This window comes from Patella vulgata, chromosome 1 (genome assembly GCF_932274485.2).
Source record: "Patella vulgata chromosome 1, xgPatVulg1.2, whole genome shotgun sequence".
NCBI lineage: Eukaryota > Metazoa > Mollusca > Gastropoda > Patellidae > Patella > Patella vulgata.
In genome coordinates, this window is record NC_065879.2 from 14,703,999 (window position 1) to 14,848,177 (window position 144,179).

At 37.0% G+C, this 144,179-nt stretch overlaps 4 protein-coding genes across 4 annotated transcripts; 1 reads left to right on the plus strand and 3 right to left on the minus strand.

The window, feature by feature from the left end:
* The first annotated feature begins 30,242 nt into the window (after window positions 1–30,242).
* Window positions 30,243–74,422, plus strand: LOC126822052 (epidermal growth factor-like protein 7). The gene is made up of 8 exons (XM_056103190.1): window positions 30,243–31,228; window positions 64,965–65,093; window positions 65,505–65,623; window positions 66,755–66,847; window positions 67,319–67,438; window positions 68,203–68,387; window positions 70,582–70,801; window positions 71,371–74,422. The coding sequence occupies exons 1-8, from the start codon at window positions 31,128–31,130 to the stop codon at window positions 71,427–71,429; spliced, it is 1,026 nt and encodes a 341-aa protein (XP_055959165.1). The 5' UTR covers window positions 30,243–31,127; the 3' UTR covers window positions 71,430–74,422.
* Window positions 74,423–78,475: 4,053 nt separating this feature from the next.
* LOC126821857 (epidermal growth factor-like protein 7) lies at window positions 78,476–108,999 on the minus strand. The gene is made up of 8 exons (XM_050550439.2): window positions 108,602–108,999; window positions 88,065–88,196; window positions 86,848–86,966; window positions 85,662–85,757; window positions 83,279–83,398; window positions 81,859–81,947; window positions 80,795–80,993; window positions 78,476–79,803 (listed from the first exon to the last, which is right to left on the minus strand). The coding sequence occupies exons 1-8, from the start codon at window positions 108,682–108,684 to the stop codon at window positions 79,541–79,543; spliced, it is 1,101 nt and encodes a 366-aa protein (XP_050406396.1). The 5' UTR covers window positions 108,685–108,999; the 3' UTR covers window positions 78,476–79,540.
* A 2,774-nt stretch (window positions 109,000–111,773) lies between these two features.
* LOC126822727 (1-acyl-sn-glycerol-3-phosphate acyltransferase alpha) lies at window positions 111,774–129,724 on the minus strand. Its single transcript, XM_050551793.2, has 6 exons — window positions 129,512–129,724; window positions 121,734–121,867; window positions 120,753–120,928; window positions 120,189–120,284; window positions 119,883–119,955; window positions 111,774–119,173 (listed from the first exon to the last, which is right to left on the minus strand). Exons 1-6 carry the CDS (start codon window positions 129,694–129,696, stop codon window positions 119,013–119,015), a joined length of 825 nt encoding a protein of 274 aa, XP_050407750.1. The 5' UTR covers window positions 129,697–129,724; the 3' UTR covers window positions 111,774–119,012.
* A 6,643-nt stretch (window positions 129,725–136,367) lies between these two features.
* Window positions 136,368–137,844, minus strand: LOC126822128 (electron transfer flavoprotein subunit alpha, mitochondrial). Its single transcript, XM_050550919.2, has one exon. The coding sequence runs from the start codon at window positions 137,761–137,763 to the stop codon at window positions 136,759–136,761; it is 1,005 nt and encodes a 334-aa protein (XP_050406876.1). The 5' UTR covers window positions 137,764–137,844; the 3' UTR covers window positions 136,368–136,758.
* Between the last annotated feature and the right edge of the window lie 6,335 nt (window positions 137,845–144,179).

The following is a 144,179-nucleotide window of genomic DNA, read 5'->3' on the forward strand; positions in this document are numbered from 1 at the left end:
GACAGCGGCGCTGCGACCTGCTCTTACACCCCATTACATACTCTATAACTTGAAATAAAATAAAACCAAGTAGGAACAATCCAAACCATTAGACAAAATTCGAAGTCCTAAAAAATGGTATAGGCAAAATAGTGTAATAAGGCAAAATAGTGTAATAAGGCAAAATAGTGTAATCAGCATATGGACTGTTCACCGTGTACAAAATACACGACAAACAGTGGTAACAGGTGTCCGGAAGAGTAAGCTTACCCTGCCTGGCACCACACCCGCCATAGCTGCATCCAAACTATTAGGCGAAATCTCGGTAAAATAGCGTGATTGGCCAATGGACTATCGGTATGCAAAATGCACGTGATGAACAGTGTTAACGATGTAGTAGACAGACATTATCAGGGAGATTGTATACGCGTCAATTAAATATATCTAGAATAATAGCCGAGAGAGACATGTATAACTTGAAAATCGTGCAAATTAATTATAAGGGGTTTAACGTTCAACTTTTCTGCTCCAAACTGGGCTAATGAGTGAATGAATGAAAAGGGGTTTAACGTACTACTTTCTGCATCAACCGGACTAATGAATGAAATGTGGTTTAACGTACTACTTTCTGCAACAACCGGGATAGTGAATGAAAGGGGGTTTACTCTCTGCATTAACCGGGCAAATGAATGAATGTATGAAATGGGGTTTAACGTACTACTCTCTGCATCAACCGGGATAATGAATGCATTAAATGATTTTAACGTATTACTTTCAGCATCAACCGGGCTATTTAATGAATGAATGAAATGTGGTTTAACGTACTATTTTCTGCATCAACCAGGATAATGAATGAATTAATGAAAGGGGTTTAACTTACTACTTTCTGAAACAACCGGGATATTTAATGAATGAATGAAATAGGGTTTAACGCACTATTTTTCTGTGCTAACCGGGGTAATGACGACTGTCATACGCCATCTAGTGTGTTATAAGTGCGCCCTATTCTTATTTCGAATTCCTGATTTCATCGTCAGTTTTTGGGGGTTTTTTTTTTACTTTTGTTGGGGGGTTTTTTCTTCCTTGTGGGGTTATTTTAGGTTCCAAAAATACAGTACATAATAACTGATATATTGAATATTTCATTCAAATTACTTTATTGTGAGGGCCGTTATCACTGTTTGATGTTTTGGCATAGCTCGTTTATTATTGTAGCAACATTACTTGTTAATCGAGATTCAGCCTCGTTTCTCTTTTTTTAAATTTAATCATTAAATGGCAACCGTATTTCAATCCGAATTCTTAACGTGTGCGCGTTGGATCATAAGATCTGACATTGAGTCAAGTGTTGTGTAGGGTCGCCTGTCCAACCTCGTGGGTTTGCTCAGGGTCCTCCGGTTTCCTCCCACTGCTAAAGACCCCTACGCGCAAGCGAATTAATGAAATAAAATTGAGCCATATTATGTTAGTCCCGAAAAGACCCAGTTTGTGTCGAGTGGACGCTAAAACCCATGTCCGTCTTCATTAGCCCAGTATTTATCACGTTTACGCCATTTCATTTCACAACCCTAATACGTTGGTTTTAAAATATGTCCACGAAGTAAAGCCTTTTATGGTCTTGATCTTGACATGCAGAATCAGCTATTTCGTTTCATTGACGTAATATGATCTATGACGCTGTATTGACGTAATATGATATATGCCGCTGAATAATGCATGCTTGAATATCATCCACGTATATACTGCTCTTAAAACAGCGTATCAAATAACATATACATACATATATATATGCAAACATTGCATACTTTTAATAAATCTAGATACTCTAAACGCTAATGGGAAGTAATTATTATTTCTTAAGAGGTACTAGATTTTATTACATAATTGTGCTGATTTTAACCCACCGTGTAGAACTTTTTAAGCTCTTCGAGTACTGGGGCGTACTATGTGGGCGAGTGTTTGGTATTTTGCACCATTTCGCAAATTTTTTTTTTTAAATGTACTTTAACGCCCACTCGACAGAAGCGTGGTCATTTCGGGACTAACGTAATATAATTGTATTTTAAAAATTCACCTAGAGTGAGAAAAGAGGAGAACCAGGGGTGCTAGAGAAAATCCACGAGTTTGAGAATAGTGCCTCCGCTTCAATCGTCATTAATACCCCTGTCAGACCTGGGTGGCGTCCTTACTGCGCTGCTGCGACCGTACGGCGACCAGAAAATGTAGAAGATCGCGGAAAACGTCAACACAACGCTAGAAAATTTCCCAAATATTACAAACTTGAAATATAGCCGAATTCTCACAGCTTTCCAGGTCAGATCGCTGCACCTTGGCTTACATGCCGTAACTCGGCGACCATTGAGACCACAGCACAATATCTGGCGTTTCCACCACGCCTTTGGCGAAATTGACGCACTCTGAGACCATTTGCCGTCGCTTTAGCAGCGCAGTAAGGACACCACCCCGGTCTGACGGGGCTATCACATCAGTAAAAGTGTTGTTTTTTTTGTGTAGCCCACGTATAGTCAGCTTACTATTGTTGAATCCCGTAAAATTGATACATTAGTGAATGTCGTATTGTTTGTTTGTCTGTTCGGGGTTGGCAGCTACACCAGAGCTACCATCTGGGCCGTAAGTGTAGTCGAAGATGGGGAGGAGGAATACCACTTCCGCTTTCGGAGTGATACTACTTCTAGTTTCTAGAAACCCATTTAAAGGAAGCGTCGCAGAGATAAGTAACTAGGAGATGGTAAAAGATGCATTTAGATTACAGCACAAGTTGACTAATTTATCTTAAATATCTTCCAGGAAAACGTTATTAAGTATGGATGGAACTAAACTGAAACCAAATGAAAACAAATAGGGTTTAACGTGTCTGGATCTAAAATACCCCCCAAAAATATAACTTTAGCCGAGAGAAGAAACCAAACAGCATAATGGCGTCATGTAATTAAAATTCAACCTTCTTTTCGTGTCTTGTTTTTGGTAAGACCTAACAACAACGTCTTTAAGTCTCGTTTTATCTGACCAATAAACAATTTTAAACAATCATAGGTTATAAAGAGAATATATAAGTTTGGTCTTCATTAAAACGAGAATGAAGAGATCTTTACAAATTCCACAAAATCCAGATTTTAATGAAAGAACTTGTCAAAATTGAATGGACGACCTGGCCTTAGTTTAAAAACGAATCCTTCAAAATGAATGGATGGACCGACTCAAAATTATTGGAAAACCCGTCCGAGTTTATATAATTCTCAAACCGGACAATTTTAATACACGAAGGAGGACCAATTGGATGCGCATGGTACGAGTTGTTCTAATAATGGGTAAGACTCTGTTATGAACAATTTTATACTAAACAATCGTTGTTTCAATGACATTTAGTAACTGAAATGGAATATACAGGTCACAATTCTATGGAATAAAATTACGACATATTTTCAGGTAAAGTAGTCTACATGTCGTATTGAATGTTAATAGCGTTACGCTTTTATACTTGCGTTACTTTAATTACGTTAGATTCCCTTTAAGGTAATTAGAAGGGTGTCTCTGGTTGTGGTCTGTATTAACCAAGTATTGTTTACATGTAATTATTGTCTTATTAAATTTCATATTTTATCATTGCTTGATAACGACTAGAGACGCTTAGTCGCAATGTCGCTCAGTAATAAGCAGTATATAAACCTGTATATAAACGATCGCTGTTCTTTCACATACCGAAATGATTCATAAGGCTGACAGACCTTATCACTTTGAAACTACAGTCAGGTAATTATATGAACAAATGAATATCAACCATTATATAAAACAATGGATTCGTTAGGTTCACTACCCATATTCCTTTCAAACAAGCATCTATAAGTCATTGACTCGGGTCATCGCTTTGCAATTGTGGACTTTCCCGGTAATTTTTAAAATGTTTAAATATCGGATTTAATATGTAATAAAACACCACAAACGTGACCATAGCCACTTAAATATCCCCAGATACTTAGAAACTTTCAAATTAGTGTGAAAATTAGTATACCCACTTCACGTGTCTCTCATTGTGTATATTAACGGAAAAGTTAATTCTCATTGGGTCCGTATTAAATTAAAGGCACACCTCGCCACAACGTTCATACGTAAAGAGAGAAATGGGGTTTAACGTCCACAAACTAGCTCATTACTCATTTCGGGACAAATACATAGCTCAAATTCATTTCAATAATTGACATGCGCGTAGGGGTCTATAGCAGTGGACGGAAACCAGGTGACAAGGAGAAAAACCACAAAGTTGGAAAGGCGGGCAATCCTACTCCTTGTTACTTGCAAGCGAAGAATCGAAACCACACTACTTGACTTAATGACAGAACTTGCAATCCAACGCACGCGCGTTAACCATTCGAACCCGCCCCTATATGTAAATCAACATCGTAAAAACTGCTGTAATGAAGCACATCAAAATAGAAAAAAAAGGCATTTACGAAGAAGAGATTCTTTTTATTACGAAACCCAGAGTAGAATTGGTATTACTTTATTTATCCAAGCCACATAAAATGGCGGTCAACGATTACTATAAACCAATGAAAATGATAAATTAGAATTGATCAACGTGAATAATAACCGTGTCGTTCTTTTAAAAATGAAAATGCATAACGCTCTCAAAGTCTGTATTTAATCTGCCTTCCGGTATTTAAAATTTCGGCTGAATCGGGAACGTCGATCTGTTCCATAAAGATTAAAATCTCTCAGGTTATCATCAAAGATACGTATTAAAATCTCTGTGCCTCATTTTCATTTTTTAGAGAATTGATCCAAACTAAAATGTACTTATATTGATAATGTAAAATTTAATTTAAAACAAAAATCACAATATCAACGTCTTGGATTTTAGCGAAGACTACACGTGACGCTGTCTTGTTTGTGACGTCCGCAGAAAATGTTTACAAAACAATCATTTTCTGTGTAAATACATCTTTGACAACATTGTACATTGCAAGGGATCAACCATATCCTCAAATGAAATTTAGTGACTTTAACAAGCAATGAGTTAAAAGAAAACAAAAGATAAGAATAGCTATTATTCACTGCTGCTGCACACAGTTGGGTATTGTTAAAGTGTTCATAATCTCATAGGAATTGGATATTGATATCTCAGCTGATTGTAAAACCAACTGAAGAGTCACGCCTATCTGATTCACAACCTATTGCGTAATGCCACGCTCGCCCAAATACTATTGAATATACATGTAATGTTAAAGGGCGAATATGACATACAAGACTTTCTAGTAGACTGGACTAGATATTTTAAAAGTATATGTCTATTCCTTGGCCGTTAAGGCAGGGAAAGGCATGATGCCTGTCCCTTTAAGGCAGTCAAGATATATTTAATGTGCCTTTAAGGCAGGGAAGAAAAGAATTGTAGATTATGTCATAAATGATGTTGTCTCTTTAAGTCAAGTAAAAGTTCATTTTATTCCTGTAAGGCGGGTAAAATGTTTAATGATGATTGTCCCTTTAAGGCAGGAAAGAGTTCGTGTTGCCTATTTAAAAATGTAATGTCCCTTTAAGGCAAAGAAGGGAATAACTGCATAGAATATCACAAGTGATGTTTGTCCCTTTAAGGCAGGTATAAGTTAATTCTGCCCCTTTAGGGCGAGTAATATAATATTAATGTCCCTTTAAGGCAGGGAAGGAAAGAACTGCAGAAAATGTCATAAATGACGACGTGTTCCAGCTGGTTAATTGTAGACAGATTATTCCTATTCCCTATTCCCATTCCTCACTGACATGTGAAAATATACGCCAGCTATTTCTGCTTTTATACAAATACACAGCTACAGGCCTGCAGTAAATTATCCTGATCGTTTGATTGGGTTAAGAGTTTATAAAGAAGCCATAAGTATGTACAGCTTGCATCCTGATTGCGGGCAGTATTTTACAGACATGTAACATTATAGCGTTTGGTTGTGCATGTATTATTAGTAAAAGCTTCCGGGAAATAACTATAAATGAATTGAAATGGGGTTTAACGTCCAACTGTCCTGCACCGACGGGGCTAACGATGACGGGCATACGCCATGCAGTGTGCTTCGGTGGAAAGTTTGCCTGGACAGCGGCGCTACAGCCTACTGTTATACCGAAGTCTTACTGTCAAGGGTTCTTTACGCGCATGCCAATGTGTACACGGAACCCCGTATTTTCGTTCTACAACGGCAAACACGGAACCTCATGGCTAGCTAGCGAACGTCTTACCCACTGAGCCGCCGTGGCTCATAGAATTTAACTGTATGTTTTGCCCAAATGAAATGAAATGGAGTTGAACTTTTTACTTTTCTGCCCCCCCCACTCCCGTCCTTCACGTAATTGCAAAAAAAATGAAATAAATGAAACAAACAGCGTTTAACCTTCTACTGTTCTGCTCCGATAGGGCTAATGAAGACGGACATACGTCATACAGTGTGCTATGAGGGGAATTTAGCCCGGACAGCGGCGCTGCGAGTTACTTTTATATCAAATTGGAACTGCCAAGGGACCCTTTAATAGCACGCAAATGTGTACATGGAGCCTTGGTTTTTGCCCCATCCGAACGACAACATTTGAAGAAAACCGTGGAACGGTCTCCACTAAAAACGGTGTCGAACCCGGGACCTTTTAGTTGGTGAGCAAGCAGCATACTCACCAAGCTACCATAGCTCATCAGCGGTTCAGACGACGTTCTGAAGGACGAGGACAACTCCCTCAATGACATATCCTATGATCCAATGCGCACGCGTCGGAAGGTCGAGGACAACAGCTCATGGCCAGACCTTACTATCTAAATGATACATGATGATATACCATTCACCCCCCCCCCCCTCCCTCCTCCACTATCTCAACTCCCAAAATATTTATGCGTCGCTGGGTTAATAAAACGGAACGATAACTTTAATAACTTGAATTTTCCCTCCAGGCATAGCTATAACACGAAGAGAAACGAACAACCCATCCGTTGTACTTTATACATCGTTATCTAGTTGTCTATAGTGAAACATTTATATAATCTAAAATAAAGGATATCCGATATTTACCCTGTCACATTTTGTTTACTTTCGCCATTATAAAAGGCTAGTGTTTGGAGTGCAGTTAATTATTGGTTAGCGGATATCCCTGGTTCTCGTGCTATTTCCGATTTATGTTACCCTCATAATTAGTCAATGGTTATCTTTGTAAATTACTTTTATTTAAAGGCCCAACATTCCAGAATAAACGGAAAATAATATTATTGACAGTCAGACAAAAAATAGTCTCACACAAAGGTTGCAAGCTGAATTATAATATTATATACCTTGAAAGACAAATTATTTTTAGATTTCCCAATCGACTTACCAAAATTAAACGGAAAATAGTGACATTCAGATAAATTGTAGTCTGACACAAAAGCGCGACAAGCTGAATTTTGTACTTTAAAGACGCATTATTTTAGACGATAAAAGCATCTTATTCCAGACTACAATAAGAATAACAGTGCTGGTGACAAGGTGAATTTTGATATGTGCTTTAAAACACATTATTCTAGACTAGACAAAGGTGAAAAGCCTTGGTGACAGGTTGAATTATATACTTTAAAGACGCATTATTAGAGACTACAAAATGGCGAACAGTTCAGGTGCCACTAATGTACTTTAAAGGTACTTTATTCCAGATTAACAGGCAATAAATCATAGTGTAACCAAGATGCATATTGATTAAAATATTCTTAAATCCACTAATCCTAACATACGTTATAATCATCTAAAGTTAGTGTAATCATTTGCCGAGATCTGAATGATAACCCTTTTCAGTCCATGAACATCGAGGCCAACATTGAATCAAAAGTACGCGTTTGTTTAATTTACTCATCTTAATTACTATCAAAAGTTTGACCCATGATTTGACCCCCCCCCCTCCAATCTGTTAGATATACATAAAACAGGGGTCAGCGAAATGAAATTAAAATTATATCTTCAAAATAATATATTTCAATATATATCCAGCATCATTGTGTAATTGGAAGGGTCTTGTTTTGTGGGGGTTATTTTTTTGGTTTCAAAGGAATAAAATGAACATCACGGATTTAACAAACATTTTTTCAACATGTTGCTTTGACAGATATCATTTTACGTTAAATTTACAGACTTGGAATAATTTCGTACCCAAGGGAATTCTAGCCTCTTTCGTTGTTTTACTCAAGAGAGGGCGCTGGCTCTCATTTTCTCTTTGAGTTGGAAACTTCAAACCTCGGCCTCTGTTGTTTTGATAATGTTGTTTTTGGCAGCTTTGACAGTATATGTACGTGGGACATATAAACTAAAGGGAGTAGAAAATTTATCGTTGGTTAGTTTTTGTATTACTGACAGAGGCATTGCTCCCAGTTGTAATTTTGCATTACTGAAAGAAGACATTGCTACCAGTTTTTATTACTGACAGTTGTAATTTTATATTACTGACAGAAGGTATTGCTACCAGTTGTAAATTCAAAGAGATAGCATGTGTTAATTACATGAAATAGAGTTTGGCTTCCTACTTTATGAACCAACTAGGTAATTTAAGGCGCCATACGCCCTGCAGTGTGCAGCAAGGGAAATTTACCCAGATAGTGGCATTACGCCCTACTCTTATTGAGATGTATTTTACGTGCTCTCCAATGTGTTCGAGGAACTTCCGTTTGTCGTCGCATCCGAACAAATAGACGCTGTTCCCTGCCAGGCCATCTGTCCTGCACCGCCGACAAAAGGGAATATCGCCGGAAATTCCGAGGAACGTCCTTGGTCACATCGGGAGCAAAACAGAGACCTTACTCAATGAGTCACTGTGACGCCCCACTTCAGGTTAAAACTAAAATCATGGAATACAAAGGCTTAATAACACTCCCTTAATTTATACCCCCAGATGTTAAAGTTAACATGTAAGATATGTACAATAATATTTCTAAGGATCATTTGTTTGGGTTATCGCCGTCTGAAAATTCTGTAAACATATTTTGACAAAGGAAATTTGTTTTGAAAGATGCCTGTACAAATACTAGTTTGACACTTCGTATCAATAATGCCATTGTGTTTTTGGTAAATGGAGCACGAATTGATAATACTATCAAAATGTTGAGTGAGATTTCTGACATATAGCAGAGTTGTGTCGTAAGATAATAGTCCTGCTAATGATGTAGATTAGTTACGAATCATCTTCCAGTGGGTTAGCATTTGGGGTGTGTGACGAATGTGTCTGTTGTGTAAGGGCCTTCTAGATTTCAGTCCATAATGAAAAACGTACCGAATCATCACGACTCTTCGTCATTGATGATATCCACTTACTGTAAATATTTGAAAGGGTGGTGGGCGCATGTAGCAGGTAAATCATCGATGATAAATGAGAATGATGGATGGATTATGAATGAATGAATGGATGATTGAATAATGGGCAAATGAATGAATTGATGAAATATAAGATAAATGAGTTTATTGTCTATTAGTTTGAGTTTAGTGTCTGTTAGTGTGAGTTTACTGAAATTAGAAAAGGGGTTTCCAGCACGATTAGATGATGTGTTCGAACACTCGGTAACACTTCTCACCGGTAGAGTGTACATAACTAACAAATATATAGTGTAAGTTTGTACATGTTCGTTTATGTTGTTAGTTCTAAAGGAACACATTGATCAAATTCCAACTGTCGAGGATTATATTACGCACACGCCAACTTGTATACGGGACCTATCAATTGTTCATCTCGTCCGAAGGACTTTCCACCCTCCCCTGTCCTGGGATAAATCTATTTGTTAAGTCCAGCTCAATTTTCGTCTAGGTCGCTGAGATGTAAATAAGGTTAGGACACGTGATTTTTGGCGAGATTGTAGGTTAGGGTTAGAGTAAACATTGGGGCTAGGTCCAGGGTTGGGATTAACGGTAGCCCTGTTTACATCTCGTGACCATTGATAAACTTGAAGTTGGTATTATCAAACAGACCTAACCACCCGCCCTGCACTACCGATGAGGAGAAATCACTCTTGAAAATTCTGAGTAACTTGCTCCGCCATATCAGGCCCCGAGTACTTTCAATCACTTTTGATGAGAAATGTCTTTGATCCAGAAACACAAAGCTTTGCGCACAGTTCATGTATTTGATATATTAAAACAACAAAAGTTTGGGTTTTTTTTTTTAAAGAAAAGCGAACAATTTTGAGTAAATCTTTAACTTAAATCTGAGAATGTTTTGTGAAACCAGGCTTGGGGGTTGATCCCGGACCTATTGGTTTGTGAGCTAACACTTTGGCCACCGAGCCAAAAAGATCAAAGAATAAAACCAACTGTCGAACATGCTTACATACGAACTGTACTCAATAGCAACCCAAATATATATATATATTTAATGATCAAACACACAGCGACTTTCTTTAATGAAACAAAACATGTTTAAATTAGACTGATAACGACCTTTGGTCAAACAAATATTATATTATGGCTGACATACCTTTAAAAATAAATGTCTGCTAGGTGCAAAGAATGTAATTATATTAAATTATATGGCTGTATATATTCGAAAAGGTGGTCTATCACACAGACACCCTTTCGTCACCTTAAAGAGACGGGAAGTCGAGATTATTAAATGCCACGATACCATAGTAAACACAGTGGACATGTTATTTGGATGTGACTCGGGGATTAAGACGTTGGCTCGCTAGCCTGGAAGTACCATGTCTGATCCCGATGTTGGACGAGAAAGTTCACAATGGAGGGCACGTAACAAATCCATTGGCTGTTGATATTAAATATAAGAGTAGGCCATAGCATCGTTGTCCGAGCAACATTTCCCCAATAGCACACTGTAAGGCGTATGCCCGTCTTCATCAGCACAGTCGGGGCAGAACAATAGGACGTTAAACCGTATTTCATTTCATTTATCTGAGGTATAACCTTAACATGCTATCGTCTAATTTCTAACTTCTATTCATGTAATTTCTAACTTCTTTTCGTGTACTTTGTTGTAATTTATGAATTAAGACAATGCATAATCCCACTTCTTTATTTGTGCAGTGTAAATTTTTATTCTGTTCCATCGTGTTTTTATAAGAACGTCGAACAAATTTCGAAATTTGATACTTCTACATAGCATTATGACGTCGTTTGGTGTCGCCACCGTGTGCTCAATTCGCCGATTGAGCACCTGGCCGTTAAAATTGAGTGTAAGTTAAACAGCATTTGCTCATTTTTTTAAAGACAAGTGCAGGATTTGGCGGATTTTATTTGATTTATTTTACAGTTGAGCCAATTAATATTTATATACCGTCGGTCTATATTCTATTATTGCTCTAGAAATGTCTCTTTATACCATCCGAACGACTAGCCAAATTCCGTGCAAGACCCCCGTCCTGTATCAATAACAAGGAGGGAGAACTAAGCCAGAAGATATCATAGAAATATATTTTTATATCACATTCGATGTTGTTTCCAATTTCAGCACTTCGTCCAATCATTCAACCAGACGAAGAGCGAGTCGTTTATATGAACATAATGGCCCCGATCAGGTGCTCCATCACCAAATGAGCACCAGTGGTGACACCAAACGACCTCACAAAGATGGTTGCTAAGCAGAATTATAACAGTTCTCAATGTGTTCGATGTAAAGCTTCAATGATGAAGACCTTTTCTTTGTCTAGATAATAGAAATAAGATGAAATAGAATTAAAATTTACAATGAACATATACAGAAGTTGGATTATACATTGTCTAAATTTAAAAACTACATGAATAGAAGTCAAAAATTTCATGAATAGAAGTTAGAAATTAGACGATAGCACGTTAGAATTTTGAATGTAATATACTGCCATAGTTTTTTACATCTTTCGTAATTTTGATAATCTAACAATTTATGAATTAGCGTTTTAGAATGTTGTATTTCAGAAATGTGGTGGTTTTTATAAATTAATAACATTTTGCTACTTTAAACTGGGGTACAATCTTTTTTTTTTTTTTTTTTTTTTTTTTTTTTTTAAATGTGGGGATCACGGTGGCTAAGAGGGTAAGGCGCTGGCTCGCTAGCCTGGAGGTCGGGTGTTCGATCCCTGCATTGGCCGAGAAAGTTCGTCCCGATTTTCCGGCGTGGTTCTCCCTTGTCAGTGATGCAGGACGGAGGGGCTGACAAGGACAGCTGTCTAGTCGTTCGGATGGACGAAAAACCGAGGTCCCGTGTACTCATTGGCGTGCACGTAAATGATCCCTTGAGATTTGGAATTCGATATAAGAGTAGGCCGTAGTGCCGCTGTCCGGGCAAAATTTCCCTCATAGCACACTGTATGGCGTATGCCCGTCTTCATTAGCCCAGTTCGGAGCAAAACAGTAGGACGTTAAACCCCATTTCATTTCATTTCATTTTTTTTTTTAAATGTCTAAAGCCTGTTTTACAAATGTCTCGTACACACGTGGTTATTACAGGGAACAAAATGTTTGCGGTGGTTCACGCAGAAAGTTTTTAAAGATTAATTACCTAATATGAACTCGTGTTATTTTACGCAATAATTTACACCCGATGAAACAGACGGCAGGGTAAGTTTGAAGATGTCAAATAGTTGCCGTGTTAGAAGTTCCCTGGGGACTGTCAAATAAGTCCATTTTTGACGGGTCAAAGTTCACAGATAATCAAATGCGGATCCAGCGTAGGAGCAAACCACAAAAGCCAGAAATGATGAAGAGGTAAAATGTATTTTGATCTGGGTACCACTGGATCATTAACACCATCATTAGAATGGTTTAATTAATTCTATTGTTATGCGTGCAATGCGAGACGTGGGAATTTTGCCGTCTATTGAATTCCAACTGTTGGAAAGGCCTTTACCTGCACGAAAGTCCTGTACCACAGAAAAGAAAGGGAAAACAAAGTTTTCGAATACGACACCGAGTTCCATCACGGGACCTCAGTTGGGTGTGGCGGTGGGGGTGCAATTTTGCATCGGCGAGCTGTGTTTCCACTCACTCGTCATTAAATTGCAACGATCAAGCGATCTGTGGTAGGCCACACATGCGCATCCAGTAAAAACATAACGGGAGATTTGATAAACAAATTGACCCATTAATAAAATATTTCCTTGATCTTCGGGTTAGTTATTTATTTTGTACACGTTGTCTAAGGAACAGTGAAGGGTGCACCGGTTGCCCCTCCTCACCCACTGCATATTCGCCCCAGGATAATGTAAACGAGCAAAATGCTCACAGAGAAAAAAAAATGCTGCTGTCGTCGAGATGTTATATAATATATGTAATTAAACATGAAGCAACGATTAAACTTTGATATTGACCTGACATTTAAAATATACAGATCATATAATCAGAACATGTAGGATATATTCACATCGTCTGGTAAACAGCTGTACATTATCGACTAGTATTATTACACTAGAAGAGAGGTATACACGATAAATAGATTGTGCAATATTGCAGCAAGTTATATGTGTGTATAAGAGAGAGAGAGAGAGAGAGAATAGGGGGGGGGGGGGAGGAGATTTACCTAATGCATAATATAGCAATTCAACTTTTATCAATAGTTCGCTCGAGTCTAGCGAACAAAGCGGCAAGCTACGATATTTTCTTACTCTGATGAACAAAATAAAACTATATTTAGTAGTCGGCAGATGATACTTTATTTGAGTTAACCTGTATGTAATAAAATGCACATTGAGGATAATCGATCAGAATGGGTATATAGTCAGAATTCAATGTATGAATTCGGTAAAAGTGAGCAACATAGCATGTGAACCTGCTATGTGAAAAACGTAATGGTATGTGATACAGAGTGTTCACGAGAGAAGAACCAAATCAGCTTGTAAACGATCGCTCTATTTATAAGTAGTGACGGGTCTCGTATTCGACCACCCGATACCACTTCTCGCAAAGTTAATTAACTTTTGCATTATTCTTCTTCAAGCGTAACGGAACGTAAAGGTACATACACATAACCTGTACAGAAAAAAACCCGGGAGTGTGATCTAAGTATTTACGAGAGTCGTGCACAAGGTCAGGTAAAGACAGACAGAGAGAGGGAGAGAGAGTTAACGTCCACTCGATACAATCTAGGTCATTACGGGTCTAACATATGGTTCAATCTATTTTATTTCAATAATTCGCTTGTGCGTAGGGTCTTTAGCGGTGGGAAGAAACCGTGGGGCCCGAAGAAAACCCACGAGGTTGGACAGGCGACCCCACTCCTTGTCACATACTAGCTGGGAATCGAAACCATACCACTTGACTCAATGTCAGATCTTGTGATTTCATGCGCAAGCGTTAAACCACCAGATCAGGTAATATTTCTAAAGTTCCATATATAAGATTTATCATGCCCTTGTTTGCAAAACAAGCCATTTTTTCAAATGTTACTTGCATTCGAGTTTTCGTTTTTAAAAACTCCCACAGGTATCCATTTAATAAACCACATCGACAATACGTAACCATCAGAACGGACCACCTGCAGACCACAGCATGAAAATTACAATATTTATTTTCATATGTTAACGTTTTGATACTTTACATATTCATTCAATTCATAAAGTTGAAATAAATACCCGTGCACTTCTGTTATTCATATTCATTTATTGCCTGACCTTTCACAGCACTTGGTTTCAATTTAGTCTTTAAATATATATCATAGTTGTTGTCATAACATAGTAAAAATATCGTCCATGTAGATTTTTCTGATTCTTTCTATGCTAAAGCGTGACCATTTTACGGGGAAGGAAAAGGTTAACCGACGAATTGTTCAAGAGGGGATATTAGTTAACAATGCATACTACTGTTGGCATCTTAAAGGGTTTTCCATTAGAAATACATAAAGGCTAATTGAACAAACATTTTACAGTGGGAATTAAGTTATACCGTGTTCTCCAGGAAACATAAGACATAAAGAGAGAGAGAAATGGGGTTTAACGTCCACTCGACACAAACTAGGTCATTTTCGGGACTAACACATGGTTTAATTTTATTTACATAATTCGCTTGCGCGTAGGGGTCTTTAGCAGTGGGAGGAAACCGGAGGCCCCGGAGAAAACCCACGAGGTTGGACAGGCGACCCTACTCCTTGCCACGTACAACCGGGGATTCGAAACCACGCCAGTCGACTCAATGACAGACTTTATGATACAGCGCGCGCACCTAACCATTCAGCCATCCAACCCCCCATAAGACATAAAACGAAAAAAGTAATCCGTACTTTGCTCTAGCCACGCAGGTTATAAGATAAATGAGTGATTTATTTATGAGATGATATTCATGGCGCAAAGATTAAGTAGGATGTTAAATCCCATTTTATTTCACCGAATTCATATCGTAATAACTAAAGACCAAAATCCCCAACTTTATTGTACATTTTCATACTTGGCAATAGTCCGAAATGGCCTATTGAAGTTCATTACATGCCCCCTCTTCCACCAGCCTGCATACGGTATCTTCTCCTAAAGTTAATTGATTTCATAGCAGTACAACCAACCATAAAAGAATCATAAAAGACAAATAATATTGTTCTATATTAACGTTTCCTACATTCTTAGAATGAGGTCAAATGTTATTTCTATGGCTCAGGAATGGGGTCATTAATGCTTACAAGGAAACAGGTTAAAGGTCAAACCATAATGGTCAAATCATATCAATAACTCACGACCCAGGAAGCATACCATAGATTTCAAACCGCTTGTTGTTGTCTTATTTCCTTGGTAAGTTATTGTACATAATTTGGAACATATACAGAAGGGAAGGAATATAACAAGTAATAAAAGTGTCATTCTGTTTCCCATCTATACAACACACAAGTTTTCTTTTAAATATAACAGAACGAGATTAAAGCCATTTAATTTTATTTTTTTACAATCCTTTCTTGTAAGCGATATTATATTTCGTGAGTAAATACATTCTGGTAAACAGGCTTTACAAATTTATTCCAATTTGGGAACAAATACCGTCTGAGTTGTGAATTATATCAGGTTCACGAGATATTTGAATATCAAATCTCATTGGGTAGGGCGCTAATTTCGATTTGGCTAAACATGCTTTTAGAAATATCTTTTTTTTTATTTAACCCCATGACCTCTAAAATAATAGATAGATTTAGATGTGTAATGAAAAAAATCTGCGCCTGTGTAATTCTTTTTTTGAAGATATCTATAAGATTAAAATATGGCCGACTTAACTCATTTTTTGTCCATAATAGGCATAAAATATATTCGTGGTATGGTTATAATTCTTTTAACTCTTCATAATTCGTCATTTTGTTGATATTTAATTTACCGTTTTGTAATAATTTACTCTTAAACGCGATTCTTTCATTATTTAGCGGGTTGTGTAATGGGGCATACAATTAATTCCTAATGTTACCACCCAGCTGACTTATAAAAGATATCACCTGCGGTGGGAAATTACTAGAATTAATGACCGTATGACCATGCTATGATTTTATTCTTATAAAAACATAAAATAAAAAATCAGAATATACACGTTTTTTTTTCTTTCGTGTATCTTATTTTACATGCATTATAAGTATAAAATATTTATATAAAACGAAATCTGGTTTAACGTCCACTCGACACAAACTAGGTCATTTCGGGACTAATATATGATTTAATTTTTTTTTAATAATTTGCATAGGAGTCTTTAGCAGTGGGAGGAAACTGGGGGACCGGGAGAAAGCACTCGAGGTTGGACAAGCGGGTCACCGAAACCATGCCACTTGAATTGACACACACCTTATGATCTAAAGCGCACACGTTAAATCAACACCTCCCCATATAAAATATAAATAAAAATCCTAGATGTACGCAAAATTTTGAGCAGGTGTTTATGTGGTGTCTGAACACTGGAAGAAAGTCGATTTTATGTTGTAAAAGTACTTTATTATTGCATCTTTCTTTTGCATACTGTGCAAAATTCTTTGAGTGGCAGAATTTCAAAAGAAAGATGGAATAATAAATTTAAAAATAGGGCCACCCCCCACACACCCACCGCGATATGTTCAAACATTCTACACAGTGTTTTAACATGACGGGGCAAAATGGCCTTGCCTCATATTATTTTTATATCCTTTTTCAATTTACCAAGTGTTAAATGTTGCTGTTTTATCATATCTCAAAACACACTAGAATAAATCTTATATTCAGGTGAAGTTTTAACGCGTGTCCAGATGAAATGAACAGTTATTGTACATCCCAAGATAACACATTATACAAATATATTAGTCAGCATTTACATGGTCTGTAGTATTGCACTCCTCAAATACGAAGTGGTATCAGGTTTTCTAGAAAGAATAAACATATCCCACCCATGCAAGGCACCTGTTAGTAATCGGAATTACTGGGGCAGCGGTTTGAAAACACAAACATTTTATATGGTCAAGATTATAAGCTGCGCCGCAACTGTTAAAAAGAATATTTTTTACATTAAATATAATAACAATTTTTACAGTAAAGTAATGATAACAATTTTTACAGTAAAATATAATAACAATGTTTACAGTAAAATACAGTAACCATTTGCACAGTAAAAAATAATGACAATTTGTACAGTAACCATTTGCACAGTAAAAAATTATAACAATTGTTTACAGTAAAATATAATAACAATTGTTTACAGTAAAATATAATAACAATTGTTTACAGTAAATTATAATAACAATTGTTTACAGTAAAATATAATAACAATTGTTTACAGTAAAATATAACAATTGTTTACAGTAAATTTTTACATTTAATAACAATTTGTTTTACAGTAACATTTAATAACAATTTTTACAGCAAAATATTGTCCCAAATTACAGTAAAATATTGTAAGAAATTTTTACAGTAAGTAAAATATAATTTTTACAGTAAACTATAATTTTTACAGTAAACTATAATGTTTACAGTAAACTATAATTTTTACAGTAAACTATAGATTGTCCAGTAAACTATAATTTTTCCAGTAAAATATAATTTTTCCAGTAAAATATAATTTTTCCAGTAAAATATAATTTTTCCAGTAAAATATAATTTTTCCAGTAAACTATAATTTTTCCAGTAAAATATAATTTTTCCAGTAAACTATAATTTTTCCAGTAAACTATAATTTTTCCAGTAAACTATAATTTTTCCAGTAAAATATAATTTTTCCAGTAAAATATAATTTTTTCCAGTAAAATATAATTTTTCCAGTAATTTTTACAGTAAAATATAATTTTTACAGTGGAAGTATTATGCCGTCGCCCCTGTCCGTCCGTCCGTCCACAATTGTTTGTGGACTCTCTACAGGTCACAATTCCTATCCGATTTCGACGAAACTTGAAATATAGGTTTATCCCCAAAAAAATCTCGGCTGCTTTCGATATTGGCATGTATCGGATCGAAACTTCATGGATTATGGCCCCTGTTTGTACGAAAAATCACGTTTTTAGCTTTGTTGAAACTTGAAATGTAAGTTTATAATCGAAAGATCTCAGTTCCTTTCGATATTTGCGCATATCGGACAGTAACTTCCTGAATTATGGCCCCTGATTGTACGAAAAATCACATTTTTAGCTTGTGGACCCTATAGAAGTCATCATTTTTATCCGATTTAAAAAACCGTTCTAATATATCACCGTTACACCCTAAGGATGACTGAGTTCGAATTTCGTTCCCAAATAGCGTAAGAATATGGTATATCAAGGTTGTGGACCCCATATGGGTCACAATTTTTATCCGATTTTGTTGAAACTTTTCCGGCGTGGTTCTCCCTTGTCAGTGATGCAGGAAGGAGGGGCTGACAAGGAAAGCTGTCTAGTCGTTCGGATGGGACGAAAAACCGAGGTCCCGTGTACACATTGGCGTGCACGTAAAAGATCCCTTGGCAGTTGGAATTCGATATAAGAGTAGGCCGTAGTGCCGCTGTCCGGGCAAAATTTCCCTCATAGCACACTGTATGGCGTATGCCCGTCTTCATTAGCCCAGGTTAGGAGCAGAACAGTAGGACGTTAAACCCCATTTCATTTCATTTCATTTTTGTTGAAACTTGAAATGTAAGTTTATAACCCAAAGATCTCGGTTCCTGTCGATATTCGTGCATATCGGACCGTAACTTCCTGAATTATGACCCCTGATTGTACGAAAAATCACGTTTTTAGCTTGTGGACCCTATAGAAGTCATAATTTTTACCCGATTTAAAAAAACGTATTATTATATCACCGTTACACCCTAGGGATGACTGAATTCGAATTTCGTGAAAATCGGCCAAAATTGACAGATAAAATGGCCGCCGTTCGTTCTCAAATAGCGTAAGAAAATGGTATATCAAGGATGTGGACCCTATAGAGGTCACAATTTTTATCCGATTTTGTTGAAACTTGAAATGTAGGTCTATAACTCAAAGATCTCGGTTCCTTTCGATGTTCGCGCATATCGGACCATAATTTACTGAATTATGGCCCCTGATTGTACGAAAAATCGCGTTTTTAGCTTGTGGACCGTATAGAGGTCATAATTTTTATCCGATTTAAAAAAACATATTATTATATCACCGTTACACCCTAAGGACGACTGAGTTTGAATTTCATGAAAATCGGCCCAAAATTGACAGACAAAATGGCCGCCGTTCTTTCTGAAATAGCGTAAAAATATGGTATATCAAGGTTGTGGACCCTATAGAGGTCACAATTTTTATCCGATTTTGTTGAAACTTGAAATATAAGTTTATAACCCAAAGATCTCGGTTCCTATCAATATTTGCCCATATCGGACTGTAACTTCCTGAATTATGGCCCCTGATTGTACGAAAAATCATGTTTTTAGCTTGTGGACCCATTAGAGGTCATAATTTTTATCCGATTTAAAAAACCGTATTATTATATTACCGTTCCACCCTAAGGACAATTGAGTTTGAATTTTGTGAAAATCGCCCCAAAATTGACAGACAAAATGGCCGCCGTTTGTTCTCAAATAGCGTAAAAATATGGTACATCAAGGTTGTGGAGCCTATAGAGGTAACAATTTTTATCCGATTTTGTTGAAACTTGAAATGTAAGTTTATAACACAAAGATCTCAGTTCCTTTCGATATATGCGCATATCGAATTGTAATTTCCTGAATTATGGCCCTTGATTGTAGGAAAAATCACTTTCTTGTTAGCTTGTTCTCTATCCATCTCTCGAAAATGTGGGCGTATCCTGCCTGGCAGCCGCTGGTTATATTACAGTAAAATATAATAACAGTTTTTACAGTAAAATAAAATAACAGTGTTTTACAGTTTACAGTTTTACCCAAGTTTTAAGTCGACATACGTCCCAGTTAAGTAAGTTAGTACATTGGGTTTTCTACAAATATAAGAGCTTAAGATTATGTTCAATACAATATTATTCAAAATAAATATATTTTCTTGTAGAAAGCGATAATGCTTCTTTAAGATATCAATCCATGTTCTATATTTAACCCTGCCACCTTAATAGCTGTTACATAATACTTTAACTAACGCTATGGTGATAGCCACATATTGGCCTGAAAATGTTGCATGGATCTGCTACAGATAAAGCTCGGGTGTATTCCTCATATTATAATGTCAGGAATTACTCCATTTTTCCTGTTCTTGTGGCCATTTAGTGTAAAGGTTGTTTAAATACGATAGTAATGTTGTATAAAAAGATGTTCTATATAGATTCACTGACGTTAGAGTGCAACTATATATAAATATATGTTTTTGTCTTTAAGAAAACAATATATATGATGTAAATGCCAATTTCTATTAAAGAGATATTATCGCTTTTATCCAAGGTTCGTATAATTATAATAAATCCAATGTATTGACCCGATTATGATGGGCGTATTTAACCAATACAATAATCTATTCTTGACATAGATCAAAATAGACAGACTGATATATTAATGGTAACACCGAGATCGAACCCACTCTAAGCCAGTAAATATTTGGAAGAGATGGGGAAGAAAAAAACCAAAAAAAAACCCCCAAAAACAAAAAACAACCCTTAATCCTTAAAATCAATATTATGTTGTTTTTTTTATGTAGAGTGTGGCTTTCCTTAGTTTCCTGTTTTAATCTAATTAATATTCTGAGGACCAGGCAAGGACAGTGTCTAATCGCTCGGATGGGAAGGTAAATCGAGCTACCGTGTACACATTGGATGGCACATAAAAGAACACTTGGCAGTTGGAATTATATATAAGAGTAGTCCGTAGCGCCGTTCTCCAAGGCATAATGTCCCCGAGCACACTGCATGACGTATGCCTGTTTTCATTAGCCCAGTCGGTCCCGAAAAGTACATTTCATTTCAAATCTAATTAATATATAGAGGCATAGTCATTATTTACTGATAAAAAAGTTAATATTCAAAGACTATTTGTGATATTCGTTTAAAACAGTATCTTATTGTGTAACATCCAGGTTAAACACATCTTATATATTATGCAGCCCTCGTGTTTCAGTCTGCTTATCTATAGACATGCAGGAGCCCATGTGACTCGGTGAGAAGGACACTGGCTCAATACCCAGGAATTCCTCAGTTGGCGGGGTAAGTTCAAGGGTTTTTTGCAGCGGCGTTTCCCCTTGTCAGAGGTTGAAGTACGAAGACATATAAGAGCCAGTGTGGCTCAATGAAAAAAACACTGCCTCACTAACAAGGAGGTGCGGGATTGGACGAGAAAATTCCCCGGGATTTCCCAGCGTGTTGGTTTCCCTTGCCAGTGATGTAGGAAGGAGTTCCGGAAAGGGAGTAGCGTCTAGGCGTTCGGTGGGACAAAAACCCGAAGTCCCGTGTACAAGTTATTATGCACGTAAAATAACCCTTGAAATTTAATGTTTGTCCTGGAAAAATGTCCCACATAGCAAACTTTATGGCATATACCCGTCTTCATTATCCAGGTAAAAGATCAGCAATTTAGGACGCTAAACACTATTTCATTCATTCATTATAGACATATAATTTGTCAAAGATCAGATCGGACAAGACAATATCGTGAAAAAAAATATCAAATTTTTTTTTTCTTTTTTACCGTTCTATTGAAATAGTGAAAATCAACAAATTGTGTACAATTAAGAAATCCCACGAGACACATACGTATTTGATCTTGTTCTGGTAAGACCTAAGATCACCAAAATGATGTTTTTTTGGCTGTTCGTCGTAGGGAGGCAGATGTTTGTCATCCCATGTCGACGACAAATGCTTCAAGTTGAAACAAAATCAAACAGATACCGCGAAAAGATTATTCTGTTAAAAAAATCGTAACGTCTTTTGAACCGTGATTAATTTTATGCTACATTGGAATGTAAACAAAGATCCTTATGTGAAGTTTTATATTCAACTTCTGGTCTCACTTTGGCTAGGTTATTGAAGTTATTTTCTGTTAAAATCTCTGAGTGTACAGAATTTAGTTACAATTATTTACAATTGGAAAGAGTATATATAGTCGAGGGCCCATAATCGAGATTGTGTTTTTTATCGTACCGACTTTAGTAATGATGATCGAGGTTAGCCTAAAACCCTCGGTTGAAGATGGCACGAGAGGGAGAGAAATGGGAGAAATGGGGTTTAACGTGCCCTCGACACAAACTAGGTCATTTTGGGACTATCGTATGGTTGAATTTTAGCAGTTGGAGGAAACCGGATGACTCGGGGAAAACCCACGAGGTTTGACAGGCGACGAAACTCCTTGTCACGCACAACCGGGGAATAAAAACCACGCCAGTTGACTCAATGACAGACCTTTTATACAAAGCGCACGCACTAACCATTCGGCCATCCCTCAGGGTGGAGAAATTTGACTGAAATTTTCAGCATATTCTATTTACGTTATCTATTTTTAACTATTATAGCGAGGGCTGCCACCTCTTTATTTTCCATAATGCCCCTTTAATAATCACGAAGAATAATTGATTTTGGAGTTTCACCTTCAACAGTTTCTTTTGTTCTTTTCTTTGCACTCGGTGACTCTAAGGACATAGATTTTTAATGTTGGTTTCGTAGGAAGGAAAGGATAAGGTGTCCGTATTCCTGCTGCGTCACAACGAATGGTTTATTTGGTACAACGATGGAGTAATGGTAATCGACAATCCCTTACATTACGACTTCATTACTTTGTTTTAGTATACAAATGTAATCTGAGTATCTGGGTTGTATTTGTTTTTAATTTTAAACGAATTAAAGATTATTCTTTCCGGATCTCTAATCCTGCTAATTGGCCAATCGTTCCATGTTAGGCATTAAATATAAGCGAAAGAGGTTATATGAGAAAAAACTCTGATTATATCTAGTAGATAAAAAAACCTCAGTGTATTATATTCTTATTTTTATACAGAGAGAGGGAGAGAGGGTTGAGACCACGCCACTTGCATGACTCAATGACGATCGACATTACACGAGGCATGTTTGTTTGCCGGACTAGATTCGGCATAATATATAAACTCCTTAAATTAGTAGTGACAATGAATCGGGTTTTCTAGAATGATAAAGCATACCATCAAGACTCCTTAAATTAGTATCAGATGTTCTAGAAATAGACTTATCATGCCTATAATATACAATCGCGACTGCCATTTTGAATGTCACGTGAATGTCGCTTCACAAAGATCCATGCTGGCGGCTCAAACTAGCGTTTCTTCAGAAAATTCGCGCATTTTACACTCATATCGCCGAATCACTCACATTGGGCGCTAAAAATAGTTCCCGGTAAATCATCAAATCGGCTGTTTTCGAATGACCTTTTGATGTAAAGATGTAGAAAATTTTCCAAGGATTATTAATATGTACTCACGCGACGAACCGATGGCTAATTGTCGAGAAATCGACAACATTTCATTCAAACAAATACAGCCAATCAGGAGTCATTGGGGGGGGGGGGGAGTTTAGGAACCCAATTCAGACTGAAACATGGCCGGATAGATTTCCCAGAGAGAAACGAACGGTAAACTTCTTCCTGGGAGCCGAAATTGCTTCACAGCAACAAATGACGGATAGGAAAGGGGTTTAAAGCCTCGTGAACAGAATTCCTCGATCATTTTAAAACTGGCATACAGAAATTTACATTTCTATCGTTACGTGTGCAGTGCTTACCACGTGGATTTTCTATTTGCCTCCCACCCCACCGACCCCAGTGATCTCGTAAAATGAAGTGAATTTGTAATATAAAATATGTTGTTCCAAAATGACTGAGTCTAGGTTGAATGGACGTTAAACCCTATTTATACTTTCCAAAATGGCAAACTGACATTGACAACATACGTGACAAAATCAGATAAACCTCGCTATTTGTTTTGTTTTTACCGGAAATGACATCATGTTATAAAATGAATTTTTAAATCAAATTGGAGTTCAAAGAATTCGTCAATACTACATTTAAAACGGTAATACATGTAGGTCATGTGAATGTCGGCATATGGTGTTTGTTTTTCCACATTTCTCGATTTACTTGCACCAAGCTGGCCTATATAGTGTCCATTTATATCGTTGACCTTTAAGTCGTGCGTGGTTTTCATGGACATTTGACCCATTCTATCCCATGTCTTTGAAGAGTCGTCAACTAAGGTCTAATTCTTCACAATGTCTTTAAAGTCAGTGAACGCAAACCAACTTCACTTTACACAAAAAACGATGCGGATTAGCAAGCTGATGTTTGTCATTCTGCGTGTCGAGGTCACAACAATGGGAACTTTAACATTACGCGTCGTCTTTGACCCAGAAACATTTTCTTAATAATTACCAGTGCTAGGATGACCCGTGCACTTTACAGAAAGTTGGTCTCGACACGGCTAAATGTGCACGCTTCAGTTGCGTGTCTCGAACTGAGTCGATAAATAGCCATGGCACGTGCAATTCTCTACAAATATATCAACTATTACAGCCGTAAAAAATCTATTGTTGACGATTTTGAATAGCAGTAAAATTTAGCTTCTTGGTTATTACAGCAGCTTTAGTAATTACGTTTGTTTTATTTTTTAAATTGCTTTATCATTAACTGTACCGTTAAGAGCGGCATCTTTTGGTTTAGTACAAATACTATCTCTGAATCACTTTCTTTAGCAGGAACATGATACTAGCAGTAGTTTCATTTTACTTTTACAAGTTTCTTAAAACAATTGTTGAGTTGTCTAAAGTGCTTATTTCTAAATTCAATGTCTTGTTCTAGCTTTCTGTTATGTTTCGTAAAAAAGTAGTCTTGATTATCCCGACCTGTCAATCAGACGTAGAATGGTCGATAGACTGGTTAAGCGAGACTAATTTCAAAACAAGGGCACGTAACCTATCTTTTACTCAAAAGTGTCTGGATGTTATGGACGCAACTTGGAACCAGTTTTCAGTCTATTATTTATAGATGATTAATGGTCATAGCTTATTAAGTACAACATGATCGTTTATTTAGTGACTATAATTGTGTGAAACTGATTTGAGGCTTGGCATAAATATAAATATTGTGGCGTAATTGTCGAGATATTTGGAGATATTTATTAATGGTGGGTCACCCTACCAGTGCATCTTATTTTGTGTTAGGAAACCAAAATGTCTGTGTTCTAACTTTTTATATAAAATGGGGTTTAATGTCTTACGTTCTGCACCGATGGGGCTAATGAAGTTGGGCATATGCCATTCAGTGTGCAAGGAGGGTAAGTTTGCCCGGACAGCGGCGCAACGGCTTACTCTGATATCAAATTTCAAGGGTCACAAGAGGAAACCAGGCGGGAAAAATTCCAGGGAAATTGCTCGGCGACCTAGTGCCGGGGAAATTGCTCGGTGGGTGGGGTAGGTGGCCGAATGGTTAACGCGTGCGCATACGATTACAAGGTTTGTCATTGAGTCGGAGAGCCACCGCATGTTCATCGATGAGAGAGATTTTTTTTTTGGGGGGGGGAGATAACATTCATTAAACACAAATTAGGTGATTCCGTGACTGACTAACATAAGACAATATTCATTATAATAATACGCATGCACTCGGTGGTCTATAGAAATAGGCGGCAATCAGCTCCTTGTCACGTACACGCGTGGGATCCAAACCGATGGATCTCTAACGTTCTAATACGCACGACAATCTAACTCCCTATGTATTTGGGAAGTTTAGGTTTCGGGTGTAAATTCTCAACGGTGTCGTTTTTCAGAAAGAAAACAGAAACCGGAACCTCCCTGCCTTGGTTCAAAATACAGGATCAAGTCCTCCGAATAAAGCGCATTATTCATATGACATTTTTATTGAATTGAAATTGGGTGAATTCTTACACACCTATATCAATTCCTATCTTAAATGTTTCAGCCTTTAAATGCCATGACGTTGATTCAAATTGTGTCACGTTTCGGAATGTGAGACAGAATCTAGCTCAATGACATCACTGGATGAATTTTGTTTGGTCTGTCTATTAAAGTGGCACTACTCTGATTCCAACCTATGAAAAGCTGGATGTTTTTAATTAAAATTGGGGGATCACGTGGCTAAGTGGGTAAGACGCTAGCTCGCTAGTCTGGAGGTCGGGTGTTCGATCCCTGCATTGGCCGAGAAAGTTCATCCAGATTTTCCGGCGTGGTTCTCCCTTGTCAGTGATGCAGGACGGAGGGGCTGACAAGGAAAGCTGTCTAGTCGTTCGGATGGGACGAAAAACCGAGGTCCCGTGTACACATTGGCGTGCACGTAAAAGATCCCTTGGCAGTTGGAATTCGATATAAGAGTAGGCCGTAGTGCCGCTGTCCGGGCAAAATTTCCCTCATAGCACACTGTATGGCGTATGCCCGTCTTCATTAGCCCAGGTTAGGAGCAGAACAGGACGTTAAACCCCAGTTCATTTCATTTCATTTAATTAAAATTGCTAAATATGCATATTAATTTCAAAATTCTAGAAGTCCAAAATGAAAAACGTAAGAGATATTTTTTTTTGAATTCAACATAATTTGTTTGAGTGTGGGATCTTCTGGGATGGACTCCGAATCCCCTGTTTAGTGACTCATTCACAATCAGTTTGTTAGGGATCCCTTGGAGATAGAATTCGGTGGGTAATCAGAAATGCCTCCCTCTGTACAGCATTCTAACCATTATTTTCACCATGTGTCCAAGCAGCACGAGATAGAGTACGTTAACCCTTTGTGGAACACTTAATTCCACCTCTCATTCACATGTGTTGTACCTTTGTATTGTCTGGAAAAACATATGATTAGACTCACCTTCCAGATGTATCTTTCAGCTGTTGTTAATTATCAATACACACTGGGCTAATCGAGTCTAATCTGATTGAATCAATCGAGCATCATTGTCAATAACAAACAATATATCTCTGTATCAATTCTCACTGGTCTAATCGAGTACATTCCCATTACATCAATAGACCATTATTACCACTAACACGAGATTTGTCAGGAATTATTTTGTCTATAATTTTATCGTCTGTCATAAGTAAGACAAATAAACCCACCTTAAATTCACCCGAGTCGGGAAACGATTGAAAGAGACTAGACGAGATATGATACCCTAGAATAAAACGTGTGCTGCATTATTGCATGTCTGGGCTATTTGGAACCATTGTAACGACTGTATTGCAGAAATTGCAAGACAATAGATCTATTTACAAGGAATGAATGTACACTCTTTCAAGAACTTCTTGTTTAATAATACAATAACGCACACGCTTAAAAAAACCGTCTCGTATAGCAATAATGCACTCGCTTTTAAGAACGTTTTGTATCACGTTCTCGTTAGTATGAATTGTTTGATGTTGTAACAACCTGTATTGTTTTATTTGCCCTCCCATTCCAATAATAACTGTTTAAGCGCCCCTTGTGTCTCCAGGCGTTATACCGATAACACAAATCTTAAGAGAATTGTTTCTAATATTATAAAAGGAATAACTCAGATGTTCTTGTACTTTGATTCAATTTTTTGCAAGCAGGAAGGGCTTCTCTGACTATCCGGTCCGCCTCTTTTGCACGCGATTGAAATATGTTAAATGATTTATCTGTTTTTATTGTTTAGCTCAACAAAATACATTCAATGTATCTCCACTTTTCGAAAAGATTCAAAAAATGCTTTTAAAACCAAAACAAAAAAGACGAAACAATTCTAAAGTTCCTTTCAATCCGTGCATAACATACAGTCATCGAATATTTCCTATACACTCCCAGGTCAGTTGGGAGAGGTGATGATATACCATGTAGCATACTACATCAAACAATACCATTCTGATTAAACCCCATATTTTTTTTAATTTGTTTTTTTATAATTACGAAATATAGATCTGCATTTTAATCAGATTCAAATAATACCACTTACTTCTGCGATATTCTGCTCATTCAAATATTAATAAAATATATTTATATTTATATGTATCCTATTTTAAGTATATATGGATTTGGCTTGTTCCTTAAACCTATTTTCAGAAAAAAGATGTTTTTAAAGAAAAGGGTTCACTTTGTACTGTTTTAAAGCAGATCGTTCTAAATATGTACGAATGAGGTAGCACAAGTATTATCTCTTTTTTTTTGTCTAAGATGCATACAGATGACCGTGTGAAATTAACAGAAAGTATGTAAACTTTAAATGGTAATGACTTTATGTACAATTTGATCGATTTAAATAAAGTTTAGAACAAAATGTATTTGTTTTCCTTTTAAATTAACTTTCGATTGGTCATCAGCTCTATATTTAACATTTTTTCTGGAAAGAAGTGTGCGCTGGCTCAATGATTCAATCTCGGTGTTGGTTGGATGGGACAAAACACCGTAGATTTCCGCCCCCCCCCCCCGGTACATACATGACGTACGCCAGACTTCATTATAGTCCGAACGGAGCAGAAAGTTTGACGTTAAAACCCCGTATCATATATTCCGGGGTTTTCAATTACATTTTAAACACTATTCGATATACTTGCCACCTTTTCGTATACTAGTTTTGATACTCTGCATTCGTTGGTTACTGGTATACATTATGTCATAGATCTATTCAAATTCATCCTCAAGCGTCGATCAGCATTGTCTATTTGGAACTATTATAACATGAACGGCCAGTTCGTTATCTAAATATTACATAATGTATATTACGATGTGATTTTAGTTTATATTGAAGTTGGATCTGAACAAATGAAATGAAATGGCGTTTAACATTTTATACCAAGCGGGTACATGGGGTTGGGCATGCACCCTGTGATTTGCTATGTGAATAATTTTGACCAACTGTCAAGGGTTTTTTCACTTTCACGTGCACGCCAACGTGTATACGGAACCTAGTTTTACATGTGAGAGGTGACATCATAATATTTTTCAAGGGTGTAATTGAGAAAACCTTATTTATATATCGTTATTGAATACTGATTTGCATATTGAATACATTCTTAGTGGTATTGCCCCTACCCCGAAAAAAACAAACAATGTGCGTTTCTATGTTAGATAACATGGAATACATCGGAAGCCGCGGTGCTTCGGTGAGTAAGGCTCCCTAATCAGGACGGAGGGTCATGGCAAGGAACGTGGTCTAGTCGTTCATATGGGACGAAAAACCAATGTTCCGTGTAAATTTCCTCAAATTTGCATATCGTTTGTAACTTAGTTTATACTTTTTTATATGGATTCTGTGATAATTTTATCGCTATATTAAGTTTTTGTAACTTTCAATTTTTTGTAACTTTCAATTTCAATTTTTTGTAACTTTCAATTTTTTGTAACTAACTTTCAATTTTTTGTAACTTTCAATTTAGTTTATACTTTTATATGGATTATGTCATAATTCTATCCCTATATTATATATGAACAATGATGTGAAGCGCCACAGAGCAGTATTACATACTGGAGGTCACAACGCTAGTATAAGAAGATCATTTTATTATTATTTTTTACAAAAAAGAATCAATAACAGTGGGAATAGGAAATAAGAGTAGACCGCAGCCCCGCTGTCCGGGCAAAATGTCGTCTTTGCACACTGAATGACGTATGACCGTCTTCATTACCCCAGTTGGTGCAGAACAGCAGGACGTTAAACCCCATTTCATTTTACGTTAGACCATACATACTAAATACTTCACTGTGTCCTTTCATGTGTATATTTTCACGTACAGATCACAAAGTTAAACGTCAGTCTTGAGAGCCACTTCATTAGCAAGCCTACACATTCTAACATGCTATCGTATGATAAAAATATTAACACGATTGGTCAAAAACACACGCAGACGTAAGAAATATTTGTTATGTCTCGTAGACGTCATACTACAGTCTACACGAGACATTTATACAAGTTTTAAAAACATTTCTCGATTGGTCAGTGTACAGTGTAATCGACTTTGTGTGAAGTGTCGGGACTCGACTAACTACTGTATAAAGGCCTAACTAACTGTGTTTATAAGCTAGACGCGTCTGATATATCCATATCGCTTCACGGCAGACGGACATTTATCGTCTGTTAGTTAACTTGGAGATCGCTTAAAATTGCTGAGAGGAGTCGAGTGAGGAGACGAAATCGGAGTCGCACCTTTTATGTTTTTATTCTAATCAGGTGTTTAGATCAGTAGACGTTTTTCTTCAATATTAATAATAATCATTATTATTTTTTTAAAATTCTCAGTTGTCGAATTCGTAGATTATTACAAGTCTGGTCGTTTGGAAGAAAATATAAAAAGACGAAGCGATTAATTCAGAAAAAAAATCAACTATTCGTTAATTAATACTGTCGCATTTAATGGTATTTGATTTTGTATAAAGTTTTGCGTGACCGGGAGGAATTCTAAACTGTGTTACGACAGAGTTAAATAAAATCTTATCAGGTGACATATCTTAAGAAAAGACTTTTTTTAATTCTGGATTATTTTCTTGGTGTTGTTTTTTGTTGCACAAGTGATAAGAAACACTTAAAAAGGTAATTAAAACACATTAAATCGAGAGTGGCTTCAAATAGTGTTTTGAAAATTAGAAGAAATCTACGCGTGTAGGATATGCTCAGGAAATGATAGAATTCATTGGATTTTAATCATCAACTACAGGGAGGTCTGCAAAATAAGTAGCTAATTAAACAAAAACAGTATATGCGTCGATCTTATTAGTATTTTATTTGGGACTGACACATGGTACATGTTAAACATTTATTCTTGTGGATTTAGTAAAACATTTATGATCTGAGAGATATTCAAGCTTTCAATTTTTAACACCAAAATAACCTGCTGACTTTGTTTGATCAAGTGTATATAGTCCTAACACGATTATTAACATGAGGTACCAGTGCTTCTTGGTGATATTCTTAGAATATGTTCTTCTTGATTTGAAAGGTGTAATATTGGCATCGACGGATCATAGATTATATCGCAGCGGGTAAGTCTGATAATAACTTATCTTTAAGACCTTTTAATAGTTTAAGCTTTGAGAATCGTTATCATTTTCAGCAAGACAAAAAGTTATATTTTCTTTTTTTTTTCTTTTTTTTTTGTTATCATATTCGTGAGCTACGATTGCTCTGTCGCCTCTGTGAGTATGGCGATGATTCTCCATTTTATTTCATCTCCGTAAATTGAAATTTAATAGACATTATAGTGCCGTTGCCATGGTCAATTGACCGTCACACGACACTACATTGCATATGTCTATCTCCATTAGCCCAGTTGGTGCAGAACAACAAAGCGTTAATTCAATTGGCCTTTCATAAAGTCTTGGAAAGAGTCAGACTCTTTTGATGTGATCCTGTCGATCGTATAAAATGGGTTGACATCTAAATACGAAAAGTATCCACAGTATCCACTTAAAGTAGGGTTATATGTTATCAAGTTAAATGGCAAATCTTTACACGGTAACATTCCGTTAACAACCCTTGTACTAGTAAATCGTGAGAATTTCACACACAAACTACCGAATATTTCAAGTTTACAAATGTTAAAAGGGAATTAAACTAATTGTTTGTTTGTTTGAAATTTACCACGAGACAGGTATAAACGATGGGTAATCTAGTTACCCATATGTTCTTGTCAGACTTTGAGGAATACAAACTCTGTCAATCTACAATTGACCCAAATTATAGCGGAGTCAAGGCAAGGCCTGTTAATCCTTGTGGAAATTTCTTACAAAGGAACATTTCTGATTCCTCGTACCTTTATGTTTACTGTTGATATGTGTCGCTTGGTTGAAATAGGAACAGCACTAAGCGTCGTTGTTTCGATGTCGAACCGACTTCACAGCACCCCCCTCTCTCTCTCTCTCTCTCTCTCGAATTAATCAGTGACACTTCATGAACAAGAGACACTCCGTTGGCCTTGTTCCCGTGTTGAGATAATTTATTTTTAGGAGGAACGGAAGGCACCTGTTCGTTATGAACAAATTGAGAATCAACATACGAGTATTTGTTTATTAAAATTGTGTTACCCTGTTGTGTTACTATACCCAGTCGGAAAACTGTTAATGAACATCGTTTATTGAAGCGATTGTACATAAGAAGCAATACTTGCTATTGTATATAGTATGTAAATGTGTCACGACTCATCAATTAAGTAATAAAATATTGTTTAAACCAAACTAAAGCGTACGCAAAAATTTAAAATAACCCATTGAAATAAAAACACCTTCAAGTACGATCGAGGCGCCAATTGTTTCTTTTATGGCATCAGAAAATTTAATAAAAACATTTTGAAAAGAAGGGAGATGCGTGCGAGTTGGTTACGAATTTCCCCCCAAAATGCACCTAAATTGACTTATTAAAACAAACATATGACTGTATGATTAGGGCTTTGATAACATGAAATAAACTCTTTTACACTTCTTCATATCAAAAGTAAATATTATGAATTTATATAAGGTCAAAAAACCAACTTGGTAAAGGATAACACATGCTGTGGCATGTTTCTAGACATCAATTAGAATGAATCCTGGCATTTACTAAGGCGTCGATGTCTTAAAAGTGCTTTAGTGAATTTGAAAAATATGGAAATGATATATTTTAACAACCTACTCTTCTGCACCAAACGGGTAAATCACGACGGGGGAAGTCGTAGTCCAGACAGAGGCGCATCGATATACTCTTATTTCGCAGTGGTTCCTTTACCTGCACGCCAAGTGTTATACAGAAGACCTCGGTTTATCGGCCCATCTAGAGGCTGTTCCCTGTCAATCCCCCTTCTAGTCACTGCCGCACAACTGACAAGTGGATGATACCTCGACGGAAAATTCCGAGGAACTTTCTCGACCAACACAGTGATCAAACCCGAGACCTTTTGGTTGGAGGGGGGTTGGATGGCTGAATGGTTAGCACGTGCGCGCTGTATCATAAAGTCTGTCATTGAGTCAACTGGCGTGGTTTCGATACCCCGGTTGTACGTGACAAGGAGTAGGGTCGCCTGTCCAACCTCGTGGGTTTTCTCCGGGTCCCTCCACTGCTAAAGACCCCTACGCGCAAGCGAAATATGAAAATAAAATTGAACCATGTGTTAGTCCCGAAATGACCTAGTTTGTGTCCAGTTGACGTTAAACTCTCTCTCCCTCTCTCTCTCTCTCTCTTTGGTTAGCGAGCTTACACCTAACTGTACCGGGGTCAATGTCTTGAATGATATCAATTTTCTACGGTTTAATCTGAACTTTTAAATTCAACAGAATTTTTAAAACCAAGTAATTGTTTTAACACATGCAAACTGCAAAACACATACAGAATATTAGACCTTGGCATTTTGCAAATATTCAGTAATGTCAAACTGTCATTGAACTCCGCAAAATGGAATGCTGTTTAGAAATGAAATTAAATCAAACGGGGTTTAACGTCCTACTGTTATGCTCCCACTGTGGAGTTTAGTGTCTCGACAATACAACAGTAACAGTTCGGTCAGTTTGAGACAGATATTTGTATTTCTATGGTTACGCGTATAATGATATTTACGAGAATTGTGCCCGGGCAATGGCTTACACTTCTTCGACTTCAAGATATGATGGTTCATATCACAAGTACGCCAATATGCATACTTATGGACCACGTTTTTCCGTACGAAACAAAGGATAGAGTGTCCTTTTCAACCCTCGCCTTCACCACCCCTGACAGTTGAAGGTCGGACTTAACCTCTTCTGGGCCACACCTTTATTCGAGCCCTACACATTCTAGGCGAAAATCCAGCCAATGATTTATTTCTTGAAATAATGGCTTCCGCGGATGATTTTCCACGTTGATTTCACAAGAATCGTCGAATATGTGCGCGATATTTGGCCAATTTGCAGAATTAGTAGTCCTTGACACGTTAAGCTCAGAGAGAAAAAGACAAAAAAATCAAAAACTAAAACTAAAAGAAAAAACTATTGAATCAAACATTTTGAAGTTTTGGATTGCTTTTATTGTAGAAATTTACCCCGCTTCCATTAGCCAGATTGGTGAAGAAAGGTTGGGCGTTAAGCCCCATTTCATTTCAGATGTTGGATAAAATTAGCGATATTTGAGGATACGAATTACGAGCCAAAATAATTAATACGTGCTCTATTTATTGAAAAGGGGGGTTGTGGAAGAAAACAGTTGTGGTGCCATCATGGTTCGCAGTGTTAATTGGCGTATGGATCGTCTGCATTCAGTGGCAGATCTACCGTGTGCATTCATTAAAATAAAGAAACAGATGCTATGTGCATGCATATAAAATATCATCAAATTAAAAGTGAACTTTTCATCCTGGACGTGGGAATTATTCAATCTGTGAATCTGAACCTAAAACGCACTCTTTGGCTTGAGAGGCTATAACGGTACTTTGTTTGGCGTGATAATGGATGGAGGTACTTTGTTTTGTTTGATAGGTGATAACGGTACTTTGGCTTGATATCTAGAGGTTAACGGGACTTTGATTTGAAATGGGACAACGATACCGCGTTTGTCTTAATAAGGAAAAGAGGTACTTTGGCCTGATTGTTGAAGATAACGGTACTAGCCGTACTAGTGGTACTTTGTTTGGCTTGATAGGGCATAGCTGTACCTCGCTTTGCCTGATAGGGTATTACTGCACTTATTTTGCTTGATATAGGATACTGGCACTTGGTATTTAATGTTTGGCTTGATACGATATAACGGTACTTCAGGCCCATTTCATGTACGCCGAGCGGATCAATTTGAAATTTGTTTCTCCTATATCCACAAACCATCAAAATCTCACGGGAAAAGTCCCAATTGACCTTCTAATTACGTATTTTTAGTAAATATGTCGCGTTTGTTTCTGGTGAATTTAAATATTTTGTGCATCTTTTCTTACCCTACGAAACTAGGCCTTTAAGTCCAAAAAATGAGAATGTTTCTGCTATTAGATTTGGTGCAGACACATATAGGACCTTAAATCCCATTTCATTTCATTGCTGTTAAGACCTTAAACCCTATTTCATTTCACTTAAACATGCATTATGCAAGAGCAAAATCTCCCATAATGTATCTTTAAAAGGTCATTCAGATATAATCTAACGGGCTCGGGAATATTATGCACTGTCATGTATCATGCAGATTGATGTTACAGTTGGCTAATCACGACCATGCATTTAATAAATATTTGTTATAAAACTGCACTCGTTACCGCTTCTGCTTGGAGACGAAATCCTATTAACGTTAAAACGACATTGAGGTTTTTGAATCTTGATACTATAAGTCACGTGTGTAATTCTAGGAAGTGGAAGAGAATTTTGCCACGGCCACCCGTTTCCACCACCTCTCGATCCAATTCCAACTGTCATCATGGGTTTTGTTTCACGTGCACGCCAATGTGCACATGGGAGGACCCGGGGTGTTCTTCCCATCCCAACGACTGGACACTGTTCCATGACAGGTCTTCCGTTCTGCACCAGGATCGAACTCGAAACATCCTGCTTAGTGTGTCAGCGCATTTCTGAATGAGCCACAAGCCCCCCTTATAACACACTGCCCGTATTCATTAGCCTTGTTGGTGGAGTCCCTGCATTGGCCGAGAAAGTTGGCCGTTTGGATGGGACCAAAAACCGAGGTCCCGTGTTGGCAGTTGGAATTCGATATATAAGTAGGCCGTAGCGCCACTGTCCGGGCACACTTTTCCTACTCGCCGACTGTATGACGTATGCCCGTCTTCATTAGCCCAGTCGGAGCAGAACAGTAGGACGTTAAACCCCATTTCCACCTGATATGTAAATTTGTCTGAACCGTGAAGGTCAATGCGAAATCGTCCATATCAAGATCTTCCGTGGATTAAGCTTGTGTATTTGATACTTAAAGAGAAACGTGTCGGCTTCCTAATGAATATGCAAATCATTAGGACAAAACACCTATTCTGACATCCTATAGAGCGACACAATGCTATGGCGATATCCGATACAGCCACCCAATTCTGACGTCCTATAGAGCCACACAATGAGATATCGATACCTGATACAGCCACCCCACCCCACGCACCCCTTAAACAGATAAACAATCTCATCCATATTTACTCTAAATCTGGCACCGTGTCTATCCTAACATCTTTATATTTAAATAATGACTTTTTAATTTGGCTGTTTAATCGTTTTTCATAAATATTTAACTCCCGACAGCCAAAATACTACATTGCTTTATTTATTACATTAAAAAAAGGTACTTTAAGAAGCGCATGTAAAATTCAGTTTAGATAAAACACGAAACGAATTAGGAAGATAAAGTTGTTACTGTCATAAATATTTAACCCGCGAGTGTCGAAATGCTATCCTGCCTTATGTGTTTCTATTAGAAAATGTAATGCATGGACCACACTAAAAAAATTAGTTTAGATAAACGTGAAGACAAAACAGACAAAAGGTGTGCACAGGATGTTTAAAAATGAAGGTAGACGATCAAAGGGAAATTCTACATTATACCAGATTGGTTTATAATTTTACATAAGCCCACTTAGAGGATAATGTCCTCTTCCTTCGTCTACGATATCACTGCTCGGTGGAAGCGGACGTTAAACATTGATAGAATCAGAAAAAGATTCCTGCTAGGTAATACTACAGAGAGAGGGAGCGAGAGATAGCGTTTAACGTTCACTCGACACAAATAAGGTCATTTCGGGACTAACATATAGTACATTTTTATTTTAATAATTCGCTTGCGAGGTCTTTTGGGAGCACACCCACGAGGTTAGTCAGGCGACCCTACTCCTTGTCACGCACAGGCGGTGATTAGAAACAACGCCTCCTGACTCAATGACATACCCTATGACTTCATTTGAATTATGAGTATTCAGGCGTATTAGGTTGTTTAATAAATCTCGCAACCAAATTATGAAAATTGATGTTTTTCGGGCAACTTGGGCTGATATAGTTCCATCACACATAATCACACGGGGGGGGGGGGGGGCGTTTGCTATATGTTCCTCTTGGTTGGTGTGTATATACCGCCATGTATATAAATATCGGTACATATAATGCATATAGTTTCCAGTTAAAGACCAATGCATGTGCAGTAAGTAATAAGTATATATCTAGTTGCACCTCTTGGATAAAGAACACACGTAACAACATCTGCATTACACGTGAAAAAGGTGGCGTAACATTCAGGATATAATTCGTTTTTCGTAAAGAAGACATACCAACATTTATTTGCATAGATATTAGAAACCGCTGCAGAGCTGAAGGTCTTTGTGTTTTTCTGCATCTTTAGCATTTGTTGGTGCAACTAAAAATCCTTCCAATGTTAATATATGCAAATACACATTCGTTGTATGTAAAAACATGCAACAAGTAAGAGTAAACAAACTATGCAATGGAATGAAGATTGCCGTTTCGTCACCACAATACTGTACATGTTGGTCGTGCACGTAAAAGACCCCTTGACTGCAGTTGGAATTCGATAAGAATAAGCGGAAATGCTGCTGTCTGCCCCCCCCCCCGCCCCCCCCCCCCCCGCATAACACACTGTACGGCGTATACCCATATTCAGTTTGCCGGTTGAGGAAATTAGACATATTTCATTTCTTTTCACTTTTGGATAACTCGAAAAACAACACTCTTAAGTTGAATAATTATCGTGTGAAAATTGATTTAGCGTACGCTTCACCGATGAGATATCGCAGATAAATACATGTAATAAACTTGGGGCGTACTTTATAATATACTCCATGGATCGTGTTATATTTTATAGGTTTTTATCACTAACTCGAGAAATTTCAAAAATTATAAACGATACAGAAGATAACCTTTGAATTTATTGGTGTCAGGAGTGAGATAAAAGCCCAATTTGATTTACCGTGTATTTCTATACATAGGCCTACACATGATATGCTTCTAATTCGTATAACATCTAGAACAGCTGATTGTATGTGTAAAATACATCTTCTGTGACATTAGTAAGGTTATATCTCAGACAAATGAAATGAAATGGGGTTTAACGTTCTACTTGTATGCACCAATCGGGTTATAACGACGAGCATACGCCATGCAGTGTGCGGCATTTTGCCTGGACAGCGTCGTCGTTCGTCATTTTTCATTTGGCAAAGGTCCTTTTATGTGCACACCAACATGTACACGTCGACATCCGTCCTGCATAAGAAAACTGACTGGAAAATTTTATTACTTAAATTTGAGCCGAGTATGTTCACGTATTTTCACTGCGAATTTTATTGTTTAAATTTCAGCCGAGTATGTTCACGTATTTTCACTGCGAATTTTATTGTTTAAATTTGAGCCGAGTATGTTCACGTATTTTCACTGCGAATTTTATTGTTTAAATTTGGGCCGAGTATGTTCACGTGTAACATAATAACCTGTTGTTTCCAAAATCTTGACAAAATCGCCAATCGGTAGTCAAAACTTGACTAAGCGCGGACCCTTGATGAAAAAAAGAGGACATATATTTGCTAATTTATGTATATTTACCACAACAATATATCGAAGATATAGGTCCATGTAAATGATGTAATTATTATCACTTTCATAAGTTGTCACAGATTCACAGTACTTTGTACGTTCTTGCAAAATTCTTGATAAATAACATGAATTCCCATGTGCGTAGTACTCAATTTTACTCATGTTATAAGTGTTTTCTGACCATCAGAATTCTGCACAATCTTCTACCAAAGTCCTGGAAACAACATTTCGGGAACTCTAGATTCAAAAATATCTCGGATAAGTGCCCCCTTATCACCTTGAATCGATATGTACGTCCCTGAGCTTATTAACGATGGGTTTGCAATTCAATATAAAGAGTAGGTCGTCGTGCCGCTGTCGGGGCAAAACTCCCCCCCCCCCCCCTTAGTACATAGCACACCGTATGGAGTATGTCCGTCTTCGTTAGTCCCGTCGGAGTATTATTTCTTTACTCTTGTTGATATGACGTCACGATTTCACGATGGCTCCTGGTTCATAGGACTGTGGTGCTTGCAAATACTATACTAAACGGAATTGAACCATTTTGATAATGATATTCCTTTTAGAGATTCATCTTTCTCCATACTATAGAATCCAAGAATTAAATGGCCCTCAAATGCCGATCGGCATCGTTAACTACTGAAAGAATTGAAATGGAATGGGGTTTAACTGTTCTGCTCCTAACTGGGCTAATGAAGACGGGCATACGCCCTACAGTGTGCTATGAAGCAAATTTTGCCCGGACAGCGTCCCTACGACTTAGTGTTATATCTACTTCCAACTGTCAAGGGATCTTTTACGTGCACGCCAATGTATACACAGTACCTCGGTTTTTCTTCCAATCCGAACGACTAGACAGCTGTCCTTGTCAGACTCTCCGCCCTGCATCACTGACAAGGGGGAACCACGCCGGAAAATATGGATGAACTTTCTCGGCCAGTGCAAGGATCGACACACCCGACCTCCAGGCTAGCGAGCTAGCGTCTTACCCACTTAGCCACCGTGACCCCCAACTGCTGAAAGTCAAGTAGGGTTGGAGTGGACAATGAATGGGGGGTGTGGTGTATCATTCAACAATAAAACTTAATACTAAATGCAATAAAAAGTAACTTCTCTGTAAAGTTCCAAAACACATAATTAGTTCTACAGTGTTGAGAAAACTGTTAATACTTAGAATGGGATTGAGCGATTTTTTGACTTGATTTGTAGAACTGATATTTGAACGCATGTGTACAGTAAGCAATATTCTTTAATCTTGAAGCTGTCAGGGAAAAAAAGCTAGAAGGCATACTTACATAATAGCTTACAAAGTTTCGCCTATATTTTGGTTACACGGGGTGTAAGTTTAGAGAAGGGTAGAAACAGTCGGAATAGATGCCGGCTAGTTTGTATTACGGCTGATTAAGGACACGCATGCCAGACAAAGCCATGTAGCTCATTGTATGTTTTTCTTACGCTTTTCCATGCATACATCTAATAGCTGAAATGTTTTCTAATGTGTTCAGTTACTCCCATCTTTCTACACACCAGACATATGGATTTACAATCCAAATCAACCGATGTTTTGACTAAACAATATCACGATATCGTATAGGGTTAACCGACACGTAACATACAAGTCGGGATAATTCTTACCCCTCGACCAAATTGTTGAGAGGAGCGAGAGAGAGAGAGAGAGAGAGAGAAAGGGGGGGGGGGGTAACGTCCACCCGACACAATCTAGGTACACCGGCATAGTCGTTCGAATAGAACAAGAAACTGATGCCCTATACACAATGGCGTTCACGTAAAAGAATTCCTTTGCAATCCGTAGTAGGAGAAACCGCTGTCCGGGCATAATTTATGTCGTATACCCATCTTCATTTACCCGGTTAATGGATTCTCCCGCACTCAAGTTATAATGAAGACTGGGCTATTGAAGATGGGGATTTGAAGAAAATAGATAAATTAGTTTGAATGTTATTAGTCCACATATATCATCAAATCACACGGTTTTTACGCGGGAAGACATTTTTAATTATAGTTGATTATAATACATACATTTAAATCTCTGGACCTCGGTTTTTGTTTAATTGCTGTGAGTTTTGTGCTATATTTTCTAACTATCTGAAGTATTGTCCCGTTAATATAATATTATTTCTCAGTTTTTATCATCCAGTGAACTGTCTGTGTTCAGTGAAATATTATCTACTAATATACATAATGATAAACAATGATACAGACTATTAGAAACATTTACACTACCATTTCGTAAACTGACACGTGATATGCTTCACTACCTGTCCATTCTTTACTTTTAAAGGGATACTGCCACATATTTCGATTCCTATATGGGTGGTTATGGAAATACATATTTAGTTATATGTTTTAAGGCATTTAGTGATACGAAAAATTAAAATTACAATCACTAGTAATATCCATAAAGCAACGTTTCAAAAAGTATTCTTTTGTCGTTATCAAGTTCAAGGTTATCAATAAATGAAATGAGGTTTAACGTCCTACTGGTCTGCTCCTACTGGGATAATGAAGACGGACATACGCCATACAGTGTGCTATGAGGGAAATTGTGCGCGGACAGCGGCGCTACGGCCTCTTCTTATTCATATTCCTCAGAGTGTTTCGTTTGATTAGACCTAATCCCACTCAAACACTGCCATACTTAGCGCAAATTTCTGTTCAAAATTATGACTGGTTAACAGCCCGATCAGCAATCAGTACATAACGACGAAACAAAAATCAATCGGGATTAACCAGGGCTCTTAATATGTTATCGTAAAGTGTCTGGTGACAAACGCGGCTACATTACGTCAGAACGCGCGAAATGTATTACGCTCAATTAACTAGTGCATATAAGAATATTGCAGAGAAACTAATTGTCTGAAAAACGAGGCTATACAAAATAGCTACAATGTAAACATTTGGTAATCGCCGCGCACGTGGAATCTTTTTATCATCTCTTGTCCCACTCAGCAGATCAAAGAGAAGGGCTGTCACATTACGTATTGTGTTTCAACAAACTGGATACGAATACGACATGGATTATCTCCACAAAAATGGATAAATATTATCGAATAATATTTAAAGATAGGCAATTTAAAGATAGGCAGTAATAATTGGTACACGTTTATAGAATTTATATCAGAGATTTGAATCAAAGAATTTTCGTTCCAATATTTTACTCAGGAGAGATTTGATTGGACGATGAGAATGGACACGCTCCATCAAAGACTCAAGTTTTCAGTCTCAATACAGAAGGATTTCTCGGGTCATTGCTTCAGAAATACTTCGAATTCCATCTGTCAAGGAATCTTTTGTGTGCACGGGACCTCGATTTTTCGTACCATCCGAACGACTATACGTTGTCCTTTCTCAGGCCCTCCGCCCTACATCATTGACAAGGGGGATCCACGCCTGAAAATCGGTAATCAATAGTATATACTCTTCGTTCTATATTGTATTATAACAACCCGGTTAGCTGAACCCATTATGTTTTTTATAAATAAAGGGAGGACATTCCCAATAACCCATTCCATGGCCATAGCCCGCACATGGGCCACCGCCAATCATGAGCAAATTCCGCTTCACCTAGTTCTTTCTGAATTATCGCTACTGTGGAAGCAGACGTTAATAGTAAGTGCATGGGAGTCGCACCATACACTATTACACAAGACAATCCTACGGACACCACAAACAACAACCGCACATACCAGATCTAGTTAATGGACAGTCCAGGGCTTGTAGTGATACAGACTTCACTCATAATGAAAAACAAACTAACAATAAAGGGAGCAACTCAAGAAAAAAGGGAATATTTCCACAACGTTGTATCTGGATCTTCAAATGTTGCATTGTCCCATTAAATCATGCAGGCGAGATTTATCTTTCTAATGAACCAACAACATGACGGAATATCTTAAAATAAGGTTGGCTGTCATCACCTTTCGTCTGAAAGAAACAGATGGTTGTGAAAAAAAATGAGATTTAACTAAGGTGAACCATGATAACATTACATCAGAGTAATAAAGATTAGCCTTGTATATGTAACAACACATAGATAATATGATATCTGGCTTACTGCCTTATATTTATTATGATATCACAGATTGAATGAAGAAATAAAACAATAATAGTACAATACAGTATATAAGTACAAAGTTTCTAATATAACAAGTTGAATGAAGAACTTAAATAATAGTATTAAATAATATATATATATACACAAAGTTAGGACGGCCTTTCGTTGTGACTCTTGTGAATCCTCATCGGATTGGTAATTGTTTAAGATGAAGGATGAACTTTCTCGGCCAACAACAGAAGCGAACCCGCGTCCTCCAGGCTATGGATCCCGCGTGTTACCCACCGTGGCCACATGTGTTACATATGGACAATAAAGAACGGGACTATGTTACACACTTGAGTTCTATATGTAACACTCTAGCGTGCCTGTAACCCTGTGGATTCCCTTTTCATTGGCTATTTGTAACGTATTAGTGTTCTACTCATTCGGGTAGGACGAAAGTCCGGGATCTATCAATGTAAACATAAGCGTGCACATAAAAGAACCTTTGAGATGGCGTTAACGCCACTGTCTGGGCAAAATTATACGACTTCGCATTGCACATGCAGCCATAGAAATAATATATTAGATATGTTTATCCCAAAATGACCACCGGATTGTGAAGACGCGACATTGAACTCCATTCTACTCCATATTTTCATTGGCGTTGGCGGCATTCACGATAATTTATCAATTATAGGAAACAGGCTAGGTGGTGCTGTGTCAATAAAGATTTTCGTTTTTAAAATGTTTATAGTGGATACACTAAGGTACTAAGCCACATTTAAAAGGGGAGATATTTGATTATTTAACTCATCAATTATAGGAAACAGACTGGGTAGTGCCCTGTGTCAATAAGTTTTTCGTTATAATGTTTATATAGCAGTGGGTCTAAAGATACCAAGGTACTAAACCACATTTAAAAAGGGAGATAATTGATTATTCAACTCGTATACAGGTGCGCAGAACTATAAAATAATTAAAAGAAAACTCAGAGTTAATTTGAATTATTGTGTTTTCTGAATCAGGGGACTTGTACCACATTAACCCCTTCGGTTCTCTCGATAAAATCATTTAAAAGGTTCCTAACCCTAATTATTGTGTTTTCAAAATCGGAGGAGTTGTACCACATTAACCCCACCAGTTCCCGAACTATATCATTTAAAAATTCCCTCACTCTAATTAACATTTCAGCAGTCTATTTATTTAATCTTTGAAGAAAAAATATAAATCACTTACTTAGACGGTAAACATTTTATTTCTTATAGTAGGCGCTTTTTTTCAACCGTGTAAGTGTCAGTCCCAATTATTCAGACCAAATTAAATGGAGAAATGTTAGATAATAGATTTATTATGGGACTTATTTAATCTACTATAAGAAAGCACACGAATGATGTACATATACGGTAGCCATTTTAGTTGTAATAGGAAGGATGTGCTTTTTCAACTTTAAAAGCGTTAGGCCAAGTATGCAGACTAAACTAAAGGGAGGACATTTTAATATTATTTAATCTAAGAAGAAAAAACATAAATCGTGTACATAGACGTACATTGTAGTTCTAATAGAATTCGTTCGTTCGTTCGTTTCTGGGGTTTTACGTCCACTTCCACCTATTCTAATAGAACGATTGAACGAATGTAAATGTTGCCCATACGCTTTGTATAAGTACTAGCCCCAATTATCCAGACTGAATTAAATGAAGAAAAAACATAAGTCTCGTAAGACGCTGGCTCGCTAGCCCGGAGGTCGGGTGTTCGATCCCTGCATTGACCGAGAAAGTTCATCCAGATTTTCAGGCGTGGTTTCCCCTTGTCATTGATGCAGAACGGAGGTCGTTCGGATGGCACGTAAAAGATCCCTTGACAGTTATCTTCGATATAAGAGTAGGCCGTAGTGCCGCTGTCCGTGCAAAATTTCCCCCATAGCACAGTATGGCGTACGCCCGTCTTCATTAGCCCAGTTCGGAGCAGAACAGTAGGACTTTAAACGCCATTTCATTTCATTTTGAAAAGGTTATCCAGGCGCTTTTTTGTTCAACTGTGAAAATGCCAGCCCCAATTATCCAAACTAACTTAAATGGGGATATGACAGTTAATAAATAAATTGAACTTACTTAACCTGTACATTAAAAAAGATTATTTGATTAGAAATCTTTTTATCATTTTTTAATTAAGTATATAGTATTGTACTTAGATTTATGTAAATTCTGACTGGCTTACTGATGGCAGATATGAAAACAATTTTGGGGGGGATAAGGTACATAATACCACCGCATTTAATACCATGATTGTGACGTTATGAGATTTTTAAGCACACTAAAGTCTTTGTACCGACATCGATATGAAGGATTCATTTGTCTTATTAACTGTCCGTCAAACTACACCTTATCATTCAAAGAAAAGAAAAATACACGATTATCATAAAACTTTGTGTTTTATAAAATCTGCACTTACTCTTTATCTCTTTATTCAAAATGACTTACAATACTTGTAACATTGTTAAAGCGAGAGAGAGAGAGAGAGAGAGAGAGATAAATGTCTACTCGACACAAACTAAGTCAATTCGGGACTAACATCGGGGCATATCTTATGAACTAAAGGGCGCGTGTTAAGCCATTCGCCCCTCTCCCACAGCCCTATAAACTTTTTATCTGTACCATAGTAAACAAAGCTTAGGACTAGGGGTGATAGGTTCCGAATGTTGCCAGATATGATGGAAAGGTTAAAGCAGAGGCTGTAGGGTTGGTGGATGGTGGTGTGCACGACACTCGACTAGAATGCCCCGGGTTCAAATCCCGACGCTTCCCGATAAGAATCTCGGAATTTGTTAATCAGGTTTTCTTTTTGTCAAGTATATCCCCTATACGAAGCCGACAAATTACACGTTTTCTAGTCCCATTGGCGAACACGTAAAACAACACTTGAGTGCCAGTTGGAATTCAAAGAAGGGTAAGCGGAAATACTGCTGTCCGAGCAAAATTTCCCCCCTTCACACCGCTATTATCATACTGTAGGGCGTATTCCCATCTTCATTGGGAGTTACTAACCCTCTTTAGAAGTCTGAACTCAGATTCAATTTACCCTTTACCCCAACTGCCCGCCACGCCACTCCCAGAAAAACGCCCTTTAGTTAGCTTGTCCCATCTTGATTAACCCACCTGCCTGAATATTAATAGACTGCAGCGTTTTTCTCAGCTGTAAAGGAGAATGTTCTCTGCCACATGCTTTATTTCAAATAGATAACTGAACTTAATGTTAAATCAACTCGACCCAAAGGTGATACCAGATACAAATGATGCAAAACAGGTGACACAGAGTCACGTGGGTCAATTACCTGTCTTCACATTATGTACATACAACATGCTCCTTATTGTTATTCAAATTCAATCTCAATGCTGGATAGTGTGCATCCGAAACCTCAACATTCGCTGTGTTTATTTTATTACCAATTAAATCAACAAATAAGCCAGCCCTTGAATTAATCTTTCTTTGCTAGGTATGATATAAAGAACTCGCCCGATTCTTTGTATACTGTGAACTTTGACCTGGTGGTTTTCAAATAATAGTAATGATTAATTTACTCATTATTAACCTTCGACAAGACCGCGGCCTCAATATTTACCAGAAACGTGCTGTGTCGATGACAAATGTGATTTAATTCGCGTAACAAAACGTTCTCAATTGGTGGGTAGATTTTTGTAACGTCGCGTCGTTCCACTGGGTCAATATTATGAGTAGAAAATGGGATGACTGCAGTTCAGTAATCAGAATAAAAAACGTCTTCACACGATCCCACACGTGCTTAATTTATTCAAAAGATCTATTATTTGTTGTGAATTAGTTTAATAGTTGGAACTGTCTGATCTTTATAATGATATTTATGAGCGACAACGGACCCACAGTGACTCAGAAGTAAACCAGCGATCTAGGGGTTTTTGCCGAGAAAGTTCCGCTTGATCTTCGGTCATGGTCCGTTGTATGACGTTGTATAATAATGGATAATCTTTATAATAATCTGAATGCATGGATGAAATGAATTTGGTTTCTAATGGTCAGTTTTCTGAATAAATTATAGGCTAATGAACACGGGCATAGGCCATGCAATGTGTTATGAAGACAATTTTGCCAGTGCTGCAATTGAATTCCAACAGCCATGGATTCACGGGACTACAGTAATATTTAGATTGTGATTTGTGACAATCAGCTATTTGTTTAGACTCGTCTGTCTGTATTATTGCCCATCTCACTTTCCGTGAGTCTAATTGGGCTATAATGTTCAAACTTGACGTAAATCTTCATTGGGCGAATGAATATTTTCTGCTTAATAGCATGTTCGAGACTTTGGCACATAACAACTCTGCTTCTAATTGCGATAGAATGTTCCAACATGATGTAGATGTTCTTCAGGTGAATGTCCAAGTTTAGATTATGAGCATTTGCTGCTTAGGTTAAGCAGCTATTCGTCACACCTATTTGTGGAAATTATACCTCTAATTTAATTGGCAATGTTCACATATGTTCGTTAGGTGAATATTATTATATTCGAGTCGGGAGTCATGGTGACTTAGTGAGTAAGACGATGGCTCGCTAACCTTGAGGTCCCGTGTTCGATCCAGGTGTTGGTAGAGAAAGTCCATCTAAATTTTCCGGCGAAGTTCCTTCTTGTCAGTGGAGCAGGACAGAGGGTCGGTGTATAGTCGTTCGGAGGACACGGAAGGCCGAGGTCTAGTTGTGCTCGGGAAAATACCTTGGCAGTTGGAAATCAATATATGAGTAGCCTATACTAGCGTTGCTGTCTTCATTGCCCAGTAGCACGTTAAACCCCATTTCATTCCACATACTCCATTTTGAAGTCATCAAAAAACAGTTTGAAAGATGTTACTGATAATGCATCTATCAAAACATATTTCCACGTCGGTAAAACTAAACAGCACCGCCCATAAACTATAAAGTTTACGTATTTATTTGTCTATTATGTAGTTTCAAATGTTGATTATCATTCGATGGAATAAAACAATGTTTACTTTATGGTTGTAAATTGGATATTTAAGAAATGTGTTGACATGTTGTTAAAACAATTATATGTTGAGTTCTACACTGTTAGAAATAATTTGTTAAAAATAGCATTCCAAAAAATGAACTGAAATTAAATGAGGTCTAAGCTCCCATCTTGCTTCACTATTTAGGCTAATGAAGATGCGCATACACCATATCGTGCGCAATGAGTAAAACGTCAGACAGACAACGGCCTTACCGCCTACAGTTCATCGATTTTCCCCTTGTCAGTGATGCAGGATGGAGGGCCTGGCAAGGACAGTTGTCTAGTCGTTCGGATGGTACGAAAAACTGAGGTCCCGTGTACACATTGGCGTGCACGCAAAAGATCCCTTGGCAGTTGGAATTCCCTTATAGCACACTGTATGGCGCATGTCCGTATTCATTAGCCTAGTCTGGCTTTCTATCGAATTTCTACTTGCTTTCAGTGCGTCTTGGACCACTGACTATGGTGTAACTAGTGTAAGCCCATCTTCATTTGCCCTGTTGGTAGAGAGGAAAGGGATGTTAAATTAAACCCCATTTCATTTCCTTTACTCGGATCACCTCTTCAGATTACCGTCAGTGATGCGAAGGCATTGTCTAGTAGTTCGGATGGTATGGAAAAAATCAAGCACCGTGTACACATTAGAGTGCACGTAAAAAAACCATTGACAGTTGCAATTCGAAATAAGGGTACGCCGTAGAACCGCTGTCCGGGCAAAATTTCCCCCCATAGCACACTATATCGCGTATGCCCGTCTTCATTAGCCCAGTCGAAGTGGGTCGATGGGTGTTAAATGCCGGGTGAATGTTTAGCAGTGTCAATTTACATATTCACCCTTTTATCATACAAATGTTTACGTTATGCTGACAGCCATGAGAGATATGCTGTTTTCTAGAGATCTAGTGTATATTGAAGGGAGTTGATGACGGAACAATAATAATTCACAACCAGAAACTCTATACGGGTATTGGGTATTTAAATGAAAGTTATGATCCAGGTTCGTCTAGGTCAAGTTTATGAAAATAAAGAGAAATTCTTGTGCTTCAGCTATTTATTTTACATGCATGCCAATCTGTCTCTGTGTGTTAAATTCCTTTGACAACAGAAACTGCATTTATGTCACTTGTGTCATAAGTTTTAACTTTAAAATGTCAATAAGGAAGAAATAAAATGAAATGGTGTATCACGTACTACTTTTCTGCACCGACCGGGATATCGGATGGCGAAGGCGGACGTGCTCCTTGCAGTGTACATTTACTGGAAATATTGGCTGGACAATGGGGTTTTCGCCTGCTCTTCTTCGGATCTCAACTGTCAAGGTTTCTTTTACGTGAACCCTAATATGGGAAAAGGCGGAGCTCGAGTTTCTTGTCCCATCAGAACAACTAGACATCTTATATTGCCGAGCTCTCCACCCTGCTTTACCGACGAGGGGAAACTAAGCAGGAAAATCTCTAGGAAATATGTTGTCTAGTCATAGTATAAGAGTAGAGTTGTGTGCTTTTGTACGTATACAAAGTGAAATAATTAACTTGTTTTGCGTTTGATATTGGGCCCGATATTCTAACCCTAACCCTAACAAGTACGTGCGTACTATATTACCCATGCAGAAACCGAGCATGGGGTCATCACAGCCATCGCAACCATTGTGCCTGACGTCAATCGATGCCCAATCGTTCAAAGAGCGCGCATGCAAAGAGACAGATGCATCGTGCTCGAATTGGCGTGGCCTTAGGCTTTTTAAAGAGCGTTGTTCATAGCACAAGAAGAAGCAGCAGAATCTTTTGCAACCAGATTCTGGTTTAAAAATGTTATTTCCTATTAGGAATAATTTAAGAGATAAAAGTCATGCTTCAGAGGCTTCTGCTCAAAAACAAAAACAGAAGCAAAAACATCCGACCTACTAGACTTGAAGGCATCTGGTTCCATGGCGATGTGTTTTGAAGATTGGTGCATGGTGCATTAATTACTCGGGGAGCTTCACAATAATCACATGCCGTATTTACCATTAATCACACTACAAGCCTGTCAATATTCACATGTCGTATACGTCAATAAGATTGAAATGAACGCATGTTCTTCTCGGTGGACTGATTTTAATTTTCTTCAATTTTAAACATAATATTAGTTTCTCAGTCCATGTCATGGGAAATGTTTGATATGCCTTTGAAATGTTTATTAATTAGTCGCCTGGGTTGCTAAGACTTTTTATGGGCTGTACGAATATACCGCTCTTTGTTCAGCCGACTCGGCACATGACCGAGTTTAGATTTCTCTATTTAAAATCATTAAGACTTTTGTAAATATGAATAGGGCCGAACAATGAAGAACCGTCTTCAATAGCCCGGTAGGAGTAGAACAGTAGGACGTTAAACCCCATTTCATTTCATTAACAAGGAACAGTGTCTAAACGTTTGCATATAATATGAACGTAGAAGAATGCTGGGCGGTCGGAAGTCGATGAAGACTAAGCGGAGACGACGCTCATTACACGCGACACCTCGCATGCCCGTCTTCATTAGACGTTAAACCCCATTTCATTTCATTAACAAGGAACAGTGTCTAAACGTTTGCATATAATATGAACGTAGAAGAATGCTGGGCGGTCGGAAGTCGATGAAGACTAAGCGGAGACGACGCTCATTACACGCGACACCTCGCATGCCCGTCTTCATTAGACCGGGGGAGCCACGGTGCCTCAGTGGGTAGGACGTTGACTCGCTAACCTGGAGGTCCCGTGCGCGATCCCTGCATTGACCAAGAAAGTTCATCGGGATTTTCGGCAGTGATGTAGGACGCAGGGCCTGACAAGGAACAACGTATAGTCATTCGGATTTGACGGAAAACCGAGATCCCGTGTACACATGGGCGTGCACGTAAAAGAACCCTTGACAGTTGAAATTCGAAATAAATATTTTATGCTTCATAATTTTCAAGTCACCTAAACGCGTGTTTATCATCACTGTGCCACAAAACAATCACTAGAGGCTTTAGACGGCTTCGTTCAGCTGCTTAGTAACACAAGAACTCTAAAATGTAACGTTTGATATTTATTGAAAAAATCTGCCGCGAGGTACATGTATAAGAAACGGATATCCACTACAGTTTGGAGAAAACATTAAAAAGAATGAAGAAAGGAAAACTTCAACTCCAGTATTATAATTTGTTTGTGTTTGTCGATAAGTTTCTCCTACTCATAATATTAGCATTTCTAAATCTAATATTTAGCTTTAGCGCCGCTTTTGTCACATCAGCATTTATGGAAATTTGTTTTGAAATTTTAGTATTTTAATAAATGATAACGAAACAATAAATTATTTGTATTAGTACCTTGACGATTATTGACTCCCAAGTCGATCCATATTTTGGCCGAGAAAGTTCATCGAGATTTTCCGGCATGGTGCAGGACGAAGGGCCCGGGAAAACGTAAGGTCGTTCGGATGGGACGAAAACCCAGGGTCGTGTGTAGACATTGGCGTTCACGTAAAAGAACCCTTGATAGTTGAAATTCGATACAAGATAGGATCTAGTGCCGCTGCCTGGTCAAAATGTATCTCATAAGCACACAGCACAGTGTATGGCGCATGCCCGTCTTCATTAGCCCAGTCGGTGCAGAAAAGTAGGACGTTAAACAAAATATATACAAACTGGTTTTTGAGGGGTATTAAGACTATAGCTATTCGCGTGGACTCGACACAGTTGTAGAATTTAGGTAAACTATAGCTGGTCTTTAGAAATAATTTGGCGACATATTTTAAAATGATATTTGTATTTATCTAAAACACTAAACAAAAAAAAGCAGGATACGGATCTTCAAACAGCCCACGGCTTATTTACCATTTATAGACGCCGGTTTTTTAAGTTTTAATTTTTTATCTGAAAGGTTATTGAGGTCACAATATTTGTTTTAACAGGAAATCATAACGCAAAGATTATTGACGTAAAAATAGTCCGGAAATGCACTTCACAAAAGACATTCTTCAAAGGGTTTATGTAAGAATTATGTCTTCTGTCAAAGTCTGGTAAAACGGAAGGAAATGTGGGAAAGTATGAAAGCATCATATTCTATTTTAAAAACTAACAAGCAAGCGTTTAGAATATACTAGAATATCCCTACTTTAATGATATGCCCACACGTTAAGATGTCATATACATTGCTAATTTGGCAATGAAATAAAATGAAATGGAGTTTCGTCCTCATTTTCCGCACCAGCCGGGTTAATGAAAGTCGGCCCTTATTTGGCTGTAACAGCATACATAGCAACTCGGCCTTTTATCTCATCTGAACGACTCCACCTTTCATTTATTGTGCCTGAATAGTCTATCGGTCTATCTAAAGTTTGTACATGTCGCTGGGTAATTTGTCTACATACGCTAGTATCAACGTAAATCTTGTAGTCTAGGCTACTTTCCCTCCATCTCCATTAGCTCACTCGAAGCAGGACAGTCGGACGTTAAACACCATTTCATTTCATTTCATTTTTAAGCTCTCTCTGATGCACATGTGAGTATTTTAAAACGCAGATTATGTATTATCTATAAATCTCTATAGCGATGCGAAAGGATAATAACATGCTATGAATTATGTATTAAACACCATTTCATTTCATTCCCCATCCCATTCTAGACTAGCCTCTCAAAAATGACTCGCTCTGCGCTGAGAACTTTCTTATGAAACATTTGTCTGCGATATCACCCTAGTTGAAAGCAGACGTTAAACCCCAAGGATGTTTTCTCCTTGAAAGTAAACGTGTTTACAACTGTTAGCAAGTTTTTAGTTTATTTTAATTTATTTCTATCGTTAAAGATGGCGAGAAGCTGATGGTCTCACATCATGTTGATAAACCTCTAATAACTTGTATCTGACATCTGAGATAACTTTATAAATTACCATCTTTTTAAATATCTTAGACCATATATAAATCTTTACTGTCATAGATTACATCTTTTATGTTCGGTGATTGTAAAAACTTTTTTATTCGCGGGGTAACCCTCTACGTTATTAATGGATTTTGCCGCTGTTCGTCGTCGTTTGAGTCGAAAGCAGCTTCCTTTAAACGATAATTCTGGTTGAGTTTACGTTCTGCCGAATAGACTGAGCTTCTGTTGAATTAGAGGGAAAGAGGAGTCTTTTGCAGTGGAAGGGAACCTGATGACCAGGTGAGATCCCACGACGTTGGACAGGCGACCAACTCCTTGCCATGTGCAAGTGTGGGATCAAAACTGCGCCACTTGACATTATGACAGACCTGATGATCTAAAGGGCATGCGTTACACCATTTGGCCACCCACCCCCTTCTGGATTACACTTGCAAGTAATTGTCACTCTATGTAGTTATAAGTATTTACTTGTCGATCATTCTGGAAGACCTGATACCACTTCTCGTTCTTTGTTCATCCTCTTCTTCCACATCTTAAAATACTATTCTGTGGTTTGTCTGATGATCGAAATAAAGGTGTTAATCCCACAGACAACCTGTTTTAAAACACTAAATTTCGGGGACTTTTGTGTTCATGGTAAAGTCTTACTGTTCTGCTCCAACCGGGTTAATGAAAACAGGCATACATCATGCAGGGATCTATGAGGGAATACACTTACGTGGATCTTTAATATGAAGTCAACGTATGCTCGGTATTACGTCACATCCGAACCACTAGATCAGTTTTCTGCACTATTGAAACCCCGGATGGAATGTCGCAATGAACTTTCACAGCCAAATGAGTGAAATATTATTAAGTTTTAACGTCCCACATTTCGGCACCATCCTGACTAATGAGGATGTACCGAGAGCCGTCTAAACACAGTTATATTTACATAATTAGGCTCACGCAACAGGAGAATACAATAACTGGAATAGAACAGTTCTACAAACAGCTGCCAATGAATGAAATAACCGGTTCCCAAATATTCCATTAGACAATCTGACAATATGTAGATAACACGGACCGTTGCTCTCCGTCGTCTCATATACAAATGTTTACCATATGTGTACCAAATTAAAAACTTATTAACAATCGGGACATTTAAGCTATAAATATCAACCGTTATTTTTTTAAAACTAATCAAAACTATTACAAATATTTCACATGCAAAAATCGCCATTTGTCGAAACACTTTTTGCTCGTTTCAATCCTATTAGATTTCAAGAATATTTCAACGACTTTAAAGAAATCCCTCGCGAGTTCACGGGAACCGATTTAGAATACAAGAACCTGTTACAAACATTGTATTGTGTAGAGTTTAAAATTCTTAGAGTGTTCCTTCTTTTCCTGTCACCACAGGGGGCGCTTTATGCTTCCTTAGAAGTTATTGTTTCCCCCCTGTGAGACAACGAATGAACAAAGCATATCCAACATACACGACATGTTATGGAAATGTTTTTGGTCTTTCAAATATATTGGTATTTCTTGTGAGTGTTTCTATGTCCCACTGAATAAACAAAAAATTTAGATTCTTTTGTTTCATGTAACTTGTTTTACTTTTTCATTAAAAACATATACATGTAACTTGGTTTACTGGGGTTTTTCGTTTGAAACATGTTGCGATACTTAAAAGTGTTATCTTGAATATCGTTTCGATTTTTATAGTTCAAAATTTCGTTTTATTTGTCTGTACTACGCTAGGATCTGGAAGAGTTGTTATATAACCTGCGTTCTGGGTAGCGTGAGGGATTAGCCAATAAGACCATCTGTTACAACAACTTCTTGGCATTTGATGCACAGAACTGTGGGTAAACCACTAGAAACGTTAACGCTGATTGATTAATCAATGTCTGACGTCATAGAGTGAAAAGCCGCTCGTACGATCCTTGACGCGACCTCACGGTACAACCGGTCAGATCTTCATGTAGTGTAAGCCATCGAAAGTATAAAAAAACGAAACGAAATATAGATCTGTATTTTAATCAGATTGTTAAAATTGCATATTGTGTCACTCGAAGAAGTCGCTTGTCATAATTAAATATCTGGAACCCCAGTAATTGTCAAATCTCGTGTTTTAGAATTTTTTTTAGAAAGTAAAATATATTTATGTATATGTATACCCCCCCCCCCCCCCAACACACACACACACACACCCCTTACGCGTAATGGCCGTGAAGAAATAAACGAAAAATTATTATCGTCCATTTCATAAAACTCTCGAAATGGTAAAAATTAAATCATTTCCATACGGCTGTAACGTGTCATGTCATTTAATATTTATTTCTATAGAAAATAAATTTAGTGTCAACATTCAAGAATAATAAAAAAAAATATTGTTTGAAATAAGTAAAATTATTTACTTTTTAATTCTAGCATCTACGAAAATAAAATCGGCGTCAATTTTGTGGGAAAAAACATGCGATCTTGCAAAAAATATAAATATAGTAAAGTTTGATAAATTCGTGATTTAGAAAGATTTATGATGTCTAAGAACATAATCCGATGTATTTTTATTTAAGTCATAATGAGGTATCGGGAAATTTAATTACATGCTTCATTTCCACTCCCAATCGTAAATACTGAGTGATATGAACTCTAAGTACATGTTTCTTATAATCACTCTAATTAAATTGTATGTATTTTTATCATTAGACAACTTACTTGTTTACAAATGACATATAATTTTATTAATCTTAGAGCGACGTTAAACAGATTTTAGAATAAACATACTTTAATTTTTAAATGTCGTTATCTGGTTGCATTCACTTTGTGGTCTTGTTATTGTCGTTGGACGATGCTCTTCAGATAAGGTGTAAGCCTTCGCCAATTCAATTACGATGGATTGTTGCGCATTGATTTGCGGACGTCCAAATTCCAAGATGGCTGTGATGACGTGATTTAAAAGATATTGTAGTGAATAATTCGAAATAAAGCTTTTTAAATTAAAATGTTCCTAAATCTGCCCTTAATGTCAACATTTACGCACGGATGTCTTCTCTCAGAAAGACTAGAATTATTTGTGTATAATTCACAATAATAATAATACAATTTGAAAATTCAAACATTCTTATAATCAAATCTGAAATAATGAATTAGTCTCGATCGCTTATTTTCAGATAATATTTCATATAGTGAGACAAAATATTGTTACAAGTATTTCAAGTTCATGGGTATTTATGAAACGGTTTTGTGAAATGGCGTGTCAACTAAAGTCATGCTGGTTTTACATATGGCGTTTCCTTGTAAATATTATGATATTAGGTAACTGCAGGGTGCAGTATGGAAACTTGTCTCGCGCTGTTATTTAATGCATGCATACTTATTTCATTTTTTAAAAAAACATCAATAAATACATGACACCTAGATTAGAATTCTCTCTCGAGTTTCAACCAGCAGCTGTAAGCAACACGCACTTATCCACGTATATACATGTTTTATCTGAAAACAAGACGACGAATATCGTTGTTAAATTTGGGAATATTATAACCAATGTTCAGATCCATTGGTTTACCCCTCGGGGAGGAGGTTCGTAAATCGGCTTCTGGTTTATATATTCAATTTGAAATGTGTTCTTTGCGCATTATGTTCACATAGACCCTTCCAACATCCGCTCAGGGGTTGACATGCAGTTACTTGAATAACGTCATATCCTGTGTAGTATTAACCATTTAGTTAATTTAAACGGTCAAAATGTTGTCCAAGTCGTTTTAAAGATGCATTATCTAAGATTTAGAGGAAGAGCTTGTGGTTCTTGCTATAATAATTGAAAATTACCATATTGAAAATTTTAGTCAAATTAAGTTATTCTAAACGAAATAATGCATGTTTAAATTAATGTCAAGAAATAGCCAATTGTCAAGTACAATTGTAAGGATTATAAACGAAGTCTCGGTTGTCAGTCATTTTCTTGAGTGACGTCCATTTTAACACTAACCAATTACATCCAAGTCATCCGATGGTCTTGAACGTGGATTATGAACTTCTTGATAAATATAACATTTGAAGCCAGAACAAAACGGCAGATTTATATCTTGAATAAGGCATCTTTAAAAGTGAATTATCGTTTAAAACTTGATTTTTTTTTATTTTTAGAATCTTAACAACAAAAATAAGATACGGTATAAAAACAGGACTATGTCAATCATGTTTTATTAGTTTATTCATTATTTCAACAATTTTAAATGTTTAGATAAACGCTGTTCACAAATGATATCAAAAAAGCCCTAAAAACACATTTAATATAAACTGAATGACAATATAAACGCCAAGAATAAAATGTGACGCCACACGTTTTTTTTCTGTGTTTATGTACGCTATACGATGTTTAGAGAACTTTGTATAGATGTCAGTTTTTTTTGTTTTTGTTAATTAATTGAAATCGACAAAATCGGTTATTGTCTTGTTTTGAAGCAGCATAAAGTCTTTCAAAATCATATGTTATATGGTTTCTCAAGACATAGTGGCGGATGAAGGATATTTGGCAAGGAGGGGGTGGGGGTCCTCTTCCCAGACAATTGTGATTTGTGACGCATATCCGGACTCGAATATAGCATTAAAAATTGCATCCACTACATCACCAAAACCAACAAAAAATCTCAAATTTTCACATTCCATAGAAACATAATAAAAAGCTATTTTTTTATATTATCATTTAAGGAGTGGGTCGGCCCTTACCTGGATCCACCAAACACAATGACTTCCACGATGTTGTACTGTTCCAAACCCAATTATTAAACTTCTGTTAAAATCATTGTGTCGTAATTGTTTGAAAACATCTTTTAGAATGGGTAATGGAATTGTAACCTTAGAACTATAACGATAGGAAACTGAACCAAACAGATGGTAAAATGGCGATACCCTTACCCCCAACTTAATTGTTGAACTCACAAATAGAGAAGGCTTTAATTCTCAGCCACTCAATTCTGATTATTTTGTAAACTTCTCGGTGTGTTAAATAAATATCTAAAAACACTACGGTATACTCTTCACCATGGCCATTGCTGTTTTTAAGATAAACATTGGGCGTCAAACGACACCCACCTCCGTTCAATCAGTACAAAAGTAACGCTGATATGGAATGGATGCTGATGAGGTAAGGGCATCGTTATGTCTGCAAGTAATGTAATTCCTGCAATTAGTCTGCAGACACACGTGCGTGGTCGATGTCACATGTTGGAATTATTCTTAGGGGAATATTTGTTTTCTGTTAATGGGATACTTGGCGGCAAAAATCATCAATTGTCGTTGTCCGGTGTGTATTTTCATAACCACTGACAATACATGTTAGGATTTAGATACACATCTTGTGGCTGTTGGAATGCTACAAATTCTAAGGTGTTGCTGGATTCCAATCTAAGGCGGCTATTTGTTTAATTGTCTGACTTATTCAACTTACATCGCTAATTGAAAATAAAGTGAAATAGGACTTATCGTTGTAGTCTCTTTTTTTTCGCACCAACCGGGCCAATGAAGACGTGGGTAGAGCTACGATGGTATTAAAACTGTTTTTGTACTGTTGTACAGCAATCAGGATTGGCTAACCATTGCTATCTTCTTCTATAGGACTGTTTCAGGACAGAATAAAAAAGCAAAATTAATACCAATCTCTACAATTCAATGGGAAGTTAATTCCCAAGTACTGAATCTACAGGTATATTTCCAGGAATATTCTTTGTAGTAATCCCCCCCTCTCCGATAATCTTAAAGTTGCGTCCGTGCCGACTCCGAGATCAGGGTGCCTGAAGCTTAAACTTCACCAATTTCATAGTAGCTCCGCCCATATTAAACACTATTTGAAAGGTTCACTTGTCGATTGACTTTTCGTAATAGGGTAGCTAAAGTCAAGTTATTGTAAAACGATTATGTTTATCAAAAACAAAACAAGTCGTGTTTTCCAAATTAATTAAATAGTTTCTTTTTCTAAATAAAGCTCCACTAATTAATTGAGCGGAAACAAATCATGCAAAATCTTCGATAAGAATGAATACACGAAACAAGTTACATGTAGATATCTTAATGCACGGAATCTAATCGAATAAGATAGCCACGGTGACTCAGTGGATAAGACCGCTTGCTGGCTAGCAAGGCCCTGATTTCGATCCCGGTCGATAAAGTTCCTTAGGATGTTACAGCTTGGTTTAATCTTGTCTGTGGTGCAGGACATAGTGCCTGCCAAGGATTGGCGTTTTATTGCTCGGATGGGACGAAAATCCAAGGTGCACGTACAAGAACCCTTGACAGTTATAATTCGATGAAGATTTCGCCTAGCATTGCACATGCCCAACATGGCCGACGTATTGTTATTCTTTATTGATCCGGGTTTGTTTGTATACTGAAAAAGATACCAATAGATCGATTCATTTTAACTGTCCGACTATTGCGTCAAATTCATCGATAACGCGACATTTGGGATATAACTGCGGTCGCAATACACTAGGAGGTTTTAAGTGTCCGATTGATGTATGGTCTGTCCAGTTGCGCCACGGGACCACCCCATACTCATCATCTGCAGCACATAAAACTTCCGATCATAAACATCCCACGAACAAAATTTTGTTTTATGAAGGGTTTTTTTTTATTGAGCTAAATATCTTTTTTTCTAGTTGTTTAAGAACAGAAAATTAAGAAAGAAAAACGAAAAAGAAAACAAACCACGCACAATCCTAATAAAAACTGAGAATAAAATGTTTTGAAAGGTATTCTATTGCTGTAAACGGAAGGAAGTGGCTTTCTATCATAACAAATATAATCTGTTTATATTTCTTGTTTTTATTTAAATGAAAGTCTTTTTTATAAGCGTTTCTTTTTTAAATGGGAGCCATTGTGGCTCAGTGAGGTAAGGCGCTGACTGACTAACGTAGGCGTGCTCATATAAGAACCCAGCTGTATGGGCGAAATTTACCTCATAGTACAATGAATGACGTATACCCTTCTTTATTAGCCCAGTTGGTGCACAAAACCTACGTTTCATTCCATTTCAATTCCCTTTTAAGCCTCTATAAATACAACTTAGTGGGAGTCGATTTTAATAAGGTTAATTATGGAAACCGGATCTCTCTTCATTTTGTTGTTTTTCTCTACACGTAGAACGAATTATGATCGCGTTCCAGTTCTTTACATTGAAATAATGTTTTGAGAAAATGCGGTAATATTTATTTTGACAATAAAAGCCTTATACCGATTGTATCCCAAGACAGGAAATTGTCTACAGTTGAAATTTCCGTTCCCGAGAACAACTCGAAAAAATGCCCATAAGGTATTTGGTTGTACAAACAGTGGAAATTGTACTTATTGTCGCCGACCACATGGATTACAATAAGTGTGGTAATTCTGTTCTTTAACCTTCGCTTTATTTTGGTTGTATTTGAAAGGAATTTCAATAGGAACAATCATTGCGAAATGTATTTATCAAAAATATTTCCAAAAAAAAACCGATTTGGGTTCTAGATACCCCCTGCATATTTTTTTATGGGGGGAGGGGGTAATTCAGAGTTTATGAGGTTTTAAAGAGTATCTTATTATACAGATTTGATGAAGGGTACAAGAGTATTTTATCCCAGAGTTTATGGGGGTTTAAATAGTATTTTATTCCAGAGTTTATGAGCGTTTAAGGGATATTTTAAGGAATATTTAATTCCATAGTTTAAGAAGATTTAAAGGATATTCTATTCCAGAGTTTATGAGGGTTTAAGGGGTATTTTATTCAAGAGTTTATGAGGATTTAAAGAATATTTTATTCCAGAGTTTATGAGCGTTTAAGGAATATTTTATTCCAGATGTTATGAGAGTTGAAAGAGTCCATGAGGGTTTAAGGAGTGGTTTATACCAGAGAATATGCATATTTACAATGTGTCACGTAAAACATACGTGAATAAGATGCAGTAATAAGCAAACAGGCTAATAAAAAACTGTTTCACCATTTTCATATCACACGTAACCATAAAAATAACCGGATTCAATTTATTAGGTGGAAGCAAGAAACGCCAAACCGTATACATTTCTTTAACATTAGCATTTAACTTTAGATTTTAAATTAATTCTAAGAAATTTGGTCGTTTTTTAGGGTGTAGAAAACGAGATACATTTGTAGTAGAGAAGAGTAATATTGTTACCACCCACCAACCTTTCATAACATCTGGGTGTAAATAACATCTAATTCTCTTGTTTAAAAAAATACATTATTTTTTTTTTGTTTATTTAACACACAAAAATAAAAGGAACGTGTCACCATTTTCACAACAAATTATCCAAAAAGGAAAAGAAATCATTGCAACTGCGACTTCATACATGGTCACAGAAATGAAGAGGGGTGTAACATTCCACTTTTTTGCACCAACCGGGATTATAAGATCCACGGTGGCCCGCTAGCTAGGAAGTTCCGGATTTGATCCCGGTGTTAGTCTACAAAAATCCCTCTATGTTTTGTACCGTGGAATCTCATTGTCAGTGTTCGACTAACGTTTCTCTCACAGCACACTGCATGGCGTAAGCCTGTCGTCATTATCCCGGTTGGTGTGGACTCGTAGGACGTTAAACGCCATGTCATTTCATTTCTAACCGGGGAAATAAGGAAGAGCATACGTCATGCAGTGAACAGTTCGTTCCGATCATTGACGTCTACAATATTAATAGTTTTCACCCATCTAAATATAGAACTTCCACTATCGATCATGCCAGCCACGTGTATTGGAAAATACTCTGTTCAAGCCACGTGTATAGTTTTAACCTTATATAATCTGTTTAGACATTAAACCGGTATCAGTTTCGGATAGTACAGATACTTAAATAACTTATACACACGATACCATACTCGCATTACCGCTTTAATATACTCACGGGTTATCATATATTATCTTAATTAGACACTTTATATCGACCATTAGCTTAATGAGGCTTATTGGTGTGTAAGGCGCTGGTTCACTTTCTAGGAGTTCCCATTTTCGACCCCGGCGAAGGCCGATAATGTTCCGCGGAATTTTACGGGCTGGCAAGGAACAGCGTCTATAGTCGTTGGGGTGGTACAACAAACCTTAGAAGATTAAATTCGATGAAGAGTAAGCGGAAACGCTGTTGTTCGACCACCGGTCATACTAATCATCGAAAAGAACCGTTAAGAGCGTGTTGTCAATAGCGCCAAAAACATTGGTAAACGTGACTGACAAGGAAATAGATAATCTAATGGGCGCCGCTTCTCTCATAGTCAGCTACATGGTGTAAGCCCATCTCCATTTGCCCTGTTGGTAGAGGAAAATTAAACCCCATTTTATTTCTTTTACTCGGATCACCTCATCAGATTATCGCCAGTGATGAGAAGGCAGTGTCTAGTAGTTCGGATGGTATGGAAAGAAACTAGGTACCATGTACACATTGGCGTGCACATAAAAGAACCCTTTACAGTTGAAATGTTTCCCCCCATACCACACGGTATGGAGTATGTCCGAGTATGGCCGTCAACAATACTCAAGTCGGTGCAGAAAAGTAGGACGTTAAACCCCATTTCATTTCATCAGTTTATCATGTATATATATATTAATGAGATATCAGTTATTAGTTTCACGGTGTTAATTAGACACTTATATTGACCATTAGTTATGAGTGGCTACTTGACATTAATTATGTGAAATATATCATATATTGTTGTTAACCTAGTGACCTATTGCTACCCCTGGTCAGTACTTTAAAATAACCGATTCCCCGGCTTACTTACTGATAGATTGCACCTGCTTCTCCTATATAAGACCGTAATGATATAGAATTCGGCTAATGAGTCGTTTGACGTTTATAAATTTGGGTTTGTTACCGACTTCGGGGGTTCGCGTTCTCCTCCACCTAGTAACTAATAAACCAGGGGTTTACGTTCGTTACCACCTAGTGGGGTTGTTCTACTATACAAAATGAAGGTTAACGTCTGCAACCACCGAGAGGGATATCGCAGACAATGTTTCCGTCACGTGTTCTAAAAACTAGGACAACAAAAAAAGAAAAAAAAATCGTAGTCGTAGCCCTTATGACAGTTGTGCCTCTTACAGTTTAAAACTGGTCACTATGGTGCTATTTTAAACATTCCGATAGTACTCTTAGCCCCACTCCGGGATCCCACCCCATCATATCCTAGCCAAGAAGCCAGTACCTACCACTCGATCATCTCGGGTTCATTTCACATAGGGGGTATAAATATAATGCATTTAAAATGTGCAAAGTCATATTGAAAACTGAAACCACATTTTATAAATTGTAAAAGTTATTTGATTTGAATGCATTCCAGTAATTTTAATAGACAACACGCACAAGTGAAAATTGGTTAATGTTAGAATGTTTACACGTAATTACCAAATATTTCAATAAATAGTTAAAGCGATAAATAGTTTTTTTAAAAATTACGGCTTTATCCATGCTAAAATGTACTCGGATTAAATTAGAAGACAAAATCCTTTAGTTAGTGAGCCAGCGCAAAACTCCACGAGCTCCCTGTAGGATGATCATTACTTCATATTTATGAACGAAATGAAATGGGGTTTAATGTCCTACTTTTCTGCACCGACTAGACTAATGAAAACGGGCATGATGTGTGCAATGAGGGAAATTTTGCCCCGACAGCGGCGCTACGGCCTACTCTTATTTTGAATTTCAAATGCCAAGAGTTCTTTTACGTGCACGTCAACGTGTACATGGGACATCGGTTTATAGTCCCAACTTAACTGTGTGTTTTTTTATTATTTTTTTTTCTTAATTAAATGTTAAATAATCAATCTGGGGACATAATATCATGGATTAAGCAGTGAGAAATATGATATATTAGCGAAAAATGCAAATGACGCAGAGTGATCTAATAAATATAGGCTATGCCAGTTCCCCAATCCCTATTCAGACACAAATCTGAATAAAATATTGTTTTAAAAAAGTTACTTTAATCCTAAAATTTGGCTCAACTATTGAAAGTTAAGCAAAATATTCTAAGCGTATTGTCCTACTTACTTTGTAAGCTTATATAATATTATATATGCATCATATATATTCAATTAAAACGAGTGCTCGTCTAACTGGTTAAGAAGTTATTAAGTGAAGTAGATTTTGTAGCCTATGAGTGTGATTTAATTAGCTAGTTCTCATTGCGATATTACATGTCAAAACTTTCTAGACACTCGAGGTGCCATTAGAAGTAGGGCTTTAAGATTTAACTCTTTATATCGGTCGTCATAATTGCAACATGCATGCAAAGTGTCTAGGCCATTTTATAGACCGATAAAGTGTCCGCTATACATTTTTTAAAAGGTCTCGTGACTCTCGTTTTGACCTACTTAAGAACCCGTGGTCTCAGAAGATTCCGAATTTCCGTTCATGGATCAAATTTGTAACTATTTTATGTACTCAACGCAACATTTACTCAGCCATTACCCAAAATATAACAGTTAAACATGCATTATTCAAGAGCTAAATCTGCCCGTTGTATGTCTTTCTTTAGGCCTCAAATGTTATCTAAATTATAAAATAGACATAACTTACCAAGACAATAATCAACTCTTAATGCCATGGGATGCCTGCGATATTTAGAGGATTTGAATTAACGTTTTGTAGTGGATGAAAATAACTGTACAAATGGATAATCGATACTTTTATTTTTATATCCAGGCCCCAAGTGAAGTTATTTGACTGAACTTTTCACCATATTCTCTTTTCGTTATCTTCTTTTAACTTTTATTTATATCCAGGCCCCAAGTGAAGTTATTTGACTGAACTTTTCACCATATTCTCTTTTCGTTATCTTCTTTTAACTATTATAGTGAGAACTATCAGCTCTTTATCTAATCTTTCCTAATCCCGCTTTAAGAGATAACTCTTCGATTCAGTAGACATGATCAATTAATATGTACAAGTAAATAATATTATGAATAGATCATGTTATCTGAAAACAAGAGATTACAATTATAGTAATAAATTTGGTAGAGTGTCACGAAAATTAAAAGGTATTTGTCTCAGTTTGAACGTTAATTACTAAATATTTACAATAAGGACATTACTAAAGCTAGACATCTTATATTCTCGAAGGGTCAAGCCAGACTGTAATGAATAGAAATGGATATCTTACTGTTTTTGTATTAACCTGGTGAACCTCATGCAATTCGCAAATGTTTGTATGCCCTATAAACTGTCCCTTATAACACACTACATTAGCCCAGTAGAAGCGGAACAATAGGACGCTGAACCCCATTTAATTTCATTTGTATGTGTTGTTTTTGTATTTTCAGTCGCCATGTTTGTATGCAGCAGACACAACAAGCTCAACCTGTTCCAATCAGACAATCCTACTGGAGATCCGTACACAGACAAGTCCAGGAACCCTGTAGCAATGGATATGGTTTATGTCCCAGATTTCGGTAAGCTCATACCCAACAGCCATCCACTGTTCTATTAAAAGTACTTTTGTGGCCCGATTGAATCGTGTAACACAACTGTTACGTCTATGGAAAATTTGAAGATAAAATTGTCTATTTTTATTTGAAAACTGCTTTAATACGAGTGATATTGCAATTTTTTTAACATTCAAACATAAAGCCATTTTGTCTATGGAAATACAGAAGATTTGAAATTTTGGATCGCTTGCATGAGAGCTATTTGAAATGTTTACAGACTGAACGAACTCTGTAAAGCGTTTGGCAAGTATCTCCAACCGTAAAGCCAATTCCGATCCCTGTGAAGCGTTCACGTTTAATTGCCGAATCAAAATGCATCTTTTAAGAATGGCTTTTTTTTCAAACATTTCTATTAATTGTAGTTTTGTTTTTCAGGGTTGTATATCAGCGTGCTTTTAGAACAGTATTTCGTATGAGAATAAATGTAAAGTTAGAGCCTAAATGTTGTCCTGGTTGGGAAAGGTCGTCACCTCATGAACATGGCTGTTTAAAACGTAAGTGTGTGTGTTTACATTGTTGTAAGGCAAATGAGGAGCAAAAATGTCCGTCAATCGATGCGCAATGTATAGTTATAAAGAACAATTAGAAAAGGTCGAAAATGTGACTATGACCGTACTATATAATCAAGGAACCGCCTCTGACGTTTTCACAGCCATCTTATAACGTCATAACAAAGGGCATTCTTCCTATCTCGCATTGGTGTGCTTGCGAGAATGAAATGAAATGCGGACTAACCTCATAGCTTTTTGCACCGGCTTGGGAGAATGACCAAGGTGGTCCGTCAATTTTCCAAAGAGCAAGCATGTCGTCTGTACTCAAATTGACAGAGCCTTAAAGTGTCATCTCAAGAAGAAGGTTAGCAAGAATACCAAGTGTATGGGACCAGTTCCCGTTTTCAAAAACATTTAAAGAATCAAATACACTTCACTACAAGCTTATTACTTTTCTGCCCGGAGTCGATTAATGCCAGTAGATTTTTATATAGAACACGTGTTTGTCGTTTTAAAAGAAGAACAGTGTTTATATTATCGCATTATTTATAACTAATAAATCTATATTTTTATGTGCGCGGGCGATAACTTCCGAGAAAAATTAAATATTTATGTAAACTATTATTAAGGTGACGAGAGGCAGATTTCCGGCATACCTTAATTTATAACATTACTTTAATAGTAAGAACAGGGGCGGGGAGCACATCACCCACTTGCGAACACGTAAGAGTGCATGTAAAAGAACAATTTGAAGTTGGATTACGTCATTCACAGCACCTTGCTTGGTTCTGAACAGGAAAACATTAAACCCCGTATCATTTCCGCGATTACGAGTGCAAGAGGGGTGGTGTTTGCCGGGAAATATTGACAACATATTATTATATATTGTGTCTGTATGTGATCATGGCTGTATCAGTGACCCAATAATTCATGAATTATTTATGTATTGTTGTATTTTATTTTTTAGCTATATTTGGACTGGGTTGTATCCGTACCAAAGTAGCAAGACCCAACAATTCGTGAATTACTAATGTGTTATTTTATTTTTAGCTAAATGTGGACTGGATTGTATCAGTAACAAAGTAACAAGACCTAATAATTCGTGAATTATTAATGTGTTATTTTATTTTCTAGCCATATGTAAAGATGGTTGTATCAGTGGTACCTGTACAGGACCCAACACCTGTTCGTGTAAGGAAGGGTGGACCGGTATAAACTGTGAACGAGGTAAAATCAAATTTACATTAATGCTGGGACTTCACTACAATGCTATATGGAGTGGAAGTTTTTTTCGTTATAATATCACTATAATGCTCATGTTACTTTCCAATATCTATATTCGAGCTTCTCTATCTCAGATCCATGGTAGTAGGTAGGGTCAAGACGATTTAGCCAATATCCAATACTACCCAATATCATCCCATACTCAGCCAATAGAGTCTAAAACAAGAATTTGATTGCCCGATGCTTTATCAAAAGCTAAATAGTGTCATCTATTTATTCTTTGATTGACAACACAGCCTTATTATGTATCAGTGTTCGATGTGTGAAGTTGAAGATATTGTCTTGTTAGACATGTTATGTCTAATGTTTAACCTATTATGTCTAATAATGTTTTATCAGAGATTTAAGTGTGAAGTATGAAGTGTAGTCTAATAAAGATATGATAGTATTTAAATATATATCTTTATCTTCCAGATGTTGATGAATGTGAGGGAAAACATGGCTGTTCACAGGAATGTTTAAATCAGCAGGGAAGTTATGAATGCGCCTGTTCTGATGGCTTCACCTTAGCTCCAGATATGAAAAGTTGTACATGTAAGCAATTGATGACATTTTCAGTAGTGGAAACTTCAAATTATATTCCTAACCAGGCATATATACGATGTAGACATGGGATTGAAAAATATATTGGATGTCATGGAGCATGGAGGCCCAATGTCAAGTACACTGATCGACTAGTCGATCGGATGGGAAAAAACCGTAGCCATGTGTGCACAGTAGTGTGCACGTAAAATAACCTTTTCTTTCTTCAGTTGGATGTCATGGAGCATGGAGGCCCAATGTCAAGTACACTGATCGACTAGTCGATCGGATGGGAAAAACCGTAGCCATGTGTGCACAGTAGTGTGCACGTAAAATAACCTTTTCTTTCTTCAGTTGGAATTCGAAATAAGAATAGGAACTTTGGTGGCGTGCACGTAAAAGAACCCTTCCCTTTTCTGTTGGAATTTGAAATAAGAGTAGGCACTTTGCACACTGTATGGCGTAAGTCGGTGCAGAAAAGTGGGATTTTTAAACAATATTGTCTCTATTTCAGTTTGTGTCCTTAAAATCTCTCGTCGGATTAAAATATCAATTTTATATTTTTTATAAAAACAGAAATATTTCATTCTCAAATAAATAAATATTTCAGTCTCAAATAAATAAATATTTCAGTCTCAAATAAATATTTCAGTCCCAAATAAATAAATATTTCAGTCCCAAATAAATATTTCAGTCCCAAATAAATATTTCAGTCTCAAAAAAATATCAATAAGCTCCCTTCATTATGTCAAATTCGACTTTATGTTGTTTTGCAGTTTGTATGTCGTGTACTAAAGAATATCGAGAAATGCAGGATACCATAGGGACGTTATCACGTAAAGTACGTTCTATAGAAGACGTAAAGATAGGTAGACCGAGTGGAGGAGAAAGGGCTATGAAAGATATGGCTATCTCAATAACAGAACTAAAAGCGAAGGTGACAACGTTGGAAAAAGAAAAGGTAGGGCAATAGCTACATTACAACGTCTATCAGGAATATTTCAGATTTTAAATTGTTGATCAGAAACCATTAATAATGAATAGATACGATGTGATGTTACCAGGAGTTGTCGGGTTCGATCACGGTATTGGCCACTGGCAACCCAAGTTCCTGCGCAGTCTCCTCTTGACAATGATGCAGAACGGAGGACGTGTCGACGTGAACGTAAAATAACTCTTGATATATCCGGGTAAAATTTCCGTCATAGTACACTGTAAATAAAGTTTATATTATTATTATTATTGTCCCCCGCCTTTCGAAGAAAGCAGGGGACTATTAAAATGGGTTCGTCCGTCTGTCTGTCTGTCTGTCTGTCTGTCCGTCTGTCTGTCCGTCACACTTTTTGGGACACAATAACTCTCTTCCTAATTGAGCTAGAATGTTCAAACTTGGTATATGTGTTTATTAGGTCAATGCCTTGATGGAGTTCGAAGATGAGCATTTTCCGCTTAGGGTAAGCAGAGATAAGCAATTTGATTGGTTGATGCTTTGGGACACGATAACTCTCTTCCTAATTGGGCTAGAATGTTCAAACTTGGTGTATGTGTTGATTAGGTCAATGCCTTGATGGAGTTCGAAGATGAGCATTTTCCGCTTAGGGTAAGCAGAGATAAGCAATTTGATTGGTTGATGCTTTGGGACACGATAACTTTTAATTGAGCTAGAATGTTCAAACTTGGTGTATGTGTTTATTAGGTCAATGCCTTGATGGAGTTCGAAGATGAGCATTTTCCGCTTAGGGTAAGCAGAGATAAGCAATTTGATTGGTTGATACTTTGGGGCACGATAACTCTCTTCCTAATTGAGCTAGAATGTTCAAACTTGGTGTATGTGTTGATTAGGTCAATGCCTTGATGGAGTTCGAAGATGAGCATTTTCCGCTTAGGGTAAGCAGAGATAAGCAATTTGATTGGTTGATGCTTTGGGACACGATAACTTTAGTTCTAATTAAGTGAGATTGATGAAACTTGGTGTATAGTTTCATTACAGTAATACCTTGACTAAGTTTGATAATGAGCATTTTCTGCTCAGGGTAAGCAGAGCGATACGCAATTTGATTGGTCGAGACTTTGGAAAACAATAACTCTCCTACTTTGATTGTTAGACTATAAGTAAAGATATACTGTTTGATTGTTCAATACTTTGTAAAAGATAATTTGTGATAAATTTATATGTGTCCTCTAATTATTTTCCTATTTCGGCGGGGGACATCAGCCTCACTGTTGGCTTGTTATTATTATGGTGTATGTCCGTCTTTATTAGCCCAGTCGGTGCATAAAAGTAGGACGTTAAACCCTATTTCATTTCATATAATATTGTATATTACCTAACCATATAAAGTCATATACTATTGTGTATTTATTATTTACATATATTCTTAAAATGAAGTAGGGGATATTCAGAAACAATACCTACGGAAAAGCACTGCTGTTTTTATTAGAGGTAACCAGTGCATGTTAATAACAGGCCAATTGCCTACACATGAACATAAATAGTTCATATGGGCGGCTTATCTGACGGCCCCATTTCACTCACAAAGAGATACACTGTCAAAAGTGAAAATGGACGTTTTTGATTTTTATCCTAATAATGAGTAATTGCTCCACCAATCCTCAAACATTCAGCAATTCGTCGTGGCATGCTCCTAATCAACCGTCCAATAACGATTTGGGACAATCTGACCCACTCCTTTTGCAGTGCCACGGCCAATTCTTGCAGTGTTGTCGGTTGACCTTGACGTCGACGAACACGTCTCCTGATCAAATTAAACGTAACACACTAAAGCAAAGATACACTAAACAGTAAATCTTATGCAAGAACCGATAGGAAGCAAACATGAATAGATAGACCAGCACGCGGAAGTTTTCATCAACCCTTCTTGAAGTGTCAAATTTGACAATGAACCCCTCCCACCTGTATGGCGCTATTGCGTGTCGCATGTGCAGCTCAGTGGTTCTGTTGGGGCGATAAGTTCTTCATCTGTGAACATACTCTCAAAGCATATCAAGTGTCCATGACTATTTATCATATCACAACCTGCATAATTTTTTGCATTTCAATATCCCCTACTTTTTTTGAAGAGTATATTAGCTACCTATATACGGTCATATAATATTGAATATTACCCTATATATGTTACTGTTCTACATTTCAGAATATGTTGATGGGGAATTTAACACATCTAGAAAAGAATTATAAAAATGCTATGGTAGCCATGGACGAGATTAAATCCTTTACTCATCCGGCTCAAATACCAACAACAGCTAAACCTTATAATTTAAATCCGTATGCAGCTAATCCTGATGCCATGCCGTTTGATAGAGTAGCATCTTTAAGTGAACAGATCTCGTTACTAGAAGAACGACTGGAAGGATGTAAGTTACTGACTCTCTCATTACATTGGGAGCCATAGTGGCTAAGTGAGTAAGACGTTGGCTCGCTAGTCTGGAGGTCGCGGGTTCGATCCCGGTGTTGGCCGAAAAAAGTTTTCCGGCGTGGTTTCTCCATGTCAATGGTGCAGGACGGCGGCCTGACAAGGAAAGCTGTTTAGTCATTCGGATGGGACGAAAAAACATTCGTTAAAGATCACTTGGCAGTTGGAATTCGATATAAGAGTAGGCCGTAGTGCCTCTATTCGGGCAAAATTTCCCTCATAGCACACTGCGTGGCGTATGCCCGTCTTCATTAGCGCAGTCGGAGCAGAACAGTAGGACGTTAAACCACAATTCATTACATTTAAAGGTTCCTTTGAAATATAGTAAAACCAGGACGTCCGCTGTTCACTCCTGGTTTTGGCCGAGAAATTTCCCCGGATATTTCCCCATGTCAGTGGTGTATACGTGATTCGCCAAGTTGGGTGGGCTATTAGGCTAGCTCGCTTTTAATCTCACTTTTCGTTATCTTCAATTTAAAACTGGTATTCATTTGACATCTTTTATTGCAGGTACGTGTAAAGATTATGAAGATTATAACGGTAAACAACGCGACAGTTTTCGTGGTTAATCATGGATTACCCTTGAATCCCATTGTAGAGAGAGGACGTACAAAGTAATACGCAAATCATTGTTTCGGATTATAATAACTAAAAATCAAAATATTGCATAGCAAGAACAAGAGTGCGAAAAGTGTCAATGGTTATCGTTCGCAATATTTACATGTTGCATTTTATTTCATGTTTTATGTAAATATTAAAACGACTTGGAATGATTATAAAAACTTATAAGCGGCGACAAACCAGGATTTTCTTTCGGGTTAGAACGTTTTTGAATACAAAGTTTCTGATGTGGTCCTTCAAGTAATAAACACAAAGCAAACACGTGACATGGAGTGCGAAAATGTTGTTATTCACGAGATGGGAACGAAATGGTAACCGTGGCAATTAACATTGCTAGTCACGTCACGTCACGTTTGAAAACCCATTACAAAATATTGTGTTGGTATTAACCATGGTGATGGGGTGGTAGTAAATGACATTGCTAGCAATACCTCGTTGGATATTTCATTACATGTTGATATCAGTGTCCTTCGTCTTGTCTCAAGATATTTTATTACCTATCTTGAGCAGTTGTCTCAATTTTTCCTGACTGGGCTTGACTTTCATTATTGATCAATATATTAACAAATGTGAATCGATATTTAAAAATATAGATGAAGGGACAATGCTCTGTGGAGGACCTGTATAGCATATGGTATAATATATTTATAGAGAGCCTTATGTCGAACATCGATCAGCTACTCAGTACCTAGATACTTGAAGGATTGCCCTATCTTATGGAATTATTTCTGCAACATGTCATTCTGTGTATGCTGGATGGAATGTTAGAGATAGGAGCAATTGAGAAAGACAACGAGGACATTGTGACAATTTGATCAAGACTACATAAACAATTATATAGCTAGTTTATCCAATATTACCTCTACAACAATGTTCACCCAGTCTTGAATGGCCAGATTATATCGAGATATACCCATCATTATCTCTACCTCAAAACATCCTTATAGATATTATGTATCCAGATAACGACGTGGATCACCATGTGTTGATTATAAAGGAGAATTCTCAGATGGTATAGGCATTTTAAACCGTTATCAGAGTTTTGAACATTATTAGAGGTTTAAACCGTTATACGAGGTTTAAACTGTTCTAAGCGGTTTAAACTGTTATTAGAAGTTTAAACTGTTATTAGAGGTTTAAACTGATATTAAAGATTTAAACTGTTATAAGGGGTTTAAACTGTTATTAGAGGTTTAAACTGTAAAATGAGGTTTAAACTGTTTTAAGTTTAAACTGTAAAATGAGGTTTAAACTGTTTTAAGTTTAAACTGTAAAATGAGGTTTAAACTGTTTTAAGGGGTTTAAATTTTTATAAGAAGTTTGAACTGTTGTTAGAATTTCAAATTATATAAGAGGTTTAAACTATTAAACTGTTCTAGGAGGTTTAAACTGTTATTAGAGGTGTAAACTGTTCTAAGAGGTTTAAACTGTTATCAGAGGTGTAAACTGCTATAAACTGTTTAAAGGGGGTTTAAACTGGCCTAAGAGGTGTAAACTGCTATTAGAGGCTTAAACTGTTACTACAGATTTAAATGTTTAAGTTCTATATTTTGCCTGCCTTGTTGATATAATTGGTTTGGTGCAATGCATAAAGGCGGCTCGGTATAAATACTCGTGTACATCGGAATTGTTCTACTGAAATAAACTTTAACTTACATTGCTAACCGATTTGATACCCTTGTTCAACAACTGTTTCCGGTGAGCAAAGAGTGATGTGAGTTGGTAAAATAAATTTGCAGTAGCAGTAGTCATTGTGCAGAACTATATAACAATACAAACAAGCGTGAATTCATTCTAAAGAAAGAGATGTCAGGTGTTCTAGAAAGAGTTGAGATATATCGCCCACTCCTCACCCCCTCACGTTCAGGACACGTGCCAATGGTTTAGACAGGACTAGGGAAGTTGATAGCTACGATAATTAAATATAGTGCATCTTGTATATTATATTGTTGTTATAGCATTTTGTATCAGAATTGTTAACTTCTAGCCTATATGCATCGATACAAATGTATGAACAGCAAAGTTAGATAATGGTTGGTTGGGGCTAAGAGGAATAGTATAAACACGATAGTAAAGATACGATAATTAAATATAGTGAATCTTGTATATTATATTGTGGTTATAGCATTTTTAATCAAAATTGTTAACGTGTAGCCTATATGCATCGATACAAAAGTATGAACAGCAAAATTAGATAATGGTTGGTTGGGGCTAAGAGGAATAGTTTGGACCGGAAGCGGAAGTCTATAAACACGATAGTTATATATAGTTCCGCTTGGATATTATATAGTTGTTGTAGTATTTTTAATCAACATTGTTAACTTGTATATATGGATACACACGTATGTACAACCCAAGTTAGAGAATTGGTTGGTTGGGGCTAGAGTGAATAGTTTAGACCGGAAACGGAAGTCTATACATGAATCACCCATTCCAAAAAAAGGGAGTGTCACTGTTGCATTGTGGGAGATCGGTGAGCAAACTACTCGTAGGCCGCCATTAGCTTGCATTGGATTTTCCTGACCAAATTTCGATAAACGCCGATTTTACGTTAATTTTAGTGATGGGGGATATTTCATATGATGTGATAGAGACACAGATGGTTGATGCACGTAAAGAATACCTCAGAAAGCACATTCTGAAGTATACACATCGCAAAAAGGTAAAATGAAAACTCCAAAACAAGCAGCTGTCAAAATTTAACCTTCCTATCAATCAGCTGATCGCTGTCACTTTAGCAGGTCAATACTCAAACTGTGAGTGTACAGTGTTGCATAGAAATAAATAGCACAGGGTACATTAAGAATGCTTAATAAAAAAACATGTTTATTACGTTCAGTATTATTCATTTAAATATTTTAAAATTAATTACTATTATTACTTGTATGGTTAAGTTTTGACAGCTGTTTGTTTTGAAATTTTAATTTTACCTTTTTGCGATCTGTATACTTCAAAATGTGCTTTCTGAGTTATTCTTTACGTGCATCAACCATCTGTGTCTCTATCACATCATATGAAATATCCCCCATCACTACAATTAACGTAAAATCGGCGTTTTTCGAAATTTGGTCAGGAAAATCCAATGCAAGCTAATGGCGGCCTACGTCGTAGTTTGCTCACCGATCTCCCACAATGCAACAGTGACACGCCCTTTTTTTGGAATGGGTGATTCATGTATAAATGCAAGAGTTATATAATATAGTTCAACTTGTACATATAGAAAAGTTAGACATTTGTTGTGGCATTTTTATAATGTTTTTATTTACCAACGTTTGTGATGAAAACGACAAGCAAGTTCGGAATGTATATGTCGTATAATATATGATTTTGTATAGCATTAAAGGAGAAGCCCCAGATGTCAAATTGACGTTGGTTGAAAGCGGCTTTAATATGCAAATTAGATATCGAATTGTAGATCTGACGCTATTGAAATTTTCTTAGTTTTCGCTAAAATAAAAAGGGCGATAAAACTTAAGTCAACCATAAAGATGTCATTTCACAGACGTGGAGAAGTTATCACTTACTTATTGCATGTATATTCAGATATTTAACACCGTTTTTTACACTGGACCGAGCTTGTACGTGACAAGGAGTGTGGTCCCCTGTTAACCTCGTGAGTTTTATCTGGGTCCTCCTGTTTCCTCCCACTGCTAAATACCCAGCGAATTATTGAAATAGTGTTAGTCCCGAACTGACATAATTTGTGTCGAGTGGACGTCGAAAGCTATTTCCCTCTCTCCCACTTCAATATATCTTGGACACCTCATTAAATATTTCATATCACTGTGTGTTATATTTTATATTTGACCGCTATGTTCAAAGGTCAAGGGTCGTCGCCTCAACTAGGATATTGTTAAATCTAGCCTATATTGTTTCAATAATTATATATATTAAAAAACTGTTATTAGAAACTAACTAGAATTATGTCGAAATACTATTATTATAAATACGAGTATTATGTTGAAATATTATTATTAGAATACTAGAATTATGTTTAAAATACTATTATTAGAATACTAGAATTATGTTTAAAATACTATTACTGTATTAGAATACTAGAATTATGTTTGAAATACTATTATTAGAATACAATAATTATGTTTGAAATACTGTTATTAAGATACGAGAATTATGTTGAACAACGATTAGTAGAATACTTGAATTATGTTGAAATAATATTTTTATAAACACTAGTATTGTTAAATCTAAGATATATTTTTTTTGTATGTTATTATGCTGGCAATACTATTGTTAAAATTATAGAATTATATTTGAAATACGGTTATTATAATACATGAAATACTAATATTCGAATACTATAATTAGCATAAATAATTAAATTTTAGGTTTTTATGTGCTACCTTGTCTAGAAGCAGGATTATAGCGCAGATCAAGAGAACGATTTTTAATTTATTTTTCCAAAACTGATAACATAAAACCAAAAACAATAAAAATATGTGAATGGTTTTATGTACGCAGATAAAGTGTTGATGTATCGTGTTTCTGGTTCAATAACAGGACTGACAATGTGCCCGGAAACACTTATAAAATACATGTTATAAATAATTATAATCTACATATAGTCATCCTGTGTTGTTTTAACTACGTCATTTCCTGTAGACTAAAAGAAAGTAGTATGACATAGATCAAAGGGAGGTTTATTGTTTTCAATGACAAATAAACCTATACAGTTGGGTTCCATGCTTTTTCAAAATGCTTTCCGCGAAGTTGGGTAGGGGGCAGGGCGCCCGCGATATTATTTCAAACATTACAGGTGAGGTATGCAATTTGGAATATTTTCTGGCTAACTACCAATGAAAAGTACTATATTAATTCTTGAATTTCTCTCATTAGAATTAACTGACTTTGAACATTTCATATTTGGACCAATATGCTTTTTTGGTAATACACTGGAATCTGTCAATTTCAACATCGTACGGGATCGTTAAAATATGCCGGATTACACGGCATGGCGGAATACTCGATACCGGAAGTATTATTGTACCTTCGAATACCGGAAGTGTTGGTTTATTATTGTGTATCATCGTACGTAAGGTACATGTTAATTGTGGAAAAAAAATCAGCTTGTCAACGCTTCTGATCACCCTTTTGACGCTTGATAGTGGGAGGGGTGGGGGCCATCCGCTTCTCGTCGTAGATCTGGGAAATGTGATATTTTGTCCCATTTTCAACGTTATTCAGATCTCGATGGTCATCTAGATCACATTTACTGGATCAGCAGGTAAGCTTCCGTGGACCACACTACTGCAAAGTAATTATAAACAAATAAAATTTCCGAAGTTGATCACTTTTTAACGGAAGGTATGTGGCGGGAGAGTTCTCTCCGTAGAACAGCTTGAGCGATATAATACATGGAGTTTATGTAATTCGTTCCGTTCTTTGATCATGTATAACAAGAGTTTTGTATATTTAGAGATTAATATGTAGTAGATTGTAACTATTGTCTATAATCATATAATGTTAGTTGCTTTACCTTTAAATGTATCATAATGTGAATAAAGATTCTTGCTTATAATTACAGAGACATTCTTGTTTAAAGTCACTGGTTTTAAATCCATAGCTGTGGTGTATCAAAATGAAATGAAAGGACATAAAAGAGGGTTTAACGGCCGACTGTTCTGATCCTACTTGTATAATGAAGACGAGCATATGCCATGCAGTGTGCTATGAGGGACATTTTGCCCGGACAGCGGCGCTACGGCCTACTCTTATGTCGAATTCCAACTACCAGAGGATCATCTTTACGTGCACGCCAATGTGTATACAGGACTTCGGTTTTTCGTACCATCCGAACGACTGTACGTTGTCCCTTGCCAAGCTCTCTGTCCCAATCCACTGACAAGGAGGAATCACATCGGAAAAACCCGATGAACTGCCTCGGCCAACGCAGGGATCGAACACGGTAGGCTTACCTTAAGGTTACGCACCGAGCCCCCCCCCCCATCCGGCCCCACCCCACGTAGCAGACTACGTACAATATTGTGAAAGTTGAAAATCTGTCAACGTTATGAATCGTCTGCAGTAAATATACATGCGGGATTTTCGCAAATCTACGCTGAAATCAGTTGATGGGCCCTTGTAATCCGATGCAGCCAAATGACACATTGCCTATTAACCAATCTTTACTATATTTTACGTGAAACCGTTGAACTGTAGATTATTTCATGAAATCATTTTTATTATGGTTGGCGTTTATGGAGCAAATGATGACGTGTTTTAAGAATTTCAGTGGGAGAAAACATACCTTGCTTGCAGTGGTAGATGTGCAGAAAACCAAAAGATTTAAAAAAAAATAAAATTAAGTTTAGTGCCCTACTTTCCTACACAAACCTAGATAATGAAAACGGGCATGAACCATACAGTGTGCTATTAAAGGAATTTTGTCGGGATAGCGGCGTTTCCACCTACTCTTAATCAAAATCCAAAATGCTCGTCACTGATTTCACGGGCCATCGATCCGCTTTTCGTACCATCCGAACGCTATTTCTTGCCAGCTTTCTTCCACTTACCAAGGGGAAACCGAGAAGCTTCTTCAGCCAACACCGGTATCGAATCTGTTCTGTGATCCAGAGCTTTACCCATTGAGCTACTGCGGCTCCAGTGTTTAAGGACATACTATGATGGTAAGGGTTGGTGAGATGCAAGGGAAAGCACTCTGTTTATATTCCTGGTGGGTTAGACCATATTTACGTATGATTATTCCAATCTGTGTGAAGGGGTAGCATAATGGTCGAGTGGTACAACGGACTCCAGACTAAAACGGTTAATGGGTATCCCCTGGGTGCTGACAGGACGAAGCGCCCCCTCCCCGCTGATCCACCGGCGTACACGTTGAAAACTGCATTGCAAAATAGACTACTAATGTTTGAATATGGCGGTCATTCAGGACAGAGATTTATTCTCATCCTAGATAGTTCTCTGATCACACAATGGCGGAAAGGGAGAAAGGGGCAATAACAATGGAATGACACAATATTTTGAATTTATTTTTATTTATTAGCGTGGTAATAATTAACAGAAGCAAGTTATTAAAATATGGATACTTTTTTAATATCCATATATTTTACTACATGTAAATATGGTCAAAATAACGGACAAAAAAGTTATATGTTATATTATACTTATCAAAAACAGTTAAGCCATATGTACACCTAAACACTTCCTAAATATACAAAAAACAGACACACCAACGAACATTGATAATAAAAACATTGATGATATAAAGTACATCGTAAACTTGAGATTCGTTTTTCGTAGGAATTCGTATTTTTGCCAGGTAAAATTTGCCCAGGAACGTAATTATTTGTCATTCATATTTAAACCTCCTGACGCTCGTGCCCGGCTATATATGTGTTGTTTATGTTGCTAGAGGTCCGGGTAATTATGTTTTTTGAAAATAGTAGTTTTACTATTTCCGTTAATAAGTCATCCCAGTATTACATGTATATTGTACCCAGAAATGTTTACCTTTCTGAGTTATAATGAGCCTAGAAATGCTAACGCTTTTAGTAATACTAAGCCTAGCAATGTTAACCTTATTGAGTTATATTGAGCCTAGAAATGTTAACCCAGCTGAGTTATATTGAGCCTAGAAATGTTAACGCAGTTGAGTTATATTGAGCCTAGAAATGTTAACCCAGTTGAGTTATACTGAGCCTAGAAATGTTAACCCAGTTGGGTTATATTGAGCCTATAAATGTTAACCCAGTTGAGTTATATTGAGCCTAGAGATGTTAACCCAGTTGAGTTATACTGAGCCTAGAAATGTTAACCCAGTTGGGTTATATTGAGCCTAGAAATATTAACCCAGCTGAGTTATATCGAGCCTCGAAATGTTTACCTAATAGAGTTATATTGAGCCTTGAAATGTTTACCTAATAGAGTTATATTGAGCCTTGAAATGTTTACCTTGTTGAGCTATATTGAGCTTTGAAATGTTAACCTTGTTGGGTTATATTGAGCCTAGAAATGTTTACCTAATAGAGTTATATTGAACGATTTGATGTTAAAAACACTTGTATGAGCTTCCATTAACCATCTATTCTGCTTTAATACTAGCAAATATTTCATTTAGAACTTCAAAATCTGTTTGTTTTTCCGTCCGTGGTGGCGTCGGTTTCGGTGTTGATGTTTTCAATTTCTTGGGTTTTGGTCTGCCTTTTCGTCTTACAACTTCAACTGGTGGAGGGTCTATTTGCTCGAATTCCAGATTTTCTAGCCGTGTTTCTACATTGCTCTGAAAAGTCCTGAAATCTGTATACACCCTGGTCTTCAGGTTTGTCATATCAGATTCACAGTAACCTAGATAGAACAAAAAACAACCAACGTACATTAAAACTAGGTTGCCAGGCAATAAACATACGCATACAGCAGTCATGTCGTCCGCGCTGTCCACAAAGGTTGTTGCATAATTTTTTATTACGGATAATGGGGACATTCACAAGATAAAATATGATCATGAATAACAACAAGTGAAATAATTATCAAAATTAATTAAAGTCCTCCTGAACGTCCAGAAGTTTTTTAATTGACTTAAAGTTACAATTTCATATTTTCTAAGAAAGTCAAAGCATAATTATTTCTATGTCTTTTGCTCAATAGGTTGTCAACTCACTATTATATGATCGTATAGGTGTCATTCTCACACTTAAAACTCATTTACACCGGAAATAATAACAAAATTGCCTCCCAATTACCTCCCTTGTTTTCTATTCTCCACCATGGAGTAGTTATCTTCGAACGTTGGAATTTGAAGATGAAAATTATATTTTTGCCAATTTCTCAACTGGCAATAGTGAATTATAGGATTAATAGGATTATGCTTTAACAAGGTAGGACTATTTATAGATACCATCTATTTTAAGGCTTTATTTTAATAAATTTTAAAATATAACTTAAAAATATGAAATTGCAACTTTAAACTCCAGACAGTACTTACGGAAATCGTGGAAAATGAAATAAACATTGTGTATACATTTGGTAACTGTAGCAGCGCGGGAGTCCTTATAAGAGTTTTCAAATTGATGAAGAGTCGTAACTCCGATGGTTATATCGTTGAAAATCGTCAATAGGATTCTTCGTGTCAGGAACATAAACACTATATACCAATTTCAAGCCAGTAGGATAATACCTTTAGCCCCTGGAACATTTTTTTCCGGAAGGGTAGTACCTACCCAGGTATTGTCAAGAAAAGTTGGCAGATTGATATTGATGTAGACGAGAGGTGGTCAATATGTATTTGATATTGATGTTAGTCAAGCGGGGATGGGGGTAACTCTATATTTGTACTTACATCTACCGACAGCATTTTCTAATTTTTCTACTTGTCTTGTCAGTTTTATCAACATATCTTCTACTTCAGGGGTGAGAACTCCAATCTCTTCAGGCTCTCTAAAATCGGGTGTTGTGGCAATAATAGGTTGCGGTTTCCCGGGATACGTCAGTCGTTTCACCTTCTCTGTCATGGAAACCATACTCCTATTTAAATTACTCTAGAAGTAAAATTAAAGGAATTTATTTGAAAAGGAATGGCATGTATTAAAGTACAGGGGTACTCCATACTGCCAAGGAAGAAAACCACTCTTTACTTTTGACGAGATGGAACCATGGTAGCTCGATGGGTTTGCCGTTGACTCAGTAACCAGGGTGTCCTCATAGCATACTGTCTGACAAATGCTAATTTTCCAATCTGAATAAAATAGAGATCTATAGTTCGTTTCGGTTTTTTTATACTTTCGATGGACTAGACTACATGAAGATCTTACCGGTTTTAGTAGAAGGTCGCGACAGAGGTCGTATGAGCGGCTCTTGACCTTACGACGTCAGGCATTGATTAATCAATCAGCGTTGACGTTTCGAGTGGTTTACCCACAGTTCCGTGCATCGCACGCCAAGAAGTCCCCGTAACAGATGTTTTCATTGGCTAATCCCTTGTGCCATCCAGAAAGCAGGTATATATAACAACTCTTTCAAGTCCTAGTGTAGTAACGACAAGTAAAACAAAATTTTGAACTATTAAAAAACGAAAAGAAATAGTATCTGTGTTTTAATCAAATTGGTTCATATTCATTAGTCGGATTTTGCCGACAGGTAGGACCTTAAATCAAGTAGCATATCATCTTTAAAGAGATATTTTTCTAGAAATCAGCGTCAAGACGATATCACCATATCCAGTGAAAGCTTATCACCATATCACCAAATCCAGTGAAAGCTTATCACCATATCACCAAATCCAGTGAAAGCTTATCACCATATCACCAAATCCAGTGAAAGCTTATCACCATATCACCATATCCGGTGAAAGCTTATCCATCACTGCCTGGTGGTAAAGTAAATGTAATTCTGTTATTAGCTTACCACTTCCGTTTCTAGAATCTTGACCACGTCCTTTAGTCGAGTATTTTCTGCTATCATTATATCATATTCTTCTATACAGGACAAACAAACTGTAAAAAAACATAACCAATTTTATACACACTAGGGCACTGCGGGCAGTTGCCCGTGGGCCCTAATACCATAGGAACCCATGACAATCTATGTATGTGGTAACTTGCTGGTTTTGTTGGACGTACCAATACAATAAATATTATATGTTTAATTTGATAGACAATTTGTATTCCTTATTCCTGTGAGTGGTTGTGTAGGTAGGGGCCATTATACACTGCTTTGCCTGGGGGCATATAACGCTGTTAAGGCGACCCTGATATCGTGGTGTAACGGTAGATTTAACAGTATTTGATAAAGGAACACGTTTCGTATACAACGGAAAATATATTTCGAACTAGTCTTTTGTTTTCAAGAATCGCACATTAGTCTATTTCTATTTGCATACATTATCATATGACGTGAAAAACAAGAATTTATGCCCTCAGATGCAATGCCCAACTATTGTAACAGATTTAGATGAAGACAGACTCTAAGGCTATTTCTTTTGTCAGGTCACTCACAATATAAGCCCACACCCTTCGACTAGAGGAGGGTGGGGTGGGTCTATTTGTATCATTTCCAGTCTATTCAGATTACTCAGAATCAAATACAGCGTAATAATATCAGTTCTCTCATCCATTCGGAATATCGTACGTTTATTTTTTTAAATTAGGTTAAACTATAATGGCCTTCCCCTCATTGGCTGAATTCACTACTAAGCGTACCACCATACGCCCTCGGTATCTACAGCGGTATCGTTCCGTTCTACTCCAGTAACGCCTGGGTCCTTTCATGGGCTATTCACGAATTCAAATTATCTGTCCTTGATGATTGCTTTGGCAACGCAGGTTGTCTCTACGAACCAATCAAAAAGCAGCTTACATAACCATTCTTAGCGGCATATGTTCACCACAAAATGCGAGTTACTTCCTGTCGTCCATTCCCTTTCTGTTTTTGATTGGTCGTTAAAAATAGCACAATTACCAAGGAAGGATAATTTGACCATGCTTCCCTCCCGTGAATGTACCCAGGTGTTAGTGGAATAGAACGGAACGATACCACTAAGGATACCGAGGATGGTCACCATAATTATAGCGATCTTGTGAAAACTCAATATCTCCAGGGTACAACTGGCAAATATGCTCAAACGGTGGTGTTTAACAAACGCATATTGTACTGAAATCTGATTCAGATGGAGTCTATAATATTATATTATAACATAGTTGAGGACCGATACTGTAAAGTTAATATCGTTCAATTATGAACAAATAGCTTTTATTAAAACATTTCTAAGTCGTCATTTATGAAATAAATAGGTCGGTTCATAGGTTTCTTATGATGTTCTACTTACATTTACAAGTTTTGAGATCTTTTTGTAGGGTAAATCCTTCAAAACAAGAACAGTTATACCCGCCTGGACTATTGGTACAAACTTGTTGGCAACCATGATCACCCTTACACTCATCTTGATCTGATAAAAATATAAACATTTATTTGATGTATCCCAACAACATGATCACTCTTACACCTATCTTGATCTGATAAAAATGTAAACAACATGTATTTGATATACCCCAACAACCTGATCACTCTACCACCTATGTTGATCTGATAAATATGTAAACAAGGCAGCTGTAAGGGTGGTGTCCCCCCGCCGTAATCGCAAAATAAACAGATTAATTAATTGCACATATATCGTTTTCAAAAGTATCGAGTAATCAAACTGATTAGAGACTTTTGGCAAGCGTAATTTCCTGGTCCGTATCGCGTATCCGTATGGATTTTGCGTGTGACGTCATCAATGTCTGTGTATTTCTCATACGTGATACGGCACACGGATACGGCAGCACGTATGGAACGGCTTTCATACGGAAATGGTCCGTATAACACTGTCGTCTTTTTCCCGTCTTTTTTGCTACTTTTAGACGCTGAAATGTTGCATCATAGCGTTTTTATGAATCTGTGTGTATCCTAGAACACGAAGGTGTATATTTGATGTGATTTTAACAGTGATAACGACTGGAATTTAATCATCATTTTTGATGGGTTTTTCTCGAAATTTTCATATTTTTCCCGCCTGTCTGCATACTGGTTGATCTATGGGCTAAACTTTCTGAAATAATACACTAGTGAAACCAAAAATTGCTAAAATCTGCCAAAACTCTAAAACTACATTGACGCAACGTATCACGTATACGATACAGATACGGGATACGGATGGGAAAAATCCGCTTGCCAAAAGTCTCTATTATCTATGCTTAGTCTACGCATCAAATGTTCACGATAAAACTCAGTCAGGTTTTCACGTACCTAGCAGTGAAACTATACACTAAGTTTCATCACTCTCCGTCAGTTAGAATCAAAATTATCTCGTAAAGCTCAGACCAATGGAATTGCTCAGTTCTGCTAAGATTTAGCGAGAAATATTAATCATTGAACTCGGTCAAGACATTCGCCTAATAAACATCTATACCTCAATTAAAAGCAGAGTTGTTATGTTCCAAAGTCTCAACCAATCGAATTGCTTATCTCCACTTAACCTTAGTGGAAATTGCGCAAGATAGATCTCTGTCAAGGCATTCACCTAATAGACACCTACCTCAATTAGAATAAGAGTTATTGTGTTCCAAAGTCTCGACCAATCAGATTGAAGCCATTACCTTTGCCTAAGCAGAAAATGCCCAGCATCGAACTTTGATAAGGTATTGATGTAATGGAACTATACACGAAGTTTCACCAATATCACTCAATTAGAATGAAAGTTGTCGAGCTCCACAGTCTCAAATTGCTTATTGTTCTGCGTACCCGAAGCCGAAAATGCTCATTATGACACTTAGTCACGGTATTGATGTGATGAAACTATACGCCAAGTTTCATCACCCTCACTTAATTAGAACTAAAGTTATCGTGTATCAAAGCATCAACCAATCAAATTAATTATCTCTGCTTGCCCTAAGCAGAAAATGTTCATCTTAGAACGCCATCAAGGCAGTCACCAAATGAACGCCTATACCATGTTCAAACATTACGCCTCAATTCGAAGGAGGGTTATTGTGTTCCAAAGTCTCAACCAATCAAAAATGCTCATTATAGAACTCCATCAAGGCATTCACCTAATAAACACCTACATCAAGTTTGAACATTCCACCTCAATTAGAAGAAAAGTTATCGTGTAACAAAAGGTGTGACGGACGGACAGATGGACTCTTATCGTAAGAGTTAAGAGTTTTACATTATATAGTCAATAACAAGAATCTGTCGTAAGAGTTAAACATTATATACCCCAATAACAAGAATCTGTTTTAAGAGTTAAAAGGTGTCCGAGTTGACAAACAATCGTATTCGTTTAACATTGACACGCTGCAGCCGCATGCCGATACTCGTGTTGTCGGTTGCCGGAGTCATGGTGTACACCGGCGGTTCATTAACCAGGGTTTGATCGGTGTTTTCCGAGAAATATTTCTCAGGATTTTCCAGTGTGGCTTCCCGAAGTCCCATACAGACGTTGGACTGAACGTTAAAGACCCTTTGACAATTGCATTAGATAAAAGGTAAAAATTCTCCCCACAGCACTGCATGGCGTATTGCCGTCTTCATTAGGTCAAATGATGCAGAAATATAAGAAGTTAAATCCTGTTTCATATCTTTTCCTTTCTGTATTTTTTACTCCTGTTGCGTTCTTTAGATTCAATAGTTTAGCACTAAATTAGGTCAAATATGTTGCAAATACGTACCATTCTCACAACACGTTCCGTTCCAACCCTCGGGGCATGCACATTTACCCGGTTGATTACAATAACCACCATGTTCACACGGTTTGTCACAGACAGCTAGAAGAAAAATAAATAAATAAATCACTCCTCGCTCATAAAATATTTACGTAGGCTATTAAACATACATTATGCAAGAGCTAAATCTGCCAATTGCAGGTCTTTATTTAGGCCTGAAATGTTATCTAAATTATTAAATAGACATTAATTAACTTATCCAGACCATAATCAACTCTCGATATCATCGCTAGCCGGTGATATTTACTGGGTTATAATCCGATCAGCTGCTCAACGCTCATTCATGATCAAATCAAAAAATGGATAAACGAGATTATGTTTTTTAGCGTACCGACTTTAGTAATGATGACCGAGGCTAGGCCTTGACTGAAATGTTCAGCAAATTCCTTTTACATTATCTAGTTTTCAACTATTATAGCGAGAACTGCCAGCTCTTTATCTAATCTCCCATAATATATCTTTAAATAGGTCTAAACAGTCTTCATTGGCTGACAAGCTTGTAAATGTGAGACAAGATGGCATTCACAAAACATCTTCTGGTTTTGTTCCAGAGCGATAATTCAATTTAAAATGATCTCATTTTAGTTCACAAATATTTACAAGATTTTTATCTCATAAAAAAAACAATCGAAAGTAGTGCGGATGAAAACAATGTTCTAAACATATCAGATAAAGGAATGATGTCAAATCAGCTAAAGGAATGACGCCAACGGTTATAGTAATGTCGTCTAATTGGCTAAAGGAATGATTTCAATTCAGATGAATGATATTAAATCAGCTAAAGGAATGGTGTGAAATCAGCTAAAGCAATAACGTCAACCCGGCTAAAATAGTGGCGCCAACTCAGTTAAAGTAAGGTAAATAACGTCAAATCGGATGGAGGAAAGACGTAAATCTATCAAAGGAATGATGTCAAGACATCTAAAGAATTGACGTTAAAGCAGCTAAATGGTGATATCAAATGGTAACTGACACAGGGATTATTTGATGATTGTTAAGATGTTTTAAAACGGTATATATTTATATATTTGTGTGCTGAGATTTTATCCGCCAATAACCAGCCAGCGAAAACATGACATTTATTATTTTTACACATCTATTAGATGGTGTTGAAAGACTGTAGAGTACTTACGTTTTAAACAACTATGATATAAATAGGAATATCCAGACCATCCAGGACAACATGAATATGACTGTTCTCGTTGTGGCATCATCTGAAACATGGTCCGCTGAGCTGTTCTATATGTTAATCTGAAAGGAAATGGACGCGGCTTAAAGTAGCTAAGTCTCTAACTCAATATCTGCCACAGACTTCGACAATGACCACACGAATTATTTGCCAGTTTAACTAAACGTTGATATTGTGTTCTTACCGGGAAAAGATGGGCTTCTGATATCAAATATTTAAGACAAAATAAATATTTTACCGTCGGTACCATAAGGCGTTTCAGTGTCAATTGTAACAAGGGACTCGAAGAACAAGGCGAGACATATTCCAAAAGTCATGTCAAACTGTGACGCCATATTCTTATCTGAAAAGTATGCAAAATAAATACTACATATGTAGACTGGAATAACCAGACGCTCGAGATTGTCATTCGATTGAGACTTCTCGCCTATTTCGCCGAACATGACTGATTTGAAATCAGAGTAAAAACGGAAACGATTGAATGTAAATCTGTTTATATTACATTATTATATGAGTTGCGACCCATTTGTGTCCATTTCTAGGTCCCAGATATTAGCGATTTAGCTCCTTTAACGTCTTCTGAACACAATTATTCATTAGTAATTTTGAGAGTAAAATATTTTATGTTTCATGATATTCTAGTCTTAATATACATAAGGGGAACTTTAACAGTTGTCATCCAAAGAACAGCAGGCGGAAATATCTGGGGAAAATTTCTTTGATAGGTAATTTTGATGTTCCATGACTACCTGTCTAATGACAGATATGGATTTTTTTCACAGCAGATATTTTATCGCCTGCTGTTCTTAGAATGACAACTGTTAAAGTTCACTTTATGTTTATTGCTAATTTTTGCACGGGTACTAGATGTATCGTCGACATACAAACTTGTGGAAAATGTCGCAAATCTTCTACCCTTACTGACCCCCAAAAATAAATGAACATAAATGGTTGTACAGTTTATAGAATTCCAACTGTCAAGGGATTTTGAACGTGTACGCACATCAAAGGGTACATAGGCGGATCCCTGTTTTGCATCCCATTCGAAGGACTAAACGCTTTTCATTACCAGGTCATCAGCCCTGCACTACTGACAAAGAGAAAACAGGCTAGATATATTAGAAAAAACAAACAAACAATGAAATAAGAACAATATTTACCTAAAATTTGAGCATAGTTGAGAACTATCATTAGGACAGGGTAGGTAACTTCTCTGATAATATGGTCTACAATATGTTTCCGTTCTTCTGATGGGTCTCATTACCATTTTCTCTTGGGTACATATATGGCGCCTGAAATTAAACACTTACAAATTCTAGACGGATAGATTGCCTGGCAACAAAACATACAACCACATCAGCTAAGTGGCCCAGATAATCACTGTAGCCTTCACAGTGTCCACAAGAATTTTCAAAGTGATCAAGGGACATAACTCTGGCAATAACTCTAAAAATCAGTAGGATTCTTTGTCTCATGGTCATGAACACTGTATGAAATTAAAGTCAATCGGATAATTACTTTGGCCGGTAGAGCGTCTCAAAGCAATTGTGAACGCCAGACGGGCGGACGGCAAAATACGAGAACATTTCAATGTAGGCGTATGAAAAGTCAGAAAATAATATAATTAGATACAGAGTTTCGTAAATATGTGAAAATTAAAAAAAACACCCAATAACTTTGTACTGTAAGAAGGAGAGCCCCGATCTAACTTAGTCACCATCCCTTGAATGACGTCATTAGGTCAAGTCGCAGTAGCTGGTGGGATAACGTCTACTTCGCTGTTCATGGTATCGCAGACAAAAACTAGGGGAAGTAGAATCTTGCTACAGCTGATTAGAATATGAATATGCATAATGCTAACTATCGATCTACCTATTTATAGCTCACTTCTAAGGCCGATAACTCACGTCAAAAAAAAACATTCAAAGAGGGATACATTGAAAATCCAGCAAAGTAGATAACATCCCAGTTATAGAGGCTTCACGGATGCATTATGTAAGATTTAGATAATGAACTGGACGTTCTTGCTTTCGTAGTGCAAAAATAGATAACGGGATATGAATAATATATTGCAAATTTCAGTCAAATTACTTTATTCCTAGTCTTGTTTGTCGAGTACCATTGCTACGACAATACCCAAAGTCTAGAATATCCATTTTATCGTTAAATTTTAAATGAGAGAGAGACAGAAATGGGGTTTAACGTCCAATCGACACAACTAGGTCATTTCGGGACTAACACATGGTTCAATTTTATTGCAAAATTTTAAATGGCAAAAGCGTTCAAATCCATTAAATATCCAAACCGCTCTTTGTCCATGAGAGCTGATTATGAGCTTGGCATGTGAATAAATGTCAAAATGATAATATCTATAATATTTGAAGCCAGAAAAAAGACCTGCAACAGGCAGCTTTCGTTCTCATATATAATATTCTTTTTTTTTTTAAGAAAAAAAAAGCCGACAACCGAACACGCAAAACATTGACGTAAACAATGTTTATAGTTTACTATGTAAAATAGTTTTTACGGCCTTGAAATATAACATATAAAACAAGTTATAAATCGTGAATTTATCAAATCAACAGCGTAAACACAATATTATATAACATGGTTAATACATCAAAAACAGACTACATGCAAGCAACGAAATTACGTAATATATTATCGTTAATATATCATGGTCTCACAGCAAAGATAGGTTGCCAGACAACGAAATACAATAAATAACATCGCTAACAAATCTACAGCAAATACACGTTGTCGGGCAACGAAACACGTTATATAATAACATTGTTAATAAATCAAGAACAATTAGTGTCTCACACTGTGTGGTCTCATAGCGAGTATAGGTTGCCAGACAACGAAACACATTATCTAAAAACGTTAATAAATCAACAACAGGCTCAATTTCACATTGTGTGGTCGCACAATATAGTTATAACAGGCTGGGTCTCACATTCTGTGGTCTCATAGTAAACAAGGGAGAGAGAGAGAGAGAGAGAGAGAGAGAGAGAGATTTGGTTAAACGTCCACAAGATACAGACTAGGTTATTTCGAGACTAACATCTGGTTCAATTTTATCTCAATAATTCGCTTGCGCGTAGGGGTGTTTAGCGGTGTGGGGGGGCCGGAGAGTACCGACCCTGTTCCTTGTCACGTACAAATGGGGAATCGAAACCACGCCAATGACACACCCTATGATACAGTGCGCACGTGCTAACCATTCGGTCATTCAACCCCCCCCCCCCCACTTGTCTCATAGCAAATAAAGGTTTCCAGACATTATATAACATCGTTTATAGGTCGATTCTGTGGTCTCATAGCAAATATAGGTTGCCAGACAGCGAAACAGCTTCAGCAAAATATAATCCTAATCATTTGCTAGAAATACGTTAACGCAAATCAAGTGTCGTCATATTAGACATTCTTCTTAATTGCTAAATATACATATTTAATTAAATATTGTGACAAAAGTAATGAGTAATTTCCGGTGAGGTGGCGACTCAGTGAGTATGGTGCAGACTCACAAAGGAAGGGTGTCTAGAGTTTCAGTGCGGACGAGAACACGAGGTACCAATTATATTGGCAGTACGATAAACATCGGTCGAGTCTAAATACTAAGGCCATCTGCAGATTTCGTCAAGCTCGCGAGCTGTAAATCAGAATAGAGCACGTGATTGTGGACGAGATTGTGGGTTAGGGCTAGGTCTAAGGTCAGGGTTAGCGATATAAGCCATTTTTACATCTCGTGACCTTGACGAAATCGGCAGTTGGTCTGAATATTTAGACCTAACCGATAAACATCCCCTGGCTGGTGAAATTCAAAATAAGAGTAGACGGTAGCGCTGCCATCATAGCAAAATATCCCCCACACACGCTCCGTGACTTATTCCGTTTCCATTAGCAACGTTGGTGCAGAAAAGTAAGACGTTGAACCCCCTTCCATTTTGTTTTATCATTACACAAACCATATAAGCACGATGACTTGACGATAGGATACATTTATCAAAAAAAAATTGTGTTAATCATTTATACCTACCCCGTAGATGTATTTATGGAACTAACTAGGTCTAATAAGATGGTAAAGGCGATAGGAAAGTTTCATTTAAAACATATTTATATCCAGTGATGTTTTGTTTATCAAGTTGCCTTTCCCAGCGTTTTATTTATGGAGGACAAACGTGTCGTTACGAAACTAACATACATTAATTATGATAAATATTTATTGCATTCACTGGGGGTCTTCAGTGATGGATTGCGAGTTGAGTTACAAATATTTTTTAAAAATATTTGTTGTTAACTATGTGCATTCAAGTGAGGAATGGTATCAATAAGCATATCATGGCTCGTGTATATACAAATATTCCAGAGCGATGGTTTGGAACTGATTTATGCCAACGTCCACAGACGGCCATACAACTATGAATCGAGTAGGCCATAGAGCAAAATTTCCATCATATATATAGGACACTGTAGGACCTTTGGGGGTTTTAACGTCCACTCGACAAAAACTAGGTCATTTCGGGGCTGACATATGGTTCAATTTGCGTTCAACTAAGACGTTAGACCGCATTCAGTAGGTTATTTGTGAAGCTGATGTCTGCGTTCGTTCGTAGGGGCCGAATGGTTAGCGCGTGCACGCTGTATCATAAGGTCCGTCATTGAGTCAACTGGCGTGGTTTCGTTTCCCCAATTGTACGTGACCAACTTCTTGGGTTTTCACTGGGTCCTCCGGTTTTCTCCAACTGCTAAAGACCCCGACGCGCAAGCGACTTATTGAAATAAAATTGAACCATATGTTAGTCCTGAAATGACCTAGTTCGTATCGAGTGGACCTCTCTCTCTCTCCCTCTCTATCTCTCGTTCGTTCGTTCGTTCGTTCGTTCGTTCTTGGGGTTTAACGTCCGCTTTCAACGAAGGTAATATAGCAGACAAACTAGTTGTGGTGGAGCCTCTTTAAGTTGTTCACTCTATGTAACAGGCCATTTAGCCCCGAGAAACAAGCAGTGGTAATGAGAATTTTGAACCATAACAAATGTAATTTTTTAATGTATGGTGTAAAGGTTGAAGATTGTAAATGATATAACCACATGTATAATAACTTAACCGCGGGACCTCAACATTAATACCTTCTTTCATTTAAACAAAAATGCAATATTTTTCCCCTGGTAGTTTAAAGATAATGACTGTGTGTGCTAATACTCGTAATGGATTTCATGTCGAGGAGAGAGAGAGAGGGAGAGAAAGAGAGAGAGAGAAATGGGGTTTAACATCCACTCGACACAAACTAGGTCATTTCGGGACTAACACATGGTTTAATTTTATTTCAATAATTCGCCTGCGCGTGGGGCCTTTAGCAGTGGGAGGAAATCGGAGGACCCGGAGAAGACTCACGAGGTTGGACAGGCGACCCTACTCCTTGTCACGTACAACCGGGGATTCGAAACCACGCCAGTCGACTCAATGACAGACTTTATGATAAAGCGCGCACACGCTAACCATTCAGCCACCACCACCCCCCGCCCCTCCTCATGTCGAGGTACAAATATATGCATGAAGCGAGGAATGGTATCAATAAGCATATCCTGTCTCGTTCAATATTTTCCCCGTAGTAGTTTAAAGATCTGGGGCCTGTTCCACGAAATTGTAACTAAAATAAAATCCAAATTTTAGTAATTGATTGGATAATATTAAATTGATTTTAGTGCTTAGCCAATCAAAATTGAAGTATCTACTAAAATTTTGATTTTTATCTTTAGTTAAGATTTCGTGGAACAGGGTCCAGGCTGAGTGTGCGAATACAATATACAGAGAGAGAGAGAGAGAGAGAGAGAGAGAGAGAGAGATGGGGTTTAACGTCCACTCGACACAAACTAGGTCATTTCGGGACTAACATATGGTTTAATTTTATCTAAATAATTCGCTTGCGCGTAGGGGTCTTTAGCAGTGGGAGGAAACCGGAGGACCCGGATAAAACCCACGAGGTTGGACAGCGACCCTACTCCTTGTCACGTACAACCGGTGAATCGAACCCTGCCAGTTCACTCAATGGCAGACTTTATGATACAGCGCGCACGTGCTAACCATTCAGCCATCCAAGCCCCCGGTTCAAATATTCAAAGTATAAGACTGTGGTATATGACCGATTAGATAGCCAACCAGTCCCTTTCTCGTTGCTACATTTTAGATCTAAATGGCTAAAAACACATCAAAACAAGTACGATCGTACCGTGGACCAAGAACTGATCATGTTGTTGGAGGAAATTTAAAAGCTTAATTCACCAAATCGATGCAGAATTATTCAAAGAAAATGAAATGAAATGGTGTTTAACGTCCTACTGTTCTGCTCCGAACTGGGCTAACGAAGACAGGCAGTGTGCTATGAGGGAAATTCTGCCCAGACAGCAGCGGCTTACTCTTATCTCGAATTCCAACTGTCAGGGGATCTTTTACGTGCATGCCAATGTGTACACGGGACCTCGATTTTTCGTCCCTTCCGAACAACTAGACAGCTATCATTGTCAGGCCCTCCGTCCTACATCACTGACAATCACTGACAAGAGGGAGCTACGCGGGAAAATCTGGATGAAATTTTTCGGTCAATGCAGGGATCGAACACCCGACTTCCAGGCTAGCGAACCAGCGTCATACCGACTTAGCCACCGTGGCCCCCATTGTTCAAAGAACAAGCATGCCAATTTCCATGTCTATGAGACTTGCATTGTCGGAGCCTTATGCTTTTTCGAAGGGCGTCGCCACAGGAACAAGAACAAGAAGAAGAACATGGGTAGCGGTAAGCGACAAGATCCTGGTCTAAACATTTCAAAGAAAACAAAACACTACATGTCACTACAAGTTTGCTGTAAGCGGCACCAAAATGCGTTTACATTATGTAAGATGCTAAATTCGCCTATTCGGCTTTAAATATAACAACTATTTTAGACATTTATTCACATGATAAGCCTATAATCAACTCTCTAGCTCATCGGATTAATATGGAATATAACGACCGCGAGATATAAAAATTTAACCATAAAATGCATACGAGTTAAAGCAACCATGTCTCATATGGTTCATATTTCGTAGAAAGCAATGAAGCCCAATAAACAAACTAAGCGTGTTGATTTAAGATCTGATGTTGATTACGCTAAATACTAAAACACTTGCCAAGCAATGAATTAAACATTCTGGAAACAGAAAATGCCTATCTATTGGCAACAAATGTAAATGTTTCATAACTATCTACACAAGATTTTAAACGGCGGAACAATTAGTGCAGTAGTACCAACTACTCCATTATTTACTGTAAGACCCATGATAACCCCTGTGCGGATACAAGGGGTATGAACCGACGAACCCCATCGTTAACATTTTTGTTTGAAAAAGGTTCATAATTTTTTCGTCGAAATTTGATACATTGTCAGCTGCACAACATCAATTATAATACGGCAATTAGAGCGGAAGTGAGGCAGTGACACATTCAACATTCGACAACAAACTATAATTATTACATTATCGGGAACAAATCCCCCTCCCCCCACTCCTTGAACACTTATTACATTCACTGGTTAACAGTGTATAAACTGTTCTGTGCTCGGTCCACAGGACTTTTTACTGATGATATTGTGTTGTCATTCTAGTATGCAGGATCTGTAAATAAATCTAGGAACTATACAAACGCCGACAAAGAGCGATTCTTCACATGTAGATGGTCTATTCAAAAATACTTCATATTTTATAGCTTGACAACTATTGCCTAACATATTTTTCGTACTATAGTTTGGTCGTATTTGAATAAAATTAAGCATAGAAAAACTCCTCTATGTTTGGGGTCTTAGATTACCCCGTGTTACCGGTGATCGCAATTGTTTTTTCTGTGAATTGTTACCGAACTCGGTATGGACGGAACTGTTAACGGACTTACGTTTGTGACGCTGCTGTTTGCCATTACTCGCAGATTAATTCTACCCAACAGTTTCGCTTTATGGAAGTCCAAACCTATAGATATTAACGAGTGTCATAAATGAGGCACAGCCAACAATACTTTATGTTTTCATTTTGTTATAATACATGAAACAGGAGAGTAAGAACCATCCTCAAATTTGAAAAGGTTTGCAAGGCTAACATAATTTTGTTGCATTTTTACCACGTAGTTCATGAAGGTCGCTTGAAAACACGTTTTTTTTTCTAGAAGTAGTCGCCCATGCACTTGTTCTCAAAGCTTTCAATTGATAATATGAAGGACCTCCTTACACGTCACAAGATTAAAACGGAAGTCGGGAAATCGTATACTTTGTATGATATATAATTAATAAAGTGTTACACCTGTTTGTGATTTAACAGGTGCGATTCACTTTGATGATTTAATTATCTTAATGGTGGGTTCTCCTGTCATGTAGTTGGTTTTTAGATTGTATCACAACATCATTGAGTTGTATTATTAACCACTTTTCACACGAGAAAAAGTTTACTCATTTCCTGGTATTTCTAGAATACCTGATATAATTTCCCAGTCGAACAGAAATGAAAAATGGTTAAGTATTTTCTGCACCAACCGGGATAATGAAAACGGACATATTTTTAAAAATGAATTTAACGTCCTGCTCATCTGCAACAAACGGACTGATTGAAGACGGGCATGCGTGTGTTCTATGAAGGAAATTTGGCTGGGACAGCGAAGTTTGCGCATGCGCTACATCGAATTCCATCCGTCAATAATTATTTTACGTACTCGTCAACGTGTGTACAGTACCCCATTTTTCGTCCCATCCGAACGACTAGACGCTGTTCCTTGTCAATTCCGGGGGAACTTGCGTCAGATATTTTAGCCAGCGCTTTACACGCCGACCTACCCGCTGAAATAAATTACTTGTAACCATCACAACACAGTGAATTTTGAGTAGGCACTCGTATATGTATACCACATACAACCTTTCAATCGATATTTAAGATTACATCACACAAAATAAAAAGTTTCAAATAAGATTTAATAACAATTTATACATAACAGCTGAATGAATAAATGAATATTTTCATATATTCCAGCTGAATGAATGTATTAATATTATAACAGCTAAATAAATAAAGAGTCCCGGGGAAGAACAATCCAAGTCACTTTTTCAATGAACCCCAGTTAATGGCGCCATCTGGTAGCAAATTGTAAAAGCTTTCTGTGGAACAATCTATTTCAGGTAAAAGCGATCGGAGTCACATCGAACCAAGGCCCTTCTGACATGGCCTCCCGGACAAATACAAGTCCATCGTGCCCTTTATTTAACCTTAACTTTCCTGAAAAGTTGAAGTCGGTTGTACTGGTAATTTTGATTCGTATTAAACATCATGTTGAAGTTGTAATTAAACCCTCTCGTTGTTCTGTTCGCGTCAAACATTCTCGTTCAAAAGTCTGTTTTGCCTTTTATGCGAAAAGACAAAAATGTGACTTAAATCGTTCTTTCCCTGGATTCTTCAAATGAATTAATATTTCTATCCCCGCCATAACGTGAACACATACAGCAGCTAAATAAATGAATTAATGCTTTAAATACATATACCCCGGCATTACGTTAGCACATATCATCCACATGAATGAATTAATATTTTTATATATACCCCGGCATTAATATTTTTTGTATATACCCCGGTATAACGTTACCAAAGAACCGCTGAATAAATGAATTAATAGTTTTATATATACTACGGCATAACGTAACCATAAATGAATTAATATTTTTATATATATATCCCGGCATAACGTTAGCACATTGAACCATACAATGAGTTTTACAGGTTGGATCGGACCCAATATTCTCTTCAGTTAAAAAAATAAACAGCTAAATATATCCCAGGTTTTACTGTTAAATAAACACGAATATTAACATTAAGAGATATATTTTATCACGATGATAATGTCAAATAATAACACAGGTTTTTGCGGTTTTTTTGTAACAGATATAATACTGTTGCTATGGTAATATTTATTGGCTGCTAACATTAATATTTTTTAAATGAATTTGGGGTATAACGTTCTACTTTTCTGAACCAACCGGGCTAGCGAAGATAGGATTGGTCGCCATAATGATGAACATTTATCCCGGATAGCAGCCTGTACACCTTCGCTTCATCGATTTCAAACTTGCATGGACTCTTCTACGTACACGCCTACTGGTAAACGGAACAAAGGATGTTCGTCTCACCCCAATGACTAGACCCCAAGAAAACCACGCTAAAATAAATCCCTGGGTCGAATCCATGACCCCCTGGTTAGTGAGACACTGTGGTTCACGTAATGTGTTGTCTTTGAGATGTACTAGAATTCTACCATAATATAGACAGTTAGACAGTTGAAGATGACGTATAGGCAGTTTAAGACGTATAGGCAGTTTAAGATGACGTATAGACAGCTTAAGATGACGTATAGGCAGTATAGGCAGTTTAAGATGACGTACAGATGGTGGGGATGACGTATAGACAAGTGCTGATAAAGTATAATACAGGTAATGTTGATGTGTAGACGGATGACTTTGGGGATGACGTTTAGACACGTGAAGATGACATGCATATTGGTAAGGATGTCGTATGGACGGGTAAGGTGAAGATGAGGTATACAGGTAAAGATGACGTATAGACATATGACGATACCGGGTGAAAACTAGAGCTCATATGAGAAATATTAGTTGGGTTATTATCTATAACAGAACGCCACATCTGACTAGAACATTTGAACAATGTTTGTAGTAGTTAGTAATTGACACTACACGAAACAATATGCCAGTATCTTACATTATAGGATTTATGCTCAAAGCTTTCGGGTCACGTTCTTGATTTAGGTAGGTACATTAGTAGATCAAAGCACCGGATATTATTAGTAAAAGCTTGGAATATTTCTTCACTTCCGTAATTATATGTATATTAATTTATTAAGCTCCGGCAAATAAGTAAACAAGATGTTGTTTTGACTAATTACTGTTGATAAAACATAACTCAACATGTAATGTGTTATTCATATCTAAGATGGATTGCCAGGCAACGAAACATACGCCAACAGCAGCTAAGTCATCCGATAAGTCAACAAGAGTTGTCGCATATGTTTTCTGTTGTTGGTAATCAAAGATTTACAATACACTAAAATCTGATTAGGTAATTATCAGAAAATCATTAGAATTTGTTTGGTTTTTAGTTCTGCCCTATGCTAACGTTTAGTATACGAAACATTTTTTTTCTTCAAAAAATGAGAAGTAGTATCAGAGATTCTAGTTAAAGGATGGAACCACAATTATACAATGTTTAAAACAACAACATGTTAGAAACGAGTCTAAGGATAATATTATTACGCGTTTCTTGGTGTTGTCTGCTCTTGTGTTTCTTGGCTCGGAAAATAAAAACATATCTTACTTGATCCAAATAGTTTCCTTGTTTTTATAAACTGTATCAGGTAAAACAGATTGGTGCAGGACGGAGGGCCTGACAAGGACAGTTGTCTAGTCGTTCCGATGGGACGAAAACCCGAGGCCCCGTTTACACTTCGCAGTGCACGTAAAAGATCCCTTGAGAGTTGGGATTCGATGTAAGAGTGGACCGTAGCGCCGCTGCCCGGGCTAAATTCCCCGCATAGGATGGTGTAGGCCCGACTTCATTAGCCCAGTCGGAGCAGAACAGCAGGGCGTTAAAGCCTCATTATATTTCGTAAACCAGATTATATTTCCTAAATGGGCTGCTGTGTCGATCTTTTCGAACATAGGTTGTACTCATTAATGTGGTACACTACAGGAAGTAGAATTTGGGTAAAATTTATCAGAAAGGATTTGATAAAAGTACAAATTCATTTTATTTGATATTTGTTCTTTACTTCTTGCAATATCTGTGTAGTTTTTCCTGTCCGCAGGTTTGTCTTACAGGTTCTGTTTGTGTGCACTTACTATAACCGGCAATACAGAATACAACCTAGCAATTAAATTCAAGTCAAAAGTCTTGGGTGGATTTCGCTACAAAAATCTGACTAATCATTAACGAAAAGGTACAAACTATACGCTCAGGTGACAGGTGTTCCAATAAGTGGTACAAAATGAAAAACGTGGTCTTGGTATTTATTCTGAAAAACAGATGTTCTTGATGCAGCTGTGGGGGTGGTTGTAGCTACCTTTCCCTTCCCTTCATAAAAAAACAGATGTCCGTGGCACAAATGTAGAGATTGTTGTAACTACTTTTCAAGTAACTCGGCAAAAAAAAAACCCAAAGAAAAAACAATTTTCAGGGTTAAACCTTGATATGTTTATATAACCTTATTGTCATCGCGGTATTTATAGCCGATCGTTGACGGTTTCTTCGTGTTTGGTTAAAAACAACTCTCGCTTTGCATCTGGAAATGAAATCAAAGGGAATGGGGTTTAACAGCCTACTTTTCTGCTCCTACAGGGCTAATGAAGACGGGCATATTATGCTATACAGTGTGCTATGGGGGAATTGCTCCCGAACAGCAGCGCTACGGCCTACTCTTATATCGAATCCCAACTTATTCCTGAAGCAATGGCCCGGAGAAATCCCTTTCTTAGTCTAGTCAAATAAGGAGCATTGGGAGGAGCATGCGTCTAGATATGTTTTGGATAAGGCCAAATTAAAATTTACTCGTGTTTACGGTTACCCGGCTATTGTCTTTAACCAAAATATCCGACCCTAAGCTTTATGACCTAATTTCCCAGGCCCTATAACTGGGTATTTGCATGATTTTTTCTGGAAAAATTCTAACACCACTGAAATTTCGGTATTATTTCCAAGAACATTTTCATACCGCCTCTATTTTTTGCGGCCAAGTGATCGTAAACAGGGTTTTTTTTTTGGTTTTTTTTTTTATCAAAAACACGTGTTGTCTACGGATCAAGATATGTTTTACAAACTGGCGTGAATGATTTATATGATAGATTAACAGACAGGGTGCTACAGATAGGGTGCTAAAAGATACTGTCGTTATCGTTTCAGAATCTGTAGCACGGGAATCGCGTGTTGATTGATCTGTTACTATTTCAAGACCCTTTAAACAACAACAAAAAAAAAACCCCAACAAACAAGACTTTTTAACAGGAGATATATATATATAAACTTTGTTAAATCTGAAATGAAATGAAATGGGGTTTAACGTCCTACTGTTTTGCTCCGAACTGGGCTAATGAAGACGGGCATACGCCATACAGTGTGCTATGAGGGAAATTTTGCCCGGACAGCGGCACTACGGCCTACTCTTATATCGAATTCCAACTGTCAAGGGATCTTTTACGTGCACGCCAATGAGTACACGGGACCTCGGTTTTTCGTCACATCCGAACGACTAGACAGCTGTCCTTGTCAGACCCTCCGTCCTGCATCACTGACAAGGGAGAACCACGCCGGAAAATCGGGATGAACTTTCTCGGCCAATGCAGGGATCGAACACCCGACCCCCAGGCTAGCGAGCCAGCGCCTTACCCACTTAGCTTGTTAAATCTGTCACACAGTGCTCTAGATAATCAATATGAACTTTGAACTTTTATTACAGGCGAAGCAAAATGTTTGCTGTAGTCAAAAACATATATACAGATATAAATAGTATGAATTGTAATTTATATATACATATTATAACAGTATAAAATATATAACCCCCCTCCCACCTTTATAAACTCTATACTGAAAAATAAATACCTATATAAATACGTAATTAAATAATCCCACCCCAACCCAATATGACCTATATATACGACCGTAGAATTTGTTTGAATATTTTACATAAAGTACATCTATATTTTACAAATCATGGCCCAGTTAGTGAGACAGAACAGTGTCTAGGTGAGTAAGGCGATAGCTCGCAAACCAAGAGTTCTCGGGTTCGCCTACGGGAGTCTCAGCTACGGTATCCTCTTTTCACTGGTGCCGGACGGGGGGATCTGACAAGCAATAGTATTGAGTCGTTCGCATGGTACGAAACACAGGGTCCCATATACCGCGTGCACGCAAAAGAACCATTGACGGGTTTGATTTCGAAATAAAAGTAGGACGTAGCGCCGATGTCCTGGCAAAATGTTCCTCATAGTACATGACATTGTGTATGCTCGTCTTTATGCTCCCTGTTGATGCAGACAAGTCGGACGTTAAACCCCATTTCATTTCATTTCATTTGAATAAACAACTATACAGCCCTACTAATATGAACCGTTGTGACGTCATGATGATTTGGAATTGTCATATCAAAACTAGGAAGTCCGTCAAAGATGATGCGCAGTTATCACAAAACAGTTTGCCAATTTTGATATTGCAAGTTATTTTCAGTTCAAACTGTTCCCGGTGCGAATTTTATTACGTTACCGTTCTTAAACGTGTTCCAAATTAGAGATAAGTTGTCTTTTTTGTAAAAGCGGTCATAATAAGTGCTTTTACTTAAATATCAATAAATTATCAATAATCATACTTGTTACACCCTTAATTATCTCATCTTAAATATTCCAAAAATCTGCCAACTGTAAATCAGATAAATTTCTTAGTGCTAGATGGGTAATTGTATAACCAATTAGCAAGTATATTAACATTCTGCTTACGTTAAACATACATTATGCAAGAGCAAAATCTGATTATTGCAAGTCTTAATTTAGGCTTCAGATGTTATAGAAACTATAAATTAGATCTTTATTTAAACAACAAGCCCAAAATCAACTCTGTAGACCCACGGATGGCTCGGCTACAGCTCGGATTTAAATAGGATTTCACTCATTGATAAATTCCTATATGGCGCAAGTTGATGAGAATACGTCAGTTAGATCGAGGCTAAATGATAGAGTGTACTTAGCGAGGCCGCTGTAGAGCGTTTCCGCATGCCATTGAAAACTTTACTTGATAATCGAGATATGTAGGTGGAGTTAACGCCTGTCAATCAAACGATCAACCAAGGTGAAGGCACATTTCACTACCATTTCTAGTCAAATATTACAACGATGATAACTATGTTCAGAATAAAGTAATTTGACTGAAATTTTCAATATATTCTTCTTTCATCATTTACTTTTGAACTGTTATAGCAAGAATGGCCAATTCTCTATAAAAAATCTCCCATAATGTATCTTTAAACTAGTAATAAGTTTTATTGAGAGAGAGAGAGAGAGAGAGAGAGAGAGAGAGAAAAAGAGAGAGAGGGGAGGAGGGGGGTGGGTAACATCCACAAAAAAAATGCTACAGTGTAACCCAAATGCCCGAATATCGTATAATCCCGGTAGCAAGCCCATGCTTGCCTTAACTTCTATGGCCCATGTTTTAGACCCGTACATAACATGTTTTAGACCCTTAAACCCTGTTTTAGACCCTTACAGAACCTTCTAGACCTTTACTTAACATGTTTTAGACCCTTACTTAACATGTTTCATAACCTATGTTTTAGACCATTACATAACATGTTTTAGACTCTTATATAACATGTTTTAGACCACTACATAACATATTTTAGACCACTACATAACATATTTTAGACCCTTACATAAAATATTTTAGACTCTTATATAATATGTTTCATACCATTACATAACATGTTTTAGGCCATTACATAACATGTTTTAGAACCTTGAATAACATGTTTTAGACCCTTACATAATATGTTTTGGACCTCTCACATAACATTTTTAAGACCCTTAGATAACATGTTTTATACCTTTACATAACATGTATTATACCCTTACGAAACATGTTTTAGAGCCTTACATAACATGTTTTAGACCCTTACATAAAATATTTTAGACCCTTATATAATATGTTTCATACCATTACATAACATGTTTTAGGCCATTACATAACATGTTTTAGAACATTGAATAACATGTTTTAGACCCTTACATAATATGTTTTGGACCCCCTCACATAACATTTTTAAGACCCCTACATAACATGTTTTATACCTTTACATAACATGTTTTATACCCTTACATAACATGGTTTAGAGCCTTACATAACATGTTTTAAACCCTTACGTAACATGTTTTCAACCCCTCAAAGAACATTTTTAAGACCCTTACATAACATGGTTTAGACCTTTACATAATATGTTTCATACCCTTACATAACATGTTTAGACCATTACATAATATGTTTTTGTCCCTTATATAACATAATGTATTTATAGAATTTTTAGATGAATGAAGTTGTTACTAATTAAAACCAACGAACGCACCACCACCATTAATAACGGCTTTCTACCACTAATTCAAACCAAACTGTTTCTATAAAAAGAACATTGCAGCTGTCGAAACCTTTTATAATAAGGAACAGTGATGTGCAATAACATCTACCAGATTTTCATGAACACATTATATAGATCATTGTTATGTTCTATAAGATCACTGGCGTGCACGTAAAAGATCCCTTAGCAGTTGGAATTCAATGTAAGAGCTGCCCGGGAAAAGCAATTCTCCCATAGCACATTAGCCCAGTCGAAGCAGAACAGTAGGGCGTTAAACCCTATTCCATTTCATTTGTTCTATAAGAATAACACCGATGGCTCAGTGATTTACGTGCTGGCTCACAAACCAGTAGGTCAGGGGTTCCATCTCGGTAAAACGGCCTGCGGTATTTTTCAACGTGGTTCCCCTTGTAAGTGGTGCAGGACGGAGGGCATGTCTAGTCGTTCGGATTGGAAGAACACCCGCAGTCCTGTGTACACATAAAATAAACCTTGGCAGTTGGAATTCGAAATAAGAGTAGGCCGTAGTGCCGCCGTCAGGGTAAAATTTCCTTCATAAATGGCACATGTCCGTCTTCGGTAGCCCCGTCGGTGCAGAAAAGCAGCAGGGTAAACATAAGTTTATTTCCTTTTGTAAAATATGGATAAGCAGTTCTGAATTTAGTTTTATTTATATGGCAAATCGAATCATTGTCGAAGAATCGACTTGAATGCGTCTCTCAACCAATCTAATTGAAATATAGATCTATATTTCGTTTCGTTTTTATACTTTCGATGGCCTACAGTAAAGACAAGTAAAATCGAAATTTTGAACTATACAAACGAAACGAAATTGGATCTGTGTTTTAATCAGATTGTCTCTCAACTGTAATTAGTACGGTTATACGGAAGACCATTAGGGTCAACCAAATTAAGAATAAATTCGGATGACGTCGTAATTATCTCACAACTATCTCGTAATTTCAAGATAATTACGTGATAATCACAATACGTTTTGATTTATTTTTTCATTTGATTGACCATGATGGTCTTCTGCATTGGTTGTAATTACGCGATAATAGTTATCTGGTAATTACGAGATAATCAGAATTTTTCTTCATTTGATTGACCCTAATGGTCTGCCGTACGGTTAGGATACGCAAAGAAATGAAATGAAATGGGGTTTAACGTCTTACTGTTCTGCTCCGAACTGGGCTAATGAAGACGGGTTTACGGCCTACTCTTATATCGAATTCCAACTGTCAAGGGAATTTTTAACGTGCACGCCAATGTGTACACGGGACCTCGATTTTTCGTCCCGTCCGAACGACTAAACAACTGTCCTTGTCAGGCCCTCCGTCTTGCATCCCTGACAATTAAGGGGGAACCACACCGGAAAATCTGGATGAACTTTCTCGGCCAATGCAGGGATCGAACACCCGACCTCCAGGCTAGCGAGCCAGCGTTTTACCCACTTAGCCACCGTATCGACTTTAGTAACGATGATCGAGGCTAGGCCTAAAATTCAAAAGCTAATATCTCGGTTCAGAGTGGAGCAATGTGACTGAAAGTTTCGGCATATTCTATTTCATTTATCTATGTTTGAACTATTATAGGGAGAACTGTCAACTATTTATCTAATCTCCCATACTGCCCGTTTAAGTATATTTTTACTGGGTATAAAACAGCCAACCCATCAGTAAGAACACACCCTCTATTGAATAAAAAATCTTAAATAGAAATGTATTTTGATATGAAATCAATACACGTTTATAATTTAGACAAATTCGAGTAACTGGTCAACATCCGTCTTAAGCCTCTGTTACACCATTGCCATTTTCGCTACTATGTGAAGCTTTTGGACAATGTTGGAGATATTGGATATATTGGATTGGTAGTGCTTGGAACGTTATCGTTCGTAACATGTGTGGTCTTGGTTGATCGGCATGCGCTTACGACGTTCTACGAAATGTTTTCAGTTGCCCCCCCCCCCCCTCTATGTGGTAAAGCTGCCACACTAGGCCGTAATAAACGCTAGGGCCTACACTTGTTTCGAATTCCATCTGTCCAAGTTTTCTTTTACATCCACACCAGCATGTGGGCCGTAATAAACGCTAAGGCCTACACTTATTTAGAATTCCATCTGTCAAAGTTTCTTTTACTTGCAAACCAACATGTACACGGGGCCTTGGTGTTCGTTCCACGCGAACGACTAGACACTGGACCTTGCCAGGAACCCCGACCTGACATGGGAATTTATCTGTAAACGGTGTATATATATAAAGAAAAGGTAAATAAGATTTATACATATATAATAGTAAACAAATATCATTAACGAGATCACCAGCAGCAGTGAAATAAAATGTAACCGAACCACTATGCAATCTACAGATATAGAGGAGCACTCTAGATCGGAGACGGTCTAGCACATATGACGTCATATGTAGGGTAAGGGTTCCCTTGACTGCAGATTTCGTCAAGGTCTCGAGATATAAACATGGCTAGTGGTAACCCTAACCCTAGACCTAGCCTTAAACCGTATTCAAAGCCTCGCCCACAGTCTACACAAGACTTCATTTTTGTGCTAGAACGTCTTCGATCTAGCGTTCTCCAGATATAGAACGTTACGTGATAAGTCATAAATGAAACCTCTAGATATAGAACGTTACGTTATACGTCATAAATAAAACGTTTAAATTGCTTTATCATAGCACCATGCTGTTTTGTACCAAGGTGTTACTCCAAATAAAATTATCTTTCAAATTATTTTAAAACCAATTTTATTGCCTGCTGTATGTTTTGACTATTAAATATTAAAAGCGATACAACATAATTTGATTTATATATAGTGCCTATTAAAGGGGCTATAAACTCATTTGATTTGAGCATGGATCTTATAATACAAGGTCCATGATTAGCGTGATAAAGTTTAACAATTTGTAACAAAAATGAGGGAAATGGTATCAACTCTCGTTTAATGTCTTCTTTCAGTAATTAATGACTGTTGATGACTATTAACACTAGCCAGTCCCAGTCCTTATCTGACTAGGTGCAAGAGTCCAGTCGTTCGAAAGTGACGAAAAACCGATGTATCGTGTACATATAGGACAGCTTGTACCAAAAAACAAAAAAAGTTAACAGCGATGACCTCCAATTTAAAAAAAAACAACTTAATTTAATTTCCCTCTTTGATTTGATTCTCACCTGGAATAGATGGAATGAGACGTCACCATTACCCCCCACCCCACCCATCCCTATTTGCACCGTTACTGCAGTTTAATAAGGCAAACTTTAAATTTGTAATACAACTCCAGATGAAATTGAAATAAACAGTTATTCAAATTAAGTAGAATAGCTTATACAACGTGGTAACAATAATAATTAAAAACATATAAACATACAGTTTCCATATAAACTGTGTTGTGTTTTTAAAACTTTAGTTAGAGTCCCGTCTTGATCGGGTGATTGAAGTGCTTTCAATGGGCCATCGGCCACTTTGCCCCCCCCCCCCACTACGCTACTGTAGTGTAGAAAGGCAAACATTTATGACATAAAATACGAAGACAAAAATGAAATACAAGATTGCATATCTTTCAGAGTTGCCTCCTCGTATATCAAAACAAAACAAAGAAAAAAGAAAAAAAAAACATGAGATGCACAAACACAGGCGATAAAGAACATCTTTGTGACGTATGTGAATTATTATAGACGGGTGATTTTGTATTATGCATAACATTTACTCGAGATAAGCAAAAATGAGAACAGAAATAATAGCCTGGTTGTTTGGTTAGATCGCAATAATTCGACTGTGAATATTTGGGATTTGAGCTGTAAACATTTACAATAGTGTGAAAGATGGATAAAAACTTAACGAAAATGCATTTATAATGTGGATAGATTGTATCAGAGCATACTTGGCTCTCTGTAAAAGATGGTTAAAAAATATTTTCAGCAAAGTTGAATTGCTAAGTCTATGAAGCTACTCGTCGTTGAAATCCAATTGAAAAGTGTTCTTTACAAGCACAATCTGATTAAGATACAGATCTATATTTCGTTTCACTTTTTTATACTTTCGATGGCCTCTACTACTAGTAGTGTAGTAAAGAGACGTAAACCGAAATTTTGAACTATAAAAACGAAACGAAATAGGGTCGTGTTTGAATCAGGTTGTTACGAGCACGCGGGACATCGCGTTTTTGTCCCATCCGAACTACTAGACAGTGTTCCTTGCCGGGCTCCTTGTCTTGCATCACTGACAAAGGGTAAACCATGATGGAAAATATCGAGGAGCTGCCTCGACTGTATTTTACTAATTTGGCATATGGAGATGTAGTAATAGTGTTTAGTCACACCACAAAACTACATAGCTATACAACAGTATTTGCAACAGAAATAATTGATAACAGTTGGTTATCTGATAATGTCAAAAACACACTTGTATATTAAATATGCCATTCCGTTCTGTTAATATAAAACGGTTTAGTTAAAGGGTCACCGCCATAATATTTGTCAAACATGGAGTTGTATATATGGGGTAATACAATAAGACCTGAGGAAAGGGGAGAGAGACAGGGACACAGGGAGTGACAGATGAGACTGAAAAAAATGGGGTTTGACGTCAACTCGACACAAACTAGGTCATTTCGGGACTAAGAAAATAATGGTTAGCGCGCATGGGTCTTTAGCAGTGGGAGGATTCCGTGGGACCTGGAGCAAGAACACACGAGGTTGGACAGCCGACCCTAATCCTTGTCACATACATGCGCGGGAAATCGGAACCACACCACTTGCCTCAATGAGGTGAACAAACACACGAACATATTGCCCCCCCCCCCACACATACAATAAAATGTACAATAAAACGTACTCCATTCCATTCGCTCTTATTTTAAAACAGCGAATTGATCTGGGCTGTACCGTACCACTGATAATGAAGACGGGTATACGCCATAAAATGTGCTATGGAGTGGGGAGGGGGGTGAAAGGACAGTGGCTTTACGGACTACTTTTATTTCGAATTCCAACTATCAAGGGTTATTTTTACGTGCACGCCAATGTGGTCACGGGACCTCGGTTTTTCGTCCCATCCGAACGGCTTTACGTTGTCCATTGTTAGACTCTCTGCCCTGCACCACTGTCAAGGGGGAACGACACCGGACAATGCCGATGAACTTACTCTGCAAACACCGTGATCGAATACGAGACGTCTTACTCACTAAACCCCCATGGCTCTTATGTCCACCCATCATATACTATATAGCCTTAGCGGAGGTGCAGTCAATACCCGGGCTACTGGTAGGTAAAGTTCATGTCTAGCGTTAAACTATTCGTACACCGGTACAAGTTCGGCGTGATTTTTGGTAATACATGTATTTTGAATATAACATTATTTACATGTAATATTATTTCAAAAAAAGTTAGATTTATTTTCGTGGTGAGAGTGATAATACCTCTTTCAAATGCTTTAAATTAATCCTAACGCAATCAATCTGAAATGTCGCATACTATATGCAATAGTCGAAATTTTTTACTTACCCGGGTCTGTGAATTTTCATTTCTGCTAATGTACCACATATAAAGCAGACTAATAGATATATGTCCAAGAACGGTAAATCCATTTTAACAAAATACACTCAGTGTTTATTTTTGATTATATAACAGAAATAACTACTGACCGAGTCTTGTGTAACTCAATAACAACCCTTTACTTCATTCTACGAGTCTACACAGCAGACGAGAATAACTCGTAACTGCTAAGAAGCAGACGTCGAATACGAATTGGTGGCTGGGTGTAGAAGAATGTAACTGAACACTATCAGGAACTAGTCATTTTTACGACATTCGAGTCCAATTTACTAGAAAACGACACCGACTTGTTGTGAAGAATCTCATGTTTATAAATACTTGGAAGTCTTGAGAACACACTTGACTGGTAGTCTTATGAGTTGGTTTTTTTTTCTGCTACAGCATGGCTTGTGTTTCTCAAACAAATAGGCCAATTAGCCATGATGTTTTTTGTGAGAGAATATATTACTGACGCCTGCATCAATAAACTACTAATGCGAATATGTAATGGTCGGTTAGTGCTAAATAATAAGGCCAGTTCAATTTTTCGTTAGGTCACGAGATGTAAACAGGGCTAGCGCTAATCCCAACCCTAACCTTAATCCCGAACCTAGCCCCAATGCTTACCCGGACCTTAATCTACAATCTGGATCTGTGAACCTTATTTACATTTCAACGACTTTGGTAAAACAAATTGAGCTGGCCTTAACAAATAGATTTAGCTGTAATGGTCCGCAGCGGGCGTAAGAGTGTGGGGCGGTGGTTGTAAGAGGGCAGTCGCCCCCCCCCCCCGGTGTGGGTGTTTACAGGGGCTAATTTTAAACTCTGGTCCCACCTTTCTTTTTCTTCTATTAGTGTTTAACGTCCGCTTCCACCGCAGACAGTTTGTCTTATTTTATTACGCTTAGCGCACCCGCGGGGGGAAACAGGAGTACCCGGAAAATATTCACGAGGTTAAGGAGGCGGCCATATCTCCAAGCCACATTGTGACATTAAACTTTTATTTTCTGCATTAAAAAGTATTTCTTTTAGTTGCTCTTTCTTCATTTATTATGCAATTTACCGAGGTTCCGTGTAAACATTGGTGTGCACGTAAAAGATCCTTTTGCGGTTGGGATTCGATATAAGAGTAGGCCGTAGCGCTGCTGTCCGGACCAAATTTCCCTCATAAACATTGTATGGCGTATGCCCGTCTGTATTAGCTCAGTCGGAGCAGCTAGAAGAGTAGGACGTTAAACCCCCATTTCATTTTTATTATACAATTAACTTAACATGCTCTGTCTGTCTGTGTGGTGGTGCTCAGGTAGTCTTAATCTCACCAGCCTCACTTACACTTGATTCGACCACAACGAATATTGGAGAGATCTAGTCCAGGCTTATGGTACATCTAAAGTGCAGACACTTTAAACGTATTTTATTGTCAACGCCTGGTTTTGTTATTCACTATGTGAGTCTGATTAAATCATTTTGTTTTCACCGCTGTGGGATGTGAAAAATGCTTTTATTAAATGGCATTCTGACTGATGTCGAGAATGGTCTGTTTAGTCGACATTTACTCAAGATAATGACTAGAGAAGCGTCGCTCACTAATAAGCAGTAATTGTATTCCATAAAATTGTTTCCTGTATATTAAATTAGTTTGTTTTCCTGTTTTATTTACAAGTTATGAAATAAAAGTTTTATTTCCCATTATAAGTATTTAAATATTTACATGGGTTACCTTCTACAAGGGTCATATCTTGCACCAGCATTGTTTCACATATGAACAAATGACTGAGAAATACGTGGTTATGTTAAATGTTTGTTTTCTTCTTATCTTATCAGAATAATGGTTTTATTTGAACTTTCGGCCCGGTCTCATTGTTATATTTTACCAGACAAATCACGGAATGAAATGGCGTGTGTTTAAAGGCTCCATAACAAGAGCAGGCGAGAGAGAAATGGAGTTTAACGTCCACTCGACACAAGCTAGGTCATTTCAGGACTAACATATGGTTCAATTTTATTTCTATAATTCTTTTGCGCGTAGGGGTCTTTAGCTGTGGAAGGAAACTGGAGGACCCGGAGAAAAGCCATGAGGATGGACAGGCGACCGTGCGCATGTCACTTACAAGCGAGGAATCGAGACCACGCCACTTGACTCAATGACACACCTTGTGATGCAACGTCATGCGTTAACCATTCGACCACCCAACCCCCGGCTCACTAACAAGGATATCTGTGGTTAGATCCCGGTGTTAGGCATGAGGTGCTCCTGTCAGTGGTGCAGGACAGAGGACATGACAAGGAATTGACGCCCCCGTACCCACCTTTTCTAAAGCATGTCTTTAAGTTTTGATGAAATGATCAGTTCAAAACGGAACATTTAATTTCAATCCAAAAAGATATTTTTTTATTTTGTTCGTTTTAAATTTGGTTGACCTACGTTACATGACGATCAAAGTATAATTCAATTTCTTGTTCTAAACCCCTCAATATTCTCATTTTTTTATTCCCTTATTGTAAGGCCCGGGACTGTACAGCGCAGTAGAAGCGTGTGGCTAGCCACCGCACCTATTCCCTTGATCTGATATGTGCTTTTGTTGTTTGTGGCGTCTGTATAGTGTCCTGTCCGTAGATATGCCCTGTTTAATTGTTTAAATGTGAATACTTCATTTTTTTTTCTCCAGAAAAATGTCACAGAAGCATGAAGTTTTTATTGGATACTGTATTCACATTAAAAAAAAGTAGTGTACAATCAGAATGAGTAACATTTTTTTTGGACCACCCTTTATGTAGCTGATGTTGTTTTGGTTGGTTCTGATTGATTGGGTTTGGGTACAATCAGAATGGATAACATTTTTTGGGCCCACCCTGTAGTTTCACTGGGTTGTTATCTATGTGAACCTGGGTTGTTATCTATGTGAACCTGGGTTGTTAGTTATGTGAACCTGGGTTGTTTGTTATGTGAACCAGGGTGGTTATAGCTATGTGAACCTGGGTTGTTTGCTATGTGAATACAAGAAGTGGAATTAGGGCATAACAAAATTGTACATGGGCCGAGTTGGAAATGAAATGAAATGGGGTTTAACGTCCTACTGTTCTGCTCCGGCTGGGCGGCCGAGTTGGATTGGTGGACCGGTAAACAAATAAAACCAAACTGTTGAAACTTTATGTATTTATTGTTCAATCCATAACTACATACATATATATATATACCTATATTTACTAGTCTCTGTATGTATAGACAATATACTAGAAATATCTATTTAACGTGATAAAATCAGGAATGTAAGTTAATTCCAAGAAGAACGACCTCATTCATTTATATATATTCACAGGCTGAAGTCTAGGATCTCAAAATCTATAGGGGCCCTACGGCCAAGGTGTGTACTATTTTTGACACGCACTACAGTCTTAAACACCCAACATCATAATCTGCTTTTCTCAGTTGTGATTAAAACACACTCTGATCTATCTCTATTTGTGAGTGAGGGGAGGGATCTAATAAGTGGAGTAGCCTAGGGCCTAAATTCGGCACTAACTACGACGTAAACGACACGTCAATAACTTGCAATAAAGTTTGAAATTATTACGATTAACACAGCGGCTTGGCTGATTGATTTCTTAGATACGACCATTTTATTCAAATCTATTTATAGAACTTTGGTTTGTGTACATAGTCAAATCAATTATATAAAACAAAACTAGCAGAATGGTAAAATATATTTTTCACCGACCAAAAATAAAACATTAAATTAATAACATACAATATAATGGTCGAACAAGCACCAACCAAAATATCTAAATAATATATTCTAGGAATGAAATGGAGAGAGAGTCTAATGTCCACTCGACCCAAATTATGTCATTTTCGGGACTAACATATCGTTGTCCGTAGGAGTCTGTAGCAGTGTTTAGAGGGGAGGGGGCACGGACCCGGAGAAAATCCAGGCCCAATACAAATCTGATCGGTTTTTATCTTTTTTTTTCAACACAAATGAAATAAAATGGGGGTTTAACGTTCCTGATGTTCTGCACTGACTGGGCTAATGAAAACGGGATTTTTTTTTGTTTTTAAATTTCTTAATATACACTGGAATTTTCTTTAATGCTTTGACATCTAAAACACGTCACTTTCGAACCTGTGAAAAGTGACCATTACCCTTAACAACCGAGGTTCCCCTGTTAGTAATAAAAATCAAAGAACGTTATAATTTCGACGAGATCTAGACGGTAAATCATATAACTGCGCATACCCTTTAAAGTGGTATGAAAACCGAACGCAAATTTGGCAAAAAGAAGCATAATAAACTTAAGGACTGAAAACAGTCAATTTTGGCGCGCACCAACGATTAAACTATCGACAAATAACGCTAAATAGGCGATGACCTTGCATAACTACGATATCCTTATCATGTTTATATTGTCAATAACATGTCGGGTTTAATGCATCTAATACATGAATATGTATAAAATATAGCCTAAGCTTGATAAATTTGCATTATTTATAAAGTGATAAACAAATGACAACATAAACTACATATTTACATTTTTAACAAACTTTTAAAAACTTTGATAATGAACAATGTGGGTTACATCTAATTGGTAAGGTCAACTTCAAGTTTGGTCAGAGGTCACGTGATGTAAACAGGGTTGGCGCTTATCCCAACCCTAACCCTGGACAGAGCCCTAACGCTTGCCCTAACCCACAATCTCACCAATAATCACGCGCCCTAATCTTATTTACGTCTCAGCGACCTTGACGAAAATTGAGTTGGGCTTAACAAATACATCTAGTCCTCCAGTAAGTTGAAGATTAGGAGGTTCTGGGTGACCGAGACTATGGTAATTAAATTGACAGAGCCTTGGTCATTTTTCAGAAAAAGATTACCAAGTGTACAGAACACTACCTAGTTCACAAAGTTGTCGACATTTTAACTTTTAGGGCATGTAAAATGACTAACAGATAAGTTTTACAATCAGCCAATTTCACTATCAGTCAGTCTGTGTACGGCAATTCCCCAAAGTTTCAGTAATCTTGGTTGCTTTGCATAAAAATCATGTTAATTCCAAAATATGCCCCAAATGGCCTTCGCCGCGGCGTTGGAGGCAAACTTGCATACATCGTGCAAAATTGTCAATTAGTCGAACACGTTCCTCTTTGGGGATTTCCCTGATTGTTGCCTTTAATTCACCAATCGTTTGAGGGTTGTTCAGGTACACATGATCGCTGCAAAAATCAGGGATAAGCAAAATGATCAAGATGTCTGAAAATTTGGGGAATGATTTCCACAGACAGAAGTTTAAGTCCAGCGAAATTTCTTGGAATTTTTATAAAATTTTAATGGGTTCTGTTTTTTTGGGGGGTCACCCTGTATTAGATCCACAGTTATTTGAAGTATCTAAATAATGTTTTTGGCATATTGTTCAGTCTTTATAATCATAATTATAAATATAGAATTGGGCATTATTCACCAATTATTAAATATTTTCTTAAGAATATTAACCTTTTCAATTAAAAGATGAAGTTTGTACTAAACTTTGAAGCCTCAACAAATAATCAAAATATATTTAGCTTAAACTAATATAATTTAAGAAAGCAAGAGCTGAAAAGTGTAACAGGATTTGAATTTTGAAGCCTCAACCAATCAACAGGCCACATCCTTAAAATATTTTTAGTTCAAGACTCTGTCCACCAATCAGATTATCTGTATCATATGTACAATGAACATCCTGGTTACATCAGATATGGTATGAAATGAACAAGAAATATGTTTTGAACAGATGATCATTACCAGGGCTTCCACTTGACAGGAAGTCAATATTTGACACAGTTCGTTTACCTTGGATTAACAAGATATGTGTTTTTAAAAAAAAAACCTGAACAAAACGGTTGTGTTTTTACACATTTAACTGTGTTTTAAGGTTAAAGATACATTATGTAAGAGCTAAATCTGCATATTGCAGATCTTTCTTTTTGGCCTTAAATGTTATATAAATTATTTATATGACAAGCCAATAATCAGCTCCCTAGATCATCGGATGGTTGTGATTTCGAACGGATTTAAACACAAGCACCATAATGGTAACAATGAAAATTGAGACTAGGCGATTCTTCAAACAGTCAATACTTCCTTTAAAATGAAGTAATTTGACTGGAATTTTCAATATATTTCTTTTTCATTATCTATTTTTGAACCATTATAGCCATTATAGAACTGTCAGCTCTTTATCTAAATCCTACATAATGCATCTTATGCATAAAATCTAATTTCATAGCATAAAAATTGACTAACATTAAAGTCCTACAGTCAGTCAAGACTGGCAATTATTACTGAAACAAGAGCCCCTTGTTTCACAAAACTGTCTCAGACTTATGTAAGAATTTACTTAAAATTGTTTGCCTTGTTTTAACTACAACATAGCCCTTTATTAAACTTTTAATGTATCAAATACATCAATAAGAAACTATGTGCACATTTTTCTGTTTCTGAATCCAAGATATTTCTCATAAACACTGATTCAAAGTTGAGTAAATTCTTAACTTAAGTCTCAGTGAGAATGCTTCAAACTGGTTCTTACAAACTAATTTTAAGATAAATTTATTATCAAAACACAGGAATTTGCAATACCTTATATATACACACTTTAAAATAGATATACAGTAATAATATACAACAAAATATTACAAAACCAGCAAAAAGAGAAGAAATACCCCATATCAAACATCAGGAATCGCGATACAAAATATTAAAATCTCTGATCATCATTTGAGGGATTTTAAATTCATTGCAATGTTGTGAAAATTTAATCAATAGATGGAATATCAATCATAAATTATTCAATTTTGTTCAGTAGTTACAAAGATACATGTATGTGGAACTTAAAACTTCACAATATGCAGCATCATCTGCCAACGAGCTAGCACCATCTAAAAGTGTTAGACCTCTTTTTAATTCAATTGAGACCAAGCCAGGAGATTATCTACCATTGGTATTTTGATTTGATTTTCTTGATTAAATATTAAATAAGCAATATGCGTGCATTTATTGAGTGTGGATATTAAGGTGTTAATTAGATATAGTACAAAATATGCAAATGACCTTCAGTAGCTGTAACAGACAGACTTTTTCATGTATTTTGTTTATCACAATTTACAAATTATTGTAGGCCTAAAGTCTTTGAATGGGTTACAGCTTACTGATCAATATGGTCAATTTCATTGTGAGTGCAAATGTACATAAACCCGGTATTTCTTCCAATAGTACATAATACTAATAGCTAATAAAAGCATTTCCAATATGGCACAAAGTATGTCCTAAGCAAATGAAAAGAAAAATTTAACATAAAATTTTACAAAACCTACCCTGCGATAAAAACAGATTAACCCTTTAGCATTCTGACCAACCCAACTGCCCTATCTACATGTAGAGCTTCTGTACCACCATTATTATATTATTTTTCTATAATTTTCTGGGGTAATCAATATTTACATGTACCAAGTACCAAAGGGTTAAAGATTAGACTTTTGTCTAATCCTTTTTTATTGTATGGCGTAATGTTGATGCCATAAAATTAGTTTAAACTAAACTGATATCAAAATCATAAAATACATATATTTTTATTATTTGATATTTTATTTTTAAATTCTCGAGTACAATACATGTAACTACTTATTGTCTTCCATTGAGTTGACTCCCAAAGGATGCCATGTTAAAATGTATATATTGTATAACTTGGGTATCATGCTGTTTTAACAGGAGTTCCTGTCTTTAATATTTAGTTTAAACTGTTGTTGAAAAACTGTTCAAGTTGGTTTTAAAGTAACTAAGTCTCTAACTCAATATCATCCAACGTCTTCGACAATGAAAACACAAATTATTTGTCAATTTAAATCAACATTGATATTGTGATCTTACCGGTGGAAAAGATGTGCATCTGATATCCAATATTTAAGACAAAATAAACATTTTACCATTGGTACACAAATCGTGTACCATAATGCGTTTCAGCGCTATTTGTAATAAGGGACTCGAAGAATGAGACTAGATATATTCCAGAAGTCATGTCAAACGGTAACAACATATTGTCTGGAGAGCATGCGCAATAAATACTATCAGTGTAGACTAGAATAAACAGACGCTAGAGATTGCTATTCGACTGAGACCTTTTGCATAGTTTGCCGTACATAACATTATTACATTATTATATGCGCTGCGACACATTTGTGTCAATTTCTAGGTCCCAAATATTAGCGATTTAGCTCCATTAAAACTGTTTACTTTCTCAAAAGGTGTGGAGTAATTAACTCAACAGTTATAAACCCAACAATCATTATCTAATTTAGAAAGACCAATTTAAAACTACGCCGCAGTCAGTGTTCGACACAAACGTCGGTCCGTAGGCCCGAGGCCAACTGATTTATCGGATGACTCCTGCTTGCCTATTTCACTCGGGTCCGCCGGGCCTTCGCCTTCTTATCTCGCATAGTTAGTGTCCACATACGACTATTCTGGAAATGGTAGAACTGTCAAAGAAACGCAGCCCCTGAGTCTCCGATAATTGACGGTTATTGTTTACTTGTCATCGACATGACGGAAGCTGCTGTTTTTCCAAACATTGACTTGCGTAACCAGCCTTTGATTTGTAACTGTTTTTTTTTTGTCGGCTTTGTAAAACAATGAACCGGCCACTATGTTCTGCGCTTCGAAGCTTGGAAACTATAAATATTATTATTTTTGGTTGGGCCTGCTTGTCACCTGAAGGACCCACATGATCATGTGACACACAAGTCCTGCGGGCCTGTGCTTGGAAAATGTTTGTTTCGGACACTGGCCGCAGTAGAGACCCAATAGTTATCTATGATTCTCAATGAACTTGAACAGTTCTCCAACAATGATTTGAAACTAAATATTAAAGGAGGAACTCCTGCTAAAACAGAAAACCTGCATAATACCTGATTTGTAGCGTATAGATGTTAAATACAGCATACTAGAGCCATATGTGACCCGTAACAGCAAAATGAGTTGGAAGCCACAAGTCATTATTTACAATATACAAACAAAAATTTCAAAATAGGCTTAAAATATAACCAAATTTAGTTTTCATTATAAATATATTTTTAGATTATTTTAACATTTTCCTATATATGGTAAATAAAAACCTTGCAATTTCCGACTCATTTTGCTCCCACAGGTCACATGCATAAAGAGTGCCTGGCCAACTGTGGTCATGTTTGTCCGTTTGTTACCCTATCTACATGTTTATGTTTAACAGATCAACTATTAGAACATAACAAATATAAAATAATGGATGTCAGTGAAAACGAATGGAATGATAGTTCCGTATAAGGTACATGTATAACAGGTCAAATGCTGGGACTGTGCAAAAAATATGCAATTGCGTAGCGTTAAGATAGATTAAGAGAAAAAAAAGACATTTTTTACCCACTTATGACCTTAGTTGGCCAGATTATATGTATCACTCTACATGTATATATATATATATATGGCTCTGTTGCTGCATAATCAATTTGTCACAGACACCATGCGTGCCAGTGATTCTAACGGCCGAGTGAAATTCCATTGCAGATCAGTCTGTTTTCACTCTCTAATCAAAAGTGTGTCATGAGATTTTTTGTCTGTTGCCAAAGATTACTTACAATTCATCAAGGGACTTTTACAGTCAGTAATCAGGATTTTCCACCAGGGCCAGCTAGTTTCAAGGGAGGTAATAACGTTTATTCTACCGGATGCAGACCACCAAATATTCTTTCATTGCTTTAAAATGTTATAGGTAATTCTTGTCTCTTTACTCGGTTTCAACTTTTTCCCAAATTTTTTCCTTGGGCTACATGTATGTGCTCTCCACCACAGATGAAAAAAACATCTGGCACCAAATGTCTAGCACTAAAGCCCAAAGCTTGTATGGGGTTGACTGTTGAAATTTTGAGATACACAAATTTAAAGTAGCATTCTCTAAACATGTAACTATTGTATATGTATTGATACAATACATTGTATGCCTTCATAATTAATCAATCTCAAAGTAATTATGGTTACCCATCAATTTCGCAGTAACTATATGGCACCAGACGAATTTCGCAGTAACTATGGCAACAGACAAATTTCATTGTAACTATGGCAACAGACAAATTTCATTGTAACTATGGCAACAGACAAATTTCATTGTAACTATGGTAATAAATAGTCGACTTAACAGAAAGCAACAGTACAGATATATAAGTCTATCAAACACACTATGTTTTAAAAACTTGCTAAGGTATGATAAATGTTGATGAAATATTTATGTAAATCACTGGGTTCAATAGGTCAATATAACAAAACAGGATGCTGATATATAAGATAACCTGATATGATTAAAGGAGATCAGATCCTGTCTATTTCAAACCGTTGACTAACTTCGGTTGTCGCATCTCCAACGAGATTTGATTAAAAACGTCTAACATGTCCTTGCGAATACTTTCCGTTAATTCGCCTACGTCCGCTTGACCTAGACCTTCTGTAGGTACCTTTGGCAAGCACTGTATCACAAGTTTACCTGTAATGTAAAAAAACAAATGTCATAGTTTAATGCCTAACTTTGTGAGACTAACACGAATTTCATTGTCTAGACAGCAGTGCTTCTGCCTCTTTTTTTGAATTCTAAAATACTAGGATTCTATTACATGCACGGCAATATGTACACCGGTAGACCTTGGCTTTTCAGTCCAAACGACTAAGATAGAGAAATAGAGAGAGATGGGATTGAATGTCTACTCGAAACAAACTCGAATTCAGACCTGGGACATACTAGTTGATAGTTCTTGCGTATATGGCTAAATCACGATATGTACGAGTAAAGTCTGTTTAACAATCCAGGTACAATCGGGCCCTGTGGCTCAATCACCATATGTACAAGTAATGTCTGTTTAACAATCCAGGTAAAATCGGACGATATGGCTTAATCAATCACCATATATACAAGTAAAATCTGTTTAACAATCCAGGTACATGTACAATTAGACCATATGGCTCAATCAATCATCATACATTCAGGTACAATCGGGCCCTGTAGCTCAATCACCATATGTACAACTCAAGTCTGTTTAACAATCCAGGTACAATTGTGCATCACTAAAATTTGTTTAACATTTCATCTGGATTCAACTTGCATCATTTTAGATACGTTGAATTGAAATTTCATCGATTTTATATCTAAGCCAAAAATGCAAATGGTGCATCAATACTTTAAATAAATTGACAATTACCTGATTCAAATCTATGATCTCGTTTACAGTAGAAATCTGAATATGTAGAAAATACAACAGGTACAACTGGAACCTGTAAAGAATTTTTTTTATATATATATAGCAAGCAATGTGGTTTAACGTCAACTCGACACAAACTAGGTCATTTCGGGACTAACATATGATTCAAGTTTATTTCAATGTTCGCTTGTACGTAGGGGTCTTTAGCAGTATGATACAATGCGTATGCATTAACCATATGGCCACTCAACTCCTCTTTTCATGAAAAAAGACTGTGGGTTTCAATTCAATGACTTAAGTAAATACCTGTGCTTGAACTGCTAAATTGAAGGCTCCTTTTTTAAATGGTAACATCCCCGATTCACAATTTCTGGTTCCCTCAGGAAATACATATACTTTCAACTGCAAATAAAATATAAAATTTGTAAATCTATAAATTAACAAAAGAATACACTGCAAGTTCCATGCTTCAGTAATAGCTGTGATGTAACCTGTGGTATAGCATGTTTCTGAAGCAACGACCGCGAGTTTTACAACATCTAGATGTTGCTATTCCCGAACAGGCACATGAACGATTATGTCCACACAAATGTATAACAAGGCTTTTTCGTCTATTTTCTAAGCAATAACTTAATTGTAGTTGCCTCCCATTTAATTAACTGATCCAGCTTACGATTCAAATCCAGTAAATATTGTAGGCTAGAGATAACATCGAGAGTTGATTATGGTCTGGATAAGTTAATTAATGTTTAATTAATAATTTAGATAACATTTTAGGCCTAAAGAAAGACCTGCAATAGGCAGATTTAGCTCTTTCATAATGTACATGTATGTTTAATATGTTTATTTCCAATTGATCCAAAAACTTACATTTTCTTTTTTGATGAGTTCTGCTGTATTTTTTAAAGTGTCTAGAGCTTTATCATGGTTTAATCTGTCAATAAAGATAGTCCCACACAACCAGGCAGCAATGCCAAAAAATATTGCATAAATTAATTCCTTTTTGGCTAAACTTGTACATCTGTCAGGCCATATGGTCATCATACCTGTTAAGATGATAAAAATGTGATAGAATTATTAAGTGCAAGTGGTATATATATGGGTAAGCCTGTAGCATCAAACCACCCAGTCGTACAATTTGGTATATAGAGATTCAACAACAATAACCGTAAATTTAGGAGCTAATTTACCAAAATCGCTCATTGACACCTAGAAATGAAATGGGGTTTAACGTCCTACTCTTCTGCCCCGACTGGGCTAATGAAGACGGGCATATGCCATACAGTGGAAATTTGACCAGGGCAGCGGCACTATAGCCTACTCTTATATTGAATTCCAACTGCCAGGGGATCTTTTACGTGCACGCCAATGTATATACGGGTCCTCGTTATTTCATCCCATAGAAATGAAAAGACAGCTGTCTTTGTCAGACTCTCCATCCTGCACCACTGACAAGGCGAAACCACGCTGGAAAATCCTGATGAACTTTCTTGGCCAATGCAGGGATCAAGCACCCGACCTCCAGACTAACGAGCCAATGTTTTACCCACTTAGCAACCATGGGGAGGGGTGGTAGCTGGTAATTTACCAAATGTTTTGACAGGTAAGTGTTGAATGTATATGTGTAAATGTATGTTAAACACTTTCTTGGCTAATGCAGGGATCAAACACCCGACCTCCAGACTAGCGAGCCAATGTTTTACCCACTTAGCAACCATGGGGAGGGTGGTAGGTGGTAATTTACCAAATGTTTTGACGTGTAAGTGTTGAATGTATGTGTAAATGTATGTTAAACACTTAATAATAGGCAAAGCTGATTCATTTCCCCTAAATTCAAAAACTCTTTCTTACCAAAGAAATCCAGTGAGCTTTGATGATTACTCACTAATATGAAAGGTTCATTAGACTGTAGATGCTCTTGACCTCTGACCTCTACTTCTATTCCAAATAACTTCTTCACAACTTTCATCGAGGCTATTACAATCCTGGAAAACAAAAATAGCTGTTATTAAGAAGGCTCTATCACTCTCAACAAAATAACAGAATATAAATTATTGCGAAATGAAACGGGGTTTAACATCCTACTATTCTGCTTCGACATGGCTAATACATTTACATGTATGCCCAGGGCTCTATAAAAGTTGAGTGTGCCTGCGCACACACTTGAAAATGTGCCTGCAGGGTCATACTGAAACACAGGGATGTAGCCATGATTTGATGAGTGGTGTATAAATATATCTGGCGAGCGGAGCGAATCCAATAATTTTTTGGGAGGGGGGCGTGGTCTTTTATGAAAATAAACCCTTCTTGGTGTATTTTCAGAGCATCTGCTGCCTTTTGTATTTGGTTCAGTGCAAATCAAATTTCCATTTATATATTCAAATTTTACCAAATTCACTTAATTTTCATCAATGATACAGGGATCTAAAAACTTTTTGACACCACCCGACCAAGCATAAAATTGTCCCAGCCTACTCTGTTTCTCTGGATAGTTGAGGACCTTTCGGTATTTGTTGTTTTGTTGGATTTTTTTTTCAAATATTACTTTGTTACTTTGAGATTAAAAATTAAAACGATTCTTAAAACGGTGTTTGTGTTTTATTTGAGTACTGCAACGAATTATGACAACAGGTAGATATTGATAATTAAAACACGTTGTATTATTTGACTTGTTTGTAAAGTTGTTGTACGTGTTTCACGAATATTATTATTATTACGGTGTAATAAGAATCAGGTCAGGCAGAAACTGAGAAAGCTCTCATCGTCCTCCTAGCCCTACTCTCGGGCCGTAGCAAATCCACGGTCAACACAGGTAAGAAATAAAATAAGAATAATCATGAAAATTTGCAGGCACGTATTGGACAATTACGACATTCAAACCTGTAACATTGGAGTGCCGTAAATTGGTCTGGGTGACCTATTTACGGCAAATAAACAAATATAAAGACCGTAGAATAATTGTAAAATGAATATAGATCTACCTAGGCCTACACATCTTCTAAGTATAAATAAACAAAATACCAATACATCTTTCTTTAAACTAATTTGGGATGATAGGGTCTACTACGGCACACAAAAATAAATTATGCCGTGACAGACATGGTTTGCGTACATCGGCTTTTAGTTACCATGGCTTTGCCGTTTAATTGCCGTGGTAAATTTTGAGCGCCGAGTTTGTGTACAGAGAAGGACGAAGGGGTTTAAACACGACTGGGCGGCTTTCTTCGATTTTTTCTTTGTGCTGGGCGGTAAAAAATAGTGCCGGGCGCAGGCGCCGCCGGGGTGGCTACATCTTTAAAAATGTGCCTGCAAATTTTTTTTAAAGCAATTGTGCCTGCGTGCGCATGTGCGCGGAAATATCGATGCCTGTGTGTATGCCATACAGTGTCCTACATTGTACATGTTTTCCCGTCTGGCCTATAAAAATGAAAAGGGATTTAACGTCATACTGATGATTGGCGTATGCCATACAATGTGCTACATGTATGAGGTTCTTTTACATGTATGTGTATGCCAATGTTTACATGGGACCTGTGTTTTTTGTCCCATATGAAGGACTAGACACCTGTCCTTGTCAAGCTTCCCGTCCTGCACCACTGATGAATATTTGGAAATCTTGTAAAATGGACAGTAAAACAAGATTTTGTGTGAAATAAATGGACTGGATATATAAGTTTAGTGTGTTAGCAGTGTAGATAACTGGGCAATTCCGTGAGTAACAGAAATTACATTTGGAGAAGGTTAATATCAGTCTGTTGTCCGCTTCTAACTCAGAAATACACGATGGTGCTAAATATTTGGCATATTGATATAGTGATCTTGCAGAATCATTTTAATACAAAACAGTATGACATACTTTTAAATAAATTTCATTCACTACTTCTCAAAGTCATGGTAACAGACTGACATTCTTGCAACCTAACGTTGATGGTCCACATGCTCAGTGTTGAATTCCTGTGAAGTTTGTAGATTTACAAAATCTTTGTATTTTGGATTGATTTAATTGATAGATATCCTTTATACAAATGTTAAATTCTTTCACTTCTGGCAATTTTTTTCCATATTAGAAGTTAAATTGCGATCTGATCTTTAAGAGGCATTTAGTAACTGGATAGAGCAATAAACTATAACACATACTTATGGAAGAACATGATCAAAGGCAATATACATATGACGGATTATAGGGGTAAATAATTTTAATTGGACAACCAATCATGACAAATGAGAAACCATACATGATGTGATTGGCTAGGTGAGGGTACATCAAGGGAATAATAAAGGAATGATAATAGGGGTAAACATACCATTAAACCAAACAAAAGGGAAGCCATACATGTTACGAAAACATCAGAGGAGTAGTGAGCTACATAGGGATTAAATGGTTAAGCCATATTTAAGTGAATTACAAAATATTAGTATTAAAATGCACACAACATAGCACAACTAATGATAGTCCAACATTCTTCCTTCCGACAGACTCACACATACATTTATTCCTAGGATAAGTACAAGAGACACTTAACTGTTTACAAAGGATAATTACATAAATGACCTTAAATTGCCTTTGGTAACAGACTGACATGGTCAGTAACAGACTGACGCATTCTGATTAAAGATGATTTTTAAAAATTTGGAAGTAGCACCCCTCCGTCTCAACAACAGTAAGAAAATTGTAAAATGAAAACCAATGAAAAAAAAAACCCCAAAAAACAATAAAAAAATTAAATAACATAAGTAGGGTTTGTCAATTTGCCTAAGCTCATTGTATTGCTATCACTCAAGGGTGTGCTGTACAGAATTGATATCCATTAAATTTTATTTCTTATAACAGCCTGGTAATGATAAATATACTAATTATTTGTCCTGTTGCTATTAAATCTAGAGACGTTTATTTATATGGGTGCACATTAGATCATAAGGTTTATCATTGAATCAAGTGACGTTGTTTCGATTCACTGCTTGTACATGACAAGGAGTAAGGTCTCTTGTCCAACCTTTCTGGTTACCCCTCACAGCTAAAGACCCCTACATGCACGCACATTATTGAAAAAAAAGTCCACAAATGCCTAGCACAGGTTGCGTCGAGTGGACGTTGAACCCCATTTCTCTATTTATATGCGCTTTAGATCATAAGGTCAAGTGACTTGGTTTTGATTCCCAGCTTGTTTGTAACAAGGAGTAGGGTCGTCTGTATAACTTCTTGTGTTTTCTTCGGGTTCTCCAATTTTCTCCCTCTGCTAAAAACAATCAAGCAAATAATTGAAATAAAATTGAAAAATATTATTCCCAAAATGACTTGGCTTGTTTCGAGTGGGCATTCAATTCCATTTCTCACTCTAAAAGACAACAGGGATAACAAAAAATAGTGTTATTACCATAATAGTTGTTATTGAAGGAAAGCAAATAGCATTTAAAAGTTGACTTGATTCAAGCTGAAACTGATAAGGCTACCTGTTGTAACAAACTTTAATACTTGTAGCTATGACTATTACTAGTCCCATAGGTAGAGGGGTTGGGATGGCCAGCATCATGGCCTAGTGTTCCATAGTGTCGCATTCAAACTCTAGCTAGCTGGTCACTTCTGGCTTGCTGTCATGCTTTCGATCCCTAGTGTGAGCGAATGTGGCTTGGAGATGGGGGCGACTTCTCAAACTCAGAGGTTTACTCTGGTTTCCTCCCACAGGAAAGACCCCTGCGCGTGTGCTAATAGCATAATAAAAAAAAAATAAGACAATCTGTCTGCGATATATCACCCTTGGTGGAAGCTGACATAAAACTACATGTAATAGAAAGAAGACTAGTCTGAGATCTTATAAGCTTTGATTGTCTGCCATATTGAAAGAAAGAACACTTTTGGTTTTCATTCATTCAATTAAGATAACTTACATAATTATGCCCCTTTGTTATGTCTGTCATTCACATTATGTGTCTGCTGTACACTAGGGGCAATCAATGCCATATTATCCTAAAGGGCTTATGCATAGGGGCCCATGCAACCGTGTTATAAGCCCACAATTTAGTGTGGGTGTACTTCCTGTTAGAATTACCCCGATACAATGTCAGTCTGTTACCGTCAGTCTGTTACAACATTTTTCAGTCTGTTACCATGAGTTAGGGGGAGAAATTTAAGTGACATGCCCTTTTTCTTTTTATATATATATATAATTGGTGAGTTGAATTCAGAGAATATTCACATTTTTATTGGATTTGACACAAAAATAAATTACTGAAGAAATTATTTTGAATATTTAGTAACAGACTGACGTCAACATAATACCATCTATTGATGTTAGATTTTCTACTTGAAATTTCGGTCTATTAACAGCATTCTGATTTTAATTAACATGAAAATCATCATAAAACACAATTTCATTAATATTTTACATAGTTTACCATATTCCTAAATTTACTGAGATATTAAATCAAAATGGTGAAAATGGCAGTGTCTGACTGGGATGTCAGTTACATGTAAATATGCTCAGCCTGACTCTAAAGAACAGAATCAACTAAAATATGACATTTAACTTTAAAAAGTTGACAAAATAAGCTTTCTTTTGGTACCAAAAACATTGATGTAGCTTAATATTTCAATTTTACCACTTAGGTTGACATTTTCACGGAATTGCCCAACTGTAAATTGTGAATTTTGTTGTCCGCTGAAAGAAGTAATGTAGTTATCAACTAGTAACAGCTACATGTACATGTAACTTGTTAGAAAATAAGGTACAAAAAGTATGCCCGTCTTAATTAGCCCAGTTGGGGCAGAGCACAAAAGTAGGATGTTAAACCCCATTTCATTTTCATTTGTCAAATTTCAAACTAACAAATTCTGATGTGATTTAGAGATAATGTACATGTATATGTACATGTATAATTATAACTGATTAGTTCAGTGGAATTAATACACATTCAGAACCCTTTAAATGTAGATCAATTTGTTATTTGATGACATACATGTATGTACAAAGAACTTTGAACTCAACATGTTTTTTTATTTGATAAAACTTAAAACATCTGTTCTGTTTAGGTTGGTGTTTAATAATAACAACAGATAGTAGTACATACAATGTATGTATATTGTATATGATCGAACATGTCATGTATAAAGAACTTTGAACGCTATAGTGTTCAAAGTTCTTTATATACATGTACATATTTTTTGTCAGATCAAAGTCTTATGTGTGTACTTTGCTCCCATCTTGTGAAATTTAAAGGGATTTTACATTTTATCAATGACAATGAATGTAACCCAAGGCTCCCCTAATTACACTGTACATGTAACTCAGGTATCGTTTAATCTTGTGTATCTAGCACTAATTTCTTTCAGATTTTTAATACCAAATCTTTGTTTAAAAATTCGTAAAAATTGTTTAAAATCACCAAAAATAATCTAATTTGTACATGTGTCCAGTTTGAAGCTGACTGATTAATTTTGATAATGAGTGTCCAATTTACAAGTATTTAATTTCCTGATCACTGTTCAAAAATTAATCATTATACATCATTAATCAATTGGGTTGTTTATTTTTTAACAATGATTGAGAAATTAAACACTTGTAAATTGGACACTCATTATCAAAATTGAATGGTCACCTTTAAACCGGACAGAAGTACAAATTAAACGATTTATGGTGATTTTAAACAGTTTTTACAAATTTTTTTAAAAACAAAGATTTGATATTAAACGAATGTGAAAGAAATTAGTGCTAGATACACAAGATTAAACGATACCTGGGTTACAGTGTTAGTAGGGTCGCCTGTCCAAAGTCCAACATCATGGGTTTTCTCTGGTTACTCTGGTTTCCTCCCATTGCTAAAGACCCATACACACAAGCAAAATATTGAAATACAATCATATGTTAGTCACAAAATGACCTGGTATGTGTTGAGTGGATGTTAAACCCCATTTATCTCCCTCATTATCCAATTTGTTTGCAGTGTTCATAGAAACGTGTTATTTTTTTAAACCCATCAAAACGACTACACACTGTTCCTTGTCAGGACTTACTTCTGTCCAGCACCTAAATCGTCCAACAATGGTAGTCGCATATTTATTCTCTTGTAGGTAATTGGGGGCATTTAGAAGACAACTTCATACAGATTAGATTATAATTTTTGTCATAAATGAGAGTTCACAAGGTTCTACAAGCTGAAACAAGTAATTGACGGAAATTGCTGAAATTCAATAGGCTTCTTGGTTTCACTAATTTAAATGATGCATATAAATTTCATACAGATCAGATGATACCTTTTGTCATCCAAGCATTCACAAGATTCAAAAGAGGGAAACAAGGGCCATAACTCTAGTAAGTAATTATTGGAAATTGATGAAATTCAATAGGCTACTTTGTTTAACTAATTTCAATGATGCATGTAAATTTCATACAGATCGGATGATAACTTTAGTCTGTAGAGCGTTCACAAGGTTCTTCAAAGTGAAACAAGGGCCATAACTCTAGAAGTAATTAATGGAAATTGCTGAAATCAATAGGCTTCTTCATTTGACCAATTTAAATAATGCATATAAATATTATAAATTTAATACAGATTGGATGATAACTTTCGTTCACAAGGTTCAACAAAGTTGCCAGTTGTTCAACCCAATTCAGTTTATTGAATAAAATATTGTTTAAACTAACAAAGTTAAAGAAGGATGATACATGTAGCTCTACAAGTAAGTAATGTAAATGCTGAAATTCAAAAGCCTTCTTTGTACCACCTATTTAAATGATGCATATAAATTTCATACAGATGGGACGATAACTTTTGTCGTTAGAGCGTTCACATGGTGCAACAAAGTGCCATGGGCATACATGTAAGTCCAGAAGAAATGAATGAAAACTGCTGAAATTCTATAGGATCTTTCGTTTCAGTAAATTTTGTCGTTAGAACATTCAAAAGGTTCAACAAAGTGAAACAAGGGCCATAACTCTAAACAGTAGGCAGTGACGGTATGGCCTACTTGTATATGTACACTAATATCGAATTCCAACTGTCAAGGATTCCTTTATGGAAATGCCAATGTGTAAACAGGACCTTGGTTTTTTGTCCCATCCAAACAACTTTACATGTACATTGTCCTTTGCCAGACCCTCTGTCCTAGGGAATCAACCAAGCAGAAAATCTGGATGAACTTTCTCGGCCACCACCCGGTTTGAACACAGACCTAATCTACAGAAGATACTGAATATAGACTAATTTTGTAATATGCTGAATGGAAATGAACAATTTTTGGATTCACAATGAATATTGTTTTGTAGTTTTCAAGGTGTTCAAATCAAAATGCCTCAAATGACAATCAGACCTACATGTAAATGTAAAGTTTTAGTCTGACAAATCTAACCAGTTATTCATGTTTATGTAATCAAAGCGAGCTGCCTTGGGTTGACATGCTAAAAAGGTAAGACATTATAATTAAACAAATTTATTTATGAATAAAACTCATCAAAAGTCTTGAAACGTAAAACGCAATTCAGTCCAGGAAATGTTGCAGATCATAGTTGACATGACTCCCTTGGGATCTTAAATGAGAGTAACATCAAACACGAATGCCGAAATATTTGCCTGATAACGTCAACAATTAACCATCCATACGTGAATTAACGTCAATATTGAATATTCATATTTACCAGATATTGTTTACATCTTTTGGTCGCCATATTCCAACGATTACAACCAGTAAGGATATTACGTTTATAATAGCATAAAAGAAGAAGAACTTTGCATAATATTTAAAGGATGTGCTCAGCTCATAAAGTATTGGTAACAGCAGCAATAACCCAATAATAATCCATTGAAATATGTCAATCGCCATATTTCCGATGTTTCCTTTTGCTGATCCAAAGTTCGTGGCCGTAAAAAGGTCGTAAGGTGTCGTAAATTTTTTGTAGTGTCGTAAAATTTAAATATCGGCATTTATTCGAGAAAACTAAATAAAAATGATGTGTGATGTAGTTCCCATTTTTAAATTATTATTATTTAATAATAAATTTATTCAATCGGGGCTATAGTTTTTAGTGTATGTCTTTAAAATAATTTATCATTGTAATTAATTAGTCTTATCGGGGTTAGATTCCCGGTGTTATCCGAGAACATCCATGACATGATGATTTGTCAGCGTTGTTGCTTTGTCAGCGGTATTAGACAAGCAACTGTAGCCTACAGCGTGTAGTCTTTCGGCTTTACATGTAAATTGTAGAAGTTTATTTTTTTATTTTTTTTTTATTATTTTTTATTATTCATAGTAATCTTATGATTTTATCATTCCTTATGACACAAAATTCTATAAAAATCTTTTTAAAAAAGGGGGAGGGGACCAATTATTGGACCACTGAGTATCCTGCAGAATTCTACTTGAAATTATAATATCTACAGAATGATTATCTTGAGTGTAGGCTGTAGGGCCTATCAATTCTATAGTAAAATATAATATGAATATTATGACCTTTTCCTGATTATGAAATGTGTAGCATAATATAGTATATTATTATGTAGGATCCGAACTACGGTAGGCCTATTCTGGGGGTTTCGGATTCGCTCCAGGTGTGGCCGAGAAAATTTCCTCGGGATTTTACCCTGTGAGTTCCCCTTGTCAGTGGGGCAGGACAGAGGACCTGACGAGGACAGTTGTCCAGTCGTTCGGATGGAACGAAAACCGAGGTCTCGTTCGTGTACACATTGGCGTGCACGTAAATAAAAAAAGCCATTTTTGAGTTTGAAATTCAATAAACATGTAAGCGTAGGCCGTAGCGCCACTGTCTGGGGAAAATTTCCCTCATGCCGGTCTTCATTAGCCTAGTCGGTGCGGAAAAATAGAACGTAAACCCCACTTCGTTCATTTTTAACCCAAATCACCTTTTATAATATTTTTAAAATCTATCCTTAATACCTTTTCTACAGAATATCTGGTTCCACAACTTAGGTATTATACCCAACTAACTTCAGATTGCAGCGGAGTTCTCTGGAAAACTAAAAAAGAATAGTTTTTTTTTTCTATAGAAGAAGGATCCAAAACTATAGGATTATACCCAGTGGCGCGGGGTAGGGGAGGGGGGGCGGGGGACTATGTTGGCCATTGTCAATTTTATTTAGCACAATGCACAAACTGTTGCCCTTACGGGCATTGGGAGCATTGCCCACTAAGAAATCAAAAGTTCTAAAACGTCCAGTGCGGCGTTCTTGAAAGTAGAAGAAGGATCCAAAACTATAGGATTATACCCAGTGGCGCGGGGTAGGGGGGGGGGGGGGGTACTATGTTGGCCATTGTCAATTTTATTTAGCACAATGCACAAACTGTTGTCATTACGGGCATTAGGAGCATTGTCCACTGAGAAATCAAAAGTTCTAAAACGTCCAGTGCGGCGTTCTTGAAAGCTAACTTTTGCTTACATTCTCGACAAAAAGACAACAATTCAGGAATAAAATGATAACTAATAGCAGAACTGTAAAGTTTACAATTTTAGATGCGCAAATGTACAATTCTTAGACTGATAGCTTCAGGATCTTCGCTGTACATATAAAACGTTAAACACATCATTGTAGTTATCTTCTGTCCCTCAAATGTTCAGTTGTGTTATTGTAGTATCAACATCTTGGAACCCCATTTCTGGGTTCTGAATTCATTAGTCACTAGTTAGTTCTCCGAAGAATTGTTTTATTCCTTTTTACGCCCTTGTGGACGTATTATGCCATCGCCCTTGTCCGTCTGTCTATCCAGACGTCAGTCCACAATTTGTTTTTGGGTATATACTGTACAGGTCACAAATTTTATCCGATTTTGACGAAATATCTCGGTTCCTTTCGATATGGGCATGTATCGGACCATAACTTCATGGATTATTGCCCCTGATTGTACAAAAATCACGTTTTTAGCTTGTGGACACCCTTGAACTCTTGAAGTCACAATTCTTAACCGATTTTAAAAACTGTATAAATATATCGCCGTTACAACATAATGTAGGCTGAGTTCAAATTTTGTGAAAATCGGACAAAATAAATGGCCGCTCCTTGTGCATAAATAGCGTAAAAGTATGTAATACCAAGTGGACCCTCTAGAAATCAAAAATGTTTATCAGATTTTGATGAAACTTGAAATTTATGTTTATGACCCAAAGATCTTGGTTCTTTTCGATATTCGCACATATGGACACAGCTCATCAAATATTCCTGCGCCGTCACCCGCGAATAAAGGGAGAAAGCTTTTTTTAGTTTTTCTCTCCCCTTCCCCTCTTTGCGTTGCGGTTTTTGTTGACTTTTTGGTGTAGTATGGAAGAAAGGGGTTTGAAAATACATTTTCTGCCATGTTTTGGTGAATATTCATGATTTTGTGGCGGAAGCATACGAGAGATTAGAGGTTGGTTAGGTTGGAATGTATGGTGGAAAATTGCATGTTTGTCTGTCAAAAGTTTTCCATGGTGAACCCCATACGTGCTTTTGAGTAAGAGGTTGCTACAAAATTTAGGGAAAAAGTTAGAGCCGATCTTTAAGAGGCGAGAATTAACATTTAAAGACAATGGGGAATTCATTAGTGATCTATGGCCACAATTTTTATCCTTTTTAAAAACCGTTTAGTAATGAGGTTGAAGTCTAATGTCGGGAAAATCGAAACGAAACATCCTGACCAAATAGTCGCTCTTTGTACGCAAATTGTGTAATAGTATGTAATACGTAGGCCTTGGACTCTCTAAAGATCACAATTTTTATCCGATTTTGATGAAACTTAAAATATACATGTATCTTTATATCCCAAAGATCTCAGTCCCTTTCGATATCCAGACCATAACTTTCTGGATTATGGCCCCCGATTGTACGAAAACTGGCTTTTGTTTTTAGCTGTTCTCTATTAATCTCTTGCAAAATGTGGGCGTATCTTGCCTGGCAGTCGCTGGTTGTTTTTTGTACTGAAGCATGGTGTTATCTTTCACTCAGAAGCTAAAGCGTTATTCGTTGTTAAAACTATTTTGGACCATGACTGTCGCAGATATCGAAGTTCTCTAAAAGCCATGTATAGCAAGGTGGTCGATGACGACAAATCAGTCCCCACCGTTTGTAATCGTACAGATGACCTACGACTGGCTATTAAAAGCTGTTCCCAAATAATGAACACCCAAAGTTCATAGTTTGAGATACTTGTTCTATAAGTATGAGGACAAATATTAGTGAATAATTTACTTCAATATGACTTAAGCTTATTGTTCACTTGGTTGATTACGAGCATGTACTTTGTGATTGTACGGACTACCGAATTAATATATTAGTTGGGTTTTTTTTTGTAAATTCGGTGGAGGCACCCCCATAAATTTTTTTTTAAAGTTTCAATCTTCTGTAAACACTGTTTTGGCATATTTTACGGGGTTAAACTAAAACATCACACTAATACAATGTTTATCATGTTTAAGTCAGGGGGTGCTGTATTCATATTTATTTCATGACTTTTACATATTGAATGTTACGCTTGAATTATGAACAACACGACAAAGAGAGTTTAGTAGGGGAATTTTTATGAGGAGGATCCAAATGAAACAAAACTTGATCACATAACTTTAGTTTATGACTCATGGAGTAATACTAATCAACTGTCACGGATCAATAATAAAGCCGTCGACAACTCATTATTTACTCAATAATTAATCCAAGCGGTGATTGTTTGATATCTCATATCATCTCTAAAAAATAATTTATAGGCCTTAAATGGAAATAAACAAAATGGCCAATAATTTTCTTTTCGAAGAGAATTTTATTGAAAGCTGAATTCCGTTAACTGTCGCTTCTTCATACGGCATGTAAGGTAAGGAATGCATATTGGATATTATTGTTTAAAATTATCTTATCACCATGGGTCGAAAAAATGAGAACTACCAACGATCCGAAATGCGACGATTCTCGAATCTGCCATTGTTTAATTACATCAAAGCCAAAATGCACGAAAGTGGACGTAAGCTTTTCTGTGTAGGATAAAGCCCGAACCTGAGGTTATGTTGGGGAAAAAAGACTGAAGAAAATAAACCGAGTAAAAGAAAAATCGAGGCCGGCAGGCCGAGGTTTTTCTGTCGAGGGGTTTTTTCTGAAGTCTTTCTTCCCCAGCATAAACGAAGTCGAGGACTTTATCTTGCTTATAAACCGTCTATGTTTACATGTACGCAAAATGAGAATATCCCAGAATTCCCATAAGGAAATCCTTAGATCATGTTTTCTTATGAAAAAATACCCTACCCTGGAAGAATAACCTGTTACAGGTTTAAAGAAAAACTTTCAGAAGAATAACCCCAAATTCCCCTGTATATATCCAAAGCCGCCCCGACTTTCAGACCTCAAGTTATTTCGGGCATAGAATATACCCCAAAGATCAAAGAAATTTACCGTTACAGGTTTAAAATGACTATGAAATTGACATCTCAATAGGGACTCATATTTTGATAACGTTACGGTACCTGAAAATAATAATAGACCTATATCGTACTATGTAATTTTTTTATATTTTTTTTTGGGGGGGGGGGGAGTATATTCAGACCCCCCCCCCCCCCGCCCCGAAAAACAATGGGTGGGGGGGGGGGGGGTACTAACACCAATTCAAACCATAACGAAAAACGCCTATGCTTCAATTTTATTTCATTAATTCGCTTGCGTGTAGGGATCTTTAGTATTGGGAGTAAATCGGAGGATCCGGAGAAAATCCACGAGGTTGGACAGGTGATTCGATCTTTTCCTTGTCACGCACACGCGGGTAATCGAAATGAAATGAAATGTTGTTTTATGGCACGTCAGCTCCAACCGGGATATATTGCGCTAACGGGTAATTGAAACCCCGCCACTCGGCTCAATGACAGACGGTATGATGCAACACGCACGATTAAAGCATTCTGCCACCCCCCCCCCCTTTATCAAGAAGAGCGTGTGTTTTGAGTCAGCGGGTTGATAATTTAACAAATATGATATATTTTTTTTTAATTGTTGTATGCACATTTTCGATGGCTCTACTAAAGGGACACAACTCTGTAAGATTTTTAACAGGTTCAGACCACAGTTCTAATCCCCAATAACTCAAAATGAAGTGAAGCCATTCCATGGCCCTAAATCCTTTTCTTAAATCACACGGATTCTAATCAACAGCGATATATGCCACAACCATTAGATATAAATCCTCAAGGTCGTTGACCACCTAGTTGTTTTATTAAATGACTTTATGTTTTTTTTATTTAATTTATGATTTTTAATATATTTTTTAAAAAATGATTATTAAATATACATTATGCAAGAGGTAAACCTGCCTATTGCAGGTCTTTCTTTGGGCCTGATATGTTCACTAAATTATTAATTAGACATTAATTAGCTTATCCATACCATAATCAACTCTCGATGCCATTGTTAGCCTGTGATATTTACTGGATTTGAAAACATTTTTTGATGGATTATTTAACATAAAAATGGATAATCAATACTTTGTTTGTGATCATACCAACGTTAGTAATGACGACCAAGACCAGCCTAAATTTGAATCAATTGAGTGAAGCATTTTGATTGAAATTTTAGCATATTTTGTTTTCGTTGTCTATTTTTAACTATTATAGCAAGACTTGTCAGCTCATTATCTCTTCTTAGCTAATGCCCTTTAATGTATTTTTTAATAGTTAGTTTTAATATATATTTTATAATACATGTATATGTTTGTTTAATAAATGACAATTTTTACTAAATGTGGTTTTAATAAATAGTTCTTAATAAATGATGCCATTACATGTACCTACCGTAAATGATGAAAGAACAAGAGCTCCGGTTTCACCCAACTGCTAAAGAACCTCAACCATGTGGCAGTCCCAAAATGGCCTAGTTTGTGTTGAGTGGAGTTAACTCATTCATCTATCTCTCTCTCCAAATGTAGCTAATATAGTGATCAAATTTCAGAAGGGATGGGGACTCAGAAGCAAATGCCGTGGTTCACTAACCAGGGGGAGCCACCATGGCTCATTAAGTTGGAAGTTGGCTCGCAAACCTGGAGGTCGCGTGTTCGATCCCTGCATTGGCCTAGAAAGTTCATTGGGATTTTCTGGCATTGTTCCCCCTTGTCAGTGGTGCAAGACAGAGGGACTGGCAAGGGACAACTTATAGTGAATCAAATAGGATGAATATACAAGGTCCTGTGTACACATTGGCGTGCATGTAAAAGATCCCTTGACAGTTAAAATTCCATACAAGAGTAGGCCCTAGTTGCCCTCATATAACCAAGTCAAAGCAGAACAGTAGGGTGTTAAACCGAATAAACCCCACTGCATTTCACTAACCAGGACATCTAGAGGTTGATCCCAGCAGACAAAGTTACTCTGTATTTTTCAGCATGGTTGTTCTTCTTCATTGGTGTAAGTTGGAGGGTCTGGCAAGGAATAAAAAGCTGAGGTCTTGTGTACATAAAAAAAAACCTTGACAGAAGGATTTGTATAAAGACAGGGCTGTATGACCACAATTTCCTTCATAGGATTAGCACACTGAACAATGAATGTGTTTGGATTTATTTAAAATATAAAAAAACAAAACAATTCTAATGTATTTACGGTATATAATAATTTAAATAACAGTATGCTCATTTCAATGTCAATATAAGTAGGCCTTGACTTAGACTGTTATTCTCAAAAACATGTACAGTGGGCCTTATAATAGATCTACCGCATGTATAAAATTCAATTCGTTAATATTCATACATTTGTGTAATATGTTAAGATATAATGCCTTTTTATTAATTCTCACAGTCACATGTTCATTAATAAGAATCCATTCATTATGCCAGTCACACAAAGTTTTTAAAATCATCACATTTCAAAAATAAGTCCAATAAGTGAGTGATTTTTGTGTTATTTTTGAAGGTGGTTTCATTCATCTGATTTTATTACTTTATCAGGCTATCTAATTCTGGAACTGCTTTAAAAAGATCCATCACTAATCCGTAATCAGCTACTTGGAATATTGGTGCATCAGGATCTTTATTGATGGCTACAATTATTTTACTATCCTTCATGCCAGCTAAATGTTGAATAGCCCCAGATATACCGACAGCAATGTACAGCTCTGGTGCCACAATTTTCCCTGTTTGTCCGACTTGCATATCATTGGGTACAAAACCTGCATCAACTGCGGCTCTGGAAGCGCCAACTGCAGCATGCATTTTGTCAGCAAGATCGTATAGAAGTTTGAAATTTTCTCCATTCTTCATACCCCTGCCTCCAGATATGACTGTTTTAGCACCTGTTAATTCTGGACGATCACTTTTAGTAAGTTCCTGAGATACAAACTCTGAAAGGGTGTTAGTAACATCACTACCTGGCGCTTGCTCTGTAGTTGCTGAACCCCCTGTGGCTTCAACTGGTGCAAAAGCAGTGCCTCTGACTGTTACTATTTTTACTGCATCATTTGATTTTACAGTTTGAATAGCATTACCTGCATAAATTGTCCTTATAAAAGTGTCGGGGGATTCAACACCAATTATATCTGATATAGGGGACACATCCAGCAAGGCAGCAGTTCTTGGAATTAAATTTTTACCAAATGCAGTCGCTCCAGCTAAAATATGGGTGTATTTAAACTGATTTTGAGTGGCTACAAGTAGAGGACTAATTGCTTCTGGCAGGAAACCTTTAAATACGTCATTATCTGCTAGAAGAACTTTATTTACGCCTTCTATTTTACTGACTTCTTCGGCGACCTTTGAACACTGTGTACCAACAACTAAACAAGAAACATCGCCTCCCAACTTCTTGGCGGCCGCTACTGTATTTAGAGTAATTGGTGTTAGCTTCTCATTATTGTGTTCTGCAATAACAAGGGTACTGTTGTGCCTTTTCAACAAGCTGAAAAATCTGCTTGCCTGTTGACCAGAAATTCGACTTGCCAACATTTTGACACAATTCTTAGTTTACGAAATGAAATGGGTTTATGTAAACCACAAAATGACCACACGGTGGAGTAACTAACAAAGTCGGTTTAGTCAATATTTAGACGCTGGATCAAAACATCAAAATCTGCAATATTCTCTTTGCCTTTTTCATGAATATTAAATGGGTTGTAAATGCTAGAATTATGTGTAATGGTTATATTAATACATCCAAGACAATATTAGAAATGAAATTACATGTATTGTGGAAATAGAAAACACCATTTAGGGTAAGTACAGATCCAATATTTGTTGTATAACTTCCGGTTATTAAACCTGAACCGGTTTGTAGTCAACTTATTTGAGTTAATCATTTGAAGAAAACGTCCCGATTTTTAAAAAATTATTTAATAGCCTACTGTAATATTTGACTATGTTCTAAATGCATTATTTACTTGATGCCCAGTAAAACAAAAAAAAAACCCCAAAAAATCTTCCTGTGCTTTGCTTTCAGTATTTTGTTTTTTTTTTGTTTTTTTAAAGAAAAAACATGTCAATTAAAACTACCCTGTAACAAATGGAAAAGAGGCATTATACCCCCCCCCCCCCAAAAAAAAAAAAACAACAAAAAAAAAAACAAACCCCGCAATATGTCAATAATAACTATCAAATGTGTAGATGCAGTTATAAAACCCAACATGCCAATTAATGTCCATCAAATGGAAAAGATCAAATGCATAAGATGCACTATTATCTGTACGGCCTACTCGATCCTATATCTCACTCCAACTGTCAATTGAGGGTTCATTTACGTGCACGCCAATTTTTACACGGGACCTCGATTTTTCGACCCATCCGAACGACTTGACAACCCTCAGTCTTACACCATTGACAAGAGGGAACAACGCCGAAAATTCCGAGAAACATTCTCGGACAACACCAGGACCTCCAGGCTAGCGAGCCAGCGTCTTACTCACTCAGCGTCTTACTCTCCGAGTATACTAAAAACGTCAAAATATCGGTTTTACGTTTGTTACGTAAGTTTCGTACAGCGAATAGAGACTTTTGGCAAGCGGAATTTTCCCATCCGTATCACGTATTCGTATGGTATACGTGATACGTTGCGTCAATGTAGTTTTAGAGTTTTGGCAGATTTTCGCGTCGCGTACGTGTGCGTCGATCAACTGAGCTTAGTTCTATAACAGCATGATGGCAGATGGCAAGATCACCATCAGTACTAGTCAAGTGTCTATTAGAGCCGACAATTTCCCGGAGGGAATAAAGTCGCCCGACAGTCGCTGAGCTATTAAAAAAAATAATGTCGAATCTTATTAAAAATCTTCGACTCGACTGCAATTTTTGGTATCATTTCAGAAAGTTTATACCCCTTTACCACAGAATAAAATCATTTACAGAATTGCAAGGTTCCGTTCCCTAAATTTAGCACGTAGATCAACCATCATGGTTCAAATCACATCAAATATACACCTTCATGTTCTGGAATGCACACAGATTCATAAAAACGCTACGATACAACATTTCAGTGTCTAAAAGTAGCAAAAAAGACGTTAAAAGGACACGACAATGATATACGGACCTTTTCCGTATGAAAGCTGTTCGATACGTGCTGCCGTATCCGTGTGACGTATCACGTATGAGAAATGCACACACATTGATGACGTCACACGCAAAATCTATACGGATACGCGATACGGACCAGAAATTTACGCTTGCCAAAAGTCTCTAATGTGTTCACGGCGGAATGCACTCATAACAAGTGGAAAAACACCAAGTAATTCGAATGGGTCAAAAACCAAAAGTTCTTTGTAGTTGGGATTCAGTGATGAGTAGCTAGAAACGCCACTGTCCGGGTAAGGTTTTCCGATATGGATGTGTATGGATGTGTTCATAAGCCAGTTGGTGCATTAAAGTAGGACGTAAAACCCAATTTCATCGTATTCCCATCGGAGTAAAAATAGCGCCACGCCCTCTTGACAACTGGCGAACACCTCGCCCCATATTCGCTCAATATTAATTTCACGTGCTTATCGAACAACTTCTATTAGATGCTGCATTTGTATTATGTGCAGTTAATGTCTCCATTTGTGATTTGAGCGATGAATCCCTTGCACTTGACAATATATTGTACAGGTTGGATCTCCAACAGGAGTACCAGACCAGACATGATTCAAGTCCGTTCAGTATTTACGATATGATGATTTGAATTTGTATATTGATCAATGCTGACCCCTATGTAAATGGCACCCTCTACCCGCTCCGTGTCTTTCACGGTTCTTTCTGTCAGCAACGCCGAACTTCATTTCTTCGAAGTTGAATCTGTGGCCATTTGCAATCTATGGTAGACTAACTGTCAGATAAAGGTGTTTTTCATGATCTTATAACGGCGGTCGAAGATCTTTGTTTTTGCGAAGGAAATGTAATTGATGGGCCTGTTTTTAATCCGATTGAATCAACCAAGCCAGGAGAATAACTAGCGTTGATATTTTGATTTTGCCTTCTTAAAGGAGCTAAATCGCCATTCTTTGGCACCTAGAAATGGAAAAAAATGTATCGCAACGCATATAATAATGGAATATTACATTCAATCGTTTCTGTTTTACTGTAATTTCTAATCAGTTATGTTCGGCGAAATACGCGAAGATTCCAAATTGAATGGCAGTTTTTGGCGTCTGGTTATTCCAGTCTACACTGGTAGCGTTCTCCTGTGAGATATGTTTAGCCCCGTTCATTGAGTCACTTCATTACAAATGGCACTCGAGAGAATTCTGGCACGCGACTCGTGTGCCAATTTTAAACTTTTCACTGTGTCTTAAATCTTGGATATCAGAAGCCAATCTTTTCACGGTAAGATAACAACATCAATGTTGATTTAAATTGACCAATACGTCGTGTTTGGCATGTCGAAGACGGTGGGTGATATTGAGTTAAAGACCAATCTAATTAAAATACAGATATTTTTTTCGTTTCGTTTTCTTTATAATTTCGATGGCCTCTACTACCTGAAGATCTCAAGAGTTATAGTGGGAGGTCGCGTCAGAGGTCATAGAGCGAGTTTTGACCTATGACGTCAGACATTTGATTAACCGATCAGCGTTGATGTTTCTAGTGGGTTACCCACAGTCCCGTGCATCTCAAGGCAACAACTAGCCGTAACAGACAGTTTCATTTGCTAATCCCGCACATCATCCAGAACGCGGGTTATATAACAACTCTTCCAGATCCTATTGTAGTAAAGACAAGTTAAACGAAATTTTGAACAATAAAATACGAAACGAAATAGGATCTGGGTTTTAATCAGATTGGTTAGAAACGTGCCCCCCCCCCCCCACACACTTTTAAATAATCAACATGAGTACATTTTGACCTGTAACAAACCGTATAAAATTTGATATTATACTGATAATGCAAATCAGCACAGTTACTTTAAATCACATCAAACCAATTGTTGTGTTTGACCAACTGGCGAAGAAGACCTCGAGGGTGAAAATCACAGGCTTAATGGATTAGATTGCAAAGTTTGAAATATGATAGTAAGCATGTATTATGGACCATAGAGTATAGAATATGATAGCCAACAAAATAACAAACTGTATATTAAATGTCATCTTAATATTCAAAGATATTAAATTGATATGTATGGTGTGATTGTAGGCTACATTGATAGACTAAACCGATATAGTAGAGTAAAAATCAGGTATGTTGTAACTTTAGTGTTCTATTCATCTTTATTACCCTGTGGCGAACGGCACCCGACATCGATCAAGGTGCCAACTGCAACCTCATCTCATCTTCTCTCTTCTGAGCTCCACGGTGGCTCAGTGAGTAAGGCGCTGGATCGCTAACCAGAAGGTCCCTGGGCCGATCCCAGTGGTTTTCGAGAACGTTCACTCGGTATTTTCCAGCGTACTTTTCCGTAATGCCAGACGGAGGGTCGACCAAAAAACATTTGAAATTCGATATAAGAGTAAGCCGTAGCGCCGCTGTTCGCACACAATTTCCCACTATACATGGCGTATACCCATCCTCAATAGCCCAGCTGGAGCAGAGAAGTAAGACGTTAAACCCCACTTTATTTCATTTCGCAACAGATGGGGCATACCATACGAAAGTTACACTGTCTGTCTAGAATTAGCTCCGCTTTGTATCAGAAACGAAGTTAACTTACCGACATTTGACCGATTTACTAAGTATACTTTGAAAATTTTGAGAAGTATTATTCTGCTTCAATTCACGTAAATCAAAAATATGTATGCAGTCTTTGTGTTGATGAAAGATGTAAACTGGATTAGTCACATTATAAAACAATGCACTCATTTTTGAATATGGCGGCTGGCGGCCATTCATGGCAGCAATCTATTCTTAAAGTAGGTAGTTCTCATTGCGCAGAATGGGGGCCTAAGCGCCGTTCGTGTTTTTCCCTACCCTTCTCTCGTCTTGTGGAGGCGAATCAAACTCGACGGGAACATCCTGTGGAACATTCCCAAAATATTAACGGAGACGAAATTGTGACTTTCCTCTGGACTGAGAGCACGGGATTGTTCTAGACGCTGAAATATACGAGATACCGGCGAATTACTACCATTTTATAGTTTACGCCCATTTTGTTCATGAATTGTGAATTGTAACGTCAGAAGTACTTAATCATGCGATCATAAATGTTTTTCTTAAACATACATTATGCAAGAGCTAAATCTGTCTATTGAAGGTCTTTCTTTAGGCCTGAAATTTTATCCAAATTATTAATTAGACATTAATTAACCTATCCAGGCCATAATCAACTCTAGATGGCAGCGCCTGTGATCTTTAGTGGATTGTGAGTTGATTTGCTGCATAACTTTCCTTCTCGATTTAACGATTAAATGGATAATCGAGACTATGCTGTTTATTGTACTGACTTTAGTAATGATGACCGAGGCTAGGGGGAAATTTCAGTCGCTTAGTTCTCGGTTCATAGTGGATCAATTTGAATGAAATTTTCAGCAAATTACCTTTACAGTATCTAGTTTGTAACTATTATAGTTAGAACTGCCAACTCGTTACCGAATCGCCCATAATGTATCTTTAATGTTTTCTTTAAAAAGAAATACCCCAATGTTGTATTAACTATTGAGGAACAGGGGCCTGGGAAATAGAGCAATGGAACTGTATGTCAGTATTGTTATAGGTAATGGTCCGTGTGATAGATTCCAAGGAGACTCACCAGAAACAAAATGGCGTCAAGGTAAGCTATGAGTCGGTCTAAACGTAGTCGAACGTAACTTATTTTTCTCAGATTTGACAGACAATGCCGGACCAATTTGAAACAATCTTCCTTCTTCACTAGTCTGGTTGGTGCAGAAAAGTAGGACGTTAAAGCCCATTTCATTTGAAACAATATTCGGTCCTTCTCGGCTGTTTCCATCAGGTTCAGAATAACTTCTTGACATATAAACAAAAACATTGGCAAAAAAGTGGCGCTTATATTGTTCGAGTTATCAAACCACGTAGAGGAAAATAAACTACGTTAAAACACATTCCGACTGGAATTGGAATACACAAGATTAACCCCGTAGATTCCAGTCTCCAGTCAACTTTCACCATTCGGCGGCCTTGAACGGCTTCAAGTTGCACACGAACAACCCACAAGAAGGGAGAGACGAAATATAAGCGGCGGATAAACCCTGTGGGGTAAAAACAAAATACTTTATATATTGTTTTAATGACATAAACCTCTAACTCAATACTCTCCATAATATTCGAAATTAAAAACACGAATATTGGTCCATTGGCGTGCAAGTAAAATAACCCTAGTAGCGCCGCTGTTCAGGCAAAATTTATCCTTCATAGCTCACAGTATGCAGAAAAGTGGAACTTTAAACCCCATTTCATTTTATTTTATTTATTCGCTGAAATCGATAACAGAGATAGTTTGGGCTGGGGCAACCGATCTATTATTTAGACCCTCCCCCCCCCCCCCGAAAAAAAAAACAAACAAAAAACAAACAAAAACCAAAAGAATAATTTTAAGTAACCAGTGTTTCTATTCTTTACAGATGGGGCGATTTAGGTAAGTTATTGCCTTACTCATTATAGTATTCAAAATACATAATTTGCTGGTGGTACCAATGGTCATTGTTACTATGCCTATTAAAACAAAACACCTAGCTATATGCATAAATAGCGAAATCGTTCACCGTTATTCGATCGACTAAACTTATCCTGCCATTTCCATGAAAATAATATTCCCTGGAGTGGTCAAGATGTCCCTCTACGCCTAAAATCATACCATACTTGCTTTATCTTAATTTTCAGGAGAGATAAGGATTGCTTTACTTGGAAAAACCGGTGTGGGCAAAAGTCACCTGGGTAACAATTTACTGCAGCAGAATGCCTTCGGTGTTTATGCTGGATTCGGTAAAAGTGGTAGTTTGTGCTCGTTG

Coding starts and splice junctions, on each gene's coding strand:
- LOC126822052 (XM_056103190.1), top strand. CDS start 31,128: ATGAGGTACCAGTGCTTCTTGGTGATATTCTTAGAATATGTTCTTCTT. Junction 65,094..65,504: donor GGTTTATGTCCCAGATTTCG/GTAAGCTCATAC, acceptor TTTGTTTTTCAG/GGTTGTATATCAGCGTGCTT. Junction 70,802..71,370: donor AGAAGAACGACTGGAAGGAT/GTAAGTTACTGA, acceptor CTTTTATTGCAG/GTACGTGTAAAGATTATGAA.
- LOC126822128 (XM_050550919.2), bottom strand. CDS start 137,763: ATGTTGGCAAGTCGAATTTCTGGTCAACAGGCAAGCAGATTTTTCAGC.
- LOC126821857 (XM_050550439.2), bottom strand. CDS start 108,684: ATGGATTTACCGTTCTTGGACATATATCTATTAGTCTGCTTTATATGT. Junction 83,399..85,661: donor CGGAACGTGTTGTGAGAATG/GTACGTATTTGC, acceptor TATTTTTATCAG/ATCAAGATGAGTGTAAGGGT. Junction 81,948..83,278: donor AGATCTCAAAACTTGTAAAT/GTAAGTAGAACA, acceptor GTTTTTTTACAG/TTTGTTTGTCCTGTATAGAA.
- LOC126822727 (XM_050551793.2), bottom strand. CDS start 129,696: ATGGCGATTGACATATTTCAATGGATTATTATTGGGTTATTGCTGCTG. Junction 121,868..129,511: donor AAAGATGTAAACAATATCTG/GTAAATATGAAT, acceptor TTTGTTTTCCAG/GATTGTAATAGCCTCGATGA. Junction 119,174..119,882: donor AGATCATAGATTTGAATCAG/GTAATTGTCAAT, acceptor TTTACATTACAG/GTAAACTTGTGATACAGTGC.